Below are 144,179 nucleotides of genomic sequence, written 5' to 3' on the forward strand. Positions count from 1 at the left end.
CAGTAGGAGATGTGGTGTCTGGTAAGAATCTGTTTCTCTTAGATGACACTTTCTCTGTGTTCTCACCTGACAAAGTATTAATACCATATTCTCACATAGTGAAAAAGGCAAGCAATCTCTTTCTGGCCACTTTATTTATTTTATTTTATTTATTGGTATTGGGAATTGAATCCACAGGCAGTCTAGATCTGAGCTACAATGTCAGACCTATTTTATTTTTCTATTTTTCTATTTATTTATTTATTTTTAATGGTACATTGTTGTCAAACATCTTAGTGGAGAACAAGATGTTTTAGGCCTACTTGCAAACATCACCCAATTAGCCCCTACCCACCTTTTGGCTAAGATCAAGTGTAATATATGTTCTTATCAGTTTAATTTTTTTTATTTTAAACAGGAGGGTCTTGCTACATTGTTGAAAGTTTCACAGCAGATGAGGCTATTCTCAAACCTCTCATTATCCTGTTTCAGCCTTCCAAGTACTGAAATTACAAGCATGCACAACCACACCTGTGTCTTTTAGCCACTTAAAAAGGATAATAAGGTCATAATGGGGGCAGAAACCACATGATTTACTTTCATATCAAAGGTCTCACCTCTTAATATGATAATACTGGGGATTAATAGTGTACATATGAATTTTCAGAGGACACCAATGTTCAGACCACATGATAGCCACACAAAAAGGTGCTCAGTATCATACATGGTTAGTGAATTGCAAATTTAAATAACAAATATGCCACTATACATGTATTAGAATGTCAAAAGTTCAAAATGCAAACAACAAATACCGGTAAGGATATGGAACAACTGGACCTTAGATTCATTGCTGGTAGGCATTGTAAAATAGCATAGGCACATTAGAGGACAATTTTGCAGTCTCTGAAGCAACTAAACATATACACATCACATATGCAACAATTGTGGTTTGTGATTTTGATAAAATAAATTGAAAAGAATGCATTGACATGAGGAATTGCATCAGCAAGATAGCTAAGTGGAGATGTTTAATGTACTTCACTCCACAAAATGTACCAGAAAAAAATGCAGGTTCTATTATCTTATAAAGAAGGAAACAAAGCACACGGCATGTACTATGCACCATTTACACACAAGATCAACAATGAAGAGGGACTTTGTAGTGTGAAATAGGTAAGAAAGAGGTTCCAAATAGTTCCCAGTAATGTCGCAGACACCCACAGTGTAAGAAGTTTCTAGACCCCACAGACATTGAGTTTAGTTTAGACAGCTGCTGACAACTCCTGCCAATGCTTTAACACAGAGAGCTCCACTCATATTGTACGCTTCCTCAAACAAACATACTGTTACCTTGAGTCTGGCCATCTGTATGCAGTGTTTCAAAACAGTGAGCATCCCTACCCATTCACCCAATTCCCAGTAAGTATCTAGATGACCTGCACTTAAAAGTTTAACATATCAAGGCCCTGGGAAGCAGCCAAGTTATCTTGATGGTCCACCATAAGCTTTGAAAGATAGCTAGCTATCTCCCTATATAATATCTATGTTCAGGAAGCTCAAAGGACCTCAATTAGATTTGAGTGTAAAAGATTCTTTTTGAGGCATACTACAGTAAAACTGTCAAATGTCCAAGACAAAGAGAGAATTTTAAAAACAATAAAAGTGTCAAGTCATATATAAGGGAATTCTCATTAGACTTAGAGAAGTTTTCCATCAGAAAATGTAAGTTGGGAAATTGCCTGGCATATTAAGAGTCTTTAAAAAAATAAAAATGCCAACAAAGACACATATACCCAGCAGAAATACTTTCAGAAATGAAGTAGAAATAACTTCTATGACAAGCAAATACAGGAAATTCATCTCCACCAGTTTGGCTCTATGAGAAATGCTTAAGGAAGCCCAGCATCTACCAACAAAAGAAAAACAACATGATGAAAACAGAAAAATATGAAACACTCTAGTAGAAAAGTTAAACAAAAGATAAAGAAAAATTAATCAAGTTATATCAATATAAAAACCTAAACCATAAAAATTAACAGGAGATTTAAGAAAGAAACAAAGAATACATGCAATAGCAAGAAAGGTTAATGAAATTACAATAGTGAATGCTTATTTATCAATAACAATGTTGATTGGAAATGGATTAAGTTCCTCTATTAATAAGTTAAACTGCCTGAGTGTATAAAATACAAGATATAAAAATACTTTCTGAAGAAATTCACTTTACTGGCAAAGACATAAGTAGACTGAAAATAAAAACATGGAAAATATACTACACAAAAATGTAATATAGAAGTATCAGGAGTAGTTACATATGTTTTTAGGTCAATCTCTATAGAGACAAAGACAGCCAATACATAATAAATGGACTTAATGTCAAAATACAACAGTTGCGAATATATGCTCCTATTATATAAATCAAATACTATTAAAATTAAAAAGAAAGGCAAATTTTAATAATATTCAGAGACTCCAATACTCCACTTTTATCAATAGACAAACCATCTGGACAGAAAATCAACCAATAAATATACAAGGTAAAATACAGTCTTAACCAAATAGACAAAAAAATATATTGACAGAATTTTGATTCACTAGCAGCCGAATGTACATTCCTCTTATCAGCATAAAGAGAACTCAAGTTAAAATATGCCATCTGCTATAAAACAAGATTCAACAAATTAAGAAAACTGAAATCATATCAAGTACTTTCTCTGACAATAATGGAATAAAATTAGAAATTTACAAGAAGAAACTTAGAAATTGTATAATACATGGATACTGAGCAACATTTTCATGAATAACAAATGGTCAATGAATAAATCAAAAAGAAAATTAAATTTCTTAAGATTGATGAAAATAAAAACAACACACTAAAATTCATAGAGTACAGCAAGGCCTTTAATAAGGGAGATTTATGGCAACAAATTCCTGCATGAAAATATAGATCTCAAATAAAGAACTCAACGATTCAGCTCAAGGAATCAGAAAAGCAAGAAGAAACCACATCCCAAATGAATACACTAAAAAGAACAACAAATATCATAGCAAAAATAAATGAGAGACAAAAAAATTGACAAACTTGTATCCAAGCAAAGTAAAAAAAATGATGTTGCCCAAATAAATACAATAAGAAATGTAAATAGAGGCACTACAAATGATAACAAAGAAATAAACAGGATTATTAGAGACTACTATGAAAAACTTCATGCAATCATAGAAAATGTAAAAGAAATGGAAAGATGGATAGTGAGATGTAATCAGTAATAAAATTTATCCAAACAAAAACCCAGGGCCAGTTGGGTTCATTACTGTATTTTACCAAACATTTTTAAACAAAGCAATTCTCAAATTATTTCAAAAAAAATAAAAAGCAAGAAAGAAGACTGGGCAAGATGGCGAATGCTGAATAGGACATTCATTCCTCGGAGAAGCCCCGGACAGCAGATTATGGTTTTAATATCTGATTGGGATAACTTAAGGAGACATTTCCAGCCATGACTTCCTATCTAGAATACAGGAGAGAGTCGATAATGGCAGAATTGGAAGCAAGATTTGACAATGAGGTGCCTGCCACACAAGAAAAGTGATTTTTGGAAGAACATCCCAGAAGAGATTAGAGAAAAGACCACTTCAGCTGCACATGCTGGGGAACTCTTAACAACATACCTTGTAAGAAAAATGATCCAGGCATGGTGGAGAGAGCCCAGCATTGCAGGGCGGGAAGCCCAGCCACGTCCTGGGGAGCTCAGTGCGCCTGGCCACTGCACTCCTCTATGCTGTATTGGGGGTCGTGGTGCACTCGGAGCAGCAGATCCTGCTTGATATGATGAGGCTGTGGCCTCCACTCTTGGAGGGGAGATAAAATTAATTGCTGCTGAGTGCTCAATCTCACAACCTCTATAGAAGACATGTACTGTCTTCTTTTATTAAAAAATATTGGAGAGGGGCCAAGATGGCGGTGGCGGCAGCCAGTATTCAGGAGATGCAGATAAATCCTATCCAATCCACCTTGAACTTTTGGAAAAAAATTTCCGCAAAGGGGGGCTGCTCCTGCTGCACATGCTTACGAATTCTGAACATCATACCATGTAAGTAAGGTGCTTAAGAGAACCAGGAGGATGGTGGCGGTGGCAGGGGCAGCAGCCAATAGTTAAGAGAGGAAGAGATCCTATCCAATCCACCTTGAACTTTTGAAGAAATCTCTCCAAAGATAGAATGCTACCACTGCGCATGCTCAGGAATTCCAGACAACATGCTGTTTGGAAAAAGTTTTTGGAAGAGAACTAAGATGGTGGTGGGGGCAGCAGCAGCCAGTATGTGGCAGAGGCGGAGATCTGATCCAATCCACCTGGATCTTTTGAAGAATCTCCCCAAAGGTAGAATGCTAGCACTGCACATGCTCAGGAATTTGGGACAACATGCTGTGTGAAAAAGGTGCTAAGATGAGAACCAAGATGGCTGTGGGAGCGACAGCAGTGGCCAGTATTTGCGAGAGGCAGAAATCCAATCCAATCCACCTTAAACTTTTGAAGAAATCTCCCAGAAGATAGACTGCTACTGCTGCATATGCTTCAGAATTCTGAAACACATGCTGTGTGGGAAAGGTGTTCAGGAGAGAACCTAGATGGCAGTGGCGGCAGCGGTGGCGATGACCAGTGTTTGGAGGGGCGAACAGATCCAGCCCAATATACCTTAAAATTTTGAGGAGAATAAGAAGATGGCAGCGGCCGCAGTTGCAGTGGCTATCGCCACTGCCGAAAAGAACATCCATTCCTCGGAGAAGCCTTGGACACCAGCTTTTGGTTTAATATCTGATTGGGACAACTTAAGGAGACATTTTCAGCCATGATTTCCTATCTAGTATACAGGAGAGAGAGTGAATAACAGCAAAATTAGAAGCGAAATGACAATGAGGCACCCACCATAAAGAAAAGTGATTTTTGAAGAACATCCCTGAAGAGATTAGAGAAACAACCACTTCAGCAGTGCATGCTGGGGAACTCTTAACAACATACCTTGTAAGAAAAATGATCCAGGAGTGGTGGAGGGAGCCCAGCCACCTGTCCTGGGGAACCCAATGTGCCTAGCTACAGCACTCCTCTGTGTGGCGCTGGGGGCCATGATGTGCTCAGAACAGCGGATCCTGCTCTACGTGGTGAAGCTGTAGCCTCTGCTCTTGGAGGGGAGATAAAATTAATTGCTGCTGAGTGCTCGATCTCACAACCTTTTAAAAACACACATACTGTCTTCTTTTATTAAAAACATTGGAGAAGAGTGGGTGGGGCAAGATGGTGGCGGCCATGGTTGCAATGGGGATGAGCACAGCTGCCAAAAAGAATGTGCATTCCTTGAGAAGCCCTGGACACCAGATTTTGGTTTAATATATGATTGGGACAACTTAAGGAGACATTTCCAGCCATGATTTCCTAGCTAGAATACAGGAGAGAGAGTGGATACTGACAGAATTGGAAGAAAGATGATAAAGAGGCACCTGCCATGCAAGAAAAGTGATTTTTGGAAGAACATCCCAGAAGACATTAGAGAAAAGACTGCTATAGCTGTGCATGCTGGGGAACTCTTAACAACATACCTCATATATCTAGTAAGAAAAATCATCAAGGTCTGGTAGACAGAGCCCAGCAGTGCGGAGCGGGAAGCCCAGCCACGCATTCCGGGGAACTCAGTGCACCTGGCTGCCACATTCCTCTGTGCTATGCTGGGGGCCATGATGTGCTCTGAACTGCAGATCCTGCTCTAAGTGGTGAGGCTGTGGCCTCTGCTCTTGGAGAGGACAACATGCTAAGTGTTAAAAGGGCTTGGGGTGTATAGAGGGAGCCTAGCATAGCTGGGTGGGGCCACCATGGTGCGTATTCTGGGAGACATCAGCCCTCGTGGCCACCGTGCTCCTCTGCGCAGTGTTGGAGCAGCAGAACCTGCTCTCTGAAGACAAAATTCATAGCCACTGAAGACAAAATTCATAGCCACTAGATATTCGGGTTCCAGCTTTTGTGAAAGACATGTACTCATTTCTCATATTTAAAAAATAAATTGAAGAACACCGGGCATGGTGGTGCACACTTGTAATCCCCACTCTTGGGAGGCGAGACAGGAGGATCATGCAGGTTCGAAGCCAGCCGTGCTGGCTTAAGAGACCCTGTTTCCAAATAAAAATATAAAAGAAAATAGGTCTCTGGGAGTGTAGCTCAGAGGTAGAAGGGTTTCCAGGAGCCCCAGTACCACCAAGAAAAAAGGAAGAAAAAAGGGAACATCTGTAGATGACCTGATCACAGTGACAGAGACCAGAGCCCACTGCACACCAAGGCCTGTGCTGGGGCCTCTGAGGCCAGGAAAGGAGGTACCAGTCGATGAGGCTGGTGTGAGGCCAGGATTGGAGCCTGCCAAGGGGTGAGGCTGATTCTGGGGCCAGCAAGGCCCGTATTGGAGCCTGCCATAATATGAGGCCTGTGTTGAGGCCTCCAAGGCTGGGATTGGAGACTGCCATGAGGCAAGGCCAGTGCTGGGGCCTCGGAGGCTGGGATCAGATGCTGACAAGGTGTTTGGCTGGAATGGGGCCAGCGAGGCCAAGATCAGAGCCTACCATGAGGCAAGGCTTGTGCTGGGGCCTATGCGGCTGGGATTGGAGCCTGCCGTGAGGTGAGGCCAGTGCTGGGGTCTCTGAGGCAGGGATCTGAGCCTGCAGAGGGGTGAGGCTGTTGTTGGGGCCAGCAAGGTTGTTACTGGATTTTGCCGTGAGGTGAGGACAGTGTTGTGGCCTCCCAATTCTGGATTGGAGCCTGCCATGAGGCAAGGGCCATGTGGAGGCCTCCGAGGCCAGGATTAAAGCCTTCCAAGGGGTGAGGCATGTGCGGGGGCCAGTGAAGCTGGGATTGAAGCCTGCAGTGAGGCAAGACCGGTGCTCGGGCCTCTGAGGGCAGGATCAGAGCCTGCTGATGGTTTGGCTTGTGCTGGGACCAGTGAGGCCAGGATCGAAGCCTGCCATGAGTCAAGGCAGGTGCTGGGGCTTTCAAGGCCGGGACTGAAGCCTGCCTTAGGGCAAGGCCTGTGCTCGGGCCTCCAAGGCTGAGATCAGAGTCTATAGAGGGGTTTGGCTGCTGCTGGGGCCATTGAGGCAGAGATAGGAGTCTGCTTTGAGAAAAGGCCTGTACTGGGGCCTCCGAGGCCAGGATCAGAGCCTGCTGAGGAGTGAAGCTGGTGCCGGGGCCAGTGAAGGTGGGATGGATCGGAGCCTTCCATAAGGCAAGGACGCTGCTGGGGCCTACGAGGCCGTGATCAGTGCCTGCAGAGGGGTGAGGCCAGTGCCAGGGCAGAGAAGGCGTGATTGATTAGAGTCTCCCATGAGGCAAGGCCGGTGCTGGGGCCTCAGAGGCCAGGATCAGAGCTTGCCAATGGGTGAGGGCACTGCAGGGGCCAGCGAGGCTGGGATAGAAATCCGCCCTGAGGTAAGGCCAGTGCCAGGGCCTTCAAAAGTGGAATCGGAGCCTGCCATGCTGTTAGGCCTTTGCTGGAGCTAGCCAGGCTGGGATAGGAGGTTGCCTTAAGGCAAGTCAAGTGCTGGTGCCTCTGAGGCCAGGATCAGAGCTTGCTATGAGACAAGGCTGGTGCCAGGGCCACCTAGGTCGAGATCAGAGCCTGCTGAGCTGCAAGGCAGGTGCCAGAGCCATTGAGAGTGGGAATGGAGCCTGCAATGTGGCATCCACAGAAAATTTCACAGAAAATAAAAAAATCAGATGTTTTCCCTAATATGCAAAAACTAGGATGAAATGGGTAATAGGAGGAAATCTAGTTGAAGAAAGGGCTCTATGGAGGAGAAATTAAGGCAAGCTATCAGAGGTAATGTGATGGAGGAAGATGGAATCTTTTTAAAGCACATGATGTACTTAAACAAATATATCAAGATCAATCACTGAATAAGCATGGGATCAAGGGAGGGGAAAGGAATGGGATGGGGATTTGATAAAGACTAATTGGATGATGTGTGTTTGTATATCCTCATAGTATTGTATACCATTGAGATGTTTGACTACCAATACACCAATAAAAATATATTTAAAAATAAATAAGGAATAAAAAAAACTAGTGAGAAAATCTCCCCCAAAATAGACTGTTCCTGCCCCACATGCTCGGGAATTCTAAAAAACATGCTAAGTGGTAAAAGTGTTTGCAGGGTATCAGAGGAAGCCCTGCATAGCTGGGTCGGGCTGCCATGTTGTGTGTTCTGGGAGACATCAGCCCTCATGGCCACCGCGCACATCTGCACAGTACCGGAGGCCAGGGTGCAAGAGGAACAGCAGAGCCTGCTCTCTGTTGTGAAGCTGTGATCCTACGGAGGTGAGACAAAATTCATTGCCATTAGGTATTCAGGCTCCCAGCTTTTGCAAAAGACGTGTACTGCTTTCTTATATTTACAAAAATGGAAGCAAAAAGGGAACATCTGTAGACAACCTGCTCAGTGACCAACACCAGAGCCTGTTGAACGGCAAGGCCAGCCAGGGCCTCTAAGGCCAGGATAGGAGCCTGTCGGGCAGCAAGGCCAGTGTTGGGGCCAGCGAGGCTGGGATCAGAGTCTGTCATGAAACAAGGCTGGTGCTGGGGGCTCCAAGGCCGGGAACAGAGACTGCCGAGGAGTGAGGTTGGTGCTGTGGCCAGCGAGGCCCAGTTTGGAGCCTGCCATGCAGCAAGGCCCGTGCTGGGGCCTCTGAGGCTAGATCAGAGCCTCCCAAGGGGTGAGGCTGGTGCCGGGGCAAGCAAGGCTATGATCAGAACCTGCTGTGAGGCAAGGTTTGTGCTGGGGCCTCTGAGGCCTGGATCAGAGCCTACTGAGTGGTGAAGCAGGTGCTGGGGCCAGCAAGGCTGGGATCAGTGCCTTCCATGAGGCAAGGCCATTGCTGAAGCCTCTGAGGCCGGGATCGGAGAATGCTGTGAAGTTAGGCCAGTGCTGGGACCAGCAAGGCCGGGTTCGGAGCCTGCCAAAAGATAAGGCTCTTCCTGGGGCCTCTGAGGCTGGGATCAGAGCCTGCTGAGGGTTTTGGCTGGTGCTGGGGCCAGTGAGGTCCGGATCAGAGTTTTACTTGAGGCAAGGCCAGTACTGGGGCCTCCAAGGGTGGGATCAGAGCCTGCCAAAGGGTGAGGCTGGTGCCAGTGCCAGAGAAGGCAAAATAAATTGCAGACTCCCATGAGGCAAGACCAGTGCTGAGGCTTCCAAGGGTGGGATTGAACCTTTCCATGAGGCAAGGCCGGTGCTGGGGCCTCCGAGGCCAGGATCTGAGCCTGCCAAGTGGTGAGGCTGGTGCTGGGGACAGCAAGGCCAGGATTTGACCCTGCCATGAAGCAAGACTGATGTTGGGGCCTCCAAGGCTGGCATCAGAGCCTCCTGTGAGGCAAGCTGGTGCTGAGGCCTCCAAGGCCAGGATAGGAGTCTGCCGAGAGGTAAGGCTGGTGCCGGGGCCAGCAAGTCCAGGATCAAAGCCTGCCATAAGGCAAGGTCTGTGCTGGGGCCTCCGGGGCCGGGATCAAAGTCTGCCATGAGGTGAGGCCAGGGCTGGGGCTTCCAAGTCCAGCATTGGAACCTGCCGAGGGGTGAGGATGGTGCTGGGGCCAGCAAGGCCAAGATTGGAGCCTGCTGGGAGGTGAGACTAGTGTTGGGGACTCCTAGGCCAGGATTGAAGCCTGCTGTGAGGCAAGGCCGGTGCTGGGGCCTCAGAGGCAGGGTTCAGAGCCTGCCAAGGGGTGAGGCTGGTGACATAGCCAGACAGGGTTGAATTGGAGCCTGCCATGAGGCAAGGCCTGTGCTGGGACATTCGAGGCCGGGATTGGAGCCTTCTGTGAGGCAAGGCTTGTGCTGTAGACTCAGAGGATGGGATCAGAGCATGCCAATGGGTGAGGCCAGTGCAGGGACCAGGGAGGCTGGGATAGGAATCTTCCCTGAGCCAAGGGAGGCATTGGGGCATTCAAGGCTGGGAACAAAGCCTGCTGTTGGATAAGCTCTGTGCTGGGGCCTCAGAGGCTGGGATAAGAGCCTGCTGAGGGGTTTGGCTGGTGCTGGGGCCAGAGAGGCCGGGATCAATGCTTGCCATGTGCAAGGCCAGTGCTGGTGCCTCAGAGGCCAGGATTAGAGCATACTAAGGGGTGAGGCCAGTGCCAGGGCCAGCAAGGCCGGGTTTAGAGCCCGTAGTGAGGCAAGGCTGGTGCTGGGGCCTTCGAGGCCGGGATCAGTGCCTGCAGAGGGGTGAAGTCGGTGCTGGGGCCAGCAAGGCCAGAATTGGACTTTTCTGTGAGGTGAAGCTGGTGTTGGGGCCTCCGAGGCTTGGATCAGAGCCTGCTTTGAGGCAAGACCAGTGCTGGAGAGAGCTAGGATAGGATCAGAGCCTGCTGAGTGACGAGGCAGGTGCCAGGGCCTTCAAGAGTGGGATCGGAGCCTGCCATGTGGTGAGGCCTTTGCTGGAGCTAGCAAGGCAGTGATATGAGCTTGCCTTAAGGAGAGGCAGGTGCTGGTGCCTCTGAGGCCAGGATCGGAGCTTGCTATGAGGCAAGGCCCATGCTGGGGCCAGTGAGGCCAGGATCGGAGCCTGCTGAGCTGTGAGGCCTGTGCCAGGGTCTTTGTGAGTGGGATCGGAGCCTGCAATGTGGCATCCATAGAGAATTATCACAGAAAATAAAAAATCAGATGCTTTCTCTAATATGCAAAAACTAGGAAGAAATGGGTAATAGGAGGAAACCTAGTTGAAGAAAGGGCCCTATGGAGGAGCAATTAAGGCAACCTATTGCCAGAGCCAGCTGGCAAAAGTACAGGTTCTGAAGAGAGGAGGGAAGATGAAAGAATATAACTCTAAGAATTTAATTCAAATAGTATTTATTTTTAACATGGAAGGATCGCCAGTCCAATCCAGGGTCGATATTTCTACTGGCCAATCATTGGGCTTATTCTCTTGTGGTATTTATAGTTTTTAGATTCAGGTTACCCTGGACGAGAAAGGCAAGTTCAATTATCAGGCTGGTCAAACAATACCCTGGTGCAACACAAACAACACAAAACTAATCTTAGCTCAAACAGAATAAAAGCATCATTAGTCTGAGAGAGTCTTAATTACTTTTAAACCTCCATGACCCCAAACCTTGTTGACTCTGGATGGAAAGAAAGTCAGAACTATACTTTTAGTAAAGATAAGGGGAAGACCTTAATGGCTACCCACAGTTCCCCCTTTCTTAGTATATTCAAAGAAGACTGTGCCTGTCTTAGGTTGTTTCCTTCAGGAATCAAGGATTACCAGTCTTTGGATAGTACAGAGCTATAAGCTCTATATCCTGTCTTAGGTTTCCTTGTCCCAAGGAAATTTTACGCGTTACTGTCTACCAGCCTCTTAAATGGGGGTACTTTTCAAATTGTGCACTTCTGCTGAATAAAAGTGTTCACACCTTGTCCGAGGACCACACTTTGTCCCGAATCTCTAATAAACAAGGTCATACTTGGGGTCGATGTAGTTCACAAAGCCATATTGGCATTTATGCAAAATAGGTATTTCAGTAAGACATTTCCTCCAATTAACACTAGGATTTCTACATGTTAAATCAGCTTAACAGGGTAAACAAGTTATTGGTGGGCTAACATTTGTATCTTCTTTCCCTGTGTAACCAGGGCCCCACAATACTACACCTTTAATAGCACACTTACTATCAGTCTTTTTGTACTTAACTGCAATACCACAGGTATCAACTGCAGACATCCCATCTTTTCAACATTTTTAGAAAAACATGAGTGTACTGATTCTTTGTCCAAAATAATTAAAAGTTTCTGCAATGAGTGTAAAGTTCAAAGCAAGAAGTCCCAGCAATCATGAGTTGTCACTGAAGACAGTGATCTCCCCTTGTTCCCAAACATCTGGATGAAGTATGGGATGATCTGGAACGCAAGTCCATGTTTCAGTCATCACTGGAGCTGGGAGCATCATCAGCATTAATCCAAGATTCTTCCATCTTTGCTTGATCCCTATGTCACACCAGCTGCTCAGGTATCCACCGTGCATTATTTTCATCCTGTGAGAAAACAGAAACATGCCCTCGTCCCCATATTAGTATGGTGATAGGACCTTTCCAAATTCTTGTGCAAGGATTCCATTTTACTAGAGCAAAATTGTTTTTGGAGGATGGATGCCAATATCTATCTGCTGCTGTGCGACCAGTTTGGTCAGCATTTAAGAAATTAAGAATAAAAAGAACATGATTTAAAGAGGTCTGTGGTGAACAGGGATATAACTCCCCTTTTTTATTTATTTTCAAAAGTTGTTTTCAAAGAATTGTAGGCATGTTCTACAATGTCCTGTCCTTGAGGATTATAGGGTATACCTGTAATATGTTTTAATGAAGGTAGGAAGTCCTGAGAAGGAAAAACATTTCAAACAATGGGAAATCACATGTTTAGCAGCCTCCCAGTTTGGGCTGTAGCCATAATAAAATCTGAAAAAGTATCAATAGACACATGAATGTAATTTTGCTTACCAAAGGCAGAAATGTGCATAACATCCATTTGCCATAGATTATTGGGACCAATCCCTGTGGATTTACACCTAAAGGAGGAACAGGCAAATACTCTGGACATATATGACACTGTTTAACAATTTGTCATGCTGCTTCTCAAGTAATTTGAAACTGTTGACGTAGACCAGCACTATTTTGATGGTGTAAAGAATGTGATCATTGAGCTTGTTCCAATTGAGAAGGGCAGACAAATTTTGTAGCATCGTCAGTAATTTGATTACCTTCTGCCAAAGGACCAGGTAGGGCAGAATGTGCTCTTATGTGCCCAATAAAACAAGGATGCTGGTGTGATAAGATCTGAGTTTGAATCTGAAGAAATAAATTACCTATCAATTTATTATGTGTATCAATATATGGTACAGTTTTCAATGTTTGAAGGGCATTAGCTATATATAAACTATCAGTATATAAATTAAAAGGTGTATCAGATAGATGTTGAAAAACAGCCACTACTGTGTGCAATTCTACAATTTGATAAGACGTAAAAACTGTTTGAATTATAGTACTATGTTTATTAATTACATAAGATGCTACAGTAAAGCTAGATTAAATTGTAATTTCTGAGCAGTCTCCCTAAATTTCCCTTCTCCTGCTAACATATCAAAATTTATGGGTATTCCCTGAGCTACGTTCAAATCTGCTGTGGATTGGCATTGTTCTGCAAATTCAGACTTTCATAATAAAAAATCACCCCCTGATAATCAGGCTCGGGCTATCTGCTTCCAATCGGAAGGACACAAAGCCTCCATAGAGAGAGATTCTAACATGACTTGAGTAAAAGGTGCCATTGGCCCATAATGAGCGCAAGCCATTTTTAATTCTTTTGTTTGAAAGGAAAAGGTCTATGTCCTCTAATAACACTTCCTTGACCGTCAGGGTCTTCAGTAACCGGGAAAACTCTAAATCCTCTAGTATCTTCTCCATTTTTTGCAGCCCGATTTATAGCCGCTTGAAGCGGTGATATTAAAGATAAAGGTCTGGGTTTTTCAATACTTTGTTTAGCAAATGCTACATTATAAAGTGAAGGCAAAGTGCCTTCATGTTTTATCTTAGTTTTCCTAACACCAAGCATATCTCTTAACATATGTACAAAAAACTAATTTTTTGACCCATCGTATATTACAACTTCCATGTTACTCACTGCCACTATGAGTCTTCGAGTGTGCTCTTTTTCTATTCAGCAGTGTCCTTCACTGGGTCCTCAGTTTCAGAATCTCCTCCTACGGGACACCACCTTCTGGAGCCAGCCGGCAAAAGTATGGGTTCTGAAGAGAGGAGTGAGGATGAAAGAATATAACTCTAAGAATTTAATTCAAATAATATTTATTTCTAACATGGAAGGATCACCAGTCCACTTCAGGGTCGATATCTCTTCTGGCCGATCATGGGGTTTATTCTCTTGTGATATTTATAGTTTTTAGCTTCAGGTTACCCCGGACAAAATAAAAGTCCGGGCAGGTGAAACAATACCTTGGTGCAACACAAACAATACAAACCTAATCTTAGCTGCAACAGAACAATAGCATCATTAGTTCTGAGATAGTCTTATTTACTTTGAAACCTCCATGATCCCAAACCTTGTTCACTCTGGATAGAAGGACAGTCAGAAGTATACTTTTAGTAAAGATAAGGGGAAGACCTTAATGGCTACCCACAATCTATCAGAGGGGATGGGATGGGGAAAGATGTAATCTCTTTAAAGTACAAGATGTACTTAAACAAATATATCACGATCAATTACTGAATCAAGCATGGGATCAAGGGAGTGGAAGGGAATGGGATGGGGATTTGATAAAGGCTAATTGGATGATGTGTGTTTGTATATCCTCAGATTATTGTATGCCATTCAGATGTTTGACTACCAATACACCAATAAAAATATATTTAAAAATAAATAAGGAATAAAAAAAACTTGTGAGAAAATCTCCCCAAAATAGACTGTTCCTGCCCCACATGTTTGGGAATTCTGAACAACATGCTAAGTGGTAAAAGTGTTTGAGGGGTATCAGAGGGAGCCCCGCATAGCTGGGTCAGGCTGCCATGTTGTGTGCTCTGGGCGACATCAGCCCTCATGGCCACCTCGCACCTCTGCGCAGTGTGGGAGGCCAGGGTGCACAAGGAGCAGCAGAGCCTGCTCTCTGTAGTGAAGCTATGGACCTCTGTCTACGGAGGTGAGACAAAATTCATTGCCATTAGGTATTCAGGCTCTCAGCTTTTGCAAAAGATGTGTACTGCTTTCTTATATTAAAAAAAAATGGAAGCACAAAGGGAAAATGTATAGACAAGCAGCTCACAGTGACCGAGACCAGCTGAACAGCAAGGCCAGTGCTGGGGCCTCTAAGGCCAGAATAGGAGTCTGCCAGGCATCAAGGCCGGTGTTGGGGCCAGCTAGGCTGGGATCAGAGCCTTCCCTGAGATAAGGCTGATGCTGGGGTCTCCGAGGTCGGGAACAGAGACTGCTGATGAGTGAGGCCGGTACCGGGCCCAGCGAGGCCCGGTTCGGAGCCTGCCATGAGGCAAGGCCCATGTTGGGGCCTCTGAGACTGGGATCGGAGTCTCCCGATCAGTGAAGCTGGTATCAGAGTAAGTGAGGCTTGGATCTGAGCTTCCTGTGAGGCAAGGCTTGTGCTGGGCCCTCCGAGGCCAGGATCAGCGCCTGCTGAGAGGTGAAGCCGGTGCTGGGGCCAGTGAGGCTGGGATCAGTACCTGCCATGCAGCAAGGCCGGTGCTGGGGCCTCTGAGGCCAGGATCAGAGCCTGCTGAGGGGTGAGGCTGGTGCCAGGTCCTTCAAGAGTGTTATCGGAGACTGCCATGTGGTGATGCCTTTGCTGGAGCTAGCTAAGCCGAGATAAGAGCTTGCTTTAAGGCAAGGCAGGTGCTGGTTCCTCTGAGGCCAGGATCGGAGCTTGTTAATAGGCAAGACAGTTGCTGAGGCCTCAAAGGCCAGGGTGGGAGCCTATTTAGGGCTTTGGCTTGTGCCGGGGTCAGTGAGGCCAGGATCAGAGCCTGCCAGGAGGCAAGGCCGGTTCTGGGGCTTTTGAGAGCCGGATTGAAGCCTGCCATGAGGCAAGGCCAGTGCTGGGTAGTAGGAGGGGCCAGAAAGACATGGATCAGAGCCTGCAATGAGACAAGGCCAGTGCTAGGGCTTCCAAGCCCGGGATCGAAGACTGCTGAAGGCTGAAGCTAGTACTGGGGCCTGTGAGGCCTGGTTCAGAGCCTGCCATGCGGCAAGGCCCGTGCTTGGGATTCTGAGGCCAGGATTGGAGTCTCCCGAGGGGTGAGGCTGGTGTTGGCGCAGGCGAGGCTTGGATCAGAGCCTGCTGTGAGGCAAAGCTTGTGCTGAGGCCTCCGAGGGTGGGATCAGAGCCTGCTCAGGGGTGAAGTAGGTGCGGGGACCAGCGAGGTTGGGGTCAGAGCCTGCCTTGAGGCAAGGCTTGTGCTGGGAACTCCGAAGCCGGGATCAGAGCCTGCTGAGGGGTGAAGCAGTTGCTGGGGCCAGCAAGGCTGGGATGAGTGCCTGCCATGAGGCAAGGCTGTTGCTGGGGCCTCCAAGGCCAGGTTCAGAGTCTGCCGAAGTGTGAAGTCAGTGCCAGGGCCAGAGATGGTGGAATTGGAGCCTGCCATGAGGCAAGGTCAGTGCTGGGGTCTCAGAGGCCAGGATTGGAGTCTGCCAAGGGTTGAGGCTTGTGTTGGGGCCAGCGAGGCCAGGGTCGAAGCCTGCTATGAGGCAAGGCCTGTGCTATGGCCTCCGAGGCTAGGATCAGAGCCTGCGTGAGATGAGGCCAGGGCTGGGGCCTCCGAGGTTGGGATCAGAGCCTGCCGAGGGGTGAGGCTGGTGCTGGGGCCAACAAGGCCAGGATAGGAGCCTGCCATGAGTCTAGGCCAGTCTTGGGGCCTCCTTGGCCAGGATCGAAATCTGCTGTGAGGTAAGACTGGTGCTGTGGCCTCAGAGGCTGGGATTAGAGCATGCCAATGGGTGAGGCCAGTTAAGGGGCCAGGGAGGCTGAGATAGGAATCTGCTGTGAATCAAGGGTGGTGGTGGTGCTTTCGAGGCTGGAAATGAAGCCTGCCATGGGGCAAACCCTGTACTGGGGCCTCAGAGGCCAGGATCAGAGCCTGCTGGCCCTGGCACTGGCCTTACCCCTTAGCATGCCTGCCATGAGGCAAGGCCAGTGCTGGTGCCTCAGAGGCCAGGATCAGAGCATGCTAAGGGGTGAGGCCAGTGCCAGGGCCAGCAAGGCTGGGTTTAGAGCCCGTAGCGAGGCAAGGCTGGTGCTGGGGCCTTCGAGGCCGGGATCAGTGCCTGCAGAGGGGTGAGGTCGGTGCTGGGGCTAGCAAGGCCAGAATTGGACTTTTCTGTGAGGTGAGGCTGGTGTTGGGGCCTCCGAGGCTTGGATCAGAGCCTGCTTTGAAGCAAGACTGGTGCTGGGGAGAGCTTGGGCAGGATCGGAGCAGGTGCCAGGGCCTTTGTGAGTGGGATCAGAGCCTGCAATGTGGCATCCACAGAGGAATATCACAGAAAATAAAAAATCAGATGCTTTCTCTAATATGCAAAAACTAGGAAGAAATGGGTAATAGGAGAAAATCTAGTTGAAGAAAGGACCCTATGGAGGAAAAATTAAGGTGACCTATCAGAGGGAACGGGATGAGGGAAGATGGAATATTTTAAAGCACATGAATTATATTTATCAAGGTCAATAACAAAATCAAGTATGGGAGTGAGGGAGGTGGAGGGAATGGGATGGGGATTTGATAAAGGTTAATTGGATGATGTGTGCTTGAATATCCTCATAGTCTTGTATGCCACTGAGATGTTTGACTACAATACACCAATAAAAATATATTAAAAAAAATTAAAAAAGAATAAAAAAAAAAACTTTTGAGGAAATCTCCTCAAAATTGACTTCCTGCTCGACATCCTCGGGAATTCTGAACAACATGCTAAGTGGTAAACGTGTTTGGGGAGTATCAGAGGGAGCCCTGCTTAGCCGGGTTGGGCTGCCATGTTTTGTGTTCTGGGAGACATCAGCCCTCATGGCCACCGCGCACATCTGCGCAGTGTGGGAAGCCAGGGTGCGCAAGTAGCAGCAGAACCTGCTCTCTGTAGTGAAGCTGTGGACCTCTGCCTATGGAGGTGAGACAAAATTCATTGCCACTAGGTATGTGGCTCCTAGCTTTGGCAAAAGACATGTACTGCTTTCTCATATTAAAAAAAAAATGGAAGAAAAAAGAGAACATCAGTAGACAAGCAGCTCACAGTGACTGAAACCAGAGCGGGCTCAATAGCAAGGCCGGTGCCGGGGCCTCTAAGGCCAGGATTGGAGCCTGTTGGGCAGCAAGACCAGTGTGGGAGCCAGCGAGGCTGGGATCAGAGCCTCCCATGAGACAAGGCTGGTTCTGGGGTCTCCAAGGCTGGGAACAGAGATTCCCAAGGGCTGAGGCTGGTACTGGGGCCAGCAAGACCCAGTTTGGAGCCTGCCATGCGGCAATCCTCCTATCTCAACCTCCTAAGCGCGGGGATTACAAACGTGCGCACCCACGCCCAGCTGCTGGGGAACTCTTAACATACCTTGTAAGAAAAATGATCCAGGAGTGGTGGAGGGAGCCCAGGAGCACCATGCGGGGAGCCGAGCCACGCGTTCCAGGGAGTTCAGAACGCCGTGCTCCTCTATGCTGCACTGGGGTTCATGTTGGGCTCAGAACAGCAGATCCTGCTCTACGCAGTGAGGTTGTGGGCCTCTGATCTTGGAAGGGAGATAACATTCATTGCTGCTGAGTGCTTTATCCCACAACCTCTTCAAAACACACATACTGTCTTCTCTTATTAAAAAAAAAATTGTAGAGGGTCCAAGATGGTGGCGGCAGCAGCCACAATTCAGGAGATGCAGACAAATCCTATCCAATTCACCTGGAACTTTTGAAAAAAAAAAAAAACATGAAGGGGGACTGCCCCTGCTGCACATACTTAAGAACTCTGGACATCACATCATGTAAGGAAGGAGCTCAGTGGAGAACCAGGAGGAAGGCAGTGGTGTCAGTGGTGGCAGCAGAGGTGGTGGTGGCTGTGGAGGCTAGTATTTGGGAGAGGCAGAGATCTGATCCAACCTACCCTGATCTTCTGAAGAAATTGCCCCAACGGTAGAATGCTACTGCCACTCATGCTCAAGAATTCTGGACAACATGCAATGTAGGAAAAGTGTTTTGGAGAGAATTGAGATGGTGGAGGCAGCGGCCAGTATTCAGGAGAGGCAGAGATCTGATTCAATCCACCTTGATCTTTTGAAGAAATAGCCCCAAAGGTAGAATGCTACCACCGCGCACACTTGGAAATTTGGGACAACATGCTGTGTGGATAAGGTGCTTGGAAGAGAACCGAGATGGCTACAGCAGAGGCAGCAGTGTTCAGTATTTGGTAGAGGCAGAGATTCAAGCCAACCCACCTCATGATTTTAAAGAAATATCCTCAAAAGTATACTGCTACTGCCACATATGCTCAGGAGTTCTGGAAAATTAACTGTGTGGGAAAGCTGTTCAGGAGAGGACTGAGATGGCAGTGGCAGCAGCAGCAGTGATGGTTAGCAGAATTTGGAGGGGCAGACAGATCTAATCCAGTCCACCTTGAACTTTTGAGGAAATCTCCCCAAAAGTAGACTGCTCCTGCCACACATGCTCGGGAATTCTGGACAACATGCTAAGTGGTAAAAGGGTTTGGGGGGTTCAAGAGGGAGCCTTGCATATCCAGGATGGGCCCTCATGGTGCATGTTCTGAGAGTCATCAGCCCTCGTGGCCACCACGCTCCTCTGCACAGAGCGGGAGGCCAGGGTACACGTGGAGCAGCAGAGCCTGCTCTCCCAAGTGAAGCTGTGGACCTCAGCCTTTGGAGGGAAGACAAAATTTATTGCCAGTAGGTATTTGGGGTCTCAGCTTTCGCAAAAGACATGTACTGCTCTCTCATATTAAAAATCAAAGAATGCCAGACATGGTGGCTCACGGTTGTATTCCCTGCACTTGGGAGGCTGAGACAGGAGGATCACGCAGTTTCAAGGCCAGCCTCACTGACGTAAGAGACCCTGTTTCCAAATTAAAATATAAAAAATAGGTCTCTGCAAGTAGAGCCTGGAGGTAGAAGGGTTTCCAGGAACCCCAGTACCACCAAAAAAAAAAAAAAAAAAAGGAAGAAAAAAGAGGACATCTGTAGATGACCTGCTCATAGTGGCAGAGACCAGAGCCCAGTGCACAGCAAGACAGCAAGGCTGGTGCCAGGGCCAGTGAGGCCAGGATCAGAGCCTGCCATGAGGCAAGGCAAGTGCTGGGGCCTCTAAGGCCAGGATCAGCACCTGCCGAGGGATGAGGCTGGTGTACGGACTAGTGAGGCCAGGATTGGAGCCTGCCATGAGGTAAGGCCAGTGCTGGGGCCTTCAAGGCCTGAATAGGAGCCTGCAAAGTGGTGAGGCCAGTGCCGGGGCCAGCAAGACTCGGATCAGAGCCTGCCATGAGGAAAGGATGGTGCTGGAGCCTCCAAGGCCAGGATCAGAGCCAGCTGAGGAGTGAGGAAGGTGCAAAGCCAGGGAGGCTGGGATTGGAGCCTGCTGTGATGCATTGCTGGTGATTGGCTCTCCAAGGCCGGGATCAGAGTCTCCCTAGAGGTGAGGTGGGTGCCAGGGCCAGTGAGGCTGGGTGGGAGACTGCCGTGAGGCAAGCCCCATGCTAGGGCCTCCAATGCCAAGATTGGAGCCTGTCGAGGGTTGGGGCCAGTGCAGGAGCCAGCGAGGCCATATTGGAGCCTGCCATGAGACAAGGCTGGTGCTGGTGCTAGCAAGGCCAGGATTGGAGCCTGTCGTGAGGCAAGGGTGGTGCTGGGACCTCCGAGGCTGGGATAAGAGCCTGCCGAGGGTTGAGGGCAGTGCCAGGGCCAGCAAGGCCGGATTGGAGTCTGCCATGAGGCAAGGCCGGTGCTGGGGCCTCCAGGCTGGGATCAGAGCCTGCCAAGGGGTGAGGCCTGAGCTGGGGCCAGCAAGACCGGGATTGGAGACTGTCATGAGGCAAGACGGGTGCTGGGATCTCCAAGGCTGTTATCCAAGCCTACTGAGGGGTGAGGACAGTGCTGGGGCCAGTGAAGCCAGAATTGGAGCCTGTCATGAGGCAAGGTCAGTGCTTGGGCCTCTGAGTCCTGGATCAGAGCCTGCCGAGGCGTGAGGCCAGTGCCGGGGCTAACAAGGCCAGATTGGAGCCTGCCATGAGGCAAGGCTGGTGCTGGGGTCAGCAAGGCCAGGATTGGAGCCTGTCATGAGGCAAGGCTGGTTCTGGGGCCTCCGATGCTGGGATTGGAGCATGCCAAGGGGTCAGGTCAGTGCCCCGGCCAAAGAGGCTGGGATCAGAGCCTGCCGTGAGGCAAAGCTAGTACTGGGGCCTCCGAGGCTATGATAAGAGCCTGCCGAGGGTTGAGGCCAGTGCCGGGGCCAGCGAGGCCAGATTGGAGCCTGCCATGAGGCAAGCCCGGTGCTGGGGTCTCTGAGGCTGGTATCAGAGCCTGCAGAGGGCTGAGGCCAATACCAGAACCAGCAAAGCCGTAACTGGAGCCTGTCATGATGCAAGGCCGGTGCTTGGGCCTCTGAGGCTGCGATCAGAGCCTGCTGAGTGGTGAGGCCAGTGAGACTGAGACCAGAGCATGTTTTGAGGCAAGGCCAGTGCTGGGGCTTCCATGGCCGGTATCAGAGCCTGCCGAGGGTTGAAGCCAGTGTTGGCGTCAGCGAGGCTGAGATCGGAGCCTGTCATGATGCAAGGCCTGTGCTGGGGCCTCTGCAGCCGGTATAAGAGCCTGCTAAGGGTTGAGGCTGGCACTGGGGTCCGTGAGGCCTGGATCAGAGCCTGCCATGAGGCAAGGCTGATGTTGGGGCCTCCAAGGCCAGGATTGGAGCCTCCCAAGGGATGAGGCTGGCTCCAGGGCCAGCAAAGATGGGATCAAAGCCTGCCATAAAGCAAGGCCGGTGATGGGGATCCAAGGCTGGGATCAGAGCCTGCTGAGGGGTGAGGCCAGTGCCAACTCCAGCAAGGCAGGGATTGGAGCCTGCCATGAGGCAAGGCCAGTGTTGGGGCCTCTGAAGCTGGGATTGAATACTGCTGAGGGGTGAAGCTGGTGCTGGGGCCAGCGCGGCCGGTGCTGGTGCCTCCAAGGCTGGGATCATAGTCTGCCGATGGGTGAGGCTGCTTTTGGGGTCAGCAAGGCTAAGATCGGAGCCTGCAGTGAGGCAAATCAGGTGCTTGGGCCTCTGAGGCCAGGTTTGGAGCCTTCCGAGGTATGAGGCCTGTGTCGAGGCCAGCGAGGCTGGGATCGGAGCCTGCCAAGAGGCAAGACAGGTGCTTGGGCTTCCGAGGCTGGGATCAGAGACTACTGAGGGGTGAGGCCGGTGTTGGGGCCAGCGAGGCCGGGATTGGGGCTTGCCATGAGACAAGACTAGTGCTGGGGCCTCCGAGGCCGGGATCAGAGCCTGCTGCAGGGTGAGGCCAGTGCTGGGGCCAGCAAGGCTGGGATTGAAGCCTTTTGTGAGGCAAGGCCAGTGCTGGGGCCAGCGAAGCCAGGAATGGAGACTACCATGAGGCAAGGCTTGTGCTGGGGCCTCCGTGGCCAGTATCAGAGCCTGCCGAGGGTTGAGGCCAGTGTCAGGGCAAGCGAGGCTGGGATCAGAGCCTGCCATGAAGCAAGGCCGGTGCTGGGGCCTCCGCAACCAATATCAGAGCCTGCCAAGGGGTGAGGCTGGTACCGGGGCCATTGAGGCCTGGATTGGAGCCTGCCATGAGGCAAGGCTGGTGCTGGGGCCTCCAAGGCCAGGATTGGCATCTCCCCAGGGTTGAGGCTGGTTCCAGGGCCAGCGAGGCTGGGATCAGAGCCTGCCATGAGGCAAGGCTGGTGCTGGGGCTCTGAGGCTGGGATTGGAGCCTGCTGAGGGATGAGGCCAGTGCTGGGGCCAGCGAGGCTGAGATTGGAGCCTGCCATGAGGCAAGGCCAGTGCTGGGGCCTCTGAAGCTGGGATCGAATACTGCCAAGAGGTGAGGCCAGTGCCGGGGCCAGCGAGGCCGGTGCTGGCACCTCAGAGGCCTGGATCAGAGTCTTCCAAGAGGTGAGGCCTGTTTCAGGGTCAGGGAGGCTAGGATCAGAGCCTTACAAGGTGTGAGGCCTGTGTCGAGGCCAGCAAGGCCAGGATCGGAGTCTGCCAAGAGGCAAGATGGGTGCTTGGGCTTCCGAGGCTGGGATCAGAGACTGCTGAGGGGTGAGGCCAGTGTTGGGGCCAGCGAGGCCGGGATTGGGGCTTGCCATGAAGCAAGGCTGGTGCTGGAGCCTCCGAGGCAGGGATCATTTCCTGCCAAGGGGTGAGACAGGTTCCAGGGCCAGCGAGGCCAGGATCAGAGCCTGCTATGAGGTAAGGCCAGTGCTGGGGCCTCTGAGCCTAGGATTGGTGCCGGCCAAGGGTTGACACCGGTGCCAGGGCCAGCTATGCCGAGATTGGAGCCTGCCATGAGGCAAGGCTGGTGCTGGGGCCTCGGAGGCTGGGATCAGAGCCTGCCGATGTGTGAGGCAGGTGCTGATGCCAAGGAGGCTGGGATTGGAGCCTGCTATGGGGCGAGGCCATAGCTGGAGCCAGGAAGGCCGGGATAGGAGCTTGCCTTAAGGCAATGCTGGTGCTGGGGCCTCTGAAGCTGGGATCAGGGGCTGCCATGAGGCAAGGCCTTTGCTGGAGCCAGCGAGGTTGGGATCAGAGTCTGCCAGGTGGCTAGGCTGGTGCCAGGGCCTTCAAGAGTAGGACTGAAAATTCCAATGTGGCATCCACAGAGAAATATCTTGAAAATAAAAAATCAGATGCTTTCCCTAATATGCAAAAACTAGGAAGAAATGGGTAATAGGAGGAAATCTAGTGGAAGACAGGGCACTATGGAGGAGCAATTAAGGTGACCAATCAGAGGGGATGGGATGAGTGAAAATGGAATCTCTTTAAAACACATGATGTATGTAAACAAATATATCAAAGTTAATCACTAAATCAAGCATGGGATTGAGGGAGGAGAGAGAGAGATGGGGATTAGATAAAGCTAATTGGATGATGTGTACTTGGATATCCTCACAAGTCTTGTATTCCATTGTGATGTTTGACTACAATGCACCAATAAAATTATATTAAAATTATCTCGTTTATTTTCCTTATACTATGTGATCTAAATTACTTTAGTTTTATAGTTAACAAGATACAAGTATTATCTTTAAAAAAAGCTATAGCTATCTCAGTTCTTTGTAAATCCATATGCATTAGAATGATCTTGTGAATTTGCACACAAACTATCCTTGAGATTTCTTTCTTTTTTTTCTTTTAACAATTTTTTATTGAACATAAATAATAAATATTTAAACTATTTTTGTTGCCCTCTCCACCCATACCCATTTTTCCTTCCCCCTCCCACCAATGGTTGTCCAGGTTAACCATGTCATATTCATAATTTTATACATATTTAGATGTAGACCCTCATTAATCAAGGTCAGCCTTCCTCCTCAATAAACCTCCAGGGGTTTATCAATTGGTTTATTAATTCTATTAATCTTTTCAAAGAACCAACTTTTGGTTTTATTGATTCTTTGAATTGTTTTTTTGTTCTCTATTTCATTTACTTCTGCTCTAATTTTAATGATTTCTTGCCTTCTGCTGGCTTTGGGAATAGACTGTTGCAGAATTTCTAGGTCCTTGAGTTGTGTTATTAGGTTCTTTACTTGGTGGTCCTCTGTCCTTCTTATGTGGGCACTCAATGCAATAAACTCTTAATACTGCCTTCATGGTGTCCCATAGATTTTGGTAGGTTGTGTCTCTGTTTTCATTTGTTTCCATAGATTTCTTTATTTCTTCCCTAATTTCTGCTCTTACCCATTCATCATTCAATAGTGTATCATTCATTCTCCATGAATTTGAATACTTTCTTTCAAGTTTCCTGTTGTTGCTTTCTACTTTTATTCTGTTGTGGTCTGAAAAGATGCAAGGAATTATATTACATTTTTTTGTATTTGCTGGTATTTTCTTTGTGTCCCAGGATGTGGTCTATTTTGGAGAAGGTTCCATGGGCTGCTGAGAAGAATGTGTATTCTGTAGTTCCTGGTTGAAATAATCTGAAAATGTCTATTAGGTCCATTTGGTTTATGGTTTCCTTTAGTTCTAAAGCATCTTTACTCATCTTTTGCCTTGAAGATCGATCCAGTGGTGTGAGCGGCGTATTAAAGTCTCCCAGAATTATTATATTTGGGTCTACTTGGGATCTTCTGTTCAAAAGGGTTTGTTTTACAAATGTGGTTGCACCCACATTTGGGGCATAAATATTTACTATCATTATATCTTCTTGGTGTATTGTTCCTCTTAATAAAAGGAAGTGTCCTGAGTTGTCTCTTTTGATGTGTTTTAGTTAAAGTCTGTTTTGTTGGATATCAGGGTTGCTACCCCAGCTCTTTTTTGGTCACCATTGGCATGGTATATCTTTTTCCATCCTTTCACTTTCAGTCTGTGAATGTCTTTGGTTGTAAGGTGAGTTTCTTGCAGACAGCATATATGTGGATTATGTTTCCTAATCCACATTGCCAGTCTATGTCTTTTAATTGGTGAGTTAAGTCCTTTGATGTTAAGAGATATTATTGAAATATGATTTTTGTTTTCTGCCATTTTGTGTTCTGTCTACTCTTGGGTGGTTTGATCTTTCTTCTTTACTTAAATGGCCCACTTATTAACTCCCTCTCTTCTCTGGTTCTGAAGTCTGCTTCTTTTTTCTTCCTTATGGTTTATTTCTTTAAGAATTTTCTCTAGTGTTGGCTTTGAATTCATGAATTTTTTAAGATTCTGTTTATCCTGAAAGACTTTGGTTTCAACACTGATCTTGAATAGTAGTTTTGCTGGATAGATAAGTTTGGGCTGGAAGTTATTTTCTTCCAGTGTCTGAATCACGTCGTACCAGTCTCCTAGCATTCATGACCTGGGTTGTATTGTCTGGGGTGATTCTTATTGTTTTTCCTCTATATGTCACCCGTCATTTTGTTCTCACTGCTTTTAAGATTCCTTCCTTGGCTTCTATGTTAGTCATTTCGGTTATTATGTGGCGTGGAGTCGTCTTTCTTTGGTCCTGTCTCAGTGGAGTTCTGTATGCCTCCTGGACATGAAGGTCCAAGTCTCTTTCCATATTTGGAAAATTCTCTGAGATTATTTCTTTGAAGAGATTACGGATGCCCTTGGTCTGCAACTCTATCCCTTCTTCAATGCCTATTATCCGTAATTTAGGACGCTTCATATTATCCCATATTTGCTGGATGTTTAGGGTTTGTTGCTGTAAAGATTTCTGTATATCGCTGACCATGTTTTTGGTTTTGAATGTACTGTCTTCTAACATTGAAATTCTGTTTTCCATTTCATCTAATCTTCCAGGATTTCTCTCTATTGCTGTCTTCATTTCACTTATTGCCTCTTTAATTTAATTCCAGACCCCTTTCTGATTCTTTTTTAGTGTTTCTAACTCACCTTTCACCTCCTCTAGACTTGTTTTAAATCCTTTCAGCATATTGTACATCAAGATTCTGAACTCCCCTTCTTGCATTTCTAGTAGGTCAGTATTCGTGATTTCTGCTGTCTCTTCATAATTCCTGGTTCTCATATTTATAGCATTCTCTGTCCTGATTTTCTGATGTCTACCCATCGTTTGTGAGTATTATGCTTAGTCCAATCTTAATATTAGGAGTTTAGAGGTATCGGCAAGTCAGCAGAGCTTTTCCATTGTTGAGGGTGGGTGATGTGGGAGGAGCACCCTAGACTCTGGCTTGTGCTTCCTTATAGCAGGAGTGGAGGATGTCCAAAGTAGACTTGGAACCTCCACCTGAGGTCCTGTGCAGATATTGTGTCTGGATGGATTTTCCTGTGTCTCTGGAAATTTTAAATGGGCTAGCCGGTGTGGTCCCAAGATGTACCCTGGGCAAAGGGTTGCTGGTTCCTGGATGCCCACACTTACTGCCAGAGCTCTGCCAGTTTCGAGAGTGTAGGTTGGATGCATTGCTATTACTGGACCCCTGTGTGAATGGGTGCAGATGCCTAGCGCCTGCTGCTCTACTCCTCCGAGTTGCACTGGGGCTGTGCTCTAGGCTGGTACTGAGTATCAGCTGCCAGGTGGGTGGGAACTCCCAGTGGTGGGCCAGGGGTGCGGGATAGGTGCACAAGGGTCTGGGGGCACAGGTGCTGCACAGTGTCTAGCAATGATCTCTGCCTCCCGCGGGACGTAGAAGCTGCGGGCCCCAGGAGATCTCACGGGCACACAGAGCTTTCGCCGCCTGGAAAGCAGGCCTCCGGCAAGGTGGATATCTGGGCTCCAGTGGGGGGTGGGGATTAGGCACACAAGGTAAACTCCAATTTTAGGGGTGGGGGGTGGCGCAGGCACTGACTACTAGCGGGGGTCTGGGGCACAGACAGGGTACGTGAGGACAGTGTTGGGTTCTGAGGCGTGGGAAAGATGCCTGGGGCCAGTGCTGGGCCTGGGCACACGCTAGAACCTGCACTTTCCCTGGACGCACTCAGGTACCTGGCTTCCTTGGTCCAGGCATCCGTGGGAGTCCCTGTGCTGTTGTGATCCAGTCGCTGGTGAGCACACAGAATTCTGACGTGGGTGCTGCTTGCTGCTTAAGATGAGGCTGTATGTCTGCTTTCAGTTTCGGATTATCTTGCCATGGTGATTTCTGTCAGGGATAGGTAGTGCAAATTGGGCAGGCAGGCATCCCGCACAGGCAGCCCGCTGGCAGGCGCCCCGATTGTATCTGCAGCAAGTCTGGTGCCCAATTGTTGTTGTTGTTGTTGTTGTTGTTGTTGTTGTTGTTCTTCCTCTTCTTCTTCTTCTTCTTCTTCTTCTTCTTCTTCTTCTTCTTCTTCTTCTTCTTCTTCTTCTTCTTCTTCTTCTTCTTCTTCTTCTTTTTCTTCTAGTTCAGGGTTCCCGCCGAGGTACCTGGATCTGTTTTGGTTTTGGGATGTATTTATTTTGTTGATTAAGACACTGCTTTCTAAGTAGTTGAACTTTATTTGTTTCAACTACTGAGAAGTGCTGTCCCTCAGTCGCCATTTTGAATCTATCAAGATTTATTTCTAATGGTATTAAATTCACAGACCATTTTTGGTAGAACACGCTTAGTCAAAATATTAAATCTTAACCAGGCATAGTGGTGCATGCTTGTAATCCCAGTACTTGGGAAACTAAGATAGGAGGATTTCACTGAGATAGGAGGTTTGAAGCCAGCCTCAACTACTTAGTGAGGCTCTCCACAACCTAGTGAAACCTTGTTTTAAAATAAAAAATACAAAATAGGGATGGGGGTGTAGCTCAGAGGTACAATGCCTCTGGGTTCCATCCCCAGTACCACAAAAAAAAAAATTAAGTCTACCTATTAATGTACATTGCATATCTGTATATTTACCACTTGCTAAAATGATTATAGATGTCAGGTCAATGGGAAAATATCTCAATAGTATCTAAAATCTTTATGGCTGCCTCTCTCATCATAGACCTAGAAACCTTTGAAGGGAGAATTGATGTGAGAATTAAGCCTTGGGGCATTCTGAATAAGCATACTGCCTAGGAATTCTTAGTATTTGTCTCCCCACATTCTATCTATGTTACACATGACTGAAGACATGGTTTACAGACACCTAGGTACTGCTTGTTTTTGCAGCAAAACTTATCATGTGCTGCTGCTAGTTTTGCAGATTTATGGAATATTATAGTTGTAGAGCCATGGTACATTACACAAAGATATCAAGGGAAAGCCAAGGAGGCAATACATACGTTGGTCACAAGGTCCCTTAAAAGAGACTCCAATGTAACAATTAGTGGAGCCACAATATGGATCTCAGAAAGATAGAACAACCAGTAGCTCATCAAGCTTAACCAGAAAAGCTGCATGGGGCAACTCACAGCCCATAAAAAAAGCCAGGAGGGCTAGCAAAATCATAGAAGTGGGGCTGCTCTAGGCCTTGGGAGTTCATTCACTATGCAGTGTGCATAGGATGCCATATTTGGAGTTATAAGATTTAATGTTTACCCTGGTTGGTTTTGGTTTTCCTTTGGGCCAATTACTAATTTCTACTTCCTTATTTCTCCTTCTTGAAATAGATATCCCATCTCTGTTCCACCACTGTATTTTTCAAATATGCAGTTTTTAAATTTTATTTTATAGGTGATCGCAATTAGCAGAGTTTGGAATTTTAAGTTTTGCTGGAATGAATTTAAGACTTTAGGGCCACTGGGAATAAAATTATTGCATTTTGTATTATTAAATAGATATAAATCTTGGTTTTCAGGGGAGAAATTTTGAATTATGGTTTAGATATGATTTGAGCATGTCACCCAAAGTTTTCTATGTTGAAATCTCAGTCCACTATGTGCTTTTGTTAAAAAGTTGGGCATAAGCCGGGCGTGGTGGCGCACGCTTGTAATCTCCATGCCTGGGAGGCTGAGATAGGAGGATCACACAGGTTTGAAGCCAGCCTTAGCTACTTACTGAGGCTCTCAGCAACTTAGTGAGACTCTAGGTCTGGGAGGATAGCCCAGAGTTAGAAAGCCTCTGGGTTCCATCCCCAGTACCACTAGTTGGGCCTAGTGACGTGCCATTAAGTTATTGAAGGCATTCCCTCAGAAGGGATAAAGATTTATTTTTTTAGAAACTCCAGTCATTCTCTGGCTTTTTGTCTCAGCATTTGATTCTTCTCTCCCATAGAAATTCTCACCACAGTGTTGCTAGTTGTTATGAGGCTTCACCAGAGCTGAGGTGATGCTGGTGCTATACCTTTGAAACTTTAAAACTGTAAAGCAAATAAACCTTTTTTCATTATAAAATACCCAGCTTTAGGCATTTCATTATATTAATTAAAAACTAAAATGATGAATGTAAAGTTGGATTTTCTAGATATTGCTAATGTAAATAAATGGGCATTGCTATTAATTCTATATTTAGAAATTTGCTATATCCTTATACAAATAGTAATTATTTCTCTGAAGATTGTACTTTGTCTTCATGTATAAAGAATTAGATATTTTTTATGTATAGATATAGTAGCTCAGGAAGATGGCGACCAAGAAAAGCGGGGCTTAAGAGCCCCGCTAACAACCAATCTCCATTACCACAAAATCAGCGCCTTTCATAGCCAGAAAACACCATCACCAGAGAAACAAAAAAATCACCAGGCTCCAGAGAGAAAGTGGACTGAGAACAGAGCTCAGAGCCACAGAGGAGATACACTGGCCTCACGGCCGAGGACACGACAGCAGCGCCATACTGCCGGCGGCAGCGGTGACTTCCCCGGACGGCTACAGCAAGCCGAGGTGAGCCACTGCGGAACAGCCAGGCGGGATTTCTTGCCGCAGGTAAAATCTAAAGCTCCCAGTGGCTGAGCTCAGCACACGCTGAAGGGATTCAGAGTGGAAATCAAAACCAAGAAGAAATACGCCAGCCTCACGGCCGAGGGCGTGGCAGCGGTGCCATATTGCCACAGGCGGCAGCAGCAGCGAATTCACCGAGTCCAGTACAGCTACATCTGCGTACTCAAGAACAGTGAGTCAAATTGCGAGCCACAGAGGAAAAATCCCAGTACTGTACTCCCTGGAACTTGACCCAGTGGGGGAGTGGCGGTGGCAGAGATATCACACCATAGGAGAACGTGCAACCTGGCACCCCCCACAGTCTAAAGCAGCCTCTATCGACTCTCTGGGTTGGAGACTCTGTGATACAACCCAGTAAAGGATTAGTGGGGTCTGAGATACTACTGACTCGAGATCCAGAGCACCTTAAGTGAAGTCATAGTGACCCAAGGGAAGAACCCAGAGAAGGCACAAACTTCTTAAATCATGGGAAAGAGGAATAACACTGGAGCAATGAATGCCCACAACCCCACAACATCAGAACCCGATAAAACAGAAAATCAGAGATTTCTAGAAGATCAAATCAGGAAAATAACTGTAGAAATAATAGAGGTGCTTCGAAAAGAACTCAGAGAGAGCCAAAAAGAGATAAAGGATACAATTAATGAAGTAAAGGCCCCAATTCAAAGCACAAACAACCGATTAGACCACATGGAGAACAGAATCTCACTCTTAGAAGATGATCATTCCAAAAATGAACACATAGTTTCTAATCTAGAAAAAAAAGCTGACAGCAGGAATCTGATATTGAAGAAATATGGGCCCATTTTAAGAGAGCTAACCTAAGAATAATTGGAATAGAGGAGGGAAAAGAAAGTGAAACCAAGGGGATCAACAATCTCTTCAAGGAAGTAATAGCAGAAAATTTTCCAAACATAGAGCAAGAGGTTGATGTTGATGCACAGGTCCAGGAAACTTATAGAACTCCCTTTAGACAGGATCGGAGAAGAGGATCCCCACACCACATAATTGTCAAAATGACCAATGTGGAAGCCAAGCAGAGAATCTTAAAGGCAACAAAAGCAAAGGGCCAAGTGACATTCAGAGGCAAACCAATTATAGTCACTCCAGACTTCCCAAACCAAGTCATGAGAGCCAGAAGGGCTTGGAGTAACATATTCCAAACTCTGAAAGAAAACAACTTCCAGCCAAAAAATTCCTACCCAGAAAAACTTTCTATCAAATTAGATGGAGAAATAAGAAGCTTCCATGACAAACAGACACTGAAGGAATTTATGTCTTCAAAACCAGCACTAGAGAAAATACTCAAAGAGATTAACTACAAAGAAGAAATAGGTAACACACACCAGAACCAGAGAAACAAGAGTTTCCATCCAACAGTCAACTAAGATTGGTTATCTGTGGAGATTCATTACTTATGTTAGTCTTTTACCTATCTCTAAATGGTATTGTTTGCCTTTATTGTTGCTAATTTTTAGGATTTCTAGTTGGAATATTAATATACCTTCAGATATAGCATTTGGAAATATTTTATCCCATTCTAATAGTAACTGTTAACTCTGTTTACATTGTCTTTGGATATACAATATTTTTTTATTTTTTAGGGAGTTTGTATACTCTTCTGTTGCCTGTGCCATTGAAATCATATCCAAGAAATCACTGCCAATTTCAATGTTGTGAGGTTTTATGACCCAGATTTTCTTCTAAAAGTTTATAGTCTTAAGATTTATATTTAGGTCTTTTATCTATTTTGAGTTAATATTTGTATATGGGATTAGGTAAGGGTCCAACTTTATTCTTTTCCATGTAATTATTATGTTTCAACAATATTTAGTTAAAAGATTATTATTTCCCCCACCAAATGTTCATGGAAACCTTGTCAAAAATAACTTGACAATATATGGAAGAATTTAGCTCTAGGCTTTTATTTAACTCCAATGGTGTATATATCTGCCTTTAGAATAGTACTACACTGTTTCAATTATTGTAGCTTTATATGGTTTGAAATCAGAAAATATATATCTTCTAGCTTTGTTCTTTTTCAAGATCGTTTTGGGTATCTAGAGTCCATATTCCATATTAGGATAGATTTTTTTTCTGAAAAATAAATATATAAATATATGATAGTTTCACCTAAAAAATAGAAAAAAAATATTCTCTGGTAAGAAAGAAAGTAAAAAGAAATATTGAAATGTTATCTTTAAGTCATCAAAAGCTTGGTATCAGACAAATGAAACTGTTATGTGAGATTATCATTTTTAATTTTGGATAAATTGCTATAATACTAGATGTCAACCACTAAGCCAAGCATGGGAGGGAGGGATGGGGAAAGAATGGGGTGGGGATCGGGTGGGGGCTGACTGGGCAATGTGTGCATGTATGTCTACAAAAGTTTGTATCCCACTATGATGTATGAATACAGTGCACCAATAAAAAATAATAATATTTAAAAAGAAGAATTAGATATTTTAATGTTAAAAGTATATTTTTCAACTCTATTCATAATGTCTTTCTTTTCTTTAGCGTGGTTTTTACTCCCCTTCTTTTACTTTGTTAAGACATCAACTGTGAAGTTTAGTAAAAAGGTAAGAACAATTATTATTACTTTTTATTTTTTGACTTTAAATGATTTCAGTTTATAAAATTAGATGTGATTTTATTGAGATGTTAAGTAGATCCAACTAATCAGTTTAAGAAAGTCATATTCTTCTTTTCCTAGTTTGATTTTCTATCATAAAAGGATGTAGAAATTAATCAACTTTTATTTTGTGCATTCATTAAGATATTAAATGTTTTTTCTTATAATCTGTTAATGTGGTGAATTACATTAATTGATGTTTTAACAGTGAATAACACTTGATCTTGTTATATTATTTTTATACATAAAATTTAGTTTGCTGAATTTCTGTTTTAGTATTTATGATTATGCTATTGAATATTTTGTTATATAGATTACACATAGCTTGATAAATAATTTTAGATGTAATTTATAATTTATATCTTAATTTCAAAGCAATATAAGAATTACCTTTTATGATTTTTAGTATTACCTTTAAACTTTTCTATAAAATTACCCAGGTCTAATACTTTGGTTTTTGTGGCATGATGTTTTAGAAATGTACCCCATTAAGATATATGGCAACAATGCACCAATAAAACATAAATTAAAAATTTAAAAATTAGAAAAATAAAACAGGCTAGGGGTGTAGCTAGGTAGTAGAATGCCCCTGGGTTCTATACCCAGTACCAAAAGTAATGCATTTCATGGTATATGAACATATGTGCATACATTTCAATGTAGTCATTATTTTTAAAAGAGAGTGTGAAGTTGGGTGGTTCACAGCATTATTGGAGGGGCCAAGGAGCCAGGTTCAGAGTGAAAGGCAGGGGCTGGGCCTTGAAGATGCTCTGGAGGGGCTGGGCCTTGAAGGTGCTCTGGACCACCTCTTAAAGCTCCCTTCCAGACCAGAGTGTGCCAGGCTGCACACCGCAGTGCCTCTCACACACTGATACTATTGCCCAGACACTCAAACTTGCTGACCCTTGAAGGTCCTCGAGTCAATTTTGGGTGAGAAGTCTGACTGGAAGTTTCTAGATTATGTGAGGATATCTAGCTGCAAGGCAGGCTGGGAAGGTCAGTATTACCCTCTTTCCAATGGAAGTTAGGTTCCCTGACTCAGGAGTCTCAGACAAAAGATCGGTCATGTGCTAAACTACCCAAAATGATTGGCAAATGATTCTATAGCATCACCTGTATTTTGCTTTTTTTTTGTTGTTGTTGTTCTTTTTAAAAATTTCTGCAGATGAGAAAAAAATCTTAATCACTGTGAATATAACTTTATTAAAGGATACAGAAATATTAATCTTTTTAAAATTTTTTATTGATGCATTGTAGTCATACATGTTAATGGAGTACAATTTGGTACAGGCATACATGCACACAGCATTTAATTAAAGCCCTTCCCCAATTGTCACCGCAGTCCCTCCCCCTCCCTCCTTCTCATAATTGACTTTGATATATTAGTGAATGTACATCATGTATATTAAATAATTTCCCTCTTCCCCCTCTGATCCCCCTCAGTTAGGTCACCTATTTGCTCATCTATAGTCTCTAACTCCTTCAGTTAGAGTTCCTCCTATGACCCATTTTCTCCCTAGCTTCCACATATTAGGGAGAGCATCCAATTTCTTATTTTTTGTGACTGACTAATCTCAGTATAATGTCCTCCAGTTCCATTCATTTCCCTGAAAATGATGTAATTGTATTCATCTTTATGGCTGAGTAAATTTAAGATTCATATTTTTAGAAATTTGTACATTTTGCTTATGTTTTCAAATACTGATAGAATTTTGCACACAATTTTGAATGTACTTTCTTGATGTTTTGAATTCATTTTTTCTAAAATCACCTTCTGACATTGTTGAAAATTTCCATTATAAAAATTCTGCTTCAGACAAATTTATAAGATCTTTATTTGATGCAAGTTATGAATATTTTAACATTTAATTATGATTTATTTCTATGACTATATACTCTATATAGAGATAGTATTTATATATTTTAGTTACCATTTTATTATTTATTTCTTGCCTTTTAAAGAAAATGCTTTCTTTATGACACTGAATTTTGTTGAGACAATATGGGAGAATATAATAAATTTGATTTTTTTTTTTCTTTTTGTATGGTGCTGGGGAATGAACCCAGGGACATTCTAGCTCTGAGCTATACTCCCAGGGATATTTAATTTTTATTTTGAAAGAGGGTCTCACTAAGTTATTGACAACCATGCTATGAATTGGTGAACTTCCTGCTTCACCCTTCCAAGTACTGGGATTCCAGGTATGTGCCACCATACCTGGATTGATAATTTTTCAATGTGTATTTTCAAAATTATAAATGTTCCATTGTTTGGGTTCGGTGTCTTATATGCATTTCATAGAAAATGTGTCATTTAAATTATCAATTCTTATTTTTTTGTTCCATATAAATTATATCCTGCTTCTCAGCCGGACGTGGTGGTGCAGGCTTGTAATCCCCACACTTGGGAGGCAGAGAATGGCTTAAGTGACCCAATTTCCAAAAAAAAAGTATAGAAAAGGTCTGGGAGCATAGCCTGGAGGTAGAAGGGTTTCCAGGAACCTCAGTAACACCAAAAAATAAATAAATAAATAAATAAATAAAAATTAAATTTAAAATTAAAAATTAAAAAATAAAAATTATATCCTTCTTCTACTTAATTTATATATGCCTCTACCATCTTGATGAACAATTGGAATACATTAAAATATTTTAAATACCATCATCTCTATTAATGTGTATGCTAATTTTGCCTTTGGTTTTTGTTTTATATTATTCTTTAATTACAGAAAGGACTGTTATTTTCCTAAATTTTAAAATATTAAACCAATGTTACATGTTCAGGAGAAAGCTACTTACAGTATACCATTTAAAATATTGTCATGAGACTTCCGGGAAGATGGCGACGGAGAAAAGCAGGGCTTAAGAGCCCCGCTAACAACCAATCTCCATTACCACAAAATCAGCGCCTTTCATAGCCAGAAAGCACCATCACCAGAGAAACAAAAAAATCACCAGGCTCCAGAGAGGAAGGGGACTCAGAACGGAGCAAAGAGCCACAGAGGAGATACACCAGCCTAATGCCAGAGGACACAGCAGCAGCGCTTTACTGCCGGCGGCAGCGGAACAGCCAGGCGGGATTTTTCGTGCAGGGAGCATCTAAAGCTCCCAGTGGCTGAGCTCAGCACACGCTGCAGGGACTCAGAGCGGAGCTCAAAACCAGAGAAGAAATACGCCAGCCTCATGGCTGAGGGCATGGCAGTGGCGCCATATTGCCACTGGCGGCAGCAGCAGCGAATTCACCAAGTCCACTACAGCTCCATCTGCACACTCAACAACAGTGAGTCAAATTGCAGACCCCAGAGGAGAAATCCCAGTACTGCACTCCCAGGGACTTGACCCACTGGGTGAGTGGCGGTGGCAGAGATATCACACCATAGGAGAACGCCCAACCTGGCACCCTTCATAGTCTAAAGCAGCCTCTATTGACTCCTTGGGTCTGAGACTCTGTGATACAACCCAGTAAAGGAGTAGTGGGGTCTGAGATACTACAGACTCGAGATCCAGAGCACTGTAAGTGAAGTCATAGTGACCCAAGGGAAGAACCCAGAAAAGGCACAAACTTCTGAAATCATGGGAAAGAGGAATAACACTGGAGCAGTGAATGCCCACAACCCCACAACATCAGAACCCGATAAAACAGAAATTCAGAGATTTCTAGAAGATCAAATCAGGAAAATAACTGTAGAAATAATAGAGGTGCTTCGAAAAGAACTCAGAGAGAGCCAAAAAGAGATAAAGGATGCAATTAATGAAGTAAAGGCCTCAACTCAAAGCACAAACAACCGATTAGACCACATGGAGAACAGAATCTCGCTCTTAGAAGATAATCACTCCAAAAATGAACGCATAGTTTCTAATCTAGGAAAATTAGTTATTAATTAATCTAGGAAAATTAGTTATTAAAATGTGCTTGTGAATGTTCCCACCTCCTATATTTTTGAGATGGGCTTTGGAAGATTTATGTTATTTTTTTTCTCAATGTTTGATATGTGGATATTGAGGGTTCTTTGTGAGGATGTTTGTGATAACAAATTCAGTATTTTGTAAGTGTAGAAATATGCACATTTTCAGTATTTTATTGTGTCACTATTTTACAATATTTTAAGGAATGTATTTGTTGTATTAAGTTTTTATCATTTGTGGAATAAATTGTAATATTCTTTTTTAATGTCTGAATAATTTGTAATGTTAATCACCATTTAATTCAGAGTCAAGAGTATATTTGTTCTCTCTCTCTCTTTCTCTCTCCTTTTTTGCAGTAGTGGGGAAGGAACCCAGGGGTATTCTACCTCCAAAGTATACCCCCAGCCCTATTTTTTATTCTTTTTTTGAAACAGGGTCTCACTGAGTTGCAAAGGGCCTCATTAATTAGTAGCTGAGGGTGTCAGCAAACTGTGTTCCTCCTGTCTCAGCCTCCCAAATGTTTGGATTACCAGAGTGTGCCACCATGCTTGGTTTATTCTCTTTTGTTATTCTTGATTTGGAGGTTATAGATTTAATTGATCACTTCAAATAGCCATATTTTGCTTACTTTTTAAAATTGATTTTTTTTTTTTTGGTGGTACTGGGGTTCCTGGAAACCCTTCTACCTCCAGGCTACACTTCCAGACCTATTTTATATTTTTATTTTGAAACAGGGTCTCTTAAGCCAGAGCGGCTGGCTTTGAACCAGTGCGATCCTCCTGTCTCCACCTCCCAAGCACGGGGATTACAAGCCTGCACCACCACCCCCGGAGAAAATTGATTTTAACATGAGCTTAGTATTTGCTTTCTTCTGCTTATATGGGACTTTTTTCTTTCTCACTTTTTACAATAGAAACATAAATTTTATATAAGTTGAACTAATGGATATATGATTCTAAAGCTATAATTTGTTTTAAGCTTTGCTTTGCTGCTACCTGCAGATTTTTGTATGTATTTTTTCATTATTTTTAGTTTGAAGTATAATCTAATTCCATTTGTACATTTTCTTTGGTTATGTAGTTTGAATTATATTGAAATTTTTCTAAATATCTTATTTTTTTGATTCCTAATTTAATCCTCTTCTTATAAGAGAAAATTTCTTATTTTATTTTTTCAATTGAGATTTGTTTTATAGCTGTAACATGGTCTATTTGGGTGAAACTACTTTGTTAACTTGAAATAAATTTTCACTATAAGATTATATTATTTATTTATTTTAATTAATTAATTTATTTTTTGATGGTACTGGGGTTCCTGGAAACCCTTCTACTTCTGGGCTACACTCCCAGCCACCTATTTTTTATATTTTTATTTGGAAACAGGGTCTCTTAAGCCAGTGCAGCTGGCTTTGAACCTGCGCGATCCTCCTGTCTCTGTCTCTCAAGCGCGGAGATTACAAGTGTGCTCCACCACACCCAGCTCACTATAAGATTTAGATATGATGTTCTGTGAATATTATTTCAATCTAGATTGTGAATACTGTTGATAAGATTCTAGATATTTTTTACATTTTTTCTAGTTGTTCTATTAAAAATATTGTGACAGCTGCTGAAATCTCCAACTTTCAGTGCCATTCTAGTTGTATTTTTAATTATGTCAATTTTTGCTCCATTTATTATAAAACTCTGTTATGAAGCCTCTATTTCAGATTGTCGATCGATCGACTCTTTAGCCATTATAGAAATTTCCCCCTCAGTTTCTTTGCTTTAAAGTATATTTTCACTGATAAGCCACCTCATACCATAGTATATAATTTTCACATCAATTCATGTTTAACTCATCTCTATCTTTATATTTCAAGTACATATATTTAGTTAGATACTTATGTTATTCTGTACTTGTGATTCCAGTATATGCAGTCCTTAGAGTATCAATTTTCTATATATTTTATATTTTTTCTGCTAATCCTTACTTAAGATCTCTTGTTTATGGAAGTGTGTGTGTGTGTGTGTGTGTGTATGTGTGTGTGTGTGTATTTGTGTGTGTTTGTAAGATTATATTAGTGGAATTTTATCTGTGAGGGTTTTTTGGTGGTACTGGGAAATGAACTCTGTGGCAGGCATTCTGCCTATGAATTATGTCCTCAGCCTTTTTTATTTTTAAATTATTGAAACAGAGTATTGCTAAGTTGTTGAGGGCCTTATTAAGTTGCTGATGCTGGTGTCAAACTTGTGGTCTTCCTGTCTCAGCTTCCCAGGTACTGAAATTACAGGCATGTACCACCATACCCAGCTTCTGTGAGAATTTTTGAAGTGGAAATTTATTTATTTATTTATTTATTTATTTATTTATTTATTTATTTATTTTGGTGGTACTGGGGTTCCTGGAAGCCCTTCTACCTCTGGGCTACACTCCCAGACCTATTTTTACATTTTTTATTTGGAAACAGGGTCTCCTAAGCCAGCGCACTCAGCTGGCTTCCAACCTGCGTGATCCTCCTGTCTCTGCCTCCCAAGCGCGGGGATTACAAGCGTTCGCCACCACGCCCGGCAAGGAAATTTAAATTTTCTTCCAAGCTGGGCATGGTGGCACACACTTGAAATCTCAACACTTGGGAAGATGAGACAGAATTATCACAGGTTTGAGCTCAGCCTCAGCAACTTACTGAGACCCTGTTTTAAACTAAAAATAAAATAGAGCTGGGAGTGTAGCTCAGAGATAGAACACCCCTGGGTTCCATCTTCAGTACCCCCCCACACACACATAAGTAAATTGCATCCCACTATAGAACATTTTGGTTACTAATGTCAGGTTTTAAAGTATATAAATGAAGAAAATATTTAAAGTTTTGGATTTGATTTTTTATTATTTTAAATTATCTAGAACTTAAAATTAATCATTTTAACAATTTTAATTGAATGATTCTGTAGCATCTTTTACATTCACATTGTTAACAAGGTCTGTTCTGCTCCCTTCCAAATGAGGAAGTTAATTATGAACTGAGTTTCTGCCAACTCCTCAACAAGACTATTTTAAGCTGGGAAGAATGTGGGACATAGGGCAGTTAAAATACATGAAATTTCCTACTATGTGTGTTTTTTTAATGGGCATTTGCTTGGTTGTTGTAGACATTTGACTTTTTACCAGATCTTCTATAATGCTATTTTATGTTGTGTGTGTATGTGTGTGTGTGTGTGTGTGTGTGTGTGTGTGTGTGTGTTTACTACTATGGAGATACAAGAGCCTGGAGCTTCTAGATCACTATTTCCTGACATTACTTTTGTCTCTCAGGTTTGATATGTTTAGGCTACATAGATGATTTGATCCAATCCTCAAATACACATGAAAGTTAGCTTGTGTTTTAGAATCCTCAGATTTCTTTTCCTTTTTCACAAAGAGTGAAGTTCAAGATAAGCTGGTATTTTAAACTATTTTCCTCAGTTGGGAATATTTTTTCTTATTCAATCAAATTCTGAACATGTGGCTCTTTAGATATAAGTGATTTATCTAGAGCCCTTATTCAACTTCCTAACTTGCATAGGCCCCAGGCACTTTCTCCTCTCCTTTGTTTCTGACCCATTAAAACCAAAAATTGGCAGATGACACTAGAACTGCTGTGGGCTTCAATATACATTTTTGATTCATGCTTTCTTCTTAGTTTTATCCTCTAATGATATCCCTCACTTTCCTAACATTTATACATATATTTAACTTTTAAAATACATTTCATCCAAATTTTAGCTATTTTGTAAAAGGAGACATTTTGCAAAACATAGAGTCTACCATATAGCCACACACCCAAGTCCTTCATAACTCACTTATTAGATGTTCATTGCAGATTATATACAGTAACAAAGCTGATCTTATCTTCTACAGTTCTTTTCTAAAAAAATGTATTAATTTACAAAGTATCAAAACTTGGTTTTGGTAATGAACATTTCTAGAGTTTAGCTACTACAATAAAGGCTTTGAAACCTTAATATGTAAACATTTGAAACTATAGACAGTTTATAAAAATGTTTAAAAATAAAAGTTTTAACTGTTTAGTTAAACACCTGCTTTTGAAATTATACAGTACAAGTGGGCTTCCTTTACTTCTTTCCCATTAGATATTTGATTTTTGAATTTAATAGGTGGATAATTATTGGGATTATAATTATGGGGGTATAAATACATGATATTTTCTATATAATTGTAAATATAATGGAACAGATACGAAAAGGAAAACCTATGAAAAGGAAGGGTACCTGGGAGATAAGAAGACTTAAGTTTGGGCACTGAATATGAAATTATAAGTAAATAAAAGGGAGATAGAAATGAGATTTTGTACAAAAAAAAGCTATCAAGAAATATCTGTGGGAAGAGTTGCTAAAAGGAGAGGTAGACATGAATGTTACAGAATATGTCTGGGGCTTCTGGATGCAAGTAGAAGAACTGAAATATATTTTTAAAAAACATACATTAGAAAAAGTTAGCCTCCTCAAGAAATAGTGTTGGTAAAACTGGTTAACCATATGCAAAAAATGGAAATAGATTCCACTTTCTCACCCTGCATGAGTCAATTCAAGACTTAGAAATCAGACAAGAAACCTTGCAGCTTCTTGAAGAGGGCATAGGTCCCAAACTTTTAAACATAGGCAAAGGTAAAAACTTTCTCAATAAGGCCCCAAAGGAACAAGAAACTAAAAGGATGATTAATACATGGGATTTCATCAAACTGAAAGGCTTCTGTACAGCAAAGAAAACTATCAAGAACTTAAACAGAGTCCACCAAATGGTAGAAAATTTTTGCCAACTAATACTCTAAGAACTAATATCTAGATTATACAGAGAACTCAAGAAACTCAGCACCAAGAAAACAACCCGATAAAAAGGGGCTAGTGAACTAAATAGACACTTCATTAAAAAAAAAATTCAAATGGCCAATAAATGTATGAAAAATTGTTGAGCACCATTAGCAGAGAGATGGAAATTAAAACTACCCTAAGATTTCGCCTAACTCCAATTAGAATGGCAATCATTCCAAACACAAACAACAAATTCTAGAGAGAATGTGGAGAAGTTGCAACTCTAATACATTGTTGGTGGAATTGCAAATTAGTGCAACCACTTTGAAAAACAGTATGAAAGAACCTCAGAAGAATGGGAATTAACCTACCATATGATTTATTAATACCACTTCTGGGTATCTACCCAAAAGAAAGGAAACCAAACTACCAAACTAATGCATGTGTATCTATGTTCATAGCTGCACAATTCACCATAGCCAAACTGTGAAACCAGCCAAGATGTCCATCAACAGATGAATGGATTACAAAACTGTGGGATATGTACACAATGGAATTTTACTCGGCTATTAAAAAATAAACTCAATTACATCATTTTCAGGGAAATGGATGGAACTGGAGGACATTTTGCTAAGTGAGATTAGTCAGTCGCTAAAAGTAAAAATCAGATGTTCTCCCTAATGTGTGAAAGCTAGGGAGAAAAAGTGTCATAAGAGGAACTCTAGATGAGGATGGAGAAACCATAGATGAGCAAGTAAGGTGACCTCACTAGGGGAATGGAATGGAGGAAGAAGGAAATTCCATAATGTGCACAATGTGCATTCATAAACATGTAAGTCAATCACTAAGCCAATCATGAGAAGGAGGAAGGGGGAAGGAAATTGGGTGGGAGTTGATGAAGAGCTAAATAAATGATATGTGCATCTATGCTTCTATTATCTTGTATCTCAAAATATATGACTACAATGCACCAATAAAAATTTTAAATTTTTTCTCTCTGTACTATATTCTTTTCTGTAATATAATTTTTCAGAAAAGGAATGGAAGACAGTAATAGTTGATTATGAAATTCATAAGGTTTCTTAAAAGGTAATGAATCAATCCATAAATTTAATAAATTCATTTATTACAAAATCTGTTGTTATATATAGATAAATAATTAGGAAAATAATAAAAATATATTGTCTTTGCCATATTTTCTTATTCTACTAGCTGGGAGTCTGACTTTATGCCAATTAAGCTTTTATTAATATCATACCTTTCCATGAAGAATTTTGAATCCTCTGCCCTTGCCCTGTATTTCCTTTCTATGTTTACTAAAGTAACAAACATGGTAAAAATTTTAATTTACAAATTGGTGATTTTAGAGATAAAGCACACCTATGTAATGAAAACTATGTTCTGAAAATGCAGCTTTAATTTCAAAACTTTTTAAAACTGAATTATTTTTTTGAAAAAAGAAAGTAGCTTAATAGGAAACTGAGGTTTAACAAATAAGAAATTAAAAACTATGTGACAATACCGATTCTAGATTTTCTGTTCAAGTTAATACAGTCTAAGTTTTTAAACTCAGTAATCAACCTTTTATAGTTTAAAGCTTATTTCTCCTTTTCACTTTGTCTTTACTTATGTTTTTGATTAAAATGCATCAAATATATAATATAAACCATGAAAGTTCAAATTATGCATTTTGTTACTTGAATTTTTACTAGAAAAATAGTTAATACTGACAGACAATATTCTTTTTATTTATTTGTAACTTGTAACTAAGTAATCAAATTCTGTAACTATAACCCTGATATAAGATACTTATAAACAGAAAGGGTTTTGGTTCATGGTTTTAGAGGTTTCATCCAAGACCTTTTGGCCAATTGCTTTAGACCTGTGTCAATTTCTTATGGTGGGAGTGCATGGCATAGCAAAACTCTTCACAATCATGGCAAAGACACAAAAGAGAGAAAAAAGAAGGGCTGGGGTCTCAGTATCCCTTCTAGGAGCATACCACAAGATGAAGATTATAATCTTCATTTTAGACATGTGATATTGAATTTTATTAAATTTGAATCAGAAAACATTGCTAGTAAGTAGCAGACCAGGATTTGAGTGATGCCATATCTAAAACTTTAACTGCTATGTCACCCGAATCCAAAATCTGCACTCTTAAATACTGTTCAAAGTTGTCTTTAAGCCAAATATCAAAACCAAAACAGGAATATAAAACCTTTATATAACACGGATGAACTAGAATATTAGGGGAAAGAGTACATAAACGAATGAGTATCTGTTGAGAGAAATATAACATAATTCAAATTAGATTTGGTGTCCCGCAATTTGGAACATACAATGTCACATAGAAAATATCCAGAATTATACACAAGAACAGATAATACACCAAAATCAAAATTAAATGGTAAAATCAAATTTAAAGTAACATAGTCACAATTCTCATAAAACATGACAGATTTTACTCAAGAGTTACCTAGGGAGAAAACACATTTTGGTGACATATGTTAGGCTGTGTACAATGAACCAACAGTTACAATAAAATATGATTCTATTAAAAATAAGCTGTTCAAGATCCCCCCTGAGACTTCTAAAGATTTTTTTATTGAATTTGCATACTGCTTGACAATATTTTTAAATTTAAAAAATCAAGACGTTTTGAAAAGTGATTTTCAATTGGGCCATTACAAATTCTCCTGACAGAGAAGACAGAATTTACAGTCAATGATTTTCACATACTGATTAAAGTCATTGTAATGTCAGATACCTGAACATAGTGACTTCAAAAATTAATTTCTTCAATATGTTTTTGTCCTTGGAAATAATGATAGATTTATGTATCTCCAGCTAGTTTCCTGCTACAAAATCCAGATCTGTATCTTTTTGCGTAGTTTCCTGCTACAAAATCCAGATCTTTTTGCGAGAGTTCATTGCTATGTTGAGATAATTTGTTTAATTTCTTTTATCCTTCCAGGCTTGATCTAATTCTAAGAATATACTTAAGATAGACTCACAAAGCTTAAAAAAAATTTTTTTGTGGGTCTGGGGATGGAAACCAGGGGCATTCGACCTCCAAGCTACACCCCCTGCCCTATTTTTTATTCTTTATTTTGAAACCGGGTCTCACTAGGTTACAGAGGGCCTCACTAATTAGCTGAGCCTGTCTGCAAACCGCGATCCTCCATTTTCAGCCTCCCGAATGCTAGGATTACAAGTGTGCACCACCACACCCAGCTCGCTTTAAAATATTTGAGGTATTATATTAGCCTTCAATAGAGGAACTCTATGTGAAAATATTGCTATCAGTAATTCAAATATGACCATTGTCATTGTGTTTTTTTTTAACTTGATGTGTATGCCTGATTTTTATCTATTGGCCCAGAAGTAAGTGGATCAGGATACTATATATGTACCTAAGGGGGAGACTGTAGCTCCACTTTGAGTTCTGCATGAAAATAAAATCTGTTAGACTAATTCACAATGGAAAATTTTCTGTGTGCTATTACACCTGAGATAGGACATTATATCTAGCCTCTTGAATTGATTCAACGAAGTCAACAAAAAACAAACTTCAATTACAAAATCAATGCCTATTCAAATCAAGTCTACCATGATATTCATTCAGGAAAAGATTGAGTTCTTTGTGTGCTGACAACGTAGAGAAAATAAAATGGTTATCCACCAGAAAGGAGGTTATAATTATACTCTGAAAGCATACTGGAACATAATGTGAAACAGTCCAACATTCGTTGGGAATTCATGAGGAGTTGGAACTACTAAATAATACTGATAAAGACAGAAAAGCAGTTTAAATTGAAGTGATCATGGGGTCACAGGAACTAAAAATACAGTAGTATTTCAAGAAGGTAAATTAAGTGGAAGATTGATAATTGCTCCTTGGCTTGGAGGATATGGAAATTATGATTTTGGCAAGAGCAATTTTGAGAAGTGATTAGAGGATATAGAAACCAGATTGCCCTTGGCTTATGAAAAATGGGGCAAATGGAAATGCCATGGAATTCTGTATCTACCATTTGTACTCAAAGAATTTGGCTATTCTACTTCCATCTCCTTGCCTCTCATGACCATATTATTCATTACTCCTACTAAAGAACACATTGACTTCACATGGTAATAGCTCAAATATGAGAGGTAAGACACATACTGTTCATTCAACATGTGCGTATTTTATTTAACAAGTGTGATTTTCACTGGTTCTGCCTTGCCCTGTCAAGGGAGTAGTTACAGGCACTACTACATTACCAGTCACCCAGTAAATCTTATGCACAAATGTATTGTTATAATACTTGTCAAATGACTTGATGAACTCTTGATATAGTGTCTACAACAAGCCCTGAATCTAAGGATCTCTCAAAGAGAAGAATGTGATGGGTTTTCATTTGTTGGCTTGATTTGTATTATTGTTATTGCAAGAATATATCTTTATAAAAATATTTAAGTGTCAATGTAAGATACTCGGGAACAACATGAGGGGCTGATGAAACCAATATGATACAATGAAAATATTTTTTCTGTATTCAGAATTATTGAAGCACCAGGCTCCTTGGACAAACTGTAATTTCTCCTTTAAAGCTGAAGAAAACTTCCATATGAAATATTACTGGAAATCTGATCTAGGATACACTACAGGGTAAATTAGCATTTCAAAAGCATTGAAGCTTTAAGCAGGTTTCAAGGTAAGTCTGAAGACAGGTAACATAAAGTACATGATACAAAGGTGTTTTGACAATATGATAGATAAGGGCCCGGAAGGAGGAAAAAGGTATATATCCAGAAGCCTGGAAGTTGCACATTTTCAACTACTATTTCAACTTGTTGCAATATCATCAAAATCAAGAGGTGATGATGGAATTCTGAGGCCCTCTGCTAACACCTGCACCAGTGGAGTATGATCCCATTTGGCAGGGCCAGGATCAGTACTAGTCAGGTGCGGCTCTCAGCAAGCTGCTCCTGTGAAGGAAGCTGGTGTTTGTAACATCGGAAAAAAATACATTTGTTAGAAAGAAAAAATTATACATAGTTGTGCTGCTTTTATTTGTTTGCTTTGAGTTTACTCACAGAAATACAAAGAACCATGAAAATAAGTGATTGTTTTATTTCAAAAAAGTAATAGCAAATAAAAAGTGCATATACACCCAAATCTACTGCATGGGTGGCAGCTAAATTAAAGGACAAAAGTGGCCTTTAGTGACTTTTTTTGACCCTATGAAATATGTTGTGTTTGCAGAGCATAGGAATGTCACTAACAAAGAAGACATATAAAATATTTGATTGACATCTTCAAAGTTACAACGATTGGTAATAAAACCTTGTCAGGCTCTCCTTTTAGTTCTATGAAATAACATGAAAATCAAAGTGTCATTTGAAATTAATGGCTGACAAATTTAGATATAATATAAAAGGACTCTTGCTATGGTCAAAGTGAAGCAGGCTACAGGACTGATGACCATTTATGTTTATGGATTTCATGCAAATAAGCTAATGAAAAGGGCAGTCAAACCATGCTGTAGTGTTCAAAATGGTCAGCCCCCATATGTCAAAGAAATAATTTCATTTTCATCGTGTACCATTAAATCAAATGAAATGATTATTTTTCTATCTAGGAGGGTCCAGCATAGGTACTGTGGGGCATAGAGTCATGACTTCATTAGCAGCATTATTAAAGATACTTTACATTTATGTAACAACGAACATATTTTAAAACATTTTATACAAAGTTATTCATTTACTTTTCATGGTACACTGTATTAGTCTGATTTTAATTGCTATAACAAAATACCTGAGGGTAGATAAATTTTAAAAGAAAGGAAATTTATTTAGCCCAGTTCTAGAAGCTAAAAGTCCGAATATCATGGTGCCAGTACTGAGTAGGGTCCCATGGCAAATAGCATCACAGCGAGAACTTGTGTGAGAGGGATCACATGATAAGAAAGGGGGCTAAAGAGTCGATAGGGCCAATAATGCCCTTTTTTAGTTCAGGAGAACTAACCAGGGCCCCACAAAGCACATTAATTCTTTCTGAGAGCAAAACTATCAGTGATCTAATGACATTCTGCAAAGGGCCCAATATTTAAAGGTCCCATTACCTCTTAACATCACCACACTAGAGACCAAGTTCTAACACATGAAACCTTGGGTATCAAACTATATTAAAACCATAGCGACTACCCCAAATTAATTATAACCCTATGAGCTATTATTTTCATGCTTGGTCTGTTTTTAACATAAGTAAAATCCAAGTCAGACCTTTCTTAGACTTCAATTACATTACATCACTCTCTAGTAGTCAGAACTTAGAACACAGGATTAACAAAGCCAAGTAATTTCCTTGCTGTGGATCTGTAAAATGGAGATTATCACAAAGGTAGTTCTACCTCTACAATAACATAAATTATAAGTATGGGTTACTGTCAAGGATAACCTCATTTTTTGTGTGGTACTAGGAATTGAACCTAGGGTGGGTTCCACCTCTGAGATAACACCCCCAACATTTTTATATTTTATTTTATAACAGGGTCTCCCTAATTGCTAAGGGTCTTGCTAAGTTGCTGTGGCTGGCCTTGAGACTGCAATCCTCCTGTCTCAACCTCCCAAGTACTGGGATTAGAGGTGTGCGCCACTACACCCAGCTAATGGTAGCCTCATTTTGATATTAACTTATTCTCATCTCAACATCTGATATAGCCTACTATATATGTGATGCTATACAAAATGTACATAGGCTCTTAGGAGCTCATATGATCATTTTCTCAATAATATGTTTTATTTCTCAATCACCCAGTCAGGTGTTTTTGTACTTTTTCCTAACATAATTCTACTATTTGTAAAAATAAAATCTTATATGGAAAGCTGATACATAAATGCCATGCTAAGATTACTCAATATCATAAACTTAGATGTGTAAATACGTAATATATTTATCTAAAATTAAAATTAATTTCTCTTTGAGCCTCCCATTTTGTTCGAGATGAAAAATTAATCAAATCACTTCCAGACAAGCCCATTCAATTTCATCATTTTTCTTAGTCATTTCAGTTTAAATATGATTAAGTTGATGACGTTCTTCTCTCCTCTTTCTTCTTCCTAGGACATATTTTAAGCTAAAGCGTGATTATACATATGCTACATGCTATCAGTATGGAGGGGGTACTGATCACAATTTGTCTTGGTTTTCTGTAATGCAATTTATCTAATGCCAGACTACATCCCTTTGCTATCTGACATCATTTTGATGTAGCAGTATCTTTTTTATGTTCTTGACTCTGTGCTGAATGATTTACTCTCTGCCACAGCCTTTCTTCATAACATTTACAAGAGCTCCTGCAGGCCTTCAAGCTTCTTTAATTTCTGCACCTGATTTCTGGGGACTGTGAGAAAATTTCTGTATTCTTTCTAGCCACTGCAGACCTTTAGGAAATTTGAGGTTTCCTTTTGGTACTCCAACTGTTAGACATGTTGTACTATATATTCTTAAATTATAATATCAAGAGAGGATTTTACATGAGGTTTTCTATTTCCTCAGAAAGAGAAGTTCTCATTTTTTTCCTCCTTGAAAATATCAAAATTTTAAGTGTTTAATGTTCTTTTTTCCCCCAAAAAATATAGACTGGATAATAAATTGTTTCTAACTTGGCACTTTTATTCCCGATTCTTACTGCCTCTTCTCTAGCCCACAGAGCTCATTTTCCCCTCTCTATAAAAGAAGAGATTGCTAAACTAAATATTTTCTAAATCAAAGGTTTATGCTAGGGTCTGGGACTTTGAATCTCACAGCAGTAATACTTTTGAATAGTATTTCACATTTCAGCTGTGTTCACACTTTAGTACAACGGAGTCCAAACTGAATTCAACTGGTCAAGAAGGTAAAGCAAAAGGCATTGAAAGGAGGTAGGAATGATTAAAAGAAAAACAAGCAAATAAATATAAGTGACAGAAAATGAACCAACTGTAGAGGCTTGTAACTTACATAATGTTTAAATACCTTAAAACAAATTCAGGGATTTTTTGAAATGTCTCCTCTTTACAAAATCTCTACCAATCTCTTAATCCACTTTTTTAAAAAAAAACAGGAGCCCATTGTAGTGGTGCATGCCTATAATTCTTGTACTTGGGGAGCTAAGCTGAGACAGGAGGATTGTAGGTTTAAGGCCACTCTCAGCAACATAGTGAGGATGTAAGCAACTTAGAAAGTCACTGTCTCTTAACTGGGCGTGGTGGTGCATGCTTGTAATCCCAGCATTTGGGAGGCTGAGACAAGAAGATCTGGGTTTGTGGCCAGCTTCAGCTACTTAGTGAGGCCCTTTGAAACTCAGTGAGAGAGTAAAAGTATTATTTATTTTGGAGTTGGGGATGTAGCTCAGAGGCAGAATGCCCCTGGGTTCCATCCTCAGCATCTCAAAAAAAAAAAAAAGTCACCATCTCAAAATCTCAAATAAGAAACAAAAACTGGCTAGGGTTCAATCCATAGTACAACCAAAATAACAATAATAATAATTAATATCATTATTACTAACAATTATTGCTTACTATTATTAATAATACTCCAGATAAAATATTGCTTATTATTAATACAAATAAAATTATTGTTGATATTAATAACAATTATCATTATTAATAATAATTGTTAGTATAATTAATAATAACAATTGTTTTCATTATAAGCAAGAAAGCAAAAAGAGGTATAATTAGACCTTCCATCCCTACCTCATAGAAAGGGAAACCAAAATAATGGATGTAAAGCACAATTATGTTCAAGGGAAACATATGTGCATGTGTGTATACGCATGCTCCCATCCACCTATCTATGGACAATATAATTATCTCATTTTTGTTTCACTTTACCTGGTGCTTTAGAGGTCTGAGAATTCACTAATATATATTTTCCTGTTAGAAGCTGTCTTATGATGAAAATATTTAGTTCCTTTGGACTGCTCAGAACTTAGAAGAGGGAGCATAAACTCCAGTGGAGACTGGAGTGGGTTTAGGGAAGGGAGGAGGAGGAATAGAAACATAATTAAGCAAGTGGGGTGGAACCTATTAAGGGAATATACCAATGTTTTCTGCATGGATATTTCTATCACTGTATCACTATGATGTATAATTACAATGCACCAATAAAGTATAAAAAAGAATTATCAGAACTTTCATTGCCATAACTTGCTATGCATATTCTCCCCACTCATACCTTATTGATAACACTCTTTTTCTTTTTTTCTTTTTGCGGTACTGGGGGTTGAACCCAGGCATTCTACTTCTTAGCTACACACTCAGCCCTATTTTTTATTATTAATTTTGAAACAGGGTCTCACTAAGTTGTAGAGGCCTCACTAAGTAGCTGCAGCTAGCCTTGAACCTGTGATCCTCCTGTCTCCACCTCCCAAATACTGGGACTACAATCGTGTACCACCACACCTGGCTTGCTACCCCACTCGTAGTAAAAAATAAATAAGTTTTAGTTTGAAAAAATTTATATTTATAAAAAATTGCAAAGATACCGCAGAGTCTTATTGTAATTTCACCCAATTTCTTATTTTTTAACAATTATAGTATCATAATTTTTCAAATAAATTAACTCATTAAAATTATCCAAAACTCATACTTTATATGATTTCCCTTTGTTTCTACTTAATATAGAAAAGGTTATATTTTATAGGGGTTAAGATTACATGTCAGCAGTAGATCCTCTTGCTTAGCATGCAAGAAACCTTGGTTTTGATTCCTGGCACTAAGTAATAAAGCAAAACAAAATTATAGCTTGAACATTACTTTAAATTTGTTGTATCACTGCATTTTCTAATAGTTACACTGAATCAAAGACATATAATTATGAGATTTAGTTTTATCTTATTATAGCTTTGTCTCTCTGAAAACATTTTGAATTTATTTTTTAATAATACAATATGGCATATAATCAATATAGAACTACATTTTTCTTATTGATTTTGATGGATACTCAGTGAATGCTTTATTTTTTATTTTTTTATTTTTATTGGTGCACTATAGCCTCACATCATAATGTGGATCATGTTGACAATGGCATGTATTCACCCAGTACTTGGTGCCTGCCCTCCACTTGCTTCCCCATTTCCCTCCCTCCTGATACTGAGTGCCCAGGTTAGCAATGTTATATTCAAGTCACCTACTCACATGTAGCTTTTTCATTAATAAACCTCAGCCTTCCTCCTCCTCTACTCTTCCTTCCTGGCTTTGCTGAGGGATAACGGAGGTGAATGCTTTTTTTTTTTATGTGCTTTTAATCAGTATTGAAAAATTATTTCTTTCATTACATTCTCCTTTCCTTTTATTTTTGTTTCTTATTTATATCCTCAATATTAATATTTCAAAACTCTAAGCCCCAATATGACTATCCTTGGACACATGACTTCCAAAAATGTACTGTTTAAATGAGATCATTAGGATGGCTCCTGATATAATAAGATTCAATTTCTCACAGAAGAGACACCAAAAAGTCACTTCTTTCTCTGTCCAGCATGTGAGGACACAGCAAGAAGGCAATTATTTTTAATATAGAAATAGACCTCACAAGAACCCAAGCACACTTGATTCCACCCTGTAGAACTATAGAAAATTCCAGTTGTTTTAAATCACTTGTCTATGTATTTTTCATAACAGCTCAAGCTATTATATAGCTTAAAATTAATCTGTCCATATTTTTTCTTTAAAAGTTATTTGATGATACATGTTAGAATAAATACTTTTGAGAAGTAAGGAAATAAATTATATACTTTTTAAAATATTTTCTGTTTCTTTAATTCTTTTTTATTATATTTTTCTGGGGATGAATTCTGCTTCTAATAGTGGGTACACAATTTTGGAGCATGGATTAGGCCAGGTATAGGTACAGTTAGTGAATGTATAGATAACACAAGGGCACTAATAAGCTGAGCATTCGTAGAAAGGGAGGGGCTCTAAAATGCATAAGGAGAACATAAAGGTGCCAAAGGCAAAATCTACTTTTTGCACAATTTACCCAAGGGCTAGATCAGGGATAGAGATATTATACTAACTTATTCTTGAAGTGCAGTGACTCAAAAAAAGAACATACTATAACTATTCCTATCTTTTACACTTAATACTAAAGAATTGAACATCAACATGTTTCTATTAGTAATGGCAGGCTTGACCCAATTGTATAATCAAGAACTCTGCTAGGTTATTGAAAGTGCATCATGTGTAGTGATGGTACTAAGATCCAAGAAATTAGCCAGAAGCCATGTAACTCAGATCCCTATAGAGTCTTAGTTAGAAAAATTCTACTTAATGTTACCTGCCATACCTGACATATACATTTTGTTTTGGATTTTATACACTCTGATAGATACTTTTGACACTCCTGCTGCCCACATTAGTTTTAACAGCTCAACTGTTGAAGTTATTTTATAGCCTAGAGGTCCTTAATTTCAACATGTTCATTCTCTCCCTAAGTATTTTTACACATTTAATGAAACACATTTTTAATTAGCAATGCACTAATGAATAAATATAAACAGATCTATGCCCTATTGCACAACCTTGGTGAAAGATTCTATAAGCATAAATATAAAAATATAAACTTTTAGATAGAAGACAAATATTATGAATAGATATCAAACATGTACTGGAAAATTATAAAAATTAAAACAAACCAAAATTGCTTATCAAAAATTATTTCAAGGGCTCATAATTTAAGCAGTCACTTTCTAAATCAACTTTATATATTGCATTAGTTGGGAGAAAGTTAATTTTTTTAAATTTAGGAGCATATAAAAAAACTACTTTGGGTTACTGTAAAAGAAGATATTAGCTAAGAACTATTACTGTGCAATGCCGATAACATAGTAAATTAAGGTTGGTACTTGATTAGAAAGACATGAACAAAATATCAAGTTAGAATGCTTGTATTAAAGTAAAGCCCCTTGAGAGGGGGCTTACAATTTTTTCATCTTTGTTGAGTTACAGTTAACAAATGAAATGGTATATTTTAAAAGGCAAAACATAATGATTTGATATATGAATTTAAAAGGGTCAAAATTATAGAAAAAGTAAGTAAAGAGGTAGTTGCAAAGTCATGTGGGAGACAAAATTAGACATTGGTCAAAATGTACAAACTTTGAGGTATAAGATGAATAAGTTTTGAGGAGATAGTTTCTATTAGTCTTAGTTTTCCTATGTGTATAATGCAGAAAATTATGACTTCTTTAGAATATTTTTATGAGAGATATTTAAGAGCAAATAATTTTTATTTTAAAACCACAAAGTAATATATAGATAAGCTGTTTTATATTTTATTTATATATTTTCTGAAGATATTTCTACTTTTATTCTCAATATATTTAGATTTATACTGTGGGTTTCAAGAATAGAAATTAGTGTCAAGAGTCCAAGTCATTCTAAGTTTCTGTGGCTTCCCCTCATAATAGTGAAATATATTTATTTTAAATTTTTATTATTTTAAACTTTGTATATTTAAATAATTTAGTCTTGGGAGAAAGATGCAACAAAACCCATAGTCTTCATATATCCTTGATCCAACTTCCTTTAAAATTCATATATTATATTTCTATAATATAATTATCAAACTAAGTAATTAGTATAATGCTATTAACTAAATAAAAGACTAGATGACAACATATTCTCATTAATATTTGATGGTATTGTCATTTTTTACTGTTATAGAACCCAATCTAGGCTTCCACCTTGGTTTTTATGATTATGTCTCCTTAGTTTCTGTAATCTATAAGTTTCCCATTTTCTTCATTTTGCAGAATGCTCCTTAATTTGAGTCTTGTGATGTTTTTGTGTTTTAGACTAAGTTTATCCTTTTTTTTTTTTTTTTTGCAGTACTGAAGATTGAACCCAGGGCATTGTACCTCTGAGCCACACCCCAGCTTTATTTTTTATTCTTTATTTTGAAATAGGGTCTCACCAAGTTGTGGAGGGCCTCACTAAGTAACTGGCTGGCTGTAAACCTGCAATCCTCCTGTGTCAGCCTCCCAAGTGCTGGAATTACAAGGATAGGCCACCATGCCCAATTCTAAGCTCATTTTTTAAGGGGAAAATATCACAAAGTTCTTCGGATATTCTTATTCTAATCATAAGTACACTTTAGCAATGTGTTATTACTAGTAATGTTGACCTTGGTTAAAATGGTTAATCAATGTTATCTTTATAATATTTCTATTTTACCACATATAAATAATAGGTACTTTGACTGAGGTATATTGAGACTATGATAACATTTTTTTTCTATCTAAATGTTTACACAATTTATTAGGGTCACCTAATTGCAGAGGAGAGGAGAGGAAAGGTATAAGAATAAGATTTACTTCACCTAATGTAAGCAAGATAGAAAAGCAGAATAACGATTAGTTAGTATATGATTTTTTTCTTTCTTTATCAGTTCTGTACCATATCTCATAAGCGTATGGAAGCCTGCTTATTAAAATTTGATAAGGGCTGTGAAGAAGCTTTATTTTTTCATCATATTTTTGGCATTCTAGGCAATAGTAGTTTCAAAGTTAGAACCCAGATCTTGCCTCAAATTGAACTACTCTAAATGAATAGAATTTGGGTATGGTCTAGAATATTTCATCAACCTAAATTGTTAGATTTCTAATGTAAAGTATATTCTTGGATCCTATCTTTTAATATTTTGTTACTAATTATTTGTAATTATTGGTTACTAATATGTTACTATGTGCTTTAGCTGTTAAGTACTGAATAAACCTCATGACATTGTAGAGAAACACAAATTGTATGTGACATGACTTACTGGTCTTAGAAGCATGAGACAATGTTGCTTATAATATATAACATATCCAAATCTTTATAACGCTTTGAAGGTTGTCTTAAGAAAAAAAATTATAGCACTAAGTGCCAAATAAGAAAAATAGAAAGTCACCAAATAAACAACCAAATGACACATGTCAAAAATGAAAATAAAGATGCAGAATAATCACAAAGCAAGTAGGAGGCAGGAGATAATTAAGCTCAGTCATAAATGAACTAAATATTGAACAGGAATAACAACAAAAAATAAAAAGATCAACAAACCTAAAAGCTGGTTATTTGAAAATATTAACACGATTTATAAACCCTTAGCCAACTTATCAAAAAAAAAAATTGACCCAAGCCAGGCATGGTGGTGCACGCTTGTAATCCCCGCACTTGGGAGGTGGAGACAGGAGGATTGCGCAGGTTCGAAGTCAGCTGTGCTGGGTTAAGAGACCCTGTTTCCAAATAAAAATATAAAAATTGGTCTGGAAGTATAGCCTGGAGGTAAAAGGGTTTCCCAGGAACCCCAGTACCACCAAAAAAAATTGACACAATAATTAAAATAAGATATGAAAAAGGAGACATAACCACAGACATTAGGAACATTTAGAGGATCGCCAGAAACTACTTTGAAAGTTTATAATTCAATAAATTGGGAAAAAAGAAGAAATCAATAGAATTTTGAGACACATACAACCTACCTTAATTGAACTAAGAGAATATAGAAAGTCTAAATCAACCAAGAACAAAGAGAAATAGAATTAAAAAGCCTTCTATTAAAGAAATGCCCTATCAAGATGAATTCCCAGCTGAATTCTACAAAACCTTTACAGAACTAAACCCAATATTTTACAAGTTATTTCATAAGAGAGAAAGATATAGCTGGGTATGTTGGCAATGCACACTGGTAATCCTAGTACTTGAGAAGCTAAGACACTTGAGAAGCTAAGACCTTGAGAAGCTAAGACCTAGTACTTGAGAAGCTAAGATTGTCTTTTGGTGGACAGCCTCAGCTACTTAGTGAGGTTCTCTGTAACTTAGTAAGACCTTGGAGGTAGTAAGAACTTGGAGGTAGAATGCCCCTGGGTTTCATTCCCAGTACTGCACACAATAAAAGATACAAAGATGTGTATTTCTTCCAAACTTTTTCTATGAGACCAGTGTGACCTTAATACCAAAACCAAGCAAAGATTCTTCAGGAAAAAAATATAAAACAATATTTTAGATGAATATCTTAGATGCAACAATTCTAAACAAAATACCTATAATACACATTCAAAACTATATCAAGAAAATTGTATTCCATGACCAAGTTGGTGTCATCTCAGGAATGCAAGGCTGGTTCAGCATATACAAATCAGTATAGATTATTCACTGCATAAGTGGAACTAAAGCAACGTGACATGATAATCTCAATACATGTTAAAAAGGGATTTGACAAAACCCAACACCTATTCATGTGTAAAACACTGTGGAAAATCAGAATATAATGAACTTACTTCAACATCATTAAGGCAATATACAATAAACTCAAAGCTAAAATCATAATGACTGGGGGAAAACTATAGAAATTCCCTTTAAAATCAGGAACAATACAGGAATATCCATTATCACCACTCCTTTCAATATAGTCCCTGAGACTCTTGCCAGAATGATAAAGCAAGAGAAGAAAATAGAAGTACAAATAGGAAAATGAGAACTAAAATTATCTTTACTTGCAAATGACATAATCCTATTTTTAAAAGACCCCAAAACTCAACTAAAACACTTTTAAAACTCATTAAAAATTCATAAAAGTAGGATTCAAAATCAATAAAAATCAGTAGCTTTCTGCATGTCAACCATAAATATACCGAAAAGAAACTCAGAAAACAATTCCATTCCAATTAAATTTGAAACAATAAAATATCTAGAAATAAATCTAACCAAGGAGATAAAATACCTCTTTTATGAGAATTATGAAATAATAAAAGATATCAAGGAAGATCTTAGAAGATAGAAAGATCTCCCATTCTCTTGGATTGGCAAAGTGAATATTACCAAAATGGCCATTCTATCAAAAGAGATCTACAGAGTCAATGAAATTCCTAATTAAATACCAATATCATTCTCCACAGATGCAGAAAAATCATCCTAATTTTTATAGAAAAACAAAAAGCTCAGAATAGCCAAAGCACTTCTCAGCAAGAAGAATCATGCAGGAAGAATCACAATTCTTGACTTCAAAGTATACTACAGAGCTATAGTGGCATTGACACAAAAACAGACACATAGACCAATGTAATGAAATAGAAGAAACAGAAACAAATCCATGGACTTAAAGCAATTGATTTTTGTCAAATGTACAAAATAAATACATTGGATAAAAGACAATCTTTTCAAGAAATGGTGCTGAGAAAACTGGTTATCCATTTGTTGAAAAATTAAATTCAATTCCTACCTTAACCCTGCACAAGAGTCAACTTGAGATGGATCAAAAGATGTAAATTTGACCAAAGACATTAAAATTACTAAAGGAAGGCATAGGTATAACAGTCCAACATTTAGGTACATATAGAAACTTTCTCAATATGACCTTCAAAAGCTCAAGAAATTAAAACAAGAACTAATAAATGAAAGGACACTAAACTAAAAAAAAAAAACATTCTGCACATCAAATTAAAACATCAAGAGTCTGAGGAGGAAGCCTACAGAGTGAAAGAAGATCTTTGTCAGCTATTCCTCTGATAGAGCAATAATATCTAGACTATACAATGAACTGAAGACTTAACATAAAAATAACCCAATCAAGAAATGAGCAACTGAGCTAAATACACCAGAAAAACAAGGATACAAATAGCCAATAAATACATGAAAAACGATCAACATTATTAGCAATTAGGGAGATAAAATCAAAACTACACTGAGATTCCTTCTAACTCCAATCAGAATATCAATCATAAAAATTTCAAACAACACCGGGCGTGGTGGTGCATGCTTGTAATCCCAGCATTCGGGAGGCTGAAACTGGAGACAGCCTGTTCACAGACAGCCTCATCTACTTAGTGAGGCTCTGCAACTCAATAAGCCTTGGTTTCAAAATAAAGAATAAAAAAATAGGGCAAAAGGTGCGGCTCGGAGGTAGAATGCCCATCCCCAGACCCCCCCACACAAAAAAAAAACTTCAAACAATAATAAATGCTGGTGAGGATGTGGGAAATTAGGACCACTTCTAAACTCCTGATGTGATTGCAAATTAGTGCAGTTGCCACAGAGATCAGTGAGACGATTCACCAGAAAACTGGTAATGCACTATGTATCCAGATATATCACTCCTAGGTATCTTTTTCCAAAGGGACTGAAATCATAATATTATAGTAATATATGCACATCCATGTTTATAGCAAGACAATTCACAATAGCCAAATTATAAGACAAACCTAGGTGTCCATTAGATGAAAGGATTACAATATTATATAATATTCATACAGTGGAATTCTACTCAGCAATAAAGAAAAAAAGCACAATTACAAGATTTACATAAAAATAGATGGACCTGGAGAATCAATGAGGGAATCACATCTATGGCCGTTACAGACATATATGAGAATACATTTGTACCTATTTGCCTTTCTTTTTAGTATAATGTTTTTGTTGATAGCACACTGCTGACTTGAGGGCTTTGTATTTAATGTAACGATTTATGTTTCACCTCTGAGCATTTAGACCATTCAGATTTATTTTGTTGATAATAATTAAATGGTCTCAATTATGCATATGCTCATTTTTTTCTCTTTTTTTCTATCTTCCATTAAGGTAACGGAGAATTTCTGTGAATCTATTTTATGCTATTTGGTCTTTTCTGAAGTTCTTGAATATGTAGTTTGGCATTTGTCATTATAAAATTTCTCACCAATTATTCTTTTATATTTATTTTACTTTATCTCTCTTTCCCTGTATCTTTTTATTCCTAGGTTCTAATTACCCATCTTTTATCTAAGCTTATCTAATTTTATTGTTTATCTAAGCTTATCTATTCTCTCTTGTATTCCTCCATTTCACTTCTTATCCCTATAGACTTATATTCAAGTTCACTAATCATTTTCTTACCTGAATTTTTCAAAAGCAGGCTTTAATCAAAATTATTATACTTTTCTTTTATGATATTTTATCTTGATTTTGCAGTAATATCCATAGTTTGGAATACAAGTTGTTTGGAAGCATCAATAGATTTTATTTTTCAATGACAGTGCTTAGTCTTAAGTATTTTATTTGCACTCTGGCTCAGAGAAAATATCTCTCTTGCAAATTACTTGTTCCTTGATACATTTTAGTCCATTGGAGGTGTGCAGTGAAAATTTTTCACTATTGTTTGATTATGTCCAAGTATTAGGTAGGCACTTCTTTATTGGAATCACAGGAACCATTCCAAGTGGTGTCCTTCTTCTGAAATTATTTTTAATTCAGAAAATATGTCTTTTATCTCCCCCTACACACATTACGTTTGTCTCCTGTCCCCTTCTGATGGTTATGATCAGAGTTAACTTTTGCCCAAAACATGACAGTGCCTCTCCCATTATAAAGTTATTATAAAGTTGCCCCTCCCCTTATAAAGTTATTACTTGATGGTTAAGATATGGTCCAGATGGTATTTCTTATCCTTTTTACAATGTCTAATGTTCACATTCTGCATTTATGCTTCATGAAGGAGTGTTTCTCATGATTTTTATAATATTTTTGTGATCATTAGTGAATTCTGTGAAGAAGTGAAAGAGGATATAGACTTTTATTTATAAACAACCATAAATATGTTCTTTACTGACCTCCACTAATTTGACACTCACCCTAGGTGAACTGATCTTATTCTTGTCTAGTTGTACATTGCCCAGGCAATCCACAGTTCAGGTATCATACCTTTCAGTGTCTACAGCTCTCTAGCTTCTTACTACTTAATTGGTTTTGAGGCGTCAATTATATGATGGCTTTGAAAACAGTTTTAAACTTACTGTTTGTACAGATTTTTTTTTTCTGGTGGTGGTACTGTTGTTCCCAGAAGCCCGTCTACCTCCGGGCTACACTCCCAGACCTATTTTATAGGTTTTATTTGGAAACAGGGGTCTCAAGCCAGCACGGTTGGCTTCGAACCTGCGCTATCCTCCTGTCTCAGCCTCCCAAGCGCTGGGATTACAAGCGTGCGCCACCATGCCTGGCTCTGTTTGTACAGAATTTTTACATCTTAGGCATGGAACAATATTCTTTCAAACTTTCTTGAACTCTAAGTGAAAATAAGAATCACCACTCTATTCTCCTAGTTTTCAGACATATTTACTGCTTCCAAAATTGAATCAGAAATTCTTAAGCTTTTTCTTATGCTAACATTTCTTTTCCTGTTTCTGAGGTACCAGTTATTAATAATATTTATACATATTTTTCTTTCTGGGTCATACCACCTACTCAGTCATCAGGAACATCAAAAGCAAAATGATAATATTTTTTTCCCATGTAGCTACCAATTTTCTCAATTTTCAAAATTAAAAAGGGAAACTAATCTATAACACACACATTGTTTTCTAACATATACTAGTTTTTGATATTTTATTTAAATATGACCTTTTTGGAAAAGAAGAAAAATTTAAATAGGGTTAGTAAGGTCTAGAATACTAGTGTACTGAAGGTGCTTTTGATTAAATAAATTAATTACCATCTACCAAACAAAATGAAATCCCATTGTCATCTCTTTGCATTGCCTGTAAAAGTGTATATCCTATATTCTTGATTTTAGTAACAAATCTACATAAAAAGTTGAGTCTGCACAATTTATAAAACTACTAGTTATGCAGTTTAAATAATTATAGTGCTTACAATTTAGCATGGGCTACTGTAATAGGTAAAGGCTAAATTCAAAATGAAATGGAATCAAACTTTTTAGATGTTTAACAATGTATTAACACCCCTGAGTCACATAGAAACTGATTTCTCAATTCAAGTAGATGCTTTATAGAGCTACCTCATAATGGTTCAAAAGATCAGATTGTTACATTTTTATGAATTTTGAAAGCAAGTTTAATTGTTAATAGCATAATATTTTCATCATAGTAGAGGTACTTATATCAGAAAATTCTACAATCTTGAGCTCTTGTTCCTATATTAGGAATCAGTTTACCAGAACATCACTACATATGTCTAGCCAACTCAATCATGTCAAATTTATAAAGCCTCAGGTGAATTTAAATTTCTGAGATCTGCATATAACAGTTTATTCATGATCAGAAAAAAGGATCTGTTGGTTGACAAATTAAAACAAGACTGAGTTATGAGTCCATCTTTCTCTTAGTATAATAGCAATATGTGTAGAAGTATGATAAGATAATGAGGTCTAGACTTTTATTCTCAGATGTTACTAGGCAACTTTAAGAAAATTTACATTTAAAAGTAATAAAAGAATTACCAAGAAATTTACGAATCTATCTTGTTCATGTAAATTAGCTAACAATATGGATAATTAAGGATTAACTAAAAAGGAAGAATATTAAAATATTACTCACTATAATTTTTGTAAGAGAAATTTTAGTTACAAATGTTTTATTTTAATAATTTTATTGACTTTCATAAAATAATTCCAACATTTTCTATACTAAAATAAATGTTTATATGCTTGATGCTGTAATATATACTTAATAATATGGTCACGTTAGAACATTTGAAATATAAAAAAAATAGAAAGTCAATCAGCCAATCTTGATCCACAAGTATAACCACTGTGATAATTTGTTTTAATTAAATTAAATTAAATTAAATTTAGTTAATTTAATTTCATTGAAAATGTACTTTTGTTCTAACATTTGCATGTAATATGCTTAGCATTGTATTATAGCATATATGTACACTTATATAGCATATATGAACACTAAAATAAATATTAATGTAATTTGAATAGATTATTTTAAATCCATTAAATTAGGAATGTAGCATATTTTGTGTGGAAGACACAAAAATGCATTAAAGAAAATAATATTTTTAAGCAGAAAAACTGGAACTTAAGTTATGTTAATTATATTTCCAAGATATTTTGGAAAATGCACCCAAAATGTTCAATGTGTTTATTTCTGGATAGTGGATAATTTTAGTCTTTTAAAACTGCATAACATAAAAATATATTAGCATAATTGAAACTAAATTGAATATACAAATATTTAAGCATAGTGAACTTGAACATTAACAGGTATTTAATGAAAATGGGAAAAAGTAATGTTGCTACAGAGGCTTGATACAGATAGTAAATTATTCATCATGCCAAATTAAAGAAAAAGTCACTTAATATGAGTTATAAAATGCAGAAACTCATTTTCTTACTATTTTGACAATAAAATTGTTACTCTCATGTTGTGCAATTTTACTTTTCTGCTGTATTGAAAAAAATCTTGTTTACAATTTTTTTGACAGACTGTATCCAAAGTGTAGCATTGTTGAATATTGGAACAGAATACTATTTATTGTTTGAAGTAGTCAAAAACAAGTGAAGACATTCTAAGAATTTTCGGGGTAAATATTGTAGTTTAATTAAGTTATAGATTAAAAAGATACAAGTTTTTTTTCCGGCCACAAGTTACTGTTGAAAATACCAAATATTAATTCCTTGTTCAAAGCAAAATCTATTCTATTCTCTTGGAAACTTTGTGACTACCCAGCTAAACATGTCATGCTACACGTTCTACTTATTTTCCCATCACTTGAAATAAACATGTGTTTCTCCTGATATTAAATACAATACAAATAAATCTAGTTACTACTGTAATATGATTTTTTGATGTAATTAAGATTATAAATCAATTGACTTTAACATAAGATTACCCAAAGTGGGCCTGTCCTAATCACATTATCCCATTAAAAACACCAAGCACTGTGTGAGTGTATGCCTTTTTCAATATGATCCACATTAAATAAAACATTAATATGAGAGGAAGAAGATGGTAACATAGAGGGAGACAGTGTGATTCAGTCACTCTGAAACTTGGAACTCAAAAGCTAGGAAGACTGCTTCTTGACAAGGGAAGAAAAGAAATGAAAAACTCAACAAAACAATGAACATTGAAACACAGTGGAATCAGAACCAAGAGAGAGCAGAGGATGGCAAATAGCTCCCTGCATCTGACCTGATGGACACAGATCACTGGTGGCCATGCCTTCCTGGGAAGCTGCAATGGGCTAGGCAGCTGACAGCACCACAGCTCCCAGAAATGTTTAGGAAAAACAGTGGATTTCTGTGAGGCCAGAAACTACAAATCATTGAAAATGGTTGACATTTCACTCCATACTTAATAGAGACCCAATGGCTAAGGCAACCTGTGTTTGCAGCTGAACAAATTTCTTCTGTCAGGGATATGGAGTGGTCCTCACCAATACCTTAAGTATCTTGGTGATAATAACGCAATCTACAAATATCCAGGCTCAGAAAGCATTAACTTTGTGCTTGGTCAAGTTTGGTAGCTACAAGAACAAAAGCCAAAGCACAAGAAGGGCTCAAATGACTACAGCCACCCAGAGCTGCAGTGTTATCCCTGAAGAGAAGAAGAAGAAGAAGAAGAAGAAGAAGAAGGAGAAGGAGAAGGAGAAGGAGAAGGAGAAGGAGAAGGAGAAGGAGAAGGAGAAGGAGAAGGAGAAGAGGAGGAGGAGGAGGAGGAGGAGGAGGAGGAGGAGGAGGAGGAGGGAGAAGAAGAAGAAGAAGAAGAAGAAGAAGAAGAAGAAGAAGAAGAAGAAGAAGAAGAAGAAGAAGACAACTGAACTTTCCAATCATCAGGCTTAGAACTGGACAATCTCTTGCTGCCAGACATTAGGCTTTGGGCAGAGAGTGATAGCAGCACCATCGTGGCCAGATCATCTCTCAGGCCTAGAGGCTAGTGGCCCAGCAGGGTTTTACTTGAGTGGATTACAGCCTGGAAACTCAACACTCTCTCAACCAGCAGATCTTGTGCCTGGCTGCATGCATGCTAGTGACTGATAGTACATCACATAATTATAACAAACAAAACAGGGGCATAGCCCATGGGCCACATGCTTGAAACATGGCAATCAGCAATGTTGCTGAATCTCAGTCCATGGGCCACAGAAATTGGAGCTCAGGGCTTTCCAGTACCTCAGGCTCATAGCCAGTAGAGCAGCGGTTGTGTCTGTGAAGCACTAAACCCCAACCAGCCAGCTGCAGGCCCTAAACAGAATATCATAATCTCTGGTCCAGCTGAACTTGGGCCTGGAGACCACAGCAGCCTCCAGCCAATCAGAGAATTCTGTCTAGCTGCACTGAGAACTATCTCTAGTTAAAGAGGCTGTTGGGGACAAATTCAAAAGTTTAATTATATGAGTCAGTTTGACAGAAAAATATATACCCTCAGCATAGACCTTATTATAAAGGAATAACAAATAGATGCAGGACTCATACACAAAGAGGAAGAATATGCCAAGTCTACAGAAACACAAACCTGAGAACACTTTAAATATAAGAATGAAGAACAGTGAGAAAACAATAAACCCTCACAACTCAACAACAAGGAATATTATCAATAATCTACAGAAAGTGTGAGAAGAATTTTGAATTTTGATTTTCAACATGATGAAAGACATCAAAGAAAGTATGTAGAAAATGAAGGAGAAAAGTGAGGCTCAAATTATAACCAGAAAAAGGCTTTGAGCAAAATCAAGGAGTATATAAATGAATTAAAAACTTCAATACAAACCAACTTTGACAGACTAGAACACACAGAAAACTGGGTATCACTTTTGGAAGACAGTACATTCAAAACTGAAAACAGTCCAAAATATAAAGAAGAATTATAGCAACATAACCTATACATACAAAAATATGGGACACTACAAAATGTCCTAACTTACAAATGAAAGGCATTGAAAAAGATCTAGAATCACAAAACAAAGGGTATAATAAACTTTTTCAGAAAAATAATTTTAGAAAAAATTCCAAACACAGAAAAAGACTTGGAAATTCATGTACATGAGACACACAGAACATCCTTTAGACAAGTGAAAAGAAGGACTTCCTGAAGCCACAAAATAATAAAAATGACTAACACAGAGACTAAAGAAATAAACTTTAAAGCAGCAAGAACAAAATAATGAGAAACATTGGTGAAAAAACAATAAGAATCACTCCATACTTCTCAACCCAAGTCAAGAATGCCAGGAGGGACTGATATGATATACTCCAGATCCTGGAAAAAAAAAAAACATCCTCTAACCAAGCCTACTATATCCAGCAAAGTTATCAATAAAATTTATGGAGAAATAAAACCATTCTAAGATAAGCAGCAACTTGGAAAACTCATGTCTACAAAGCCAGCGCTAGAGAAAATACTTAAAGAACAAAAAAGAGGAAAACAAAGCAAGTTTCAGAACCAGAGAAGAGGCGAACTCTGACAGGTATGTTTACTAAGTAAAGGAGAAAAAACACTATATAAAATAGAAAATAGAACTGAACATGACAGAAACTATTATCATAACTCAATATTAACATTGAATGTCAAAGGACACCTCAATTAAAACACAGACTGGCAATGTGGATTCAAAGCATAATCCAACTATATGCTGCTTGGAAAAAATCCTATTTTACATACAAAGATATTCATTTTCAAAAGGTTAAACCATGGAAAAAGATATATTATGTAGACGGAGACTGAAAATAAGCAGGGGTAGTAATGCTCACATCCTACAAAACAAAATGTAAGCTAAAACACAGTAGAAGAGACAAAATGGGGCACATTTGTCAATAAAAGGAACAATCCACGTAGAAGATATAGTGATAATAAACATTTATGCCTCAAATGTGGGTATACCCACATTTGTAAAACAAACTCTTTGAAACATCAGGTATCAAATAGACCCAAATACAATAATACTGGGAAACTTAAACATACTACTCATGTCGCTAGATTAATTTTTAACATAAAAGAAGAGTAAACTCTTCAGACCTAAAGAAAAGTATAAGCCAAGTGAACCTGATAGACATATACAGAATATTTCAAGCAACAATAGCTAAATGTACATTCTTATCAGCTTCCCATGAAATATTATTCAAAGTAGACCACATCCTATTCCACAAAGCAAGCAACTGTTAATTCAAAAGATATAATTCCTTACATTTTTTAGATCGCATCAGGATGAAAGTAGAAAACAACAGGAAGAAAAATAGAAATTACACAAGTACATGGAGACTGAATGATACACTCTTGAACGAAGACTGGATCAGAAAAAAATGAGGGGAGAAGTAAAAAACTTCCTAGGACATACTAAAGGCAATGTTAAGAAAAAAAATTATACCACTGAGAGCCCACTCACCAAATAAACAACCTAATGATAAACCTCAAAGATTTAGAAAAGCAGGAACAATCTAATCCCAAAACCAGTAGAAAGCAGGAGATAATTAGAATCAAAGTCAAAATCAATAAAATATAGAATAAAAGATACAAAGTATCAACAAAACAAAAAGCTGTTTCTTTGAGAAGATCAACAAATTGACAACCCCAACCAAACAGACCAAAATAAAGAGAAAATCATCTGAAATTATTAAAATAAGAAATATAAAGAAGACATCAGCAAGATAGTAAGAAAATTTATAGCATCATTATAAACTATTTTTAAAATTTATATTCCAATAAATTAAAAAACATATATGAAATCAATAAATTTCTAGTATCATACAACCTACCTAAATTGAACCAAGAGAATATAGAAAACCTAAACCAACCAATAAGCTTCAAAGTGATAGTAACAGCAATAAAAAATTTGGTCATAAAAGACAAGTCCAAGTCTAGACAGATTTCCTGCTGAATTCTACAAACCTTTATAGAAGAACTAAACCCAATACTTCAGAAGTTATTTTGTGAAGCTGAAATAGATGGAATTCTTTCAGACTCCTTCTATGGGGCCAGTATCACATTAATTTAAAAAAAAGATGCCTCAAGAAAAAAATACAGAGTAATATCAATGATGAATGTAGATGCAAAATTTTTAAACAAAATACTAGCTATACACATTCAATAACACATTAAGAAAATTATACATGATGATCAAGTTGATTTCATCCCAGGAAAGCAAAGCTGGTTCAACATACTCAAATCAATACATTTTATCTACCACATAAATAGAACTAAAGACAAAACTCACTTGATCATCTCAATAGGTGCTGGAAAAGCATTTGACAAAATTCAACACCATTCATGTTTAAAAAAAAACCTGCAGAAAATGAGAATAGAAGGAATTCACCTCTACATCATTAAAGAGATATACCATAAACTCTAAGTCAACATGGCATTGAATGGGGAAGATCTGTGGAAATTCCCTTTAGAATGAGTACAAGACAAGGATGCCTACCATCACCACTAATTTTTATATAATACTTGAGACTCTTTCCAAAGAATAAAAAGGAGAAGAATATCAAAGTAATTCACATAGAAAAGGAAGAATTACAAATATCTTTATTTGTAGATGATATGATCCTATATCTAGAAGATAAAAACTCAACCAAAAGACTACTAGAACTAATTATTAAATTTCACAAAGTAGCATGTTAAATAATCAACCTAAAAATTAGTAGCTTATCTATATGCCAACCATTAATCTATGAAGGAAGAAATATAGAAAACAATTTCATTCACAAGAACCTCTAGACCAATAATCCTAACCAAAAAGGTGAAAGACCTCTACAATGAAAATGATAAAACACTAAAGAAAGAAATTGAAGATTTAAGAAGATAAGGATGGAAATATCTCCCTTGCTCTTGGATAGGTAGAATAAATAGAATCAAAATTAGGCATTCTATAAAAATGATCTATAGTATTAAATAAATTTCCATCAACATACTAATGTCATTCTTCATAGACCTAAAAATCAGTCATAAATTTTATATAGAGAAACAAATGACTCAGAATACATAAAGCAATTCTAAAAAATAAAAACCATGCAGAAGGCATCACAATTCCTAACTTCAAATTATAAAACAGAGTTATAGCAATAAAAATAGCAATAAAATAAGCATTGTATTGGCACAAAATAGACACAAAGACAAATGAAAAAGAATATATAATAGAGAAACAAATCTACACATTTATAGCCAGTTGATTTTCATCAAAGGTGCCCAGAACATATGTTGGTGAAAAGACAAAATTTTTCAACAAATAGTGCTGGAAAAATTGGCTATCCATTTGTAGAAAAATGTAACTAAATCTTTACCTCTCATCCTGCACAGAAGTCAACATGACATGAATCAAAGACCTGGAAGTTACACCAGAGACTAGGAGTTTACTAGAGGAGGGCATAGATTCAACATTTTAACATATAGGAACAGGAGGAAACTTTCTCAATAAGATCCCCAAAGCTCAGGAAATTAAAACAAAAATTATTAAATAGGATGGCATCAAACTAAAAATTTTCCGCACATCAAAGGAAACCATCAAGTGTCTAAAGAAAAAGCATACATAATGGAAGATCTTTGCCAGCTATCATTCTGATAAAGGACTGATATCTAGAATATACAAAGAACTTAAAAGTCATTACATTTAAAAAATACAATCAAGTAATGAGTGACTGAATTGAATATACACTTCACAAAAGAACAGATGCAAATGACCGATAAATGAGAAAAATGTTCAACATAATTAGCAATCAGGGAGTTGTGAATCAAAACTGGGTTTCCATCTAACCTCAATCAGAATGGCAGTCATCATCTAACAATACATGTTCACAATATGTGGGGAAATGGGAACTCTTCTACACCGTTGGTGAGATTGCAAATTAGTTCAGCTACTATAGGGATCAGTTTGGAGATTCCTCAAAAAGCTGAGAATGGATCCACCATATTACCAGCTATACTACTCCTGGTTATCTTTCCTTAGGGACTGAAATCAGAGAATTACAATATATAGTATATGCTTACCCATGTTCGTAGCAGCACAATTCCCAATTGCCAAATTATAGAATTAACTTAAGTGTCCATCAACAGATGAATGAATTACAAAATTATGAAAAATACACACAACGGAATTCTACTCAGCACTAAATTAGAACAAACTTATGTCCTTTGTAAGAAAATGGAAGGACCTAGAGAACATTATGTTAAGTGAGATTAGCCAGTCTAGAATGTAAAGGGTCATATTTTTTTCACATGCTCAAGCTAGGGAGTAATGGGGAGGAGAAACAAAGAAGGGAAGAGAAATCTCAGTGGAGCCAGGGAGGTAGTCTAAGGGAAGTGGAGAGGAGACTGAAGATCATTAGTGGAAATAGTACCATTCATTATGCATACATATTTGAATATGCCAATGTCAATCTCAGCATTCTGTATTGGGAAGGGGGGAAATGGAGAAGTGGGGATCACCAAGTGCTGTGTACATGCATTTCATTGTCAACATGATTTACATTATGATGTGAGACTCTAACTAATTTACCAATGAATGCACATTATTTTTTTTTTAAAGAGCATGTTACCCAACTAGTTACAAAAAGGAAAATTTGCAGTTAATGTAGAAAAGGGTACAACCTGGGTTGCTGGAAACAGGAGAGACATCTCTATTGTTATTTGTTTATTGAGGCCATATGATAAGAAACTGTGTGAGTCTTCTAGGAACCTTGAGTACTCCCTAGAAAAGAACCTTTATAGTCTTTTTTTTTTTTTTTTTGGTGATACTGGGGGTGGAACCCAGGGGCTTTCTACCTCCGGGCTATACTCCCAGACCTATTTTCTATTTTATTTGGAAATGGATTCTCACTAAGTTCCTGAGAGCCTCACTAAGTAGCTGAGGATGGCTTCAAACCCGTGCGATCCTCCTGTCTCATGTTCCTGAGAGTGGAGATTACAAGTGTGCGCCAGCATGCCTAGCAGAACTTTTAGTCTTACAATCTGAAGGAACTCAATGCCAAACAGTGAGTTTGGTTGAAGGGTCCAATCAAATATAAGAATGCAGCCTGAGCTGATACTCTGACTTTTGCTTGAGAAGAACTTGTATTTATTCAGATTCTCTTAAAAAATAACTCACAGGATCTACATTATGATGTGAGACTATAATGCACAAATAAAAGTATAAAGGAAAAGATTTTAGTGAAACTACAATTATACTCTTTAATTATTTAAAAATGTTTTATATTAAGAAAATATGCATCCTTGCTTATAGTGTAAGTTTGGCATCATCAGTTTACCAATACACAATAATATTTTCTTTTTATTGTGAGTTCCTGCTTTTAATTTTGTAGGATCTGATTTTTTTTCTTTCCTTTTAGATTTATACCCACATTTCAGAGGACTTAGATATATTTTATTTTGTTAGAGATTATAGCAGTGTTACATTTTTTCTATTTTAAGAAATTATTTAGCAAATTTATTTTTATCCTCCAAATATTTAGGAAAGTGAATAAACGTTTTCAAACTCCATATCATTTTGTTACTGTTGTTATATTTTTCTCTACTCATTAACAAATAAGGCTACTCTTATACAATCCCAATACTGCAAATCAGTTAGTTGTACCCTCATTCTTCTTAGCACTGTGAAAAACTAGTTCTCATATATTAGAAAATGAGTTAGATAGGCCGACTTTCTGATATAATTTTTAGTCTTTTACCTAATATTGGAGAATCTGCATTGGAAAAATTAATTTTCATTGACTAAGTATCCAATATTTTAAAAAATGGACTCTAATCAAAAGTGCTGTTCCTTGCATATACCTTTTTTTCCTCCTTGCTTCCATACCAATGTATTCATTCTATTCTCACATGAATTCAACCCCATTGGGTAGGAATAAACCATCTGAGATTCTAAGATGCAAGGTACATAAATTTGTTAGACCTTTTTAAACAGTTCAATTGTTTTGTTTTACCTGATGAATTTTATTGCAAGTGCATAAGAAATGAAAAATTTTACTTATTCACTGAGAGTATGCATCAGAAGGGTAGTATGTTCATGGTATAGACCGTATGTGGGTAACAGAAGGATCTTTCTGAAGCATTGCTTTTATTATGTTGGGCCTTATTCAAATACTTACAAGATGAAATCTATTTCTCTTAGCTTGCCATTCAAAGGTCAACTAAATAAGGACAATCCATACCAATCTCAGCACTTTTTCTCCTAGTGCTCTTCTCTCAGTTCTCTCTGCCACCCCTGAATTTTAAATTCAACTTACAAAACCTATTATTGTTGGAAGATATCTATTTATTGAAATGCTTAACAATTATTTTTCATAATGTATATCTTGTAGGCAGTAAGCTTCATGAAAGTAAATACTGTACTTAGCTTTTTCTTTCCCTTTTATTTTATTTTTCAGAACCTATAAAAGACTGTGTTTTATTCTCATTTTTATTTTTTGCTATAGAGGGTTGAACATAGAGACATTTTTACCTCTGAGATACTTCTAACAATTTTGGTTTAAGAAAAGAGAACAAAACATTGAAAGAAAATGGCCAAAATGAACTGAGATTAAAATCAAAGACATAGTGATTATTTTCTCTACTATAAACATGATGTTTTGAAAAAAGACATGAAAAGCATGAGGGAAAAATGAAAAAAAGTTATTTGAGCATGTAAAGGTATTAAGTGAAATTTATTTCCTATATCTGCAGTATGCCTTTAACTGGTAAATTTCATTTAAAATTTTTTTCTTCAAAGTTAGCCAGTCTCTTTGTCTCTCATAATATGCTCTTTAAAAAAAAAGTACAGTCCCTTTGTGAGAGTTCATTTAAGGCAGTTTTAAAATAACTGTCTTTGACATCATATACAAATTGGACTCAACTTAAGATTCACTCTTTGAAAGTCAAAACTTAACTGAAGAAAAAAAGGAATATAAACATTTTTTAGTCAGCATTCTTAGTACTGTAACCCAAAACAACTAAGCACAACAACTTAGAGAAAAATTAATTTGATTATTGTTCTGACAATTTCAGGGGTAACATCAGTGTAAAGCCAGGTTACATATAAAGAGATCAGGACATGGTTGTTGGAAGTGAAGAGAGGGGGGGGGGAGAGGGGGAGGGAGGGAGGGAGGGAGGGAGGGAGAGAGAGAGAGAGAGAGAGAGAGAGAGAGAGAGAGAGAGAGAGAATGAATGTCTTTCCATATCATGAAAACTGGAAGCAAGAGAGCAAGTAAGTATACTCAAGGCCACAAGCACTGTCTCTAAGGCCATACCCCAGTAACCCACCTCCTCCAGTCAAATCCCGTGTCACTAGGTTACCACTCAATAAATCTATTATATTAGATTTATCCACTCATGAGATTACAACCCTCATGATTTAATCATACAAACTCTGAACATCATTACACAAGCCCTTTCAGAATTATATATCAAACAATTATACTATCTACATTCCACATTCTAAATTTTTTGTCTGGTTTATAAGCTACTAATTATTAAAAGCTAAAGATTCCAGGTTTCTACAAGTTTTATTATTTATTTTTCACATGGATTCAAAAAGCTTTGGCACCTTGTTTTTTATGCTTCAGATATGAATACAAATCAGGAAGTTGATTCAACTTTCAACCAGTCATGTAAGTCTATATAGATAAACTTGTCTCTATATATCACAGGATGAGATTTCTAAATACATCGTATTAATTTTGACTGGGAGAATAGTGATTTATTCTACTACTTACTATCTCCAATCTTACTATTTGTATGCTATTTGGTAAGTTATCATCTCTGAGTCTCTGTTTCCACACAAGTAAAATGTACTCCCCAATGACTCATGGTTGCTGTTGCTCAACTTTATTATTCCTCAGGAGAAAAGCTCAGTGTTTTGATCATCATTTGGCCACTGTGACCCAAGTGCCTGGCAATATAACTTAGGGGGAAAAGCTTTATTGATTCACAATTCTGGAGATTTCAGAGTTTTAGTCCATGATAGGCTGGGTGGCAGAAGCATAGCTCAGGGCATGGTGGTGGGAAGCAGAGAAACAGAGAAGCTCATCTTTGAGGGGTCAGAGACAGAAGGGAAGTGAACAGGCCTGAGAAAGACACACACTATAGCACTCACTGATTTTAGTGTAAACAATGTAATACTAGTCTCTTCATCATAGTATACGGTCAATTTCTGTTGGTTATCAGACACTTAGAAGATGTAATTCAAGTATCATAGTCTCCATGATTTCTTAAAGCCATGCCCAGTGCACACATGTCCCTTATATTTCTCCATTCTTATTTGTGGGATATTTATATTAAAAGAATTTATATAGAAAATTTCTTTAATGTTTGGGGCATTAAATGAAAGCAAACATTAAATTTTTATTGAAATATATCTACCTTCACACATATATGATGCATTTATATTTATGTATATGTAATATAAATATATACAAGCACACAACAGTTATAGAGTACATATGCAATTGCAATTAACATTTGTAATTAGATAATGAAAAATTTGAAAGAATTTTCAAGAAAACCCCGGTAGCTTCACACAGAAAAATTGAATATATTGAGAATCCAATTCCATATGTAAATGTGTTATTATGGATACATTCACTTACTCATGCGTAAATGAAAGCTGAAGTTTTAATTAATGCAAAGGCCACTTTCTTCTTTGAGTTATATTACTTCAAAAAGCATTTCTTTTCAAACATTAAATGTCATGCATTATGTATGTTTTTATATTTTATCAAATTAGTAATTTGAAGTAAAGATAATCTAACTAATTATATTAACTAGTTAACAATATTCTAAACTGTTAAAATAAGTACTTGCTAAAATGCATACATAGATGCATATACTTTCTTTATTCAGGTGTCTTATAACCTTAATTACCTAAAAAGTACATGTCAAATAGATTACTGATCTCCTATACTATTTTTATTCCATAACTTATAGCTCTATTGCCTCTAAGAAATACTGACATAAAGGAGCCCATCTCCTTGTCTATTCTGGAGTAGTAGGTCTTTGTTTACAAGACTTTGTTTATTTCTAATTATTCATAGAGCCAGGTGGCAATCACCTCAGGCTATATAATATTTACTGTACTCAAGCAAGTTTGGCCATTTGAATTTTTTGTGCATTTCATTTTGCTTTTAACTAATGTGTAATTTCAAATTTGTTCACATAGCCAGGACCTTCAAAAATAACTGTACATTATTTCTGTCAATTCTTGAATTGAATATAATTTAAAATAATTTAATTATTCCAGTTACAAACAGGAAGAAATCATGGTACTGTTAAAAGTTGTTATTTTTCTCAAGACAGTTTATTGTGCATTTTGAAAACTATAAGGATAAATATTACCTACTTTTAAAAAATATTTACAGTATAATTGCATAGGTAGACAAAAATAAGACAAATACAAATAGTATAAATTTAGTGGCGATAGTCCAAGATGAGTTTAATTCTAGTAGAGAAAATTCTTAGGTTGAGGTTTTTAAGCATAAAATTTATTAAAAATATATAGAATGGATATTTAGTACCCAAGTTCTCACTTCCCAGATATAACAAAAAATGTTTTACTATTTTTACAGGTGTATCTAAAAAAAATTATAGATGAACTCATTTCTTTCTCATGCTACTCACTGATTCCAAATCACGTCTTTCATAAATTACAATTACTGTGAAAATCATCTATTCTTTTTATCCATATTTCTATATTTTTATACAAAAATACATATAAACATTACACATGTTTCTATAAACAATTGAAATACACAGTTTTAAAATTTATATAATCATTCAGGTCTATTATTTTAAATTGCTATTTCACTCAACTTTTTATTGGGAGATATTTATGTGGACAAATGTAGAACTAATGCTATAAACATTTATTTTCCTTGGTATATGGCATTTTATGAATATGCCACAGATTATCTAGCTTACTAATTATGGTTATTTCATCATTTTCCCATTGTACGTCTATGTTAGAGTTATCAGGCGGTGTACTTTTGTCTGTTCTTCAAACAAGACAGGCATGGTCTTACCTTCAGTCTGTTGTTCAGGCTGTTGCCTCTGGAAAAGATGTTCTTCCACTTTTGAACCAAATTCAGTTGAGCCTACACTGGGGTGTGGAACATGGTGGGAGGTTTGTGAGGGGTGGGTATTGTAGTTGCATTGCAGTTAAACATGGAGACTAATCAAGTATAAGTAATTTTCAAAATCCATTGATCGATTATAAATCAATATTTATACATCTTTTTGTGTGGTGTTACAGTAGATAAGTATACAGAATTTTTTCCAAAAGAAATTTATCGTGCAAATTATTAAAATAAATGTAATATAAGTGTAAAATATATTTTATACATTAGCCAAAATGTAGGATCTAAAAATTATTGCTGTAATACGTGGAATTATTAATTAGATCCTCCTTTAGAAAATTGCTTCTGGGGAATAAAGAAAATTAAGAAAAAAGGTCATTTCCTGGACCACTCAAATGTATAGATAAGGCTAATTCATCTTAATATATTTAAACTTGTAAACCAGTGTAAAGTTCACACATTGTCCTAAAACCTGATTCAGGGAACTAGAATATGATTGAATTAGGAAAGAGCCTTTTCTTTATCACTGGTTTTGATAAATCAGTTTCTATTATAATTATATTTGCAATGTTATACATTTTTAATCTTAGTTACTTATTATGCAAAAGTTGATTTAAAGTGAAATGTGCTTATAATATCATGAAAGAGATTAAGTTTTAAAACTGACATATTTAAATTTAGGAAGGTATATTAAAAGATAGATGAATGTACATAGAGGTTGAGATCATACTATGAAATAAAATTATGTATAAAAATTTGTTGATTATTGTAAAATTTGACTAAAATGTGATAATGCATACATAGAATTAAATATATTAGGACTACTAACTTATTTATATGCATCCATACACCAATCTTTTATTTAGGAACAATGCTGAATGCCTTTTTTAAAACAGAGTAAAAACTTTTAGATATTTTGAACAAATATAATAGCAGAATAAATATATTTGTTTTTCAAAAGATTTTTTAAAAGATGGAAAACATGTATTTATCTAAAATTTTCAAAATATGAAAAGAAATTTGGCAGACATATTATAAACCATGTTCATCTTTTATCACCTTTCATGATATTAATTTAAATTAGATAATTAAATGAATAAAATTTCTAAGCAAGCTTAAGAATGTTAATTGATACTTCTAAAACATGTAACTTATTGTTTGAGAACAGAGGTATAAGGGACATTATTTTTTCTCTTAGAAATACTGTATATCTTTCACAGATATGATTAAAAGTACTCATTTATCTAGCAAAGAGATTAATTGAAAGTTGGCTAAGATGATCCATACATAATTTCTATAGAAAAGAAAATTTTAAAACCAGCCATGACTTCCAACCAATTGTATTTTACTTTATTTTATGCCAGATTTTTAGTTTACATATAAACCAATATTTATTTTGTCTTTTGAAATCGAAGTACCTCTGGTACACACTAAAGCATATTAAGCATTAACATTAAGCATTTTCCATTGACATTAAGCATTAAACATATTAAACATTTTGCCAGGTGAAGTGATATGTAAAAAATTAACTATCTTTACTATGGTCTATATAGAGGAGGCCTATACCTAGGAAGTAAGTACTGATATTTAATCTTACCCACAATCTGATTTTATTTACCTTCTGAATTGTAGCTCTCTTTTTTGACAGAAAATATGTATCATGAATCTGCTCACATTTTACTAATAGTACATTTACTACTATATTCATCATACTAAGTACATAGCTTTTATCACATTTTCTCACTACTTATATTTTTCATTAGTGGACAATTAAATTATTTTTAGTTTTACTGATAAGAATTCCATAAAACATTTTGGCATTGTTATAGTAAGTTTATATATTGATATAATATACACTAGATACAAAGCAAAGATTAATCAATTCTGAAAAGAGAAAATAAAAAATATTATCAGAGTAAGAAAAAAATTTTACGGATCAGAGAATTATAAAGAAATAAGTAGGATCGAGGACAAGGATTTGAATGGCACCACATATGCATGTTTTCATGGCAGCTGAGCCTTCAGTTGCTGTGAGTAATGGTTACTGAAAGTGCTCCACTCAAGATTGGGGATGTGAACCAAGTTCACCATTTGAAACAGAGGAGTTCTCTCTCCAACTCACACAAGTAAACTTGAAAAAATGTTTCCAACTGACTGAAGCCTACAGAAATATGTTGATAAATATATATTACAACCAACTATGGCTTTCTCCAAGATACAGAGGTAGTATAACAGTACCAAATGTGATAATGTAAAATAGAATACAGAAAAATATAGTCATATGAATAAAGAGGTAAAAGTAATTTGATAAAATTCAACATACATTTCTGCTGGAAATTTAGAAGAGACTTGAAATGTCTCTTCTCTTGAACATTATGTTCCATAATGTTGTAAATGAATATTTGTTAAAAATATGCCAATGAATATTATATGAAGTAATGATACTCTCAAGCCTTTTGGTTAAAGAACAAGCATGGAAAGATTTATGTCTTTTATTTAACTTTAATAAAAAAGAAACTAGCTAACACAATTAGAGATGAAAAAGAGGGTCAATACTTTGAAAGAGGATAACACTGTCCTTTCCCATATTATTGTCTACACATAAAATCTAACATAAAGTCATAAGTATAAATAACATAGTTTAATATATCTAAAGAAAATATAAAGGAGTATATTTATGAAATATTTTAAATAAATAATTATACAGCGAAACGGTAACTGACAAATTTTACTATAGTAAAATTCAAAACTTCTATATAAGAATACTACAAAGGAAGTTAAAAATCAAGACGATGACTTAGAAAAAATATTTTAAGTCTGTATGATTTTAAATATTAGTACATTGTTTATATCATTTTATAGATAAGTAGAAAATGCATCCTATAGAAAAATGGGGAAAGGATACAAATAGAAAACTAATGAAAACATCACTAAATTTCATATAAACATGAGAAAAGAGGTTATAAAGCCAACATCACATTAATACCAAAACTAAAGACAGCTCAAGGAGAGAAAACTACAAGCCTATACTGTTCATGAATGTAGATGCAAAACTGTTAAAAAAATACTAGCAACACATATAAAAAACACATCAAGAAAATCATACACCATGACCAAGTATGGTTCATCCCAGAAATGCAAGTCTGGTTCAACATATGAAAATCAATCCATGTATTTTATTACATGAATGGAACCAAAAACAATCATATCAATAGATACTGAAAAAGCACTTGACAAAAGCTAAAACCCACTTATGCAGAAAATCTGAATAAAAGAAACATACCTCAACATCATAAAGGCAATATGTGATAGGCCCACAGCCAACATTATATTACATAGAAAAAAAATGGGCAAACTCCCCCTAAAATTGGCTCTGCCTCATCTCTATGCTCATCAGATGAGATGCCCTTGGCTCTGTTCAGTCCTCTGTCCTCTGTGCTAAGCAAATTCCACCATGTTTTGACACCTCTTCTATGAAATTTTCACTGATTTTTTTCTTGCCAAGAAGCATTCTTCCCTGAGTTTGTAATATCAGAACATCGAAATTCACTTTCTTCCTTTATTTCATCATTTTTATAGTAGTCTTCTGGAGGATATGTTTTAATAAGATGTGCTTAGATATCTTTTAAAACCTGAATCAATTGTTTGTTAATGTTAAAATAGATGAATGTAGAGAGTGATTCTAGTATAGTGTCTTATTGTCTGTGAATTTATTGTATTATATTATTATATTTATTATTATGATAATCATATTATTCTATTTATTATAAATTTATTAAACATAACAAATGTTATATAATTACATATAATTTATATATAAATTTGTATTATTATTTATAAAATATATAAATTATTATATTATACATGTGAGTTATACATGTATGTTTTTAATCTGTATGTATTATATTTTATATATAAAATTTATGTAATAATTTTTATTCACATATATATTCTGTGTGTGTGTGTGTGTGTGTGTGTGTGTGTGTGTGTGTGTGTGTGCTGGGAATTGAACCCAGGGGCATTCTACCTCAGAGCTAAACCCCCAGCCTGATTTTGTATTCTTTAATTTAAAGCAGGGTTTCACTAAGTTGTAGAGGGCCTCACTAAGTAGCTAAGGCTAGCCTAGAAGCTGGATCCTCCTGTCTCAGCCTTCCAGATGATGGGATTACAAGCACATGCCACCATGCCTGAATTTATATTACATGTTGTATATATGTAATTATACATAAATTTTATATATAATTTTATATAATTAATATATTTTATATATTATTATATATTTAATGGTATATGATCTTTGAAATAGCGACATTTATGCATAAAGTACATGGTGAGTTTACTTTTGGCTGCCTCTTTTGCAATATTTTAATAAAAATTAGTGATGAATTTGGTCAAATATTTTTTCAGCATCTTCTGAGATGATCATGTGATGTGTCTTTAATTCTATTTAGGTGGTGAATAACATGTATTGTTTTTAGATGTTGAATTAGCTTTGATCCCTGGAAAGAAACAAATTTGGTTGTGGTGTACAATTTTCTTAATATGGTTTTGAAAATGTATTGCTAGTATATTATTTAGAACTTTTCCATTTACGTTGAACGAGTTTATTGGTCTGTAATATTCTTTTCTTGAGATGTCTTGATTTGACTTTGGTATTAATGTGATACTCAATTCGTAGAAAGAATTTGGAAAAAGTCCATCTCTTTCTATTTTACAAAATAATTTGTGAAGGATTGGGTTTAGTTATTTAGTCATGTTCTTTTAGAATTTATCCATGTATCTGGCTGGACCTAGACTTTTCTTTAATAGAAGACTTTTTATTGCTGTTTTTGTTTCTTTTCTTGAAATTCATCAGTTTAAGTTTTTTATGTCCTTGGTTCAATTTAAGTAAGTTGTATGTGCTTAGAAATATGTCAAATTCTTCAATGATTTCCAATTTATTGCGATATAAAATTTCAAAATACTTTCTAATGCCCTTCTGAATTTCTCTACTGTCTGGGTTTTTGTCTTTTTTTTACTTCCCATTTTAATAATATGGGGCAGTTCTCCCTTTCTTTTTGTTAGGTTAGCTAAGTGTTCATCAATCTTGTTTATCAATTGAAAGAAGCAGTATTTCATTTTGTTAATATTTTGTATTATTTTGTTCTCTCCTTGACCAATGTTTGTTATTTTGATTATTATCTGGTCTGAATTTGTTATTTATTTTTATTGTCTTATTGGGGTTCTGCATGTCTCTTGTATGTGGATATAAATCTCATTTTCTACGTATGGAAAATTTTCTGGGTTTATTTTCCTGAAGAGGTCTCTAATGCCTTTGAATTTTGTTTCTATTTCATCATCTATTACAGTTAATTAATATGTTTTCTATTATCTCTTATTTCTTGAACATTCTGGTAGTATTCTTGTATTGTCTCTATATTGTTGTCTAGTCAGTTTTGAATGAACTGTCTTCTAAGAGTGAATGTTTTTTCTATGTCATCTCTTCTGCCAGAGGTGTTTTTTGTTTGTTTTGTTTTTGTGGTACTAAGGATAGAACCCAGGGAAATTCTAACTCTGAGCTACAACACGAGCCTATTTTTTTATTCTTTATTTTGAAACATGCTCTCACTCAGTTGTCAAGGGCCTCCCTAAGTATCTGAGGCTAGCCATAAACCGGGATTCTCCTGTCTCAGCCTCCCAAATGGTGGAATTACAAGTGTGCACCACCATGCCTGGCTCTGTCGGAGGTGTTTTGTACTGAGGTTTTATTTTATTTATTTTCTCCATTTTACACAAGGTCTCTTTTTGATTCTTATTTAAGGCTTTGATTTCTTTATCAATATGCTCTTTTATATTCTGTATAATTTCTCTTATTTCATTCTAAAGTCTTTGATTTTATCCAAATTTAAAATTCTGAAACACTTTCTGCTTTTTTCTGTGGTCACATTACACCCTGGTGATCCCTGCCCTCCCTGTTTGCTGGGCCCAAATTCAGCCATGGAAGAGATTGTACTCTTCTTTGCCTGAGGCATGGATGGCTAAGTTATTAATTCTCAGGGAAAACACCGTTGCTATGGACATCTACAATCACATTAGACTTTGCTGGTCAAAATACTCGTTATACCCAGACCTTGTCAGGGGAGAGTTTATAGCCTTTTAAGTCTGTAGTACAATTAGCTGCTATTTAATCTCACAGATACCATTGCTGATCTCATGGTGATCACTGGAGACCCTGCAAGGGCAGATAGACTGATGAATGTAGGTCCACCTGAGTGTCCCTTGAGACTACTTGCTATTTCACATCTCTGATATGTCCAGCTGTACAACCTCTGCAAGGAAGGTGTGCAACTTACATATGCTATGATTTTAAATTTTTTATGAAAGTTTCTGGAGTCATACAATCTCCCACTTGGATGGTTTGTGAACTTACTATCTCGATGAAATTTATTGTAGCCTCTCAGGTTTCTGCAAGAACGGTCTGTCATTTCTCAGTTCTAAAAAGTTCAGGTATAAACACAGAACTTCACTGAGCAGTCAGGAGATTCAGTGGTCTTGAAGAGGCTGGTTGTAGCTACTCAGGTCCCAGCAGAGTCTCTGCTTTCTCAGTCTTGAGAACCAAAGAAGTTTATTGGGTAGTTGGCTGGGCTGTCTAAAGTTCATGATTATCCTAATGAGGCTGAGTGCTTGAGGAACCACTCAGGTTCCTCAAGGAAGGATCTATAGTTTCTCAGTTCAGAGGAGTTGAACTGCAGCCTTAGGAGCTCACTGGGATATGTGACTGGGTGGTCTGGAAGTTCTCTGTTTTCAGGTATTCAAATATGAATTACGGAATGAGTTTTCTTTTTTATGTTAGTTCACTACAATCACTGGTTTATCAGGATTTAGCTTTTTCTTTACTTGAAATAATCTCTGGAAGCTACTACATTCCAGCAGCTGCCAGCCCCACACTTCCAGAGCCCACATAGGCTTGCTAAGATGGCACCTGCCTTCTCTCTTTGCTCACCAGATAAGAAACATAGAACTCTTTTTAGATTTTGCTTTCTGTAATGCCTTCAATTCAACCATATTTTGACTGTGTTTCTTCTGTTAAGTTCTGACTGCTTTTCTTCTTTGTCCAAGAAGGAATCTTCACCTTGGTTGAGTTCTGAGTATAAAGAAAACCAAAATACATTACGTTCCTCTATTCTTCCATTTTGAATGTTCCTTATTGTGAATTTAAAAGCAAATTCTTATTCCATAGCAAAAGAATAGTTTGGGTTCCAAACTAACTTGATGCAAATTGTCACAACAACACAATTTCAATACATAGAGAAAAACATATATAAAATATGTATATAGCTTTTAAAATATGAATCTTTCAAAAACAAAAATAAAACTTTTGCATATAAATTACAAAGTTGGTATGCATGTAAATTTATGTTAAAATAAACTATATAAACTGCTGACTCAACCAGCAAATTTATTGTTCAACCTAATACATGATCCAAATAGGATAAAATATGAGGCATGTCAATAAAATAGAAAGTCAAACATTGTTAACACCTTTAGAAATTAGAAATAGTAGGCAGAAAGTTTGGAAAATAATACTGTAGTTCTTTGATTTCAACTTCTTTGAAAAGATACCCAGAAGTGGTATGGCTGAATCATAAGGTGGATCCATTTCCAGTTTTCTAAGAAATATCCACACTGATCTCCATAGTGGCTGAACTAGTTTGTACTTCCATTAATAGTGTAGTTTAAGAGTTTCTGCTTCCTCACATCCTTACAAACATTATTGTTACTTGACTTCTTGATGCTTCCCATTCTGATTGAAGTTAGATTGAATATCAATATAGTTTTGATTTGTATATCCCTGATTGCTAATGATGTTGACATTTTTTTCATGTATCTAATGGCCATTTGTATCTCTTCTTTTGTGAAGTGTCTATTTAATTCAGTTGCACATTACTTGATTTGGTTGTTTTGCTAGTGTAAAGTCTTATAAGCTTTGTATAACAAATATTAGCCATTTATCAAAAGAATAGCTGGTGAAGCTTTCCCATTTTGTAGGCTTTCTTTTTAGATTTTTGATGATTTACTTTGGTATTCAGAAACCTTGTAGTTTGATGCCATCTCACTTGTTAATTATTGTTTTAATTTCCTGCACTTTGGAGGTCTTACTGAGAAAATTATTACCTGTGCCTATGTGTATACATGTGAATATAACATTGTTAACCTGGGCACTTGGTATCGGGAGGGAGAAAAACAGAAAGGTGGGGGACGTCAAGTATTATATAGATGTATGCCATTGTCAACATTATCTACATTATGATGTGAGACTATAATACACGAATAAAAAATAAAATAATGTTTGAGAAATAGGATAAAGTCATCTTTCTGTACCTGAATTTTAAGCTATTTTTTAAATTTAGTAGTCATTTAACTCAAACCTGTGAATTTAATAGTAGAAAACTGTCCCATCCACCTACTGTTTTTCACACTATCTACATGCAAACTGAAAAAGGTTTTATGACTATAATATGCTATTGCCATTAATGATTCTTTTTAATGTCTAGAAATTAATATTAGAATGGGAACCAGTATAGTCAAAGTTTTAAGCCATGCAACTGACACACACATTTTCATTTGCATCTACTCATCAATAACAAAATCTTGTCTTCAATTCCTAAAAAAAGAACGAAAAATGGTACGTATAGAACTTAACAGTCATTGCAACTTTCCATAATTATACCATCCAGGAACAAGTATAAACAAACAAAAATACTCATATATAAATAAATAATTTTTGGAAATTCCAGGAAGATGGTGACTGAGAAAAGCAGCATTTACGAATCCTGCTAACACTCGATCTCTATTAACACAAAATCAGCACTTTTCACGGCCAGAAAACACTATCAGCAGAGAAATTAAAAAATGTAAACACAAGGGATAGAGAAAAAAAGAATAGAAGAACAACCAGACACCAGAAAAGAAATCAAGCCTGCAATGTGGCGGCGGAGCCGTTCCGGCACCATCTTCCCTCACAGCATCAGGCTCCAGAGGGGAAAGGTAAACAAGGAGCTGAAGTGAATAGCTTTGGACCATTCAGGTGTAATTCAGCAGTTCTTTCAGCACAAAGAATGCCTAAAAGTCCCAGTGGCCAAGCTCAACACGCCTTCCAGGGACTCAGAACGGAGCTCAAAACCAGAAAAGAAATAAGCAAGCTTCACGGCGAGGGCATGGCAGCAGCACCATATTGCCAGCAGCGACAGCGAGTTCACCACACCCACGACAGCTCCTGATCATGGTGCACAATAACTGTGAGTGAAATTGCGGCCTCTAAAGGAGAAATCCCAGTACTGTACTCCCAGGGACTTGCGCAGCTTTGATAATCTCCTTGGGTCTGAGATTTTGCAATCCAATTCAGTGAAGGAGTAGCGGTGGCAGAGATACCACACTCTAGTCACAGATCCCCATGGGAAAACACCCAGCCCGACATCCCTACGGTCTCGCGCAGCCTCGATTAACTTCCTGGGTCTGAGACTTTGCGATATAACCCAGTAAAGGAGTAGTGGCAGCTGAGCACCCTACGTGAAGTCATAGTGACCCAGGGAAGGGACAAATTTCTGAAATCATTGGAAAGAGGAACAACAATAGAGCAACGAATGCCCACAACCCCATATTATCAGAACCTGATAAGATAGAAATTCAGAGATCTCTCCAGAAGATCAAATCAGGAATATAACTGTAGAAATAATACAGGACTTTTGAAAAGAATTTAGAGAGAGTCTAAAAGAAATAAAGGATGTGACCATTGAGGTAAAGGCCTCAATTCAAAGTATAAACAATCGATTAGACCACATGGAGAATAGAATCTCACTCTTAGAAGATGATCACTCCAAAAACGAATGCATAATTTATAACTTAGAAAAAAAATCAGAGAGCAGGAATCTGACATTGAAGAAATATGGGGCCATTTTAAGAGAGCTAACCTAAGAATAATTGAAATAGAGGAGGGAAAAGAAGGTGAAACCAAAGGGATCAACAATCTCATCAAAGAAATAATAGTAGAAAAATTTCCAAACATAGAGCAAGAGGTCGATACACAGGTCCAGGAAACTTATAAAACTCTCTTTAGACAGGATCAGAGAAGAGGTTCCCCACACCACATAATTGTCAAAATAACCAATGTGGAAGCCAAAGAAAGAATCTTAAAGGCAACAAAAACAAAAGGCCAAGTGGCATTCAGAGGCAAACCAATTAGAATCACTCCAGACTTCCCAAACCAAGTCATGAAAGCCAGAAGGGCTTGATGTAACATATTCCAAACTCTGAAAGAAAACAACTTCCAGCCAAAAATTTCCTACTCAGCAAAACTATCTATCAAATTAGATGGGGAAATAAGTAGCTTCCGTGACAAACAGAAACTGAAGGAATTTATGTCTTCAAAACCAGCGCTAGAGAAAATACTCAAAAAGATTAACTACAAAGAAGAAATAGGTAATACACACCAGAACCAAAGAAACAAGATTTTCCATCCAGCAGACAACTAAGCAAGGAAGAATAAACAGTATTTCAAATAGAAATAAAATCTTAACTGTTAGGAATTAAAAGTTATCTCTCAATAATCACACTGAAAGTAAATGGCCTCAATTCCCCAATAAAAAGACATAAAGTGGCAAAATGGATTAAAAATCAGAATCCATCCACTTGCTTCTTACAAGAAACACACTTTATAAGTAAAGAGAGTAACAAACTCAAGGTAAAGGGTTGGAGCAAGGTAGTTCATGTTAAGCAGCCATCCTAACAAATGTGAAGTAGTATTTCACTATAGTTTTTATTTGTATTTCTTTAATGATTAATTATGATAGTGACGAGTGATATTCATGTGTTTATTAGTTATATAAAAATCTTTGGAGATTAATTATTTACTTTAGTCTTTTACCTATTTCTAAACTGTATTGTTTGCTTTTATTGTTGCTAATTTTTAGGATTTCTATTTGGAATATTAATATAACTTCAGATATAGCATTTGGAAATATTTTATCCCATTCTATCAGTAACTTTTAACTCTGTTTATATTGTCTTTGGATGTACAATATTTTTGTATTTTTTAGGAAGTTTGTTTGTTTATTCTTTTGTTGCCTGTGACTTAGAAATCATATCCAATAAATCACTGCCAATTTCAGTGTTGTGAAGTTTTATGACCCAGGTTTTCTTCTAAAAGCTTATAGTCTTAAGATTTACATTCAGGTCTTTTATATATTTTGAGTTAATATTTGTATATGGTGTTAGGTAAGGGTCCAATTTTATTCTTTTTCATGTAATTATTATTTTTCAACAATATTTAGTGAAAAGATTATTATTTCCTTCACCAAATGTTCTTGGAAACCTTGTCAAAATAAACTTGACCATATATGGAAGAATTTATTTCTAGGCTTTTATTTTACTCCACTGGCTTATATATCTGCATTTATAGCAGTACTACACTCTTTCAATTATTGTAGCTTTATAAGGTTTGAAATCAGAAAAGGTATATCTTCTAGCTTTGTTGTTTTTTGAGATTGCCTTCAGTATTTAGAGTTCATATTTCATGTTAGGATAGATTTTTTTCTGAAAAATAAATAAATGGATGATAGTTTTACCTTACAAAACAGAAAAAAATATCCTCTGGTAAGAAAGAAAGCAGAAAGAAATATTGAAATGTTATCTCTAAGTGATCAAAAGCTAGATGTCAGACTAATGAATCTGTTATGTGAGATTATCATTGTTAATTTTGGATAAATTGCTATAATATTAGATGTCAACCACTAAGCCAAGCATGGGAAGAAGGGATGGGGAGGGGATGGGATGGGGGTTGGGTAGGGGCTAACTGGGTGATGTGTGCATGTATGTATACACAAGTTTTTAATCCCACTATGATGTATGAATACAGTGCGCCAATAAAAAATATAAATAAGTAAATAAGTAATTTTTATCTTCTATGATACTAAAAAACAATCAGCTTAGGTATCAGGCTAATAGCTCAACTTTAGAAATATGAAATTACGGATGTTCACATTTTCTAAAATTTTATCTTCTATGATACTAAAAAACAATCAGCTTAGGTATCAGGCTAATAGCTCAACTTTAGAAATATGAACTTAAGGATGTTCACATTTTCTAAAACTGCTAAATCCTCACATAGAAGAAAATTCTCAATGACAAGGACAGTGCATAGATTCTTTTTATGACTATCCATTTAAAAATGCAAAATTTAAAGTGAACTTTTTTTTTCCATGATAATTTCTCTTGTAAGAAAAAAATTAACCAAATTAATAAAAATCAGGAGAAAATTTTCATGATTTCTCATAAATTGAATTATGTAGTAATCCAACTAAAATAGGTCAATAAGACAGTTTTATTAACTGATTTCCAATAAAAGTTATTAAATTTATCAATAATTATTTATAATTTATATATTAACTATATTACTATATATATTATATATTTATATAATTATTAATTTAATATATAATGTAAATAAAAAATAAATATATTCAATGAACTGTTTTAAAATTTTAACAATAAAACTAAAACTATTTTCTTCTACAAAGTAAAATATTACAAATTGAATCAAACTAGAAGACCAAGAAATTAATATTCCTGTTCTACTTGCATCAAGAATTTACCAAAATGATAGTTTTACTTGTCATGAAATCAGAGTGAAAGTTAAATAGCTCAATATAATAATATCTTACGTGATAAGACATAGATCTAACAACAGACTTACCATTAGGTAAGATCTTGATATAATGAAAGTACATTACAAAACAAAAATTTATACATTAAACATGGTAAAGAACAAAAATACACAATTAAAAATAAAAGGATTTAATGATATTTGATCTATTCTTTATCAGAAAGTCTTCAGATATTTCTTCCTCAGAATGAACTAATCTGGTGTTTAATAATAAGCAGTAGTATGACAATAAAGGTTGTCATCTAGCCTCTCACAAAAATAATAATATGCTTTTCTAGTATCTAAGCAAGTCAAATTTTAGCTCTTTTTGTGAATTCTTTCATACTATGTTTTTTTAAACCCAAAAGAAAGCCTTCAGTGGTACTCAATCAAATGGAACTTCTGAAATACAAGAGTGAACATTAAAAATAAACAAGAAACTCAGTACAACATATAATTTACTCTTTCACATACCTAATTTCATCTATATCCTTCTTATTAACAATTATCAGAGAAATTCACTGAAACTATAATAGACATTATTCAATATAAATAGAAAATAGAAAACTAGAAAACAGGGGGAATTAACTCTATTAAATAGAAATACTAAGCTCCAAAGAAAAATAAAAAAATAACTTGAAGTATGTAAAATTTGAAAAAATGGAAGAATTCTTAGAATAAGGGCAGTTTGTAGCTATAGAAAATTCCAAAAGCATATTTTACTCACTAAAAACATTGCTTAAGTATAAAAATGAATAGCAATTATTAAAAATATTTTGCTGAAATGTTAAAATCTCAGTAGATGTAGATTAATAATAGAATGAAATCAAAGATGTATACAATTATTTAGAACAGGCCGGGCGTGGTGGCGCACACTTGTAATCCCCGCACCTGGGAGGCTGAGACAGGAGGATCACACGGGTTCGAAGCCAGCCTCAGCTACTGAGTGAGGCTTTCAGCAACTTAGTGAGACCCTGTTTCCAAATAAAATATAAAAAAGGTCCGGGAGCATAGCCTGGAGGTAGAAAGCCTCTGGGTTCCACCCCAGTACCACCAAAAAAAAAAAAAATTATTTAGAACACAGCAACACAGCACAAAAGTATTAAGTATTATCCGAGAACACAATATCAAAGGATAAAGATAGGAAGAGATAAGTAAAACTCTTATTCCAATTCTTATTTAATAAGACTTCTGTTTAAAAAAAGGATAAAAAGGAAAAATTTTAAATGTAACATCTGGCTATTTGCTATTTCTATGGGCATGAACAAATCATTTATTTTCACTCATTTCTCTCAAGTTTATCAATGTGTTCCTTGTCCTCTTTCCACCAAACAAGCAGAGGAAGTTGTTAAAATATAAAAAAGAACATTAAGCACCTGATTAACCCATCCATTGCTTCTCATTGTGTGTAACAAGAAATAATCTAACTCTGAAGCCCCCATTATTCCAATTTCCCTTTTCATATTATATTCGCATTCTACACTGGCCTTCTGTTATTTTCCATCAAACCTCAAGTTTTCTTTACAGTCTTTTGTCCTTCAAATTTTTCTATTCCTGTTATGTAGATTGTCGAAAGACTGTTCTTTTTAACTCATACCCGAGATTTTCACAAATATCCTTCCTAGTTATTCTTTATTACCTAAGAAAATCAAAACACAAATATTAAGTCTACTGGATCTCCTTCATCATCAGTAATTTTACATTTTTGATTATTATATAAGAATATGTAGATAAAATTTTTACATGATTTTTATATTTTCTGTAAACAGTGCAGTATAATTTTCAGGAGAATCAAAATATATTTCTCAGATTTCTCATTAAATCTTCAGCATATATCACAGTGCCTAGATAAATAAAAAATATAAGTGCTCTATATAATTGTGTTTGTTTGTTTTTTGTTTTTTGTTTTTGTTTTTGTTTTTGTTTTTGGTGGTGGTACTGGGGTTCCTGGAAACCCTTCTACCTCCGGGCTATACTCAAGGACATATTTTTATACTTTTTAAATTTGGAAACAGGGTCTTTTCAGCCAGCATGGCTGGCTTCGAACCTGCACGACCCTCCTGTCTCCGCCCCCCAAGCGTGGGGATTACAAGAGTGTGCCACCACGCCCAGCTATATAATTGCTTATAAACAAAAATAAATAAATAAACAAATACATTTATTTGGGAAGGCATATTAAGAGTTCAAAACAATTCATTACAAGTGGTGTGAAATTTTACTCATATAATTAGCTATGGTAATATTTCAGAACTCAAAATATAAATACAGCATATTTGAAAGTACGAGAGCACATTAACCAAAGGCTGAAAAAGACTGACTGAAATTATTGTGATTGCTGAAATCTAATCTAAAGTTTACAACAACTAGGGATTTGCTTCATGAATAATAGGGCAACTGAATTTTAGTAAAATGGCAATATTACATTTTTCAAACCATCTTATAGTCCTCAGTCCCTGAAATGGTGACAGTGACATTAGGAATGATGGCCTATATTCCAAGTGTGGTTTGCCAAACAGAGAAAGCTAAGAAAATAATTATTCTTAAAATAATGTGATCAAATGTTTTGGTCTGTCTGATAGTTTTCTGAGGATCACCAGAGAGGGTGACATTCCTTTTTTCCTGTCTCAGTTCTGGAGTTAATTCCAAGGTGGTGGAGATATACATTCATATACTTAAACACATACATTGCCCATGATTAGGAAGATAAATGGCAAATGGGGTGAGCAGAAGACAGATTCAAAGTACTGCAACAGAGGAAGATAAAAATAATTTTCTTGGAGATAAAAAGACTTAGAAGTATCACTGTATAAACCAGAAAAAAAGGCATAGCCTTCATGCCAAGAAATACACATGCTTAGAAATGATGTGGGAGAACCACAGGTTTGCATTTGTGAGATCTGTACACGGAGGTGCGGAATCATGAGAAAAAGTGTATTTAACTTACTCAGTGAAGAAATACTCTAGCCCTAAGCCAAGCTATAAAGATTAGAAAAGCATATATTTATTTTTAATTTCAATGACAAGCATTTAAAAAAAGCTATCATGTCACTTAGCAACCCCTAATACAAGGCAAAACAGATTCTTGTAAATACCAACATGAGTTCTTCATAAAAATAATTGAGAAAAGTCACTAAAAATAATGACTGCAGACTTCAACAATCAACAATAGGAATCAGAAAAGGGGGAGATTTAATTTTTGTAAACATACTTTAAATTGCCTCATTAAGACGAAATATTCAAAAACATGACCAAAAAATATGACCTGTACATTGGAAAAGGAGAGAATGTCCCAAAATGTACTTAAGAGTACACATATACCAAATTTATTATACAAAGATTTTAAATAAACTGGCTACATAGAGCTAAAAAATGATAAAAAATCTAAAGTAAATTAAAAGTATGTAATAAAAATGAAACTATCAGATAGAAAGTATGCAAAGTAACAAAACAGTCTGGAACTGAAAAGTACAATAACTGCAATGAAAATTCCACTGGAGGAATATAAAAGATTTATCTGGGTAGAAGAAATAATCCATGGGAAAATGCACAAATATATAATTTATAAAAACAAAAGGGTGGTAGGACTAAGTAGAATATTTGTATGTGTTATAAACTCTAAAATAATACCTAATCACACTGAATTGTTATATATTTGGGATATTAATTGTAATCCCCATACTAGCCACTACAATATATCTTAAATATCTACAGAAAAGAAAATTACAAGTGAATCAAAAGTGATTATAAAAATTATAGAAAATAATTATAGAAAATTAGGCAATAATGAAGGAAATTAGGAAAGGTAATTGTGACATAAAGAAAAAAAATATCTGATAGGTGACATTTGTAAGATAACTGAATAGGAACCCTTGGAATCTCCTTTCCCTCATAGACATGCCATTTCAACAGAGATGTATTCATCAAATCTCTTGGTGAGAAACCCAGAATCTAGTGCAGAGGTGCCTTCATTCTGGGTGTGTATGAAACCAGCCATATTGAAATCAGTAGGAAAACTGGGCACATATCATTTTTATTCTTTATATCAAGCACATCATATAATCAGGAGAAAAAAAATCCAGTTTCTAGCTACTCCTTGTGAGTTAGGAGTTAGACTACACATTATGTTTTGAACATTTTTGAGTGCTACACAAAAACCTGTCTTCTGTTTTACCTGTCTTACAATACTGATTGAGCCTGACATATATCAGTACCCTGGGAGCTAAAGAAAACAAGAATTTTTTGAACTAGTGTGCAGTCATTTGTCACAATTCTTCCCCTTGGCTCAGCATGGAAATAGAGTGTGATAAACACAAGCTCTCAGCTTCTCTCTTATAAGAAGTGTTGGACCACATATCTTATTTCCTAGCTTTTCCTGATGCTATATAAGAGACTGATTTCTATCTAAACTTATCTCTCTGAAAGCTCATGAGGGCTAGCATTTGCTAGACCTTGGATGCTACAGAGAAAAAAAAGTGGTTGTTTGTACTAATAAAAGAGAACTTTCCATAGATATCATGTGGGGAAGTCTCCATGACCCTTCTTTTCCAGAAAACCAGCATTACATGACTGCTAAAATCAATAGCCAGTAGAAAAGGTAGTCACAGGTTTTTCAGTCACTGCAATTGGACTATTTTTAATCATAGCCACCACTGCTTAGTCTAGGCAGGCTTAAATATAGCAGTGATCCCACTTCTCTGGTATTATTTTATGTCTTCATCAACAGTTTCTCTACTATAATCCAAAAGACCTGACCACACAACTTTGAGGAAGAAAGATTTATTTGTTCAGTAATTTTGGAGATTTGGGGTTTAATCCATGTACGGCCAAGGTCTATGGATCTCCGGGTAGGGTGGTAGGGAACAGGGAGAGATGGAATACATAGGCTCTGCTTCTCGAATTATAGAGGCTGGAAACAGAGAGGGCCAGGAAGCAAGGGGATTCAAAGGCACAAGCACAGTCCCTAAGGCTGCACCACCGGGACCTACCTTCTCAAGTCACACCCCACCAGCCTAGGTTATCACCAGATATATCCAGTACATTGATTTATCTTATGATAGATTACAACTCTTATGGCTCAGTTACAACAACTCTGAACACAAATCTATGAGCTCTTCAGGGACATTCTATACTAGAAAGGAGGAAAAATAGGATAACATTAAATGTTTGATTAAAACTAAAAAAAACAAAAAATTGGATGATGAAAATAATAAAGTGTATGATTAACAAATAAAAACAATAAAAATATGGTGGATATAAATTCAATGATATCATTAAATTTTCTGGATGTCAGTGGTTCTTATGGTTTGGGTCTATGTCTCCTCAAAAAAAATCATAGGTAGAAAGCTTGTTCCCACTGTAGCAATGTTCAGGGGTGAGACTTTCAAAACTTGACTGAATCATAATCTCATCAGTGAATTAGTTCACTGATCAAATAATAATTTAATGGTATTAGCTAGAGTTAGAGGAAATATTTGAAGGAAGTCACCGGGGGGGGGGAATGCCCTAGAAGGATATTTCTTTTCCTGAATTCTTTTATCTTTCTTTTTTTCTGATTCTCAGCTATCCCAAACTGAGAAGGTATCTTTTGCTATGTCTTTCCATCATGACGTTCTGCCTCACCCTGACTCTAAGCAATGCAAAAGACTGCACTGCATCATGAAATTTAGACTTCAAGTCTCCAAAAATATGAGTTAAACTTCTTATAAAGTATTCTGCCTGAGATATTTTATTATAAAAATAGCACAGCATGGTGGCACACATTTGTAATCTCCATGCTTGCAAGGCTGAGACAGGAGGATCACACAGGTTCGAAGCCAGCCCCAGCTACTTAGTGAGACCCTGTTTCCAAATAAAGTATAAAATAGGTCGGGAGTATATCCCGGAGGTAGAAAGCCTCTGGGTTCCACCCCTAGTGCCACAAAAAAAAAGAAAAAAGAAAAAAGAAGCATACCTTAAAAGAAAGATATTGTCAGAACAGATAATAAAAATAATACTCAAATATAGACAATATATAAGAAACTAAATTTGAATAAAGATATATGGATGGAATAAATGTAAGTAAATAGAGAAAAATATATCATCTTAACAGTGATCAAAATAAGGCAGAAACACTGACATTAATTTTGGTCTTCTAAGAAAGAAAAGTTATTGGTGATAAAGAGGAACATTATATAAGATTATGGTGCTCATTCGCCAAAATAATATAGTATTGCTTAGTATGTATTAACCTAACACAAATCAAAATACATGCAACAAACCGGGCGTGGTGGTACACACTTGTAATCCCAGCATTTGGGAGAATGAGACCAGATGATCACAGTTCACAGACAGCCTCAGCTTCTTAGCAAGGCCCTTTGGAACTCAGTGAGACCCTGTTTCAAAATTTAAAAGACTGGAAATTAGGGCTGGGCATGTAGCTTGGAAGAACAATGCCCCTGGGTTCCACCCTCAGTACCACCAATACAAACAAACAAACAAATAAATGAATAAATAAATAAATAAAATGATATATTAAATTATAATATATTGTAATACTATTCAGCAATAAAAGAATAAAATCCTGTTGCACGTGGCAATATATATTAACCTGGAGGTCACTGTGCTAAAATAAATAACCCAGAAACAGAAATGCAATCATCACATGACTTCACTCATATGTGGAATTAAAAAAGCTGAGTTCACGCCAGGCATGGTGACTCACACTTGTAATCCCAGAATTTGGGAGGCTGAGACTAGAGGATCATGGTTTGCGGATAGCCTCAGCTACTTAGTGAGGCCCTTTGCAACTCAGTGAGACCCTGTTTCAAAATAAAGAATAAAAACATAGGGCACGGGGTGTAGCTCGGAGGTCGAATGCCCCTGAGTTCTATCCCCAAACCTGCAAAGAAAAAAATAAAGCTGAGCTTATAGAATATTGATTAGCAGAGACAGGGTCTTGATAAATTGCTCAGGCTGGCCTTGAACTTGTAATAATCTTGATTCATTCTCCAAGTAGCAAGAATTACAAGCATGTGTCACCTAGCCTGGCTATATATGTTTGTATACAAGAACATTACCATTAGTTGGGCATGGTGGTACATGCTTGTAATCCCAGTACTTGGGAAGATGAGAGAGAAGAATTGTGGTTTTTACTGTTTTAGTTTCTTTTTTTTTATCTCTTTGATTAAGTTTATTCCTAAATGTTCTACTCTTGACATCATATAAAATTCAACTCAAAATAGTTTAAGTATTTAAATCTAAGACCTGAATAAATCATAGGAGAAAAGCTTCATGACATTAGGCAATTATTTCTTGCATATGACACTAAAAGCATAAACAACCAAATGAAAAATCTACCACAGTACATAATTAACAGTAGAAAGGCAAGCCATGGCATTGGAGAAAATATTTGTAAACTACCTGATAAGTGGTTAATGCTAAAATATATATACAAAACAATTACAACTCAATAGCAAAAAGTAAATGCCCAGTAAAATAATAGAAAAATGGGAAAATGGACAGCAGATACATGAAAATTGGAAAAATAGCAAAGATATATATGAATTAATTTTCAACATTATTAGTTATCACAGACGTACAAATCAAAACCGCAAGGAGAAAACTTATATTAGTTAGGGTGGCTATTACCAAAAAAAAAAAGTTGGGTAAAGATATGAGAAAAATCAGAACCTTTTTGTATAATTAGTTGGAATGTAAAATGGCGTATCCAGGATGAGAAACAGTATAGAGCTCCCTCAGAAGATTAAAATAGTAATATCATATGATCCAATCATTATACATCCGGCTACTTATCTAAAACAAAATATAGATATTGAAGTGATATTTCCACCTTTATAAGCTTACTGTGTTTATCAGAACAGCCAAAATGTCAGAATAACCTAAGCATTCACTAACTCTCAATTTGTACAGAAATATAGTAGCTAGAGATATGCACACATATAATGGAATATTGTTAACCTTATGACAGAAGAAAATCCTGCCTTGTTTTTCAACATGGATGATGTGATAGACATTAGGTTAACAGAAATAAACTGATCAAGTACCAACACATGATGACAACTATTTGATGGATATAAAATAGAGAAGTGGTGAGTAAAATGGCAATTTTCAGGGGAACAAGAGGTGGGAACTTGCTGTTAAATAGGCATAACATTTTATTTATGCAATATAAATAAATTCTAGAGAACTGCTATGCAGCATTTTGCCTATAGTTAATAGTACTCTATTATGAACCTAAAAGTTTAAGAAGGTAAATTGCATTTTATATGTTCTAACCACAATGATAAAAGTGAAAGTTAATATTTAAGATATAATACGATGGGATACATGGAAGACAAAAACTACTTAAATTTTATTTTAATAACAGAATTTATGCCTATTAGTATGCATGAGATAGATAATTAGATAGATGATAGATAGATAGATGATAGATAAGTATCAATTCCCAAATTTAATTTCTACCAAGGAAGTAAAAGAACATGTACATATACACAATTAAAATATACACAATTAAAATAATTCAGGGTAAATACCCTGAATTTCAAGTCAGAAATTTATGTTCAAGTCCAATGTTGACTACTTTTATATCCCATGTCCTCTGACTCCCAGACCAGTACTATTTCATTTGTATTTCTTTTCTTCAACCTTTATTGGAGCATTGCAATTATACATCATAGTGAAATTCAAGGTAATATATTCATACATGCATATATTATGTGTTGTATTTCCTTCTCTATTCTACCCTACTCCCTGGTCCTCCATCCCTATAAATATTAGTGAGATTGATAATGATACTTTGATCTATGGACAGGTATGTAATCCCTTATATTTCTTGCAAAACTTAACTGTTAGAAAGCAATACAAACGGATGATTTACAAGTTATACATATGAGCCTAAAGTAAAATATTGGCCCTTATAGTCTCATTCAAGAAAACCAAAATACATAAAAGAAACATTGAAGTTGGTGTACTGTTGAAAATGATTTATTCTTTTTTAAAATTTTTTTATTGGTGCATTATATAAAAACATTATTTTAGGGTAAAAATTTTGTGTGTACAAACATATACACATTGCTGATTTAACCGCTACCCAATTCCCACCCCATTCCCTCCCCGTCCCTCCTTCCCTTGCTTGGCTTAGTGATTGACTTCGATATGTTTAAGTACATTGTGTGTTTTAGAGATTTTCCTCTTCCCCCCTCCTTTCTCCTTTAGGTTGTCTTGTTTGCTCCTCTATAGGATTTCCTTTTTCAAGAGTTCCTCCTATGACCCATTTCTCCCTAACTCTCACATATTAGGGAAAGCATCTCATTTCTTATTTTCAGTGACTGACTAATCTCACTTAGCATAATGTCCTCCAGTTCCATCCATTTCCCTGAAAATGATGTAATTGAGTTTTTTTATGGCTGAATAAAATTCCATTGGGTACATATCCCACAGTTTTGTAATCCATTCATCTGTTGATGGACATCTTGGCTGGTTCCATAGTTTGGCTATGGTGAATTGGGCAGCTATGAACATAAATACACATGCATTAATTTGGTAGTTTGGCTTCCTATCTTTTGGGTAGATATCCAGAAGTGGTATTGCTGGATCAAATGGTAGATTTGTTCCCATTCTTCTGAGAATTCTCCATACTGTTTTCCAAAGTGGTTGCACTAATTTGCAATCCCACCAACAATGTCTTAGAATTTCCACTTCTCCACATCCTCACCAGCATCTGTTGTTGTTTGTGTTTTGAATGATTGCCATTTTAGTTGGAGTTAGGTGAAATCTCAGGGTAGTTTTGATTTGCATCTCTCTGATGGCTAGTGATGTTGAGCATTTTTTCATGCATTTATTGGCCATTTGAATTTCTTCTTTAGTGAAGTGTCTATTTAGTTAATTTGCCCATTTTGTTATTGGATGCTTTGTTTTCTTAGTGTTGATTTTCTTGAGTTCTCTGTATATTCTAGATATTAGTCCTCTATCGGTGGTGTAGGTGGCAAAAATCTTCTCCCATTCTGTTGGCTCTCGATTGAGGTTCTTGACAGTTTCCTTTGCTGAACAGAAGCTCTTCAGTTTCATGCAATCCCATGTATTGATTCTCCTTTTAATTTGTTGTGTCTTTGGGGTCTTGTTGAGAAAGTGTTTATCTGTGCCTATGTGTTGCAGTGTTGGACCTATGCCCTCTTCAAGGAGCTTCAAGGTCTCTGGTTTGATTTCCAAGTCTTTGATCCATCTTGAGTTAACTTTTGTACAGGGTGAAAAAGTGGGATTAATTTCCAATTTTCTGCATATGGTTAACCAGGCTTGACATTCAAAAAATACTATGACTATTTTTAAATAATAATTTCTTATAGCAAGCTATAGTTAGGAGTTTTTAAACAAAATTTTTATTGAACATAAATGGTATACATTTAAACTATATTTGGTGCACTCTCCCCCCACCCCCTTTTTTCCTTCCCCCTCCCACCAATGGTTGTCCAGGTTAACCATGTCATATTCATAATTTTACACATATTCAGAGGTAGACCCTCATTAATTTAGATCAGCCTTCCTCCTCTCCTATCTTTCCATTCAAACTTTGCTGATATTTCCCCTCCATTATCTGGAGTCCCACTGGTATTGTCTGTGTTTCCTAGTTTGGGCATATTAGAGTAAACATATGTACCTTCTCCTTCTGTGCTTGGCTGATCTCACTTAACATAATGTTCTCCAGGGCTTTCCATCTTCTTGCAAATGATATAATTTTGTTCTTCTTTATGGCTGAATAGAATTCCATTGTGTGTATTTCCCAAAGTTTTGCTATCCATTCATCTGTTGATGGAGATCTGGGTTGGTTCCATATTTTGGCTATTATGATTTGTGCTGCTATGAACATAGGTATGCATATGTTGCTGTAGTTCTCTGAATTCAACCCCTTTGGAAAGATACCCAGGAGTGGTATAGCTGGATCATATGGTGGATCTATTCCCACCTTTCTTAGGAATCTCCACACAGATCTCCATAGTGGCTGAACTAGTTTGCACTCCCACCAACAGTGTAAAAGAGTTCCTCTTTCCCCACATCCTTGCCAGCATTTGTTGTTGTTTGATTTCCTTATGCTTGCCACTCTGACTGGGGTTAGATGGAATCTCAGTGTAGTTTTGATTTTCATCTCCCTAATGGCCAGTGGTGTAGAATATCATTGATGTTTTAAATATTAGTGTCCAGCAGATTACCTGAGCCACCAGTACCTTACTCTTACAGATGCTAATAGGCCTAGATTTGAAGCCATGAATTATAATTTTTAGAAGACATCTTAGATATTCTGATGCAGGGTTTTATATTTCTCCACAGTAGAGCAAAAGAGATTGACAGAAAAGAAACAAAATTTTCTCCTCCACTCCTTATTGTCACAAAAATTTTGTGAAGAACTTAAATCTGTCTTAGGAATCTCAAAAGAAAGTAGCACTGAAGATATTAATATGAGATCCTTGAAATGCCTTCTGTTTTCATTACTTTAGGAGTAAACCTGACTGGATTTAGAAATACCAAGAAAGCTGGTAAGTTGTTATTTCTGTTTACATTGGTTAGGGTGTTTCTGGAGGAGACTGGCCTGTGAATCAAGGCACTGAGTAGGGAAGTTCTACTCTCATTGTGGATAGGCAACATGCAAATTACTGGGAGCTAGAATAGAACCAAAGATCAAAGAAAAAGGAAATTAACTAATCCTCTCCTCTCCTCTCCTTCCCTCCCTCCCTCCCTCCCTCCTTCCTCTCTCTTTCTATATATATCTCTCTCTATCTCCCTCTTCTTCCCTTTCTCTGCCCCATATCCATTCTGGGAGACATAAATTTTCTTTTTCTCTACATCTTGTATATAAGAATTTTAGTTTCTCTGACTTTTGGATTCTGAAACTATCACCACGAGCCCCTCATAGCCTCAGACCACCAGCATTCCTGGTTCAAAGGCTTTAGGAATTGGACTAAGCCATGGCATCCCTAGCTCTCCATTTTACAGTTGGCCTCAGCATTCATAATTTTCAAACTAGTCTTTCCTTCTTTAATGTTTTAAAATCAATTTATTTTTGAAAAGTTTTAAATAGATTTCAAAAATTCATGAACACTTTGTTACAAAATCTTGGATAGGAAATGAAAAACAAAAACTCTAAAGAGTGATGAAGATACTAGGATGTTATGGTTTGGACCCATATTCTAATGTATTCCCACTTTAGCAAAGTTCAGACATAAGACTTTTCAGAAATGGTTAAATCATGAGGACTCTGATTTGTTACTTGATAAAATCCTTGATGGATTAATTAGCTTATTGGTAGGTGAGACCTCATTGGAGAAAGTAAGTCACTGGGGCTGTGCCCTGGAAGGCTCTATCTTCTTCCATATCCTTCTTCACTCTTTCTCTTTGCTTCTAGGTTGACATAAATGGAAAAGCCTTTCTCCAACATGACCTTTTACCACAGTTGTTTACTTGACTTCAGGACAAGAGCAATGACCATGGAAACCTTTGAATGTATGAGCAAAAGTATTTTCTCCTCTAAACTATTCTTGTCAGGTATTTTAATAACAGTGATTAATTGGTGACTAGAACACAGATCCTATAAAATCAGGGAACACTGTATCAGAAGCATATAATAGAAACCAATTGCAATATAAATACTTTCTTATAACTAATGAACAGAAGGTGCTGCAACATAACTAATAAAAGATGCAAGCTGTGCTCAGTGGCACATGCTATAATCCCAGTACTTAGGAGGCTGAGATAGAAGGGTCACAGGTTCAAGGGAAGCCTCAGCAACTTAGTAAGATCCTCAATAACTCAGTGAGACCATGTGTCAAAATATAAAAAATAACATAGGGCTTGGGGTGCAATTCACAGGTAAAATGTTCCTGGGTTCAAAACTCAGTACAAAAAGGAGGAAAGGAGAAAGAGTAGGAGGAGGAGGGAGGAGGAAGAGAGGAAATGAAGTAATAGTACTGTAGGCTAAATTTTTATCTACTTGAAGAATAATTTAGATCTAGTAGTTATTTTTCTGTGAGTTACAAAATGAGAATTTGCTTCTCAAATATGTCTGGTTACCACAGTGAGTAGTAAGTGACACATTATTAGATATCAGCTATTTTACTACAGATCTAAATTGATCAATATATCTTCAAGGGATTTTTGGTCATTTTTGTTTTGTTTTGAAGTTACTTTTGGTTTTGTTTTTGTTTTTGCAGTGCTGATGATCAAACCCAGGACTTTATGCACACTGAACAAACACTCTATTATTGAATGAATAGTTATTATCTTGAAATAAACATAACTGTGAGGAGCTACTTATGAGTGATATTTTAATCTGCTTTCCAAATAGAAAAACCTAAAAATATACATATTTTAAGTATGATAAACTGATTGCATTTCGTGAGATGGTCACAGTGCAAATGGGGTAGTACTGTAAAATCACATGACAAAAAAGCTGTTTAAATTAATGACATATAATAGAATATAGAAATAACTTTGAGACTAAAACAAAATAACAGAAACCAAATTTATATTCTATTATGAAATTATAAAAATGTAAAAATGTACTTGAAACAATGGTTTTCAAGACAATGGATATAGAAAAACAAATGTGACCCCTAAGAAATGGTAAATGAGATCATTGTAATTGTTCCACCTTATATTCATGAGAAAAATTTCAGGTTATGAATCAGAGAAAAGGAATCCAAGCAGAGTCCAGTGTACTCTCTATTTTGTGAAGACAGAATTGAGATTTTGAAATGCCAAAGCATCTACAGTTCTGGATCTAGAGTACCAGAGAAGAGAGACACACAGAGGATCTCAAAAAAGTACAGAGATTACTTCATCAGGTCTTTATCTGAGTACTCTCAAGTACATGCATGTTAAGAAACTATTCAATGCCAGGGGAGAAATAATGAAATGAATTATTATTTGGTGCTCACACAGTGCTAGTAAATAGTATCTTTTTCTTAAACAACCTGGGAAATCTTATAATTTATGCAACACTGGGTATAGTCTCCAAAGCATTTTGCTTAAGGAGAATAGCTATAGTTTCTATATTGCTAAATTCAGCTTCACACACCCAAAGAAAAAGAACAGAATAAAATCAGTTTCCAAGTAACATAACTACATTCTAGAACAAAGCTGAAGGCTATTTATAGACACATAAACATATCCAGCATCCAACAAAGTAAAACTCTAAATGTTTGGAACTAGAACGGAGATAATAAACTTATAAAGAGAAAGGGCTTATTTTGCTTCATAGTTTCAGAGGTACCAGTCCCAAACTGGTTTACCCTACTGCCTTATGGCAAGATTGCAAATCATGGAAGGAGGGTAAGGCAGATAAAAATTGCTCTCCTATTGCCAGGAAGGAGTGGGGTCCTTTGAAGGAATGACCAAAATAACCTAAATATATTTCACTGGGCCCTGCTTCTTAAAGGTTTTAGCACTTTTTAATAGATACACTACCTGGGAACCAAGTTTTACACAGGCAAATATTTTGAGGTGCTTATCCAAAAATATTTTTTTCACTTACTCCCAAAGTTCATGTCCATCACAAAATACAAGTATATTTGCTCCATACCCAAGAGTTCACAGTCTTACCTATTGTAGTATTGCTCATATGTCTAAGCCCGATGTCTCCAGTGAGAACCAAAGAAAACTCATAGCTGTGAGTTGCTATAAAATCGAGTGTAAGTTCTATTCTTACATGAATATAACTATATGATTCTATATTAACAATGCAAATATGTATAAATATAACTTGTGATAAAAATATGAAGAAAATCAAAGATTCAAAGTAGTAAATTTTATATGCTATAAAAACTATTTTGGTAAAAATTCAAACTAGAACGCATACATTTGGTAGAGCAATTGAAATACTCTTGGTAGGCATTAAGAAAATAAATTTTAAAATGAGGAGGAAACTAAATTAGTGCACACAAAATTAAGAAGAAGAAATTGAAGAGCAAAAGTTATGTAGGAAATAGTAGGCAGCAATCTCTTGAAATAATCACTTTTAAAGTATTGGATTAAACGCACAAATAAAAGGATAAGCATTAAATTTATTGTTATTTGTGTCTTTAATGATTGTTATTCTAATTTGGGGTTCAGTGAAATCTCAGAGTAGTTTTGAATTGCATCTCTATTAATGTTGAACATTTTCATGTATTTATTGGTCATTTGTGTTTTTTCTTTTGTGAAGTGTCTATTTAGTTTACTTGACTATTTCTGATTAGGTTATGTTTTTGGGGTGGTAAGATTCTTGAATTCATTGTATATTCTAGTTATTAGTCCTCTATTAGAGAAGTAGCTGGCAAAGATTTTCTTTCATTCTTTTGGCTCTCTATCAGGGTATTTTTTTTTCTTCTTTTTGTGGTACTGAGGATGGAACCCAAGGGCATTCTACCTCCAAGCTACGCCCCCAGCCCTATTTTTTATTCTTTATTTTGAAACAAGGTCTCACTGAGTTGAAAAGGGCATCACTAAGTAGCTGAGGCCATTCCTGAACTGTGATCCTCCTGTCTCAGCCTCCCAAATGCTAGGATTATAAGCATGCACCACCATGGCTGGATCCATTTAGGTTTTTAATACTTTCTTTTGCTACAAGAAGCTCTTAGGTTTCATATAATCCCACATATTGATCATCATTTTAATTTCTAGGGCCTTTGGCATCCTATTGAGGAAGTTTTTACCTGTGCCATTATGTCAGAGTATTGGTCCTATGCCCTCTCCAAATAATAAACGCTGGTGAGGATGTGAATAAGTAGGAACTCTGATACATGGTTGGTGGGATTCAAAATTAGTGCAACCACTGTGGACACTGGTATGTAGGGTCCTCAGAAGAATGGGAACGTACCTACTATATAACTCAGCTATACCACTCCTTGGTATCTACCCAAAATATTTGAAAGCAGACTACATAGTAACACATGCATAGCATAGATATGTTTATAGGAGCACAATTCATAATTGCCAATCTAGAACCAGCTTTGGTGTCCACCAACAGATAAAGAGGTTATAAAACAGTGGGATATACATAAAATGAAATCCAAATGAACCATGGAAAAGAACAAAATTATGACATTTGCAGGGACCTGGATGGAACAAGAGAATATTATTCTAAATAAGATTAGTCAGTTTCAAAAACTGAAATGTCCTTATATGTAGATGTAAGGAGAAATTTGGACACCAAAGTGACTCTAGACAAAGGAGGAAGAACCTCAATGGGGTGAGGGAGGATACCTAATGAAGGGAAGTGGGAAGGGGAAGAACAATTGATGAGAGAAACACTTTAATGAACATAATATGCATATGCGCATGTATCAATGCCAATCACAATATGGCACCAGGAGGGTGAGGAAGTGGGGTGGGAGCTGGGGTAGGGCTTACCAAGTGCTATACTTATGTATACCTCTATCACTGTGAACTTTATCATGATGTATGATTACAATCCACCAATAAAATATAGCAGTAACTTGACAAATTTTTATTTAGAATGATGAAGCAAAACAGAAAGAAAATATGAATATTTGAAATAAAGAATAAAAAATTAGTAAATAGTTCCAAACCTTAAATATTAGGATTATCAGAGAATACAATGAAAATTATTTACCAACAAATTAGAAAATCTTTATGAAATAGGAAAATTCTTAGAAATAGGAAAACTGCCCAAACTATTTCAAGAATTATCAGAATGTCATACAGAGTTATAGTAAGTAAAGAAAATGAATCATCGATTTTTTAAAATTCTCACAGTGAAATGTCCAGACACAAATATCTTTTCTGGTGAATTCTTTCAAGCACTCAAGAAAGAATTAACATTTATCTTTCCAAAGTGGTGCAAATAATTGTGAGGAGGAAATGCTTCCTAACTTGTTTTATGAGACCTTTGTCACTGTAATATCAAAAGCAAAGATAACAAAAGTAATTTTTACAGATTTTTTTCTCAAGAAGATACATTTAAAAGTTCTCAACAGAGTACTAGAAAACCAAATTTAATAGCATCTTAAAATGATTAAACTCAATGACTAATTGTGATTTATCCCAGGCACAGAGGAGCAGAAAAATTGAGCATGATTTTTAAGTACTGTATAGAGCAAGGAAAACCAATCACCAATTATTAATGTAATCTACCACATAAAAATATTACACCATAGTCCAGTTGATACTCAAAGAGTACTTGACAAAATTCAATCCTCTTTTGTGATAAAAAAATACTTATGAAATTAGTGAAAGAAATGTTGCCAAAATGACAAGACATTTACAAAAAACACACAAGTAAAATTTTATTCAATGGTTAAAGGCAATGCTTTTAACCTAAGATAAAGAGAAAGATCAGAATGCACATGGTCATAATGTCTATTAAACATGGCATTTTAATCTCTGTCTTCAATGTTTTAGTCAACTCTTGTGTGGCTGTGATGAAAATATCTGATAAGAACAATGTAGAGGAGAAGAGGTTTATTTAGTTTATGGTATTAGACATTAGTGCATGGTTGAACAACTCCTAGGCAGAAGCATATTTTTGGTGGTAAAGCACTGCATGGCAAAGAAAAAGTTACTCTCACATGATGGCATCTGATAGCAGAGAGAGAGAGAATGTGTGTGTGTGTATAAGAATACTATAATATATATATATATATATATATATATGAATATATAAGAACACTTATATATTCCCTAAGACCATATCCCTTACCCCTAGTGATTCACCTCCTTCAGTTGTGCCCCACCTCTGAACCTTCCAAAAATGGAGATAACACTTTCAACAAATAAACCTTTGTTGGAACATATTGAATTCAAATCATCACAACCAATTATAAAATAAAGAAAAGGATTCAAGTAAATTATAAAAATGAAATATAATCATCTTTATAGACAGAAGGTATGTACAGATATAGAAAAATATACCAATGAATCCACAAAAAACTAATCAACATAATAAGCAAATTTCATAGTTATAGGGTTTGAGATTGATCCATAAAATATTTTGTTTCTATACACTAGAAAAAACATTTTAATGATGAATTGGTAAATTCAATGATAAACCTTTTTAACAATAATTTTTAAAAAAATCTATTTACAATAAGGCCAGGCGTGGCGGTGCATGCTTGTAATCCCAATACTTGGGAGGTTGAGACAGGAGGATCATGCAGGTTAGAAGCCAGCCTCAGCTACTTAGTGAGGCTCTCAGCAACTTAGTGAGACCCTGTTTCCAAATAAAATATAAAATAGGTCTGGGAGTCTAGCCTGGAGGTAGAAGGCCCCTTGGTTCCAGCTTCAGTACCACACAAAAAAAATCCATTTACAATAGTTAAAACAGAATAAATTACTTAGGAATAAATTTAAATAAGGAGATCAAGGATTTGTTCATCTGAAATTGTAAAATACAGTTAAATTAAATCAATAAAGATGAAAACAAAAATAGGATATATTATGAATATAAAGAGCTAAAATAGCCAAGATGTCAACAGTACCAAAAATAATCTTATAATTCTGTGCAATCTCTATTATAATTCCAATGGTCATCTTAGAATAAGTAAAGAAACTGATTCTTAAATTCACAAAAGGACCCCCCCTTTAGACAGATACCCAGGAGTGATAAAGCCAGATCATATGGTGGGTCTATTACCACTTTTCTAAGGAATCTCCACACTGATCTCCATAGCAGCTGAACTAGTTTGCATTCCCACCAACCATGCAGAAGAGCAAAAGACCATTTTAACAGTAGTAGAAAGTAAAGAACGAGGATATGTTTGAACATACATCAAAGGAAGCTTAAGGAATGAGTATAAAATGAAGAAACAGATTTACAATCATGAAGTATATTAGCTAGAAGAAAGACCATCTCACCATACAATCTTAGCAACAGCTAAAGAGGATGACAGCTCAGTATTAAAAATATAATAACATAACAATCCACAGAGCAACCATTACAAAAGATTTATTTTAGCAAATATTTTAAGCAACTACTAGAAACAAATCATTATAGAGAATTAAATCAAGTAATCATCAGTGCTGGAATTCATTGATAATACCAGAGTTTCCACTATAATCTGGATATGGCAGTTTTATTTCCAGAGTCAATCACCTGTAAGTTTATTTTACGGTTTAATATTTCAGTTTCCAGGCATTCAGGAGTATCTAGTACTAAAAATATTTTGTATACTAAATTTTTGTCCTTAAAAGAATATTCACTGTGTACTATGGAAATATGTCTCTTAAGGGAACTTCAATCGAACTGACTCCTTTTGTAAGGCAAATAATCTTTTATAATGGTTCTCCTACCTCATGGACATAATCAGAGCATACAGCTTCTCTTCAAAGTGAATTAACTAATTCTCTATGATTACAATATTTAACTATATACATATTTCTCCTGTTCAATATCAGCAGAAGCTTCTCTTATTTCCAAAATTAAGCATCTTACACCTAATAACTATGCCGTGCACACGGAAAAGTAATGATAAATTCTTCACCCTCACTGTCTGGTGAGAAAAAAAACTGTGTTTGACTAGAACAAGTTAAGCAACCTTAAATTAAAAAGAGGAAACTCCAACAACATAGATTGTGAAATGGTAAAGGAGTTTAGAACCAGATGAAAAAAAAAAACAAAAACCAATTGGATTCTTTGAAAAGAATTCATTTTCAGCTTGGATAACATCCATCTAAAGATTTTCCCCCTACAAATTAATAGTATAAAAGTCCCAGGCTGTGATAACTCCAATTCAGAGCTATTTTGTGTTTGCTAAATGGAATGTGACAGTGATCTGAAATAGTGCTATACTACAGAAAATAATTAGTTGAGGACTAACTTGATAATTTTGCCACTGAGAAGAATGAACTGAAATCAACCTTCACTTTAATTATGTGTAAAGAAGAAGCATAATTACCTGCACAGATAGTTATCAGAAAAAATTAAAATACAATTCTCTGTTATCTGGTAGATAGCAAGTTAGCTTGTTTAATCTGTTCACTTCTTGTAAACTAAAGATAACAAATTAGTTACTGTAATGTCATCAATATCGCACCCACAGTAAAATGCAAGGAGAAAATAATGAACTTTATTTCTAATGTAATAATGCAGTTCTTTTCTCTGTTGGTATTCAGCTTAAGCAGGCAAATTTGAGGAGTTTTCTTATGAGAATTCTTCCAAGGATATTAAGATAAGAGCATCAGGGCAAAGTAGCAAATTACTAGAGGCTTCAATCTGGCACAAAAAGCATTAGAACTCTTAGAATAGTACCATGCTTTTTTCATCCTGATTTAAATTCATTGGCTGTTGCTTTTTTAATTCTAAAGGAATAGGGCTTCTCCGGCTTTTAGATAGCAATATATACCATAGATATATGGAATGTGCATACACACTCAACAGAAATATTGCATCCACAGAAATTTGGATCGAACCAATCAAATGCAGTGTGCCCACACAGCAATAGGGTTGGCAGACACTCAGGGCTCATAGGATGGTCAGTAAAGATCTAAGTTAAAGTCAAGTTTTTGAACCACAGATACTTCAATCTGAAAAATCCAATACCACTCTGTGAAACAACTAGACCTTCAGATATAGAAATGAAGGGAGGGCATATATGCAAAACTGCAGTGAAATTGTCCGAGAATGTAGTGTTCCAATTGCTAAGCGACTGGCACAAATTTCACCTCTCAAAAGTGCTAGGGAAGTGACCATATTCAGTCACTTCCAATTTCATGCGCAAGCCTCGTATGCAACTCAAGGCACTCGAGAGTTTGGTGGCCTAGCTGGACAGTAAAAGTTCCAAAGGACAAGCTTTCCCACTCCCTGCCACAGAAACTACTTCAGAATATTCTAAGATAATGATCTTTTTCATTTAAGATCTTTTATTTCTATACTAAATCCCTTTAGATTAAGAAAATGTGGCAAATCCACAGTGTAAGAACTATCTTGACATAATGAACCACCTTTTATTATCAAACTTAATTCAACATAAGTTTCTTTTTGTTGTTTTTCTATGACAGGTAACATACAAAATAGAACTTGTCACATGATGAAATATCTGAGACTTAAAGTCCCTGACACAAATGAAAGGGCACTCTGGATTTTAATAGCAATTAGATAAATTGACACTTAGCTAATTTCACTTACTAATTAGGACCAAAAGTATTGTCAAGGGGAAACATAGAAGTTTCTGTTCTTTATGCAATCTAATATTTAGGATGTTTAAAAGTAAATGTGTGAAAATTTTAAAAAAGAAAAGGGGGTTATTAGAACAATGAACAGTACAATAGAACAAAAGGAAGCAGGAGCATAATGCAGGTGGCTACAATCAGTAAAGACTACAGTGGATAATATCCTCTGACTCAGTGTGTTATAACCACCTACAATCTTAAAAGAGATGTTAGGGGAGATTACTGCTTTAATCATGGAAACGTGAATTTCTTAATGACTCCTTGGAGAAAGGGGAAGTATTTGCTGCCCTGGGAGACAAGTTTAAACAAAAATAAAGATGAAAAGAAAAACTCAGGGATCTAAAATTATGCATCACTTTCCCCTCTGGGTGCCAGAAAAATCCCAGATATATTAATAAAGAATGAAATCACATAGATTTCAGAAAACTAGAATCTTGTCAAAGTAGCATTGAACCTTAATGATTCAGGGTGGAAGCAAACAAGTTTCACGCTAAAGTGGGCAGACGTATATGCACAAAAAATCTAAATTTCTTTGTAGTTTCTGGCAGAAAGAGTGGTTGGAGGAAGAAAAGATTGGCTGGACTGGATTACATGTACAAGTATATGGAGGGTTTCAGTTCTTCCTACTCTGTGTTTTTTATTATGATCCAGAGACTTTTCCTAAAGCACCAACTTGTATTCTCAGAAGACAAAGGAGGAAAAGTAATAGCCCAGAACTCTTTATTGGATAAATTATATTGGAATGTCACATGTGTAAAGACCACAGAATAAAATATTGTGTGTCAAAGATTCAAAGTCATATGACTTTCTATGTATTCATTCATTTGTAACTCATTCGATGCTGCTTACAATTTTCCCTTCTTAATTCTGTCTTGTTCTTCCATGTATGCTATTTTATATTAAATAGATATTCTATCAGCAGACATAGATGAATAACTCGATGAACTATTTGAAAATCTGTAGACAGATGATAAACATGAAGATTTAGAATTTCATATGTAAACCAGACAAAGATAAGCATTCCTAGTGACTTCTAGAGACAAGTTTGTTTCCAAATGAAATGTGACAGTTTGCATTCAGGAGAATATCACAAATGACTCCAAACACAAATATAAAAATATTAAAATAAAAACTGCACTAATTTTACTACTGAAAAAAGAGGGTGTCAAAAATAATTATGAAAAATGTGAAATTGATAGGACCAATAATTTTACATCTGAAGATCCAAGAGAACCTTGTTTTTGCACCTGGATTAATGTTAACTGCAATGTGAAAAAATTTTGTATCTCAATCACAGGAATGTTATAAGGATTAATAAAAGTAGTTAATTTAAAATAAAAATACTTTATAAAATGTATATAAAATCTAAGTGCTAAATACTAAATATAGTTTATGATATAAGTTCATTCATTCATAATATATATAGGTCACTTATATCAGATACTACTTTTAACAAATATAATGAGTGCAGAACAGTCGTTCATGTTTCCTAAATACTTTGCTTTGTCTTTTCCATGCTTTTCAATCTTCAAATAATTTTAAATTGATAGAAAAATAGCAAGAATGGAGAACTCCAATGTATATTTTATACAGATTTTCCAAATCTAAACACATTTAAAAATTTATCTTAGTTTTCATTAGATCTCTCTCTTTCTCTCTTTCTCTCTGTAGGTGTGCATATATATATATATATATATATATATATATAAAATATGCATGTGTGCATATGTATATATATGTATATCTATATATATGCAATTGTGTACATATATAATTTGAAGCTAATTATATGCATACAATTCACTGAAATCAAACTTAGAACATTAAATTTGATATATTTTAGTTCTACTTAGTTTATTTCAGTCATGATTGTATATTAATTAGCTATAATTATATATGATTGGTTGGAAAGACTCTTCATTGTATATTTACTACATCGAATGTACAATTTCTCAATTCTTGGGGTTTTCCACTGCATAATTACTTTCTCTTTGCAGTTAATAAAACTTCTATTTAGAAGATACTCTGAAACCATGTCATTACCCTGTACTTTTTAGAACTATCCACTTTTATTTCTAATCCACCCATAATTCTAGCCTAAACAAAACTTTATGATAATAGTCACACAATGGCTATTCCTACCCCAACTTTATCATTTTTTTCGTATTTATTACTCAACATACTATTGTAAAAAAAATCAACTTTTCACCTAAGTGTATGCATTTATTAATCACATGTTTCTATATTATCAGCATGAACTCATAAATTCATTTTTTAAACAAATTAATGAGTAATACTATATTGCTCTTATTTATTTTGATATTATAGTTTTTCTAGATTTGAGCTATCTAAAGAAGTCCCTCAAACTGTATTTTGGATATGTTCTCTTTGTTTTTAAAACACTTTCTTACTTTCTGTCACAAAATATTTCAGGCTCATCTTGTTATTTCTCTATGCCTATCTTGAGATTAGAAATTTCCCCCAAAAGCTTACTTATTCTTAGCGAGGAATGATATTTAGAAGTCAATATCTGAGTGCTAAGTTGGATATCATTTGCTCATCCTTCCAAATGTTTATCCTTCAAACCTAGGAAAGTATGTTTATACTACCTTCTGGAATGCTAATCTACCCCAAAACATTTTGTACTTACTTTATTCCATAGTTATGCTCTCTTCTGTAATAAGAATTCAAAATATCCTCCTAAAGAAGATGCATTTACATGTTTTCTTGGTCTCCCAACACAAAAAATCTTATTTCAGAATATATATCATGTCATCTGTGCTTATCTATCAATCTCTTATTTATAATCAATAAAATGTTTTCAAGAGTTATCTGCTTTTATTTAAAATTCTTTTTTGCCCTAAATTGCAAGTAGTCGAAGTATTATTTTTAAGTGTCGCATAGATTATTTCTTTACCATTATGTTTGATTATATTATTTACTGGAAATACATCAAGGTACATTTGTTTTTATTTATATTCCATTTTAGAGATTTTTCTTCCATTTTAGTTTATTTAAGGTTATCATTTGTACATGTAGAGCATCACAATGATGAGTTAATATTTTCTATTTCCTTCACAGTATTCATCACACATACAAATGTGATTTGTAAATAATGAATTTCATAATTTATGATTCATCCGTCTCTGTTATATTTCAAAGGCACCTGAATATTTTCAAATTCTTCTTTATAGATATTTATAGTCTTATATGTAAAGATATTTTTACAGGAATATAAATTTTCTATTAACACAGTAATAATGATGATAAATATGACATAAATGCTAGATTCATATGTGGTATAGATTATTAGATTAGGTTTCAACATTGTATAAACATAACCATTTTCATGGTAATGTCATATGAAGACAGGAATAAAAAATTTTAGATCTATGCAGCACTTGATTTTATTTAGATATTTTTCATCTCCTTTGTAAATAAAGCCATTACAATGAATGATAAAATACTCCTATGGCTACAATAGGCATAATAGGCATTATACAAGATACTGTATTTTATTTCAGCTATTTAGAAAACTTTATGACTCATTGTGAACTAATTATACTTAGACACTAAAACCTCTGGAAACTGTAATAGAAAATTGGAATTAAGAAAAGAAAGACATCATCAAAGCGGCTGAGTAGAGGTGCCTACTAAGTCATCAAGTAAGTGAATTTTTGCTTTGTCATGCACTCACTGCCATGATGTGATGCCTTGCCACAGGCCCAAAAGCAATAGGCCAAATCTTATCCTGAGACTTCTGAACCTATAAGCTAAAATAAATTTTCTCTTTATAATTTTATCATCTCAGTTATTTGTTACAATAATAGAAAGTTGACTAGTACATAATATTGGTATCAAGAAGCAGGATCATTGCTTTGACAATACCTAATAATGTGGAAAAGATGTTAGTATTGGTTTTACAAGATAATTTGGGAAAGTTTGAGGAAGCAGGCTAGATGCAGCTTATAATTTTGTGAGTAGAGCTTAGTGGGTGATTCTGGCAAGGCTCAAAACAACAGAATACTGATAGGAATGCAGACAGTAAAAGCTATAGTAATAAGATTTCTGATGAAAATGAGTTTTGTGTTTTTAATTGGTCTAGACACCATTCATGTTTCATACACTATGGCAAATAATTTGAGTAAATTTGTCCATTTCTTGAGACTTTGTTTGCTGAGTTTAAATGTGATTGACTAGTTTATCTGGTAGAAGAAATTTCATATTACAGCAGGCAAGCATTGGTATGAATATTACTGGCCATTTTAGATGAATTTATGGTAAAATTTAGAATATAAATCTAGAGAGAAGCAAGGTTTGGAAAATTTGCATATTAGCCAGAAAAATAAATGGAAAGTTCTGACCAAGGAGTAATAGCTGATGTTGGTAGTGCCATTAAAATGAAGCCAAATTCTTTACATCCAGACAATAAAAAATAATATCTTGAGTGAATCTCAGAAATTGGCAAGACTACAGCCACCATAAGCACAGAGATATATAATTCCAAATTTGTCTCAAAGTCTTTCCAGAGCTGTCTTTTGAGATAGAGCCTTGTGACACCCTGATTATCTGGACCACTTATCGAATCATTTCCCCATCTTCATCTAGCAAGGTGCAGAGAACAAAGCAGCTCTCATTCAAGTGATCCTACCTGCAGATCATGATGGTAGCAGACCTTGGTGTCATCAACATGATGCTGATTTTTCATGCACGCAAAATGCATCAATCATGATGTCATGGAAGTTTCAAAGGAAAATCTAGGAGAAAAGTCAATTCAAGATAATATTAGACTCCCAGCACATTAGCCTCTGACAGAGCAATGCATAGATCTATGAAAGTTAAGCTGAAGCTGTAATGGGGATACCTCCTTCAAAGGTAGATGCAAGAAATATTAAAAACCTGCCAGGGGAACCTACAGACACTGTATAAAACTTGATCAAGAGAGTGACCATATTTATTTCAAACTGAAAAGCTGTAGAACTGGAGTTACCCATGTCTTTGGGAGCCCATATCTTGTCACAATATTTTGGACATAGAGCTTTAGGTTTTGATGTTTGCTGTGCTGGTTTTAGTTTTGCTTTGCTTTGATCTTTTCTTTCTATTCCTCTATTCCTTCCTTTTGGCATTGGGATGCTTATCATATACTATTATATCTTGAAAATATTCCTCTTTAAATTTTTTATACTTTTATTAGTGCATTGTTATTATACATCATACTGAGATATAGAGTGATAGGAGTAAGTTACATGATCTGGTCTTTAGACTAGCTGTAAGACTACTGAACTTGTATACTCCAGTCCATTTGAGGCTGGGGATTGAAGATCTCAGAGTATGGTGAAAGGAGGCAGAGAGAGGGAAGGCACATGGACTGTGATCCTCATATGATGGAGGCCAGAAGCAAGAGAACAAGCAGGGGAAGGAAGAACCATTTATATACTCCCTATGGCCACAGCCCCAGAAACCAACATCCAGCCACTCCCAGTTGGCCTGGGTCACCATCCATATAAACCCATTACAATGTATATATCCACCCCTGTGATTACAACCCTCATGTTCTAATTACATCAGCTCCAAACTTTAAAAAATAAGCTATCTAGGGGGCATTTTATAGCTAACTATAACACATATACACAAAATTTTTAATCTTTTTACATGGACTCAAAGTTCAGTTTTTCTTGTGTCTTGAAGATTTGAACTTGGACTTTTGAGTAATGCTGAAACAGTTAAGAGTTTAGGAGCTATCACGCGTGAAGGAAATGCATTTTTAATTAAGAAATAAAATGAGCTTTGGGGACATGAGAAGAATTCTATAGTTTTTGTAAAAAATGCCACCAAAAGGCCCATATATTTAAGGTTTATTACTCTGTGGTAATATTGAGGGACTATGGAAATATTAAGATATAGGAGCCTAGTTAGAAGTTTTAGGTCATTGGGGGTATGCTGTAAAGAGAATTATGGGACCCTGGTCTTTTCCTTTTAATTACTTTGGCAACCTGGAAATGATGTGAGCATGCTTTTGCTCCGTCACAAACTCACTGCCATAATATGCTGCCTTGCCACATGTTCAAAAGCAGTGAGGCCAGGAAACCATAGGCACAAACTTCGAAAACCATGATCCAAAATATTTTCTCTTTATAATTATATTGGGCTTTTATTGCATTAATGGGAATATAACTAACATATTCCCCAATTAAAAGATTGATACTGTCTTAAAGGACTAAGAATTTTATTCTGTGTATAAGAAACTCACTTAACTATTCAAAATTTCATGTAGACTTCAGTGCATAAGGAAAATGAACACCAAAAACGACCAAGATTAGCTACAATTATATTAAATAAAATAGGCTTAAATCACTAACCATAAAATGAAAAATAATGTCATTATATGATAATAAAAAGAGAAACACAAGGAAATATCAATTGTAAGTATATGTGCATTCAGTCATTTAGAGCACAATATATATAATGCAAACATTATTAGATCTAAATGGAGAAATATATTCCAATATAATTTTGGCTGAGAACTTTAACATTCTACCTGTAGCAAAGGATAGATAATCCAACTAAAACATGAACAAAGTTCTAGTATACAATTGACACAATGGACATAATAGATAATTATACATTTCACCTAATTTCCTCGGAATAAACATTTTTCTTATCAAACCATAGAATGTTCTCTTTGATAAGCTGCATGTTACACTACAAAGCAAATTTTTGCAGTAACAAAATATCAAAATCATATCCGCTATTTTCTCTGACCAGAATGAAACAAAACTAGAAATCAATAATAAGAGAAATTTTAGATATTGTACAAATATAAGAAAATAAACAAATGTTCTTGAACAAACATTGTATCAAGGAAGAAATAAAAAGATGTATTTGAAAAGTTTCTTGAAATAAAAATGAAAGCACAATATACTTAAACCTTTGAGATAGGATTTAAAGGATTAAAAAGGAAAGATTATAACAATGAGTACCTACATAAAAAAGAAAAGTGTCAAATAGACAACCTATGAAACCTAAAGAACTAGAAAAACAAGAAAAGCAAAACCAAAAATTAGCAGAAGGAAAAAATAACAAAAATTAGGGCATAAATAAATAGTTAGATAACAATAAAATAATTTTTTGAAAAACAAATCAACAAACTTTTCTAAACTAACCAAGAAAAAGACAGAAGACTTGAATAAATATAATATTAACTAATCTACATATCTTATTCAAATATCACCAACTGTGTCACTAAATGTTCTTTTTAGTTCTCAGATAAAATCTGGGATCCCATATTATACTTGGTTTTCATGTTTATTTTTTCCAATATGTGATAACCACATTTTGTGTTTCATAACTGTACTAGTTTACTTAGGCAGCCATAACAAACTATCATACTAGGTGACTTAAATCTCACAATTTTATTTTATCTCAGATCTGGATGCAGAACTCTGAAATTAAAATGATTCAAAGATTAATTTTATCAAAGACCTCTCTCATTGGCTTGCAGATGGTCATCTTCTTTCAATAACTTCATGTGATCTTTCCTCTATGCCTTCTCTGTGTTGCTCTTTATACTTTTATAATCTCATCACTCATAAAATTAGGGCCCACTCATATAATCAAATCCTACCTTTATAACCTCCTTAAAAGTTAATATTTCCATATTAGAATCACATTCTGAGGTACTAGGGGCTAAAATTTCAATGTATAAATTTGGGGGAAAAATTCAGCCCATAAAACCAAATTTGACATTTTTTAATAAGATTGGCTAATTATTTTGTAATGTATTCCCTAATTTTATTTGTCTAATGTTTCCTATTACTATATTCAGGATACACTCATTTGCTTTTTTTTTTTTTGGTGGTACTGGGGTTCCTGGAAACCCTTCTACCTCCAGGCTACACTCCCAGACCTATTTTATACTTCTTATTTAGAAACAGGGTCTCTAAAGCCAGTACGCCTGGCTTCAAACCTGCATGATCCTCCTGTCTCCGCCTCCCAAGCACGGGGATTACAAGCGTGCACCACCACGCCCGGTGGCACATTTGCATTTTTGAGAGTAATAAAACAAGAAGATAATATTTTGCTGTTCTCAGTGCATTATATCAGGAGGTACACAATAAAGATGGCTTGTATTTGCATTACTTGGGTAAAGTGGTTTTAGTCAGATTTCAACACTGTAAAGCTCCTTTTTTCTCTTTGTAACTGGAACTGGTATCTTGCTTTTTAAATCATCTCATTGTTGACCCTTGGAATATCATTCAAGTTGTATTCCATATCATTTAGACAAAGCTAAAGCAGTTTCAAAGTATTTGCCTACTTTCTTTATGTGGCAAAATACAGCGGGCTATTTTGTACTTTCCTTGGCTTAACTTTGAAATCAGTCATTTTGCTAAAAATGACATTTATTTGCATTAAAGATTTTTACTTAAAATCTAAGCCAACCGTTACTACTGCTATCAGAAAAAAAGAACTCATACTTACCTATAGTAACTGATATATAGGTACCATTATAAATGACTGATTTCAATTCCCCACTTTTTTAGACAAAAATGAAATAATATTGCATGATCCAATCATTTCAGATTAAACTTACCAATCTTTCAAAACCCTATAGACATGTAACTCTGTAATCATCAAAGAAATGCATGCACAATTCAGGAGTTACTTTTTTCAAAACGGGAATTTTCTGTAGTATTTAAAATAGACTTATTATTATATGCACAATATACAGCTTAAGAATTTTGAAGAAGAATAAAGGTTGTATATCTTATTACTTTATCAGTTGCAGAATTCTGTATACATCTTTATGAGAAAAAATACTCCAATTTCTTCAGATATTCTTACAAGGCACGTTGAGTTGTGCAGCACTAAAACAAAAGAAAACCATGTGGGGAGGGGCAAAAATACCCATTAAGGCACATATTTACAGAAGGAACAAATTTCTCTCCATTATTATGGCTTTCTGAATATAGTTTTCATTTAGCAATCATAATATCATCTATTAATTTCTTGATGAATAAAATGTGTCACTCATAAACACTTCCAGAAGTGCTTTGATAGTTGTCAAGAAAGTATCTGCCAGCTACTCAAATAAAGACAGATTACTTGGATAAGAAAGACAATCTGGCTTTCAATACCAGCATCTGGCCACTTACTAATATCTTTATCTCTCTAAAATCTCAAGAAGATTAAAGATTTTTTGAAGTGGAGTCTCAGGTGTTCATTTTTGTAGCCTTGCCCAGCTTTCAGTCCTTTATTCTCCCAGCCCAGGTAATGTGAAGAGTGTTTTTCTGTATTCATCAGAGCTCATTGGATATTCACACAAATAGACCACACTTCATGTGAGCATAAATGTTCAGTTTTGTAATAAATTTAAACAATCTCCATTTTGGTAAAAGAACAAAAGACATCATTTTTTTCTAGAACACTTCAATATGTGGCCTCTATGCTGACTGTGAAAATATTTCTCTAAAGCTTTCATTAATGGGGTTCTCATTCAGGATATGTCTAATGAAACCATCATGTTTCTCCTTCATCTAGCTGAATGGTGTACTGCATTGTTTCTGATCTAGTCTTATAATATGTAATGACTATTTTACTTTTAAAAATGTATTGGGGAGCTGGGCATGGTGGAACACACTTGTAATATCAGTACTTTGGACCAGAGTTCAGGGCCAGGTTCAGGGCCAGCTTCAGCTACTTAGATAGATAGTGAGACCCTGCTTTAAAAATTAAGAATATATCTGGGCATGGTGGTGCAGGCTTGTAATCCCAGTGCTTGGGAGGCTGAGACAGGAGGATTGCCCTGGTTCAAAGCCAGCCTCAGCTACTTAGTGAGGCTCTCAGCAACTTAGTGAGACCCTGTTTCCACATAAAGTATAAAATAGGTCTGGGAGTATAGCCTGGAAGTAGAAAAGCCTCTGGGTTCCACCCCCAGTACCACCAAAATAAAATAAAGAATACAAAATAGGGCTGTGGGTGTAGCTCAGAGGTAGAATGCCCCTGGGTTTTATTTCTAGTACTGTAAAAATATATTGGGGGGCTCTTAGAATATTTTCAATTTAATTTTTCCCAAAGTATAAAAGAAAATAATATCCTAGAAAATGTGTTTAGAATTTTTGAAAAAAGATAGGAAGGGCTAAGCTATGATCTTTGCTTACATTGAATTTTTATTTATTTGAAACTATCAAGAACCTCAACAGAGAGCCAACAGAATGGTATAAAATTGTTGCCAACTATTCCTCCAGTAGAGGAATGACATCTAGAATACACAGAGAACTCAAGAAACTCAGTGGTAAAACAACAAACATCTCAGCCAAAAAATGGGCAATTGAACCAAATAGATACTTCAAAAAGAAGAAATTCAAATAGTCAATAAACGTATGAAAAAATGTTCAACATCTTTAGCAATCAGAGAGATACAAATCAAAACTACCCTGAGATTTCACCTAACTCCAACTAAAATGGCTATCATTAAAAACATAAACAACAGCAAATGCTGAGAAAGGAGGTAGAGAAGTAGGAACTCTAATACATTGTTGGTGAGATTGTAAATTAGTGCAACCACTTTGGACAACAATATGGAGGATCCGGAGAAGAATTGGAAAGAACCTACCATATGATCCAGCAATACCACTTCTGGGTATCTACCCAAAAGAATGAAAACCAAACAACCAAACTAATTCATGTGCATCTATGTTCATATCTGCACAATTCACCATTGCTGAACTATGGAACCAGCCAAGATGCCCATCAACAGATGAATGGATTACAAAACTATGGGATATGAACACAGTGGAATTTTATTCAGCCATAAAAAAGAAGAAAATTATGTCATTTGTGGAGAAATGAATTTTGATTTTAAACATTCAAATTGATTTTCTACATGACCCTGGATATCTGCTTTTATCTGTATTTTTTCACAAACAGAAGATTGCCTTAATATAATCACACTTTCTAATGGTTGACCAAATTTTCAATAAATGTTCATGTATTCCAACTGCTATGCAGTTACAAGGATCAATGGTACATAGGAAAAAAGATAAAACAGAGTAAAATTTTTACTCTAGTAAATGTGCCAGGATTGGGAAGAGGCATCAAAATGTATTAATGTGCTGTTATTGGAAAATTGCTTTGATAATTTCCAAAGTGTAAAATCTAGTCAGAGCTTAGGTGCTGTGCAAGCACTCAGACAGGGAGGGGGCTGCAGCGATTACAATGCAGAGTTCCTCTCTGTCTTTGTCCTTCATTCTAATCACTAACCTATAGTAAAAGCCTTAGAGTCAACTGAAGCCACTAGCCCTAAAACTACAATAGAGGCAACCGGTGCCTCTGTTTCCCTCCTCTCCTCTGGGATCTGGCTTGGGCATAGGAAAGGTAAACTTTGTGTGCGGCTTCAAAGCACCCTAGTTGATGAGCAACCAATACTGTCCAGTACAATAGAGCAGAGGGCCAGGTAGATTCTTGACCCTTGCACTTGGGAAGTGCACTGTCCGGAGACAAAGGCACCACCTGGCTAAGGAATAAGTAACTAGCCCATTGTCTTGGTAACGCTGATGAGAAAGATACCAATACAAGATGAGAAAGATACCAATACAAAATCTATTTAAGGGTTGAGGTCCCCAAAAGGGGCCGGAGTTCCATTTTCGGGCTTCCCAGCATGCGGGTCAGCAGGCTGCTTTTTCTCGTATCTTCTACTGATCTATTTCCTACTAATTTTGTAATAAAGATTTGTTAAAGCTGCACTCAGCTGCCCGTTAACTTTTCTATTCAACCAACCTTAGTTGAATAAGAAAAAGAACCCTACCATTGCCAACCGTAACAGTAAATACCTACTAAATTCCACTATGAATTTGGGCTTGAAATGAGCGCTGTTTTGTGTAGTTAAAACATACAGTTAATCACTCTTTAAAATGTTGTGGAAGGTAATAGTATCTGAGACTGTGTTGGCTGACTAATTAGACATGCTTTTTAAAAAATAATACATTATAACTTTGCATTACATTTGGGAGGATAGAAGGCATTCAATTAACTGTCCCTTTTCCCTCAGGCTGCGAAGAGTAATTGGAAACCTCCAGTAAATGGTACAAATGCCTGAGGCAGTAGCACCAAATATAAGAAATGCCTTTTTTCAGAAGTGCTCTGAAATGGTGGTAAACAAGTGAGAGGCCATGAATCCTGACTGTAGGAGACTTTTTATTGTCAGTCTCTTTCCACTTGCCAAAGGGAATGGATGGGTACCAACATCTCATAAAGAGAGCTAACAAGTCAATATGGCAGAAAAATACAAGTTCTTTTTAAGTATAGATCATCCCCAGAGTCAGTAAATTTTTTAAGCTGGATATAGTTTGCATTGAAATTTCCAGAATACTTAATAACTTAAACCATAGTACATTGCTTCTTTATATGTGCCCCTTGTCAACAAAGAACAATATATCAGGACATCATTTCTTCTTTTCTTGGTATATAAAAGTATTGAATATACTTAGAGTCAGTTCTAGTGGTTTTGAAGTATTCTCATGGTAGGCAGTATTAAGTTCTTATATTTTAAAATAATAATCATTTGTGGGGAGCCATTAAGGTTTTCCCCTAAAAGAATATTTCTGACTCAGCTGCAAATAATATAGGAAGGAAAAGTCCAGCACTCATTGAATTCCTTTGTTTCTTTTTTCTTCCTCTCTTCCTCCCCCCTTTTCTTCCTTTTTGCCTTCCTTCCCTCCCTCCCTATCTTTGTCTCTTTTACCCTCAGTTGAACTTTTGCTTATAAAACCATGAAGCTAATAATAAAGGGAACAAAAAATTATAGCAAACACATAAGTGTATTCTTGGGTGAATAAATTAGGTGAGTTCCAAAGAACTGGAGTAGGAAGAAATGTTACACTATAGGACTGTGGAATAGAGTAATTGTCTCTTTTTCTACAGGCTGAAAATATGAAAGAGAATACCAAATCAACTACTAATCCTGCTGTTACTCTAGTATTTTCACTAATAATATGTCTCCTGTTCTTTCTATTGTACCTAATTTTAGCTTCTTTTGTTTTGTAGCTCAATATTTCTCTCCTGAATAGAATATTGGTGGTGATATTTTCTATTAAGGGTTTCATGTTATTTAACCATTCTGATCCTTCTCGTTTTATAAGAATCACTAAAAGAAAAGTCTTTGAAAACCCAATATGTGTAGAGATTCACACAAAAGCCAATTGCTTATAAGCAAAGCAGCCTACACTAAAGTTTACTTAATTCTGCAATGTTATCTTTCCTATACTGTTAATGTCTGCTAACTACTTATTTTAGTCAGGGTTCACTAGAGTAACAGAACTCACAGGATATGTATATGATAAAGGGAGATTCATCAAATCAGTTTAGAGTTCAAATCAGCGTAATCAAAGTGGCTGCTTGTACACAGAGAGCTGGAAGAACCAGCATCTCTTTGAGCAGTCCGAGAGTTGGAGTCTCAGAATAAGAACTGATAATGCAGTCCTAGTTCAAGATGGGAAGGTCAGGAAACTCTTGGAAGAAATGCTGATTAAAGTCCAGTTTGAAGAACTGAAGGCCCAAATCCAGGTGAGAGTACATGTGCTTTTCCCAGGAAGAACCAAACATGCATTCACACAGCTTTCTCCTTTTTGTCCCGGTTCTGTAGGCAAAATAGTGATGCCTACATTCAGAGCAGGACTTCCTCATCAATACACCATCAATCTCATCAATACACCAAAAGTCACATAATCTTAGGTGTTATGTAATCCAGTCAGGTTGACAATCTAGACTAACCCCCATCACCCTAGTCTCAATGTATCCCTTTGTGTGTGTGGGGGGGTGAGAAAGAGAGAGAGGGGGGGGGAGAAGGGTGCATAGATTCAAAATAATATGCAAATGATATGAGAAGGAGAAGTCTATCCTTTGCTACATGAAAAATAAGAAGATAGGGAAACTCCATGGTTCCAAAGTGTACTCATTTTTCACCGAGACTACAAACAGATAAGAGCAGTGTTACCACGATACTATAGTGGTATCATTAAAGATCACAGAAAAAGTGCAAACTCTGATACACTGTTGGTGGGATTGCAAATTAGTGCAACTTGGGAAAATTGTGTGGAGCGTCCTCAGAATGGGAATGAACCTACCATATTGTTCAGCTATACTGTTTCTGGGTATCTATTCAAAGAATGAAAATTAGACTATCATAATAATACATGCATATTTATGTTTATAGCTACACAATTAATAATTGCCAAACTGTGGAACTGGTGGATATGTCCATCAACCAATGAATGGATTACAAAATTACAGGATATATACACAATAGAATTTTACCCAGCCATAAAGAAGAACAAAATTATATAATTTTCAGGTAAATGTATGAAACTGGAGAATATTGTGCAAAGTGAGATTAGACACAAAATGTGAAAGGCCGTTGGATATTTTCCCTTATATGTGAAAGCTAGGGAGAAATTGAGACATAGGAGTGACTCCAAAGGAGGAGAAATCTTAATGGAGTGAAGGAGGGAAACTAACTAAGGGAGATAAAAGGGGGAAGAGACTCAAAGAGGGAACAGTTCCAATGGTCATGATGTATATACATAAACTTATCAAAGCCAATCAATGTGCTGAGCATGGGAAGGTAGGGGGAGAGGGAGTGAGGTGGGAGCTGGGGGAGGGTTTACTGAGTGTTGCTTGTTGCCTATATCACCCTGAACTTCATAATTACAATGCACCAATTAAAAAAAGTTCCCAGAGACAGAATTTGATTGTAGTGACATTCATGATTTCTATCTGCTATCATACTCCTCTTTCTACAACAAAAATACCATATTTAAGGAAATATTTGCGTTGAACTAAATATCAGTATAAGTAGCAATCTTCAGAAGAGCCTAAAATGAAAAAAGGGTGATAATGCAAGCCTGGAAGGAACCCTACCTGGGAGAAGAGAGAGAGCCGCCCGTACAGTCTAGAGTGGGCATGTGTATGTCTTGGGGATGGATTCATGGAGGATCTGATTAGGTGTTGATGGGGTAAAGTGGGTGCAGTCTTCCGTTACATGTCAGGTCATTAGGTTCTCTCTCATGGTTTTGTCACTGTGAGTAAAAGAGACATTTTTGCCATTTATATAGCTTCATTCTTTCATTCTATCTTTTATCAGGCAGTGGCCCAGTGGTTGCTTTTGCTGAGGTTGTTTTCTTTCCTTATTCCTTCAGTTATTTGAGTGGCGCTCTTTCACAGCCAGCTCTTGGGGCCCCTCTGGTGTCAAAAGAGGTGTCTGACATTTGCAGGCGGCTTTGACTGCAGTTCCAGTGTCTTCATGAACCAAGGTTCTGCCGACTACCACTTCACCTCTGTGGATCTGAATTTCTTCCCCTGCGGATGGAGATACAATCCGGAGGGTGGAGCCCTGCAGCGACCACAGCCAAGGAAACAGAGGGGTTGCATGGGGGCCACTGAGGATGCCGGCCAAGGGCCCCTGGCTGCTGACTGAGTGGACCTGGTGAAGAGAAAAATGGAGTCTGATCCTTCCTGTCCCTGGCCCTGAGCACCTGCCGTGATTGAGTTCTGGTCAGGTGCTCCAGGGGTCATTCCCAGAGCCACCCAGCATTGAGCATGAAGCCAGCACTTTGGCCTGGGGCACCTGGTTTCCATCTGAGCCTCTCCAGTTGCTGATTGATTCCATTGCAAGGCTGCTGTCAGGAAGGACCACAAGCTGAGGCTCCAGCCAGCGGCCCTGTCTTGTCTGAGAATCACTAATTTTTAAGTCATATAAACGCCCAAGTAGAATTATAAAATAGAACTCAAATCTTTCGATTTCATGAATAGCATTCTCTCCTATAGCTTTCCTGCTGTGGACATTTTCCTATGGGCTATTTTTCTAATGCACTATCCAATTTTAAATGTCCCCAGAACTGAAACATTCACTTTTCACCATCAATCAGAAACGTAAAATCTTTATTTAAAATTATAGCCACCCTAAATTCACCCCCCACCTCCATTTTGATCTTTCAGCCTTAGTTATATTTTGAAGCCTGCCTAACTGCTTTTACTTTTCTCTTCTTTATGGTTATAAGCTTTCAAGATGTGATGAAAATATCCCATGTCACATTTTTATGCTTAATATCGATAGTAATTCTGTAGAAGTTTTGTTACCAAAAGAGGTAGTAGACCGAAGAAATGAAAAGTCCAACCCCTGGAACTACGCTGCATGGGTTTGAGTCTTGGCCCTATCACATGCACTTGTATATAACAGTTTCTTCATCTGTAAAGTGAGAATAATTATAGAACATGTAAAGGCCCAAGGACAGTCTATACATGCTCATGTATACAATTATTATTTTTAATTATGATCTTCAGAATGTATAATATAGAATATGATATTTTTCAAATAAAGTTCATTTTATACACACATGATATAATTAGGATAAAATTACATATAGAATAAAACTATATAACTAGTATTTTACTCAAATACTTCACTAAAAAGTAAAAATTACCTCAATGACTTCAAACTAGCTATTTGGCAACTCAGTAAAAGGTAAAGAGTGGGATTTTAATTTGAAAAACCTATATTCAAATTTTAGCTCTAACATTTGCTGTGTGACTAAAGACAAGTTTCTTACTGTGAATTAGCCTCATTTGTCTTTTTTATCTGTCAAATAAGAATAATAGTATTACTATCATAGTGTTGTTATGATAAAATAACACATTGGAACTAGTCACTACTAATTGTTTACATATTAAATATTTAAAAATGTTAAGAACTCTCCAGCCAGACTTCCTGGGTTCACATATATGATGGTTAATTTTATGTGTCAACATGGAATGTGTTTTTGAATGAGATAAACATTTATTTATGTATTTACTTATTAAGAGAGAGTGTGAGTGAATGAGGGAGTGTGTGTGTGTGTGTGTGTGTGTGTGTGTGTGTGTGTGTGTGTGTGTGGTTGGTATTAGGGATTGAACTCTGGGGCATTCTATTCTGAGCTATAACCCAAGCCCTATTTTATTTTTTATTTCGAAATAGGGTCTTATCAAGTTTGCTAATAGCATTACTAAGATGCTGAGGCTAGGCTAGAATCTGTGATTCTCCTGTCGCAGCCTCCCAACTACTGGGATTATAGGTATGTACCACCATGCCCAGCTGAGATTAACATTTAAACTGGTTAATTTTTAAGTAACCAGATTGCCTTCCATAAGTTGGATGGGGCTAATTCAGTCAAATGAAGGCCCAAACAGATTAAAACGACCTGTGTCCACTATCAATATAAATTCTCCAAGATTTTTTTTAACTTTATGCCACTGGTTCTTCTGAATATATATTCTTACACTGACTTATACAATACCACGGCCATAAAATTTAATACCTCTGTGACCTTCTACCAAATACTTAAATACTCTGACTTTCATGTTTCTTCATCTACCAAATGAAAATAACAATGCCTACTGCATTTGATTGTTGAGATAATTAAATGAGTTTAAGTCTCTAAAGTGATTTAGTAGATTATTTGGCGCCTAGGAAGCTCTGAGAAAATTATCTTCATGTAGTACCTGAAAACAGGATGAGAATTTATTGTTCTTTTAGGTTTTTGTTTTAAGAACTAAAAAAATTACAAGGCCTATAAACATTTATTTTAACAAAATATACATATACTTCCAATGTAAATCATTCCAGAGAGCTGAAGTAGATGCTGAAGATAAAATATTTGGGGTATGAAGAAGTTTTTACTATTTTGTTAGATCCCACTTTTTTTTAAGAACTAGCAGAAACCTATCATATGTTGAGAATGTCACTTGTAAACACTTGTTCACTTATGGAACTGAAGCCATGAAGCACCTATTATCAAGGTATATTGCATCTTTTCCTCCATTTTGAGATTCCTATTTTTGACAAATTTCTAAACCTAATAAGGGACCAAATGGATGATATTATAATTATCTGTTATCTTTCTACAAAATAACAAGAATTCTTAAAGTGATGTATAGATTAATAACAAGTACTATTTGCCCTTCTGTTACTTTGTGCCAGAAAATGAGCTGTGTAATTTCCATACAGTAGTCTATTTCATTCTCTATAAAGTAGATGTAATTTTTAGCCCAATTTTAAAACTGTGGAAACTCAGATTTTAAAGATTATGTACTTTGCTCAAGTATATTAATCCCAAATTGTAATTCACTAGCTCTCCTACTTCACTGCAATCAGAACCTCACAAAGGGCTTTTCAAAAATACACATCATCAGATCCATTTCCTAGTGCTTTCAATTGAATTTGTCATGGGGCTGAGAAACAAATAACAAAACAAAAACCAGAAGAAACCTTCCCAATTTTTTTTAATATGTAGCTAAATTTGAGCCTTATTCTAAGCTATACCAGTGTTTACCAAAAGTTTTTGAATGAAATCCACAGTAGGAGACATTTATATGTCACAATCCAGTACACATATATCTAGATGTAAAACAAAGAAAAATTTTACAAAAATATTTAGGTCGTCTACCTGAAAGCACTTTCTGATTTTCTACTCTAGTCTATGATATCTTTTATTGCTAATTACAGTTTTCTCATTTGCTATCATAATCTGTTTGCCAGAAAAAGTTTGAAAATCACTGTTCTGTATGATGTTTAATAAAAGTGGGCTCTATTTCTCTACCCTTCCCTACTGTATATTCTATTTAGACTGCCCTCTCCACATTGGACACTCTTTGTTCAGCGTTGCATTGGTTCATTCTGTGCTCATTCTATGTTTTCTTCCTACAGCTCTTTGCCTATCCATGACAATGGTGCTGACACGCTTGTGTAAGCATATAATTATGTATAAAAACTAGTGCTATAAGTCAGGTAAAGAAATAATTTTTAGGTCCAAGAAATGGAGACAAGTCTGTAAATTTTATTCTAGTGCAGCATAGAATAGGCAATTGAATTAGCTTTCTATATGGTGTCTTTCACAAACCTAGTGGATGGAAGCAATACTATGGGTCAGGCATCCAAAAACAGTTAGCTTGAACCTCTGCTCAGTGTAACCAAGCTGAATCAAGTATCCTGCTGAGTATGTGATCTTATCTGTGGCTTGGGGTCCTCTTCTCATCAAGACGGTTTGGGAAGAATTCATTCTTTGTCGCAATAGAACTCAAGGTGGCTGACTTCAAGGTCAGAAGAACTTCTTTAGGAATAAATGGCTCATTTAATTTTTTTAAATCAATGATCATGCCTACACAATGAAAATCACCTATGTAATTAACTTAGATTATTATTAACCAGATCACAGGACCCATTTCCAGCTTCTCCCCTACTCAAGGAGTAGGAATAATTTTACATTGTATACATCAAAGGATGAAAGATCATCTTAGAAGTCAATCTACCACACAACTATCTTAATTTTCTAAGTTTGAGTTTTAGTACTGGAAGTCTCACAACCCTAAAAAAAAATCCTGTAATTCCTTCATATTAGTCTGTGGCTTTAACAATGGAAAGGGAATTCTCTCAACTAGCCCCCTATATCCCCAATGTAATTAACATCAAGTCAAAGGGAACTTGAACCATCAATTACAAGGATTGGAGTTTGTTCCTGTTCTCTGATAAAATGTTTATAAAGAGTCGACCAGAAATGTGACTATAATTAGATGCCTTAGTGCAAGCACAAGAAAAACACTTGATCAATATCTTATTTTTCTCTTGAGTCCTATCCCACCTACTGTATAAAAAACACAATGTTCACACATGAAACGCTATAGAAATACATAAGAGGGCTCTATGTAATGTGCTATGCGTGCCAACTAATAAATACAGTATAATCTCAATGGTATAATACAAAATGCTAAGTAAAAGCAAGTGTAGGTAACAGTGCCTGCAAACAATCTTAATTTAAATTTGAAATATATTAATTAGCCTACATTTTTCTTTTTTCTTCTTTAATTTTGTTTTATACACTCCTAAATTCTACAAATATGGCAGCTTAATAGTCATAGAAAAATTATATAATAATAAATGTGGCATTGAATTGACCGTTTTGAATTGCAGTTTGTTAGCATTTTTATTTTTTTGATTCTCCCTGTTAAATATTTCAAAGCAAATAAACTCAAAAGGAAATTTTGGCTTTCTGAAAAGAAAACCTAACATATATTTGTCATGCATTTTACTTTCTTTCTGTGATTAGAAAAATTTGCTCCAAAAGTGAATGGTGAAACCAAGACAATTGTTTGTATTCTATAAATTAATTATTATTTAAATCATTTTTCAGCTCTAAAAATGGAAATTCCAAGGGAGAAAAATCAAGAATGATTCCTCTCAGAGTAGAATGTGTTTTCAGCTTGTATAGATACCAAATTTCTAGAGTTCTTGGTATTGAAATGTAACATGGTACATTGCTTTTGTCTATTTAGAAAGATAGATCAGTGGCCATTGTTTCTTTTTATTATCAGAATCTAATTTGATCCTCTCTCTCTCTCTCTCTCTCTCTCTCTCTCTCTCTCTCTCTCTCTCTCTCTCTCCTCTCTCTTTCCTCTGCTTGAAACAAATTATGTTTCATAAAATTAAAGTCCTTAGGCACTCACTTATAAATGACTCCTCACTTGATTTTACCTGGGCTTTATTGTCAGGTCAAGACATTTGTTTTAACTATTATGGGACCTAAACAATTTCTTTTGTAATGTCATTTGGTTTTTCATTTAATTTTTGAATGTTTTTCTTTTTCAAGTAGATATTTATGGCCTATGTGTCTTTGTACTTATTTTCCTAAAATATATTTCAGTATATAAGTGGTAATATTTTGTTGTTTCATCCACAAAATTTCTATTCTAATGGGTTTGTGAATTGATTTTTTTCTGTGTAAAAAGTATCTCTTGGGCTTCTTCATTTGACCAGTAAGCAAATCTCAGCAAGACAACACTTCACTGTCCCGATCCCTTGGCATCATAAAGAAAGAGGCCATTTCAGCATTACAAACTGGGAAGTTTATTTTTTTCTTTCCATTTTTAAGAAGTTTTAGTGATTTATTTGAAGAAGACTTAAGAGGAAAGAGGGCAAGGATTTAATATACATCACCATATTCTGTACTGTGTGCCTAACTATATCTTAGTAAAACATATTTTGACAAAATTGGTGGTGTTGGAATTCTTCCCAGAAGCATAGAAGTGCCTATAATGGGGGTAAAAATGAACTTTTAATGTTAAACCTAGACAGTCACTTCAGACTGTTAATTCCACCATATGCAAATATCTTTCCAGGCCTTATAAATAAAGAAAAAAAGCTCCATTCAGAATGTTTAACTATATCAAAGAACACTGTTTCATGGCTACTGCCAATGTTCACACTGTTAAACACAGGAGGCCTCAAAGGAAACACAGACTGCATAGAAATAGAATATTCATCAAGTTATAATGGTTGATAATTATATTGCTACATCCCCCAGTTGTTTCCTAAAGAAAATGCAAAGCAACACTTTCATGTTGGCATCATATCACCACCAACTGGCCAAGAGTGTTTACTTGGAATATTTACTAGGGAGAAAATCATCAACCTTTGAAAAGAAAACAAACTGGAATAGACAAAATCATCCAGTATTTGATAAATTCATGCAGAAGCCAAGTTCCACTCAACTTGTCTCTTTTTACTGGTAATTGGGATTGAATTTCAACAACCTAAAGTCTGAGAAATACTGGCAGCTGAGATTCTGTTAGTTTTATGAGTCCACCACTTGTCAATCTACATTTTAGCCTTTACATATTTGGGAGAATTTTTTCACTGAATATCTTCACTCCTTTTTAAACGCTGTCCAAATAGACTATTTTATGTATTCACCTAATGACAAGAGTAGTGTAAAATTCCAGGATTTCTGAAGATGGTACATTTTCTGGCAGCTGATTAAGCTTCATTTATCACATATCTTAGGGATGTTTCTTCTCTACTGTCTATATTTATGAGTACTTTTCTGTAACATCTGATCTAGACAATGTATACGCACTGAGTTGGACTTTTACATCTGGCAACAAGAAAATTTAGCATCTAATTTCCCAGAGAAACTTTCAACTCATAAAACTGGAAACATGACTAGATTTATTAATCCAATACATTTAGGGTTTACAAATAACATAAATCATTCATAAATATTAGTTCTAACAAAATGCAGGAGCCTCCAGTACTTTGCCAGAAACTTTCTTTCTAGATCTTATCAAACTCTGATTTATTCCACATGCAGAACTCATTATAGAACACAGCATGCAACTTAGAGATACCTACATGTAATCAAAGATGATTTCATCTCCCTATGGATGTGCACATGGAGAAGTATAGATCCTTTCACTGTGATGACCCTTACAGCTGTTTTTAATTGGTGCATTATAATTATACATCTTGATGAAATCCAGGGTGATAAAGACATACATGTACACAGTACAGTTTGAACCCTCTCCCAGTTTCCACAGCACTCCCTCTCCCTCTCCACCTTCTCATACTCAACATATTAATTAGCATTGTTAAGTTTGTGTATGTATATCATGACCATTGAGATATTTCCCTCTTCAAGTCTTCTTTCCCCCCTTCCATCTACCTTAGTTATGTTCCTTGCTTGACTCCACTAAAGTTTCTCCTCCTTTGTCCGGAGTCCTTCCTGTGTCCCACTTTCTCCCTAGCTTCTGCATATGAAGGAGAACATACAATCCTTCACTTTTTGTGAATGACAATCTCATTTAGCATAATATTTTCTAATTCCTTCTATTTTCCCATAAATGATATAATTTTGTTCTTTTGAAGACTGAGTAGAATTCTATTGTGTACATATCCCATAATTTTGTAATCCATTCACCTTTTGATGGATATCTCAGCTATTTCCATAGTTTAAAAATTATGAATTGTGCAGCTATAAACATACATATGCATGTATTACTACGCTTGTCTGCTTTTCATTCTTTTGGGTAGATTCTCAGAAGCAGTATAGCTGAGTCATACGTTAGGTTCATTCTCATTCTGAAACACTGCTTTTGGGACTAAAAATTAGTGCAACCACTTTGAAAAACAGTTTTAAAGATCTTCAGAAGAATGGAAGGGACTCCAGACAAAGAAGGTGAAACCTTAGATGAGTAAAGAAAGCAACCTAAGAATAGGGCAGGACCTGGAAGAGGGTTGTTCAGTGAGTGCTGTGAACATATATACCTCTATCACCTTGAACTTCATCAAGATGTATGATTACAATGCACCAATAAAATAAAATACTACAAAAGATTTATTTCCTGGGTAGAGTAGTCTTAGCTAGAATTTCTTTTTTCATGATTTGCACTATGTTACTTCAAGCCTCCCTTGATTTCATTACTTGGTTTGAGAAATCTTGAATGATTCTTATTGTTTTGTCTCTGAATGTCAGGGGTCTAACTCTTGTTTTATTTAAATCTTCTCCTTGGCCTCTATATTAGCCAAATTGATTATTATGTGGCATGGTCAACTTTTCTCTGATCTTTTATAATACAAGATTTTATGTTTCCTGTACTCATGTATCAACCTTATTTTCTTTTTGGAAAATTTTCTGATAATGTTCATCTGAAGAAATTTTTCATTCCTTTGGTTTCAGGTTTTAGAACTTCATCTATGCCTATCATTCTTTCTAAACTTTTTTTTTATTTTGTTCATTTCTTGTTTTTTTATTTTTATTTATTTTTATTGGTTCACTGTAGTTATGCATCTTAATGGGGTACAAAGTGGTAGAGGCATACATGTACACATCATTTATTTAGCCATTCCCCAATTGCTATCCCATTACTTTTCCCCTCCCTTCTTCTCATGTTTGGCTTAGTGATTGGCTTTGATATATTTGTGAAGGTACATCATGTACATTAGGGTTTTTAATCCTTCTCTGCTCCCATCCCCCTCGGTTAGGTCACTCTATTTGCTTATCTATGGTTCCTACTTCTTTGTCTAGCCTATTATTCTTAAATTTGCTCTTTTAAAGTTCTCCCAAATTTATTTATTTATTTATTTATTTATTTATTTATTTATTTATTTATTGTGGTACTGGGGATGGAACCCAGGGGAATTCTAACTCCAAGCTGTACCTTCAGCCCTTTTTTTTATTTTTTATTTTGAAACAGGGTCTCACTGAGTTGCAAAGGGCTTCACTATGTAGATAAGTTTGTCTGCCAACTGTGATCCTCCTGTCTCAGCCTCCCAAATGCTGGGTTAGAAGCATGTGCCACTGTGCTTGGCTCCAAATTTCTTGATTGTCCAGTTCATGCTGTTGATTTTTCTAAATTATATTTATGTATTCATTTTTAGAGTGGTCATCTTCTAAGAGTGAAATTCTGTTTTCCATGTCATCTAGTCTATCCCTCATGGTTTGAGTTGATGTTTTCACTGCATTCTTCATTCAGAGTTTCATTTTGATACTTGTTTAGGGTATCAGTTTCTTTATATCATCTTTTATTTCTTTTAGGTTCTTTTGAGTTGTTTTCTTATTCTTTTGAATAATTTTTTGAATAATTTTCACAATATTTATTACCAGCTTTTAAAAATGAATGTCTTAGTCATCACTAACTGGATCAATTCTACTATTAATCCTAGATCATTTCTACTATTAATTCAGGATCACTTCATTTCTACAATTAAACTTTTAAATTCTCCTTCTGGTATTCTCTGAAACGTTGAGTCGGTAGGTTCTGTTGTTATGGGATTGTGGGGCTCAATGTTTTCTTGCTATTCTTTTCTCTCATGTTTTCAGATTTCTTAAAATTTTTACATTTGTATCTTTGTTGCTTTTACTGGCTCTCTTTTTTTCACTCTGTGTGTTTCCTATATCTAATCTCTCTCCCTTTGTAATATATTTTTCTGGAGGTAAATATTTACTTCAAAGTATCTCTCAAAACAGAGAACTACAGCAACATATGCATACCTATATTCATAGCAGCACAATTTGTAATAGCCAAAATTTGGAAACAACCTAGGCCCCCATCAACAGATGAATGGTTTGCAAAGTTATGGGAAATACACACAATGGAATTCTCTTCAGCTATAAAGAAGAACAAAATCACATCATTTGTAAGAAGATGGAAAGGGCTGGAAAGCATTATGTTAAGTGAGATCAGCCAAACACAGAAAGAGAAGGGACATATATTTTCTCTAATATGCCAAAAAAAGTGAGCATTGGGGATACCAGAGGGACTCCAGATAATGGAAGGGAAATCTCAGCAAAATTTGAATGGAAAACAAAGAGAGGAAGGAGGCTGAACTTGATTGATGAGCGGCTATTTCCAAATAGGTGTAAAAGTACGAATATAGCAAGGTTAGCCTGGGTATTAAGTATCGGGAGGGGGGAAGGGAAATGAGGGAGGGAGAGGGCACCAAATACAGATTAAATGTATAACATTTACTTTCAATAAAATAAATTAAAAGAAAACAAAGTATATCTCAGCTATATGATTATTTGCAGATTTCTTTTGAGTATTTACAATCCTATAATGTTTGTTTGTGGTTTGAATTCTATATCACCCCTCTGTTGTTCTGCCTGTAGGTCACCTGTACTGGGTTGCAGTTACTCCAGGATTATGTCTGCCCACTGTTATGGTGACTTTGATTGGTCCTAAGTGTTAAAGACTGAGGACCTTCCTATCGCCTCCATAATAGGGAATAGTCTCTGATTTTTGTGCCAGCGCATTTTGTGTCCTGTGAATTTTTAAACTTCTATGTGTGGGGTGCTGGTTGGCTTCATCTGTAGGCTGAGATTGGCCTGTTCTTAGTGTCTAGAAGTGAATCCTGTTGGTTCACCTATCTGTTCTAGCATCAGTGGTATTTATTATTATTATTATTATTATTATTATTATTATTATTATTATTTGAGGGTCTGGGGATGGAATCCAGGGACATTCTACCTCTGAGCTATACCCCCAGCCAGAATTTTTATTATTTATTTTGAAAGAGGGTCTCACTGAGGTGCAAAGGGCCTCACTAAGTAGTAGATGAGGTTGTCCACGAACAAGGATCCTTCTGTCTCAGTCTCCTGAATGCTGGGATTTTAAGCGTGCGCCACCACACCAACAGCAACAGGGGTTTAGAAGATTTAGCTGGTATATACAAGGTCAAACTGTGATGTAGTCAATGGTGAAGTATGAATGAGGAGTAAGGAGACAGAGTACACAAGAATATGGTAAAGCCGAGCATGATGGAGCATCCTTGTAATCCCAGCATTCGGGAGGCTGAGACTGGAGGATCACAGTTCTCGAACAGAGTTAGTTACTTAGTGAAGACCTCCACAACTTAGTGAGACCTCATTTTAGAATAAAATGTGGCTTGGAAGTAGAATGCCCTCCCTGAGTTTCAACCCCAGTACAAAAAAAAGAAAAGAATATGGTGAATTTCTTCTTTTGTGAAGTGTCTATTTAGTTCACTTGTCCATTATTTGACTGGGTTGTTTCTTAAGTTCTCTTTATATTCTAGTTATTAGTCCTCTATTAGAGGATTAGGTAGCACAAATCTTCTTCTATTCTATTGGATCTTAGTTGAGGTTAGTGATAGTTTCCTTTGCTGTAGAGAAGCTCTTTAGTTTAATGCAATTCCATGTATCAATTCACTTTTAGTTTCATTTGCCTTTGGGTTCTTGTTGAGAAAGTTCTTACCTGTGCCTATGTGCTGCAGTGTTGGACCTCTGCCCTCTACAAGGAGCTGCAAGGTCTAATTTCCAAGTCTTTGATCCTTCTTGCATTACTCTTGTGCAGGGTGAAAAAGTGGGCTTTATTTCCATTTTTGGCATATGAATAACCAGTTTTGCTAACACCATTTGTTGGAGAGGCTATCTTTTTTTCCAGTGTGTGTTTTTAGCCCCTTTGTAAGAAATCAATTTGCTATGTGTAGATTTGTTTCTGAGCTTTCTATTCTAATCTGTTGGTCTATGGATCGGTTTTTTGTGCCAGTACCATGCTATTTTTATTACTATGGCTTTGTATTATAGTTTAAAGTCAGTTACTGTGATTCCTTCTGCATAGTTTTTGTTGCTGAGAACTACTTTGGTTATTCTGGTTTTTTTGTTGTTCCGAATGAAATTAAGAACTGCTTTTTCTATGTCTGAAAGAAATTACCTTGATAATTTAAGAGTATCGAGTTGAATCTTTAGATCACTTGGAAGTATGACCATTTTGATGATATTTATTCTGCCTATCTGTGACTATGAAAGATCTTTCCATCATCTGAGCTCTTCTTTGCTTTCTTTTTTGTCAATGTTTTAAATATGTTCAATATCATTAGCAATCACAGAGATGCAAATCAAAACTATCCTGAGATTTCACCTAACTCCAACTAGAATGGCAATCATTAAAAGCACAAACAACAACAAATGCTGGTACAGATGGGAGAAATAGGAGCTCTAAAATATTGTTGGTATGATTGCAAACTAGTGCAACCATGTTGGAAAACAGTATGGAGGATACTCAGAAGAATGGGAATGAATTTACCATATGATCCAGTAATACAACTTCTAGGTATCTACCCAAAATAATGAAAACCAAACTACCAAACTAATGCATGCGTATCTATGTTCATAGCCTCACAATTCACCATTATCAAACTATGGAACCAGCCAAAATGTCCATCAACAGATAAATGGATTACAAAACTATGGGATATGTATGCAATGGAACTCTACTCAGCCATAAATAAAAACTTAATTATATAATTCACAGAGAAATGGATGGAACTGGAGAACATTATGCTAAGTGAGATCAGTAAGTCACAAAAAATAAGAAATTGAATGTTCTCCATAATATAGAGAAGCTAGGGAGAAAATGGGTCATAGGAGGAACTCTAGACAAAGGAAATGCTTATAGATGAGCAAATAAGGCTGAGGGGATGAGGAGGTCTGAAAAGCAAAATTCTCTAATGCACATGATGTACATTCACAAACATATCAAAGTCAATCACTAAGCCAATCATTAGAAGGTGGGAGGGGGAAGGAATGGTGTGGGAATTGTGTACGAGCTAAAATAAAATTAAAGTAAAATTATTTTCAGAATTCCATGGTAAAAAAAAAAAACAAAGAGAATATGGTAAAGTATAAAATAGGTCTGCATGTCTTCTCAGCCTCTCTTTTTTGGTATCTTTTCAGTTACCCATGGTGTGGAGCCTGCGTTCACCTCCCTCCGCCCCTGGGTGTGTGGTGGGTTTGGGGAAAAAAGAAAGGACGGGTTTGGGGGTTTGATTGCCTTTTTCTGTCCAGTCCCACCATTAGGCTATACAATTATCTATCTGGTACCCTTGCTGTCTGTGAAGTACATCTCACTTTGCTGGATATGGGATTTTGGGGGGCTTTCTAAAATTTCTATCAACAGGAGATGCAAGCTATTTTTCTCTTTTCTTGTTTGGGGATTTGTTTCTTCTTTTTCCTTTTTCATCCTTGATGTTTAAAAGTGTCCTTGTAGATATTTTTGAGTTTTTGTCTTTAGTTCACACATTCCATGAAAGTAATCTGGGATGTGGGATGCTGCTCAACTCAGCACTCCCTGACATGAGTCAGAGACAAGCCTGCCTTTGGGTCTTACTCTGTCACCATCTTTCTTTTTATAGCTTTATTTAGATGATTATGCCATTCTTTCCTTGTAATCTTCACCTGATAACCAATACAATTATTTGGCTCTGGGCAAGAGACAATATAGATGTATTTAATATAGATACATGCCTGAAAATTATAGATGCTATTTGACTGTGTTTATTTGCCCTTTAACTTTGTTCTGTTCTCGTTCCCTACTAGGGGAGCATAGTTTCTAATAATATTATTTAACTCATTCTCTCAATTCTTGCTTTTATTACTCTAATTGAGGCTTCTTTGTTTGCAACACCATGTCCATCTTCAAACAAATTTCATAGTCTTAAGTCTCTGCTTTCAAATATATTCTTCACATCATAGTCAAAATTGATTTTTGCAAGCACCAGTTGAGACTTGTAATTCTCTTTGTCCAAGTCTTCAAAAAGTTATACTATTGGCAAATAAAATCATTTGATAATTCAAGCTCTCATAATCTGACACAATGCTTCCTTTTCCTAACTATCAAATTTGACCTTTAATTCTGGCTGCATCACTCTCTTTTCACTTTATTTGCATTCTCACAAAAGTTATGACACATTTTTTTATAATTTAACTATTCATTTTTATAATATTATTGGTTTTTTTGTGATTATATAACAAAGTAGTTGTAGTAATTTACAATCTCGTCAACAGTATATGAATGTTCTTTTCCCCCACATCCTTATCAGAATTTATTATTGATTGTATTTTGTGATTGATATTCTAACTGAAGTTTAATGGAATCGCAATGCAGTTCAGGTTTGCATTTCCTTTAATATTCATGGCCATTTGTGTATTTCTTCCCTTGAGAAATGTCTCTTCAGCTCAATTGTCCATTATGATTAGGTTATTTGATTTTTTAGTGTTAAGTTTTGTTAGTTCTTTATATATTCTAGATATTAATCTTCTATCAGAAGATTTTCTTCCATTCTCAGGCTTTCTCATCAGACTCTTGATTGTTTCCTTTGCTGTGTAAAATTTTTTAAATTTGATTTTATCCTATTTATTTATACTTAGTTGTATTCCCTGTGCTTTTAGAGTCTTATTGTTAAAGTTTCTTAGTGTCTATATGTTGAAGAATTGGTCTTGTTTTCTTCTAGCAATTGCCAAGTTTCTAGTCTAATTTCTAGATCTTATACTCATCTTGAAATGATATCTGTGAAGGTTAAGAGATAGGGATCTAATTTCATTCTTTTACATATGTATATCAAATTTTCACAGCAAAATTTTTGAAAAGAATTCCTTTTCTCCAGCATAAGTTTCTGGCTCCTTTGTCAAAAATTAACTGGCTATATGTTTGAGGACTTATCTCAGCATCTCCCATTCTATTTCACTGATCTATATGTCTGATTCTGATCGTACTTCTGAACTATAACAATAAAAATAACAAAAAATAGGATGGTATGTACAGAAAAACATCCATATATTTTATGTATGTTGAAAAATATAACATTTTCATATTCTCAAAAATAAATATAACAAAAACAAATAATAAAAATCCATGTAAAATTTTAAGACACCCATAATAATAAAAAATTTATTTTGTTTTTTGACCATAACATTGTGATAATGAATGGTGATTTGATGCTTGTTATGAATTAAATATTTTTGTCCCTTAAAGGTCACATTGTAAATTCTCAATAATCAATATAATGATAGTAGGGGGACTTTTGCAAGTAATCAAGTTGTGATGGTGGAGCCTCATGAATAGGACTAATACTTCTATAAGATATAAAGTAAATGTGAGTTCTCTCTCTCTCTCTCTCTCTCTCTCTCTCTCTCTCTCTCTCTCTCTCTTTCTCTCTTCTTCACCATCAAGTAATAATACAACAAAAAGGGTCATTTGGAAAAAGAAAACAGGTTATTACCTGACATTGGATCTGCTAGTGCTTTGATGTTAGACTTTCTAAACTCCAAAACTCTGAGAAATAAATTTATCTTATTTAAGCCATACAATCTATAGTATTATGTTATATAAGCCTAAATTTATTGAGGCAGTGCTTGTAAGGTTTTAGGTCCCAACCAAGTATCTTTATCTTATTTATTTATTTATTTATTTATTTATTTATTTATTTATGGTACTGAGGATGGAACCCAGGGGCTTTCTACCTCCGGGCGATACTCCCAGACCTATTTTCTATTTTATTTGGAAAAAGGGTCTCACTAAGTTGCTGAGAGCCTTACTAAGTAGCTGAGGCTGGCTTCGAACTTGAATAATCCTCCAGTCTCAGCCTCCCAAGTACTGGGATTATAAGCATGTGCCACCACGTCTGGATCTTTAAAATATCTCTATTATAAAGCACTCATTTTGATTGCTCAAGGCCTGTATCCTACTTCTTGTTAAATACAGTGAATATCATCCTTGGAAGAAGGAATAAGGAGAGAAGACTTTCATCTGTGCCAGCTAAGGGCAAGGAGATTTTGGTGAGAGGAAAGAACACTCCAAGTTATGCCAGTGCTTAAGAAAACAGAAAATTCATAAAATTAAATGTAGGCCTGTATGCCCTGAGAAAAAAGAGTAAAAAAATGGAGAATGTTAAAAACATATGTTGAGGGTAGATCATAATGAAATTTGAAAATTATGAAAACAGTGGCGGGACTAAAGCAAGGAAAACGCACATCCTAATGATCAGTTTTAGATGTTTCCAACATTGCTTGTATAAGAAATTGATTTAAGAAGTTAGGTTGTAGGCAGAGATATTATATAGACCACTCTTTTGACTTTTCACACTTTCACATCCCAATTTTTGTGTACTGTGTTAAGATTTAAATCTGTCAGGTGTGATGGCACACATTTGTAATCACAGTAATTAGTAGGCTGAGCCAAAAGGACTGTCAATTCTAGGCCAGCCTCATCTACTTAATCAGATTTCCCACAGCTTAGTGAGAACTTGTTTCAAAATAAAATTAAAATAGGACTGGAGATATAGCCCCAAGATAGAATGACCTTGGGTTCAATCCCCAGCACTAAAAAAAAAGATCTAAATGTGCAAGTGGCCTATATCATTTTCCCTTTTATTTTCAATGATCATCAGCCCAATAGGCATATCTATCTCTGTTCTGTACCCTTGTCAGTTCTCAGCTTAATGCTTTCTAAGAAAGTGCAATCAAATTCAAAATTCAGAACAAGTCTTTCCTGTGGCTTAAAGGGTCCAATATTATTGTTTCCTTGCCTTTTTTCCATTAGCTCAACTCATTTCATTTTGTTCGTCACTCACCATGATCCAGCTGCGCTAGCCTGATTTCTATTATTTATATAAATGAAGGACTTCTCAGTAGTTTCTTTCTTCTTAGAATGGAACAATACCCTTTCTTTCTCTCTACTGCCTATGTTACTATAGCTAAATTTTTCTTGGGTTTTACATCTCAGCTTAAAATCAACCCCTCAAAAAGTCCTTTTAAAACCTTTAAATCTAAAGTAACCAAAATACTTCATCACCATCACCCATGTAAAATTTTATGTAGAGTACAAACTATTTTCTCCTACTTTTCTTATTATTTTTATTTGTCAGTGTTTGTTTTTAAATGTCTGTATTCCATCAAAATTAAAATATACACTTTGAGAAAATAAGAACATTGTCCCATTTAATGTTGAATTTCCAGGACAGGAGCATAAAAGATGTTCAATAAATATTTGAAAAGGAATAGATAAATCAAGTTGACATTGACCACACTGAATCAATTGGAACAAAAACTAAAAGCATGTTTCTTGAACTTTGGAAAACAAGTGTTTAAAATAATTTTACTAAACTAATTCTTTAAGCTGAATTTTTCTGCATGTAATCATACAACTGATGTACATATGTGATGTAAACTTTAAGAAATAATGATATTGTTCTCTACCTAAAAAGGTGCATCTTTTGGAGCTTCTCATATGGAAAAATAACAACAAAAATTTCTACAGCTACCAATAATTTACGGGCAAAATGTAATAAAAACACCAATACACAATTTCACGGATGTTATTAACATTTCTCACGTGTACACAACTCATGCTATTATTACATAATTTTACCACACAAATATATCATGTAGAATATTTTATAATGAATATAACTAAAGAAGACTCATTCTATTAAACTTTTACTATGAAACAGACCCATATACTCAGGCATTTTTGTTATTTGTTTGAAGATTCATATTCACATGTGTATGCTGTACATATAAAACTTGTGTGTAGTCACTTAACTATAAAATTAACTACTGATTACTAGAGACAAATACTCTCCAATAGGACTGGTACCAGATCATTGAGTTATGATTGTACAATTAATGCAGGATTAATTTAGTTCTTGCAAGACTCAGTTAATGCCTAAAAGTGTGGGTTGTTTTAAGAAGATACCAGTTTCTTGCTTCCTCTCTTGTCCTGAGATTTTTTCTATCCACTCCCATTGTATTATACCATCCATAATGTCATGATGCAGCAGAAGTCTTTAATATAATCCTAAGAACTGTGAGGAAAAATAAAACTTTACATTTAAAGTACCTAACCTCTAGCATTTTATATTATATTTTATATTTTTATATCCTAAGAATAATTATAAAGAAAAAATTAAAAGTATACCACGAAACATGGATAAATCTCACAAATATAATGCTGAATGAAAGAATTTAGAAACAAAAGATTTAATATATATTTTGAATCATAAAAAGCACAAATACAGGAAAAATCTAATCTATATTGATAGGCATCAGGATAACATTTACCCTGAGGGAGGGTAATGATTGAAAGGGCACACAAGTAAGTTGCTAGAGCACTCGTACTATTATGTTTCATCTGACTACTGATTGCATAAAATTGATTAGTTAGTAATTATTTATTAAGCAGTAGACTTATAATGTGTTCACTTTTCATATGTATATTTAAAAGTTGAATAAATATTTGAAAACATTTTCTTGACTAACCTCAAAGCTCTGACACCTTTTTAAGGGTAAGAATCATATAGAGATGAACAAACTATTTAGGGAGAAATAATCGAAAGACAAGCAATATGTAATTATTTATATAATATGATAATAAAACATCAATTTTATTATTATCATGACAAATTGCCCAACTTCACTGAGTTTATTATCTAATAGAAAAATAAGACAGACTGATAATTTCAATAAAATAAGGTAAAGGTTATAAGCTCTCAAGTACACTGCACTCTGCTGGTCTAGGGTCTGAAGCAAAGCAACCTATCAGCTGAGATCTGAAACGTGAATTAGTAGTTACATGGAGAACGGAGAAAAGTGTTACTAAACCAGTTCCATGCTCTGAAGCTATAGGGATAAATTTGAAAAACACAATCATTTAAGCTTAGAGCCTGAAGAGAAAATATAACAGAATAGAGAACTTGGTAAACGAGATACATGTGAGATTCTGTGGACCTAGTTCATGACTTTGTAATTTATTATAAGTGCAATGGGAAGTCTAAATTTAAGCATATGTGTCACATAATATAATTTTTATACATAAAACATCATTCTGGCTACATGGTAGACAGAGCTGACAACAGATACAGATTAATTGCACTATTGTAGTACACCATGCTAGATGGGAAGTGGGGGAAAAGTTACAGCAGTTGAACTGGGAAGAAGTAGCATAATATGGAATAGACCCTGACGTTAGGATCAACTAAATTAGCTTCCATCTTAGAGAGTGGTGAGAGAATCAGTAGTCTTTGATTGATTCTAAAGTTTGGAAGTGGAACAGCCAGATGGTGCCCATTATGTTATTCTCATCTATAGATACATGGCTCACTTTCTTACTTTATTTAGGTCTCTGTCACCTAGTCGGAGAGGTTTTTCCTGACCTCCTTCTCTGAAATAGCAATTTCCATCATTCTCCATTCTCATTAATTTCTTTTTAAAGCTTACAAACTGGCATTTTATATTTTATTTGTTCACATTTACACCAATAACAAGTATACATACTCAAAAATGAATAAATTTTGTTTTTTCAATGTTACACCAATGATACAATGAAATAGAGATATGGCAAAATGATATATAGTATAATGTTATATATAAATATTTGCTGAATTGGTTAACTTGTATATGCAGAATAATAATAGAGCTATAGTTTAGAAAAAATCATGTTTTCACTATTTTAATTTTGAGATATTTATTATACACAATGGAATTCTAATCAACAGTAAAGAAGAACTAAACTATACCATTTGCAGGGAGATGGATGGACCTGGAGAACATTATGTTAATGGAGATTAGTCAGTCACAGAAAGCAAACGGTCATGCTTTTCTCATATTCAGAAGCTAGAGAGTAATTGGGATACCAGAGGGACTCCGGATAATGAAGGAAAGACTCCAGTGGAAGAAGAGAAGTGGATTTGTGAAAGGTAGAGGGGAAATTAATGAAGAAAAACTTCCATTAATGTTATGTACATATGTGAGACTATCAATGCCTATCTCACTATCTTGGATGGGGAAGGGGAGAGTGGGTAGGGAGTCAGTGGAAAATTCACCAACTCTGATGTGCATGTATCACTGTGAACAGCTTTTGATGTGAGACTATAATGCAACAATAAAAGTATAAAAATGGTATAAGCACACATAGGGAACACATTTACTTGTTTTTCAAAATGTAATATAAAATATATTATATACATCTCAACTCTTTATGGTGAGTTGAAATGGTACTAGAAGTTAAATGCAACTTTATAAAAAAAACTACTTACAAAAAATTCTAAGCATATTTAATAGGTTCCTTTGATTATTTTATGCTATTCACACTTGTGAGCATCATTAGGAGGCCATATTTGAAAGTAACATACGAATATA

Source organism: Muscardinus avellanarius, assembly GCF_963383645.1.
Source record: "Muscardinus avellanarius genome assembly, chromosome: X".
In the NCBI taxonomy this organism is placed as follows: domain Eukaryota; kingdom Metazoa; phylum Chordata; class Mammalia; order Rodentia; family Gliridae; genus Muscardinus; species Muscardinus avellanarius.